Here is a 144179-nt window from a genome sequence, read left to right as displayed (position 1 = left end):
TATGAATCACTTGAAAATGAAATATACATGAAAATCCCTGAAGGATTTAAGATGCCTGAAGCATGTAGTTCAAAGTCTCGGGAAATGTATTCAATCAGATTACAAAGATCATTGTATGGTTTGAAGCAATCCGGGCGCATGTGGTATAACCGCCTTAGTGAATATTTGTTAAAGGAAGGCTATACAAATGATACAATTTGCCCATGTGTTTTTATAAAGAAAGTAATATTGGAGTTTGTTGTACTTGTTGTATATGTTGACGACATAAACCTTATTGGAACTCCTGCAGAGCTAAAAAAAAAAAGGCAATTGATTATTTAAAGAAGGAATTTGAGATGTAAGATCTTTGAAAGACAAAATTATGCCTTGGTTTGCAAATTGAACATTTGACAAATGACATTTTTGTCCATCAATCTGCCTATACAGAGAAAGTGTTGAAACGATTTTATATAGATGAAGCACATCCATTAAGTACTCCGATGGTTGTTCGATCACTTGATGCGAATAAAGATCCGTTCCGACCTCAAGAAAAGAATGAGGAAATTCTTGGTCCAGAAGTACCATATCTTAGTGCAATTGGTGCACTAATGTATCTTGCCAATACCATAAGGCCTGACATAGCATTTTCAGTTAATGTGTTAGCAAGACATAGTTGTGCTCCTACAAGGAGACACTGGAACGGAATTAAACACATATTAAGGTATCTAAAGGGGACTATCGATTTGGGCTTATTTTATTCTAGCAATTGCAGTCCCGATCTTGTTGGTTATGCCGATGCAGGGTTTTATCTGACCCACACAAAGCTAGATCTCAAACAGGCTATGTATTTATTTGTGGGGGCGCTGCCATATCTTGGCGATCTACAAAGCATTCTATTGTGGCTACCTCATCAAATCATGCTGAGATAATAGCTATTCATGAAGCGAGCCGTGAAGTTGTGTGGCTGAGGTCAATGATACATCTCATTCGAGAAAAGTGTGGTTTGAAATGTGATAAAATATCCACAATCTTATATGAAGATAATGCAGCATGCATTGCCCAATTGAAAGGAGGTTTCATAAAAGGAGATAGAATGAAGCACATTTCACCAAAGTTATTCTTCACACATGATCTCCAGAAGAATGGTGATGTGCAACAAATCCGTTCAAGTGACAATCATGTAGATTTGTTCACCAAATCTTTACCAACTTCAACTCTTGAGAAGATGATATTCAAGATTGGAATGCGAAGACTCCGATATCTGAATTTTGGTCTTCGTCAGGGGGAGTGAAATACGTGTTGTACTCTTTTTCCCTTAACCAAGGTTTTGTCCCATTGGGTTTTCTTGGTAAGGTTTTTAATGAGGCAGCTCTCAAAGCGTATTACTAGATATGTGTACTCTTTTTCCTACATTAGGATTTTTTCCCACGGGGTTTTTTCCTAATAAGGTTTTAACGAGGCACATCATCTATTAAGACATGGACATCCAAGGGGGAGTTATGAAATATTAAATGTGGATGTCCACCACTCTAGAAATAAATTCCCACTTCCACTACACAAATATAATGCCTCTTCCATTATCTTCCACTATTTTAATGGTTCTTCCATTATCTCATATTTTGAATGACATGTTTATTGTTACCCTTTTGTATGCCTCTATGCACCATTATAAATAGAGGCATAGAGATTCATATTGTAGATACTTGAACAACACTTGAAATATATTGGGATGAATAAGAAACCTCTCATCTCTTGTCTCTCTTTATTGTTCTTGCTTCATCTTTTGATATATTGTACTAACTCTTTAGAATGATTTTATAACGTAAAGAAACAAATTTGTCTTGTTAGAAACATTTCCGATGGAAACATGTGTCGAAAATTCACGTTTTTTATACATGAGATGAGAAGGTTTAGCACCTACACGAGATAGTTATATTAAAAAATGAAATAACTACATTTCATTCCTAATACAATTAAAGAAACAAATTGTGGTGCTCTCTATATGCAAGCACAATATTTGAGGACAAATTATCTCTATCTCTGTTTAGGAACCAGCCCTATCTGTGTTTCCTTGTCACCCAAATTTCAAGCGTACTTGGGTATTTCCGAGACAGTTGGAGTAATAAAAGTTCAAAATTTCCCACTAGAACTCAAAGAAGATAGAGGTATTTGGAATAAAAACTAATTTACTAAGCCAAAGTATTTCTGTTAAAATCACTAAAATTAGCATTCAATATATAGTAGTAAGTAGTTAAAAGGGAAATCGTTAAGTGAATTAAATTTAATTAGCGCGTAATTGATAGAAAAAAATTAGAACGCAACCAACAAAAAAGTTTGCAGGAACAATGCAGAGTGTCAGCTTACTCAAGTTTGGTCCACCAAGAAAAACCAATTTGTAATCGAATAATTAACACTTCGTATGAATTATTCAATTTTGAAATAGTTCATCTAATTGTCGCATAAAACATTCTATCAATTAAATTCATACAATCATTCTCCTTCATGACCTACATACTTAGAACTATCAATTAAATTCATACAATCATTCTCCTTGCTATTCTAGTCTGTTTGGCCAAGTTTTTAAAAACAGCTTATTTTAAAAAATATTTTTTTCAAAAGTATTTTTCAAAAAAAGTATTTTTGGCTAAAAGCAGTTTGTGTTTGACCAATTAATTTAAAAAGTACTTTTGAGCAGCAATTTGTGTTTGACCAAGCTTTTAAAAAGTGCTTCTATGTGTATTTTTCTCAAAAGTATTTTTCAAAAAAGTATTTTTGGGCAAAAACTACTTTTTTTAGCTTCTAAAAAATTGCTTCTACTACTCCCCAAAAGCACTTATTTTCTCCCAAAAACTTAGCCAAATAACTCACTTTTTTTAAAATAAATATTTTTGAGAAAAAAATAAGTTTGACCAAACAGGTTAGAAGCCAGGAGAAAAACTTGCAAAAAATGGAGAGTGAAGACAGACCGTTGAATTCAATGAAACGTGAAATTTCGAGGAGGCTACTGTTGTTGCCTGTTGGTGATAATCATCCACACGTTTGTAAGAATGTGAGTGATGTCTTTGTTTTTAAAATAAAAAGGCAACAAAGAAGTTTCAACGTGTAATAAGTACTCTCTTCTTAATTTAATTTGATACGGAATATAAAAAAAATCAATGAAGGTTTTTTATATGTGGTGCAAAATAAATTTTAAATATTTATGTGGTTATAAATTTCATAAAATAAATTATTTCTAAATATAAAAATATATTAATTTTTTAGGCAAACTAATAGTAGCGAAAATAAGAGAATCTTTTTGATCGAGGAATACTAACTTTAATTAAGTCGGTACATAGTATGATATGGCCATTTTAGCTTCACTGATAAGTATCTCGTAGTTGTACATTATATACATTGTATGGGCCATAATAAGTAAGGACACAAAGATATCAATGATAACTGTGACATCCCCCGTCAAATCTCTTCAACCATATCCTTAATTCTTTCATTTTCTAAATTCTATTCGTTGTATACTCAAAGCCAATATGACTCTCTAATTATTATTATTTTTCCATTCTGGAACACTATATTTTATTCTTTTTTATTTGGAACCCATTCATGTCCGAATACCACTCGCCCAGATTTCAGAAACCTTCTCCATTTTTCTTTTAGGACACTAGTCTCCCTTTAATTAGGAAATTATGTTTGTATTCTTATTTTGATAGTCATGAATTATATCAAGCTCGTCTAGCTTGTGTTCGTCGTTGAATTTATTGATGCTCTAAGAATAAATCTTTTATTAATTGAAAAAAAAAGTATTTATGAAATTTACTACACAAATGAATATTAATAAGGGAAAATGGTCAAATCATATCTTTTACATTAATGATAATGAGTTAAAGTTATTACAAAGACACCAACATTAGGAAAACAACGTAATATCGTAAACCACAATGAAAATTAGTGTTATAAAGCGACATATTGAGGGAAGTTTCTAAATTAAATATCTCAAATGTAATTAACTTATTTTGGAGTATCCATGTCATATTTTCGGTACAAAATATAAAAATTCAGGTGAAATTTACTTTCTTTAACTTGGTTAAAGTTGGATACTTTTATGTGATAAAAATAGAACAATGACTTTTGTGTAATAAACTTTAAAATTGAATGAATTTTATTTGATAAAGATAAGAATAGTGATTTTTGTGTGATATACTTTAAAGTTGATGACTTTTATATAAAAAAAATTGAAAAGATAATTTTTGTGTGATAAACTCAAAGTCGGATCACCATCGATGTAATTTACCCAATTTTAGCACAAAAGTGAGTCTGATTGAGAAAATGTCGCAACAAATACTAAAACTTAAGCATATAGATGTATTTGAATTCTGCATAATAATAAAGCAGTACCGAACACAATTATTATTATTAACAGTAGTAGCAATATATCGAATATCTTTATACATCTAAATGAAAACAACTTCACATAAAACAGCATTAGAAAGTATCTTTAATTCTTTCCAGATTGAATGGTGGCAAGCCCAAACAGAAAGAATACATATCATAACTTCTCAAAAAGGATTTAAATAGTGTGCACGAATTGAGTGATGGATACAGCTTTGCCTATTTGGAAAATTTCAAAGGGAAGGACAAAGGGCATAACAAAAGAGAGGAAATCTATATGAGTGGATATAGGTAGGTGTGGTAGGTAAATGCACATATCATCATTTGTGTTATTGCACCTAGGTGTGTTGGCCCTCAAACTATATCTTTTTCAGATTCTTAAATTACAGGTTATAACTTAGTGTCTATACCAATATCAATAAATATATGATGTCTATGTTTACTATTAGAGTATTATTGGCTAATCATGTTAATTAATAGTGTACATTGTCACTATTAAAAAATCTCCATTTTCCCACTGAAAAATATTCAGTGGATATTTCCCATTGAATATCGGTGGGAAAAACTTAAATAGTAGTGTTTTCACACAAAAAAAGTATGAAGTTTCCCAACGTTTCAGTGGGAACCTGTTTTCCACCATGCGTTTACCCAGTGAGCTGGTTCGGTGAGAATGACGTGAGAAAATCATGTTTTATAACACAAATTTTTCACGAAATGTCGGTGGAAAAAACATCTTTTTTCTAGTAGTGCGTTATCTTATTAACTTAATCATGATCATTTCATACGATTTGATGTAAACATCGGGTGGGGGAAGTATGTAACGGGTTAAAACTTACTTGCACTAAGTATTTACGCAATACCAATAGATGCATGACATGTATTTGCTATTAGTGGTCGTTTGGTTTGAGGTCAAAATAGTCCCGGGATTACAATTCCGGGACTAATTTATACCATCTGTTGGTATTATTTTATACCATCTGAAAGATGGTATAAAATAATACCAGTATAAGTGGGTTAAGAAGGTATAAGTTGAGTTATTCCAGCACTAATTTTTATACCACGTTTGGTACAAGGTATAAAATAATCTCGGGATAAATCTATACCTTATACCAAACGTGGTATAAAAATTAATACCGGCATAACCCATGTTATACCTTAAACCAAACGACCACTTAGAGTACTATTATCTTGCTTAATCATGATTAATTAATATACAATTTTACCTTTTTAAATTAGTTAATCATTATAATAAGTATACGGTTTAATATAAATATCGGGTACCTATAATATTGTCCTTTTGGATTAATTGAACTTTGAATGTTTACCATATGATTATTTACTCTTGCATAGTTAATCGTTTTTACAATAATTCAATTGCATATAGGTACTGTATATATAAACTAGAAAAGATAATAATTTTGAAGTAGAAATGTTGGATTATGACTTCTAACAGAACATATCTTGATTCAACTAAACTTTAGAAATGATCTCCTTATTGATTTTTTTAACACATTCTAACTTGAGTTAGTTCTCACATTTAAGACATCCTTTTCTAAAAGTAAGCCAGGCAACAAAAAGGTGTAGGTGACGACCGTGAGGTATAGATATCTGGTCACAAGGTACCTCAAAATGTAAGAAATGTTCAAATTTACTCGTGAACTTCATGATAAGGTCTAAAATTTTCATCCGTTAACAATTGAGGTAAATTTTCAACTGTTAGCGTCAACTTTTTACAATGGGGGAAAATATGATCAAATTTGTCTTGAATTACAAAAAAAAATTAAAAAATAAAATAAAATAAAAAATCAAATTTGCCCATTAATTTTGAAAAATAGTCCACATTTGACCATCATTTTTCGCATATCACCATTTCTCATTCCCGGTCACGATTTTACCTTTATGTGAAAAATCAACAGTCTTCGACCACTATGACCGCACCTTGACAACCACGATATTATTGCAAATTACTTTGGAGTTGAATTCTGTACTGGAGTGTGTTTTAGTATTAATAGGTCGGTGTGAAACTCTAACGTCGCTATTGGTGATCATAAAAGGATTGGTGATGGAGTTATATTAACGGAGTTTTGATAGAGTTGAGAATTAAATTTAATTTGGTGGTGCAATTGATCATTTTTTTAAATTTCATTTGGTCTGATTTGAGGCTGAAGGATGGTTAATTTATGTTTCGAGTATAGGAACCTTATTGGCTTATTGGCAAATCTAGCTAATTTTAGTGATGGCAAGAATAAATCTGACACCATAGAATAACAAGATAATAGTCTTGCCTCTTGTTTTGAATCTTTTTAATCCATATAAAATTTCGGTCGATTTGGAGCCTCAAAAAGTTTTCAATGTTTCCCACTAACCCATCAAACAGTTTGATAGTGTAAATAATCAAGCAAATTGAGTCCTTTGGATAAAAAAGAAATAATTTTGAAATAAAAGAAGTAAATGGAGCCAAGAAATAGGGGCGGCCAAAAATTAAAGACCAGCCCATTTGAAGTACAAACCGTGCAATTTCTTCCGGGTCATTTGCTCGATGGCCCTCCAAAGGCACTTGTCTTTAATTTATGTCCCTCAAATTGTTGGTCTTTAATTTTTATCATTCGCCTAATACTTCGAGGTTGTAGGTTCAAACCCCCCATTTTGCAAAATTCAAGAACATATTTAACCCCTTTGCATACAACGTAAAATTTTTATCATTCGCCTAATACTTCGAGGTTGTAGGTTCAAACCCCCCATTTTGCAAAATTCAAGAACATATTTAACCCCTTTGCATACAACGTAAGTACAACTTATTTGATGTCTGCGTGTGAGGTAGAAAGAATATGGCCTTGTAATTGAATCAACCACCAACCAAAATGAAACTTAGAAGTTAAATTAATGGTGAAAAAATATAGGGCATAAAATTTCGGGGTTTTCTAAACTTGACGCCTTTTATTTAGTGTATATCTAATTTTTTTTAGTCTTAATTATTTTTTTATTCTTGGGTATTTGGTAGATTTCACCCCCCTTGGACGCTGACATGAAAAAGAGTTGATATACTCTCTTTTGGTCGCATGAGATTGATAAAAAAAAATTGCCAAATAAGCTTTCAAGTAGAGCATTTTTCAACTATTAACTGTCACATAGTTGCTCTTATTGTGTTTTTTTTTTTTTTTTTTTTTTAACTTCTTCTAAATATATACCCACATATTTTAACTCAATTTTGTTTTTCTTTTAAGTTCTTCCTTAGATGCACCGATTATATATTCTAATTAGCATTTTCTTTTTCTGAAAAAAATTGAAAAAAAGTTCCAAGAATTCCATTATTTTTATACGAATAATTCTTGTTAGCCAAACAATAAATTTTCAACTGTGTATTTGTTTTTTATCTTTAAATGCAATGACAATTTATTTTAATTTTGTATTCTTCTTTTTTGGCCCAAATATGGAAACAAAACTTGAGTGAAACTTTTCCGTGGTAGCCTGATAAAATTATTTAGCCTAATAAGTAATGAGGTTTCAAATATACCTTTACAAATTTAGCTTGAAAATGCGATAAAAAAAAATTAATGAATTTAAATAGGTACTAAAAAGTATCATATGGACAAAATCTATGTGGCAGTATGTGCATCACACCTTCTTGGATGGAGGTCGTTCGGATGGATGAACACTACTTTCCTCTAATTCATTTTATTTGTCATTTTTTTTTTCTTGCACGTCCCTTAAGAAAGCATTAACTAAAAGAATAATTTAACTAAATCATCGTTGTTTATTTTTTCATCTCAATTTAATATACTCTCTTTCCTTTTTTCCAAAATGCTTTCTCATGCTATTTTGTCATGGTTTCTTCACTTCTGTTATCTCTTTCTTGAACTGCTTTGAAATGTTTTTTCTTGAGCCGAGGATCTATCAGAAACAACCTCTCTACCTTCCAAGGTAGGGGTAAGGTCTGCACACATACTACCCTCTCCAAACTCCACTTGTGGAATTACATTGAATATATTATTGTAATTTAATACTACTCTCTTTTTCAACACATTAATCTCTCTCCTTATTTATTGAAGGGCAAATGTACAAATATCCTCCTCAACTTTACGATATAGAACAGATATACTCCTCATTAAAAAGTGGTGCATATACACCCTGTCGTTACACAAATGGTGCAAATATACTCTGTCGTTACACAAATGTGCGAATATACCCTTTTCGCTGATAAAATATTGTTTAATATAATTTTGCTCATTTTTTAATTAAGAAAATGTCATGTGTCTCTAAAAAAAATCAAGTCTACCCATTTTTTTAGTAGACTTATTTCTTATAGCTACGAGGCAATTTATTATTTCTAGTGCGTTGTCTGGTTCGTTTAAGGAAAAATATCTCCTTGGCTTTAGAAAAAAATAAGTCTACTCATTTTTTTAAACGAACCTTACCGACCCAACAAAAAAAAAATTACCATATGACTTTAAAAGATAAGTCTATTAAAAAATGGACAGACTTTTTTTCTACTGCCATGTGGCATTTTTTTAGTTAAAAAACAAGCTAACTGTTTTTTTTTTTTTAAATTCTATCAGCTAAAAGGTATATTTGCACTATTTGTGTAACGGTAGAGGTATTTATGCACCACTTTTTTAACGAGAGGTATATCTGCTCTAAATCGCAAAGTTGAGGGATATATTTGCACCTTTTTCGTTTATTGAATAAGAGTAAAGTTGGAAACTAACCTATTATTATTGCTGTCCTTTCATCTCTTCTTGAGCTGTGGATCTATCGGAAACAGCCTCCCTACCTTCACAAAGAAGGGGTCTACGTACACTCTACCCTCCACAGACTCCACTTAGTGGGATTCTACTAGATATGTTATTGTTGTTGTTGTTGGTAAAGGTGGAAACTAATAATTAATATATCTTGATTTTTTAAGGTGACAACTATTTTGAATCATCTATTTTTAGTGAGGACTACAAGTACAAGTGAAATGAACCGAAATGAGTATCAAATAGCTAAATATACACTGAATAAAAGATATCAATCCAAGAAAATCCCAAAGTGTGCCACACTTTCTTTCAATGAGAAATGTGAAAGATACACATATACTACTAAAAAAAAATAGTCAAACAGAAGTCTTGCTATATGATGACCTAATTGAAGTATTGAACCACCACAAGTTTTAATGCAGACATCATTTTCCAATTGCCCACTGCCTTTGGAATTTCTTGGAGACAAACATTTATTAACATGAGAAAGTTGATAAAAATGATTAGCAACTAATGGTAATGCTTTAGTGGAGAGCCCTCGTATTGGATCCTCACACTTTATAAAAATCCATCAAAGCATTATCTGATTGCATCTTCACTGAACAGACTTCACCACTAGCTGTGTCAGTGGGGTGTCAAATAAGCTAGTTATTATGCTGAAATTGAATGAATCAAAATGAATTGAGTTAATAAATGATCAATTCAAAAGTTATTTGAATTGAAATAGACTAATAAACGGGTCATAACTCAACCCGTCCAATTCTCATTAAATGTTAATTTCTTTTGTTTGTTTTTATAATTTATTTAAGGACCTGATAAAAAATAATTCCTTATTATGACTATATATAACATATTAAATAAATAAATAAAAAATTTAAAATATTTTAACAAAATTTCTCATGGGTCAATTTGGGTTACTCATCAACTCAACTTTTAAATGTGCTAAATTGGACCGGCCAAACTTGAACCGGTTTGGTGGGTCAGGTTTCCATGAGTTGATTTTGACACCCGTATGTGCGTTAATTCTTTAAAAGAAATTATCATTGTTATTATTATTAGGGCAAAAGGTCAAATTTGCCCATCATCTATGCGAAATGGAATAGATTTGTCATCCATTAATAGTTGGGTTAAATATGCCCTCGTTATTACTAAAATGGGCTAAATTTGCGCTTATTTTTCAAATAGCGAAAGCTTAGTACTCGGTGAAACCACGTTCCCCTTATTAATGAATTCATTTTTAAAAAGGAAGGGTAAATTGAACCTTTGGCATAGTTCAGGAGCAAATTTGACCCTTCTCCCTAATTTTGATTTTTTTTTCTTTTCTAAATGGAGGGTAAAAACATAGCAGCCATTCTTAAAGTTTTTTCTTTTCTAAGTTTTGTCATTTATGTCAAAATTGGCATGATCTTTTCCTAAGAAATACCTAAAATCAATCACTTAAATTTGACTTGAAATTTAATAGGGAAAATGGCATATTTAGTCCCTGTGTTATTACACTATTCCTATTTTAGTCCTCGTGATATGTAACTAAGCACATTTAACTTTCAATTAAGTAATATGTGTCGTTTTAATCCTTATACTGACATAAACCAAATACATCAATGGACTATTAACTTTTAAAAAGGGCAAATTTGGGTTTCTGAATCTTCATTGCATTGTACTCCATGAATTCTGAACTTGCATCTTGAGAAATGAGAACCATCGGACACAGCCTGAAATAGATACTAACAGCTACGCCTGGCAACCGGTTTCATTTAACCGGTTTTAACCGGTAACCGAACCGGTTAAACCGGAACCGGAATCGGAACCGGTATAACCGGTTAACCGGTTCCGGTTAACCGTGTATTGGTTTACCGGTCCGGTTCCAATATTTTGGAAACCGGAACCGGACCGGTTAAACCGGTGAAAAATTAAAAAAAAAAAAAAAAAACGTTGGTATATATATTATATATAAATATATAACATATATATATTAAGTATATATACTTATATAGTATATATTATATATAAATATATATATAGTATATATACATATATATACATATATATAGTATATATATTAAGTTATACATATATTTAGTATATATATTAAGTTATACATATATATAGTATATATATTAAGTTATACATATATATAAGTATATAGAGTATATAGTACATATAAAAAAGTATATATATTAAGTTATACAAATATATAAGTATATGTAAGTATATATAAGTTATATTAAGTTATATATATATAAGTATATATAAGTTATATATATAAGTTATACATATATATGTATACGAAAAATACTATTATGTATTGCTGACTTGCTGTTAGTCTGTTAGTCAGTAAATATTTAAACTTTAATTATAAACTTGTCTAACATATGTAAATATAGCTACAATATACTAATAAATACTATAATATATATATATATATATATAATACAAAAAATAAAATAAAAATAGATTTTAACCACTCCAAACCGGACCGATTCCGGTTTGGAGTGGAAAACCGGTAAACCGGAACCGGCCGGTTCCTTAACCGGTTCCATAACCGGTTCCGGTTGGAACCGGTTGCCAGCCTTACTAACAGCCTTCTTTTTATACCATCTTCCCTATTACTCTCCCCTGCTAAGAAAAAAATATGTCTCTAAAATTATCTCTTGAAAGATGGCTTAACAATTGAAAACCAAAATAAGAATCTTCAGTTCATTCTGCGTCCCGGTATAAAAAAGGGCACAGAAGAAAATAAAGATTCATCTTTTGAAATGAAAGTTAATTCGAAGATGTGTCTTTTCGACTTTAATTCCTGTATTTGGTCAATACCAAAAAAAAAAAAAGTAAGTATAAAACAAGAAGAACAAAAAAGTAATAAAAAGTTTGGGATCCACTTTACCGAATTGCCCTTTTTTAAGAGTTAACAGTATGTTAGATTTTTTTGTTTCTGTTAGTATAAGGATTAAAACCACACACGTTACTTAATTGAAGGTTAAATTTACTTAGTTACGTATCACAGAGACTAAAATAGGGATAATGCAATAACACAGGGATTAAAAATGTTGTTTTCCCAATTTAATATAGTCCCTTTAATATTCCGTTTAACATAAAATTCCTCAAGATTGTAAACCAGAAAAGGTTAATTCTTTGTCTCCTTTTGCACGAGCCAAGACCACATGCATAACACATGATTTGAATACCGTCGCTATTCGTTTACCTTTGAGTTCATGAAAATTTTAAATATGCCTTTTGCATTAATAGTTTTTCTATCATGGAAAAATTGGTTTGATTTTATTGATACAATGGAAGTCACATAAGATATATTTGGATCTTTTCCATTATTTAATGGCATGATTCAAAACACTGCTGAGAGAAAATATAAAGTAGATAGGCAGCTTACGTAATTCCACTATGATAAATGTCACACCCAAATAGAACAATAATTACAAGGAGAGACAAATATGAACGAAAAATATTGGTGAGACACGAAAAATATTGGTGAGACTTTTATAGACCGAAAAGTAAACGGAGGACAAATATAATACAGATCAAATACTTTACGACAGGGGCGGAGCCAAGTGGTGGCCAGGGTGTTCACCCGAACCCCCTTCGGCAAAAAATTACCATGTATACACAAGATTAAAATTATTTTTTATGTATAAATAATAGATGCCGAACCCCCTTGGCTTCCTCGTTTCTTACTCTTTTATATTTTTGAACCCCCTTAGTGAAAATTCTGGCTCCGCCACTGCTTTACGAGGTTAACTTTGAACCTCTTCTTTGAAATTTTCACGGAGAAGAAGAATAACAAATGGTTTTCAAGGTGCCAAATGTTCTCTATGTCTATATAAACTAGTAAGTACTAATTTGGAAACATATACCTGAGAAATAAGGAACTGATTGTACCACAAAATTTATTCATAAGAAAATAGGGGTCGAGCAGTGGAAAAGAACCGTTGTTTGTTAATTGATTGTGAAAGCTGTGGGTAGATTGAAGGAGAAAATATCTCGAGAACGGAGTCAAATCAAGATTTTGGAGTAAAGGTTTTTATGCAATTGAGAAACAAATAAAATAATTACCATGTGCTTAACACAGAATGAAAAGAGAAAGAAATTTCTTGTAGTTTAGTTAAAGAATGTACGGTGATAAATTGAACTTTAAAGATCTTATTTTCACAAAAAGTAATAATTAAGTGATAAATGTATGTATATATATAAAATTCATATCTTGCATTTATTGATTTGGCATAACTATCGTATGTGAATAAACTTTTACCTATTAAGTATAAGGAAATAGATATTGAAGTTTATTCTATAAATACAAAATTTTATATTTCAGGCAATGGTTTGACCATCAGTTCAATATTTCAAATATATTGGTGAAATAATAAGAAACTTTTGTTTGAGGAATTCAAGTAGAATAGTACTAATATTTTTCACCGACTAACCTTTAACTTTCTTGAAAAAACGACATTTACGTCTAAATATAATTCCAAATTAAAGTATCACTTTAAATTTAATATGCTCATTTCTTTTTAACTTTTTTTTTTTTTGGTTTCTACCTAGTGTCCCGGTACTTAAGAGGTGTCAATGACTTTTTAAAAACCGACTTAACCAATCGAATCGTACTGAGCTGATTATTAGATTTCTTTTAATAAAATCGTAGGTTTTTATATAAATTTATTACCGTATCGATTAATTAAGTAGGTTTTTAGTTTAAACCAAAAAAAAAAAAATACTGAACCATACAGAATAAATTTATATGTGTAAAATATATTTTATATTTATGTTTAAAAATAATGAAATATTAAAATTTTCGCGTTGGGTCTGGGTGATTGAAACTAAACTATGCTACTCTAAAACCTATTATGCAGCTATTGAAATTAAATTAGTTCTAGCATATCGAGTAGTAACTAGTACGCTAGGTATTCTAACGATCTCGAGTAGCTAGCAACACAAGATATTAGATATTTTTCTCTAGTATGATTTAAAATTTCTCTTATTGGATACTTAATTTTAGTAGACTCAGTTCTTGAGTTTCATCTTTATTGATTCCTTCCTGCTCGTGTGATACAATTTTTTTTGTCTTGCTTAACTTTGTTTTAGACTACCGTAAAATAGTGGGATGGATCTGGTCTATTCTTGTCGCCTTTCATGTTTCCTTTGATTCATCATCTATTAAATAGTAAAAAAATCTAGAGAATTTTTTGTAAGTATGTCCCACATAAGTATGCATGGTATCGTGTTTGTTACTTCTACTTGTGACTTTTATATGACGTTGTTTTTTATATAAAAAAAAAATAAAAAATTAACCGAACTGTATAGATACCGATGATGGACAGTTTCGAGAAATATAGATTTGATTATATAAAATAAAATAAATGAAAAAATTGGTATGGTAATTTTATAAAATAATTGTTCCGAACTATACCATTGACACACCCATACTTCGGTATCTGTTTTTGGGTCCGATTAATTTTAATTCATGTCCGGAAGTCCCACTTTGAAGTGGTAAAGCCCTCCCTAACAAAGGCAACTCCATACTCAGAGCTCGAACTCAAAACTTCTGGTTAAAGATGAAAAATACTTACTACTCCACCACTTTTAGTGATTTCTTTACTCCAATTAAAAATAGCCAATTCCTTACACAATCTACTTCTTTTGAGGGCTTGTTTGGTTAGAAAACAAGTTATCCCGAGATAACTAATCTCGGGATTAGTTATCCTAGGATTATTGTTCCACCCTCAATGTGGGATAGAAATAACACTTAACTAATCCCGGGATTTTATTCTAAGCAAACGTGGAATAAGGCGGCACTAAATTTTTATCCCAAAATTATTTTTGCTTATCCACCGTACCAAACGACCCCTAAGACTAATCACTTAAGAAAGAAAAAAGAGTACCGTCACTTTTCATCTCTAATATCCCTAGTTTCAACTGATATTTTCAAGACATAGTTAAGAGGTAAATTTTATATTATTTCTTTATTTTTTGTCTCATTCACAATTTGTTTAAAGAGTTTTCTAATCTATGCGTTAGAATCAATAAAAATATTGAATATAGTACCTTTTGCTATTGAATTAGGTGAGGCTCCATTTTTGTTATAAGTTTTGGTTGTTCGTCAAAGCATTATTTTTCTGCTGTATTGGTTTGTAGTGTATAACTTCTTTTTTTTTGTGTGTGATTTTTTATTGTAATTTATTAAAGTTTATTAAAGAGTTTATCTCAGTCACATTTTTTTAAAAGAATTTTTCTAATCAAGGTGCTTACTGCATTTTAAAAAAAAAAAAACAAAAGTATCAATTTTTGGTTCTGAATTGTATGTGTATATATATATTTTTTATTTATAAATCTTATGTATCTCAAAAAAGTTTTCCCTTATAAATAATTGTGGCTTGATAAAACTTACATCGTGACGTTGCGCCTCACAAATGCTTGTTTGCAATCAAACATGGCTAGGAATGGTTTTCGCAAAAAAACTAATCGTTTGACTAATAATCACGATATGGAAACGTATAAGAGTTCTAAGACGGCACCGGTTAAAGAAAATTTGTCCACACAACGTGTGGAAGAACTAATTTATCCGGGTAATATAATTTTTACGCAATATTGAATTCATTATTATTATTTTCAATTAGATAGATTTGTGTATTTGCTTAATCATATATAGCTAACTAATATTCAAAATTTTGCAGAAAGCATGGACACAATACGTGAGATCGAAATTAGCTACCATTATGGTGGTTATTTTATGTTCTCGCCTTCTAGAAAATATGCAAGTCGGGATTTGACGGAAACAAACATGGACATTGATTTTATTAGTTACTTTGATTTATTGGATGATTTAAAGAAACATTGTAAGTTCGATATTTTTTAGGGAGATAAGTTCTTTTACTTGAGAGGTGATAGAGTTATTAGCGATTAGGTTAGTAGAATGTCGTGATGATTCGGATGTTAGGAAAATGCTTGTTAGTTTTAAGACACATAAGGAGAAGTCTATTCAGATTTATACGCTCCCGAAAAATTGTGATATTTTTGTGAATACTTTTCTCTAAGAAAATAGTTATAGGGAAAATGAATCAGAAGAGGTGAACGAAGAAGTTATGGAAGAACACGAATCGACAAATTCAACAGGTATTTTTTTATTTTTTATTGATCTTTTTTAATTCTATCAACATTTTTACTTGACGTTATCTATTTAATCTTCAATTTTAGGTTTGAATGTTGTGAAAAGAAAAACCAGAGGACCTACAAGGTGCGTAAAAATGCAATGAGAGAATCGAAGAAATGAAGAAAGAAAAGGGCAAACGATCGGAAGAAAATTTTCAAATGATGCTTGCAGCTCAAGTTCGACAATCAAATGATGCAACTCTAACCGTAAGTAGCTGTTATATCTTTTTATATTACTAATCCAGTAAATATGTGATTTCCTTAAAAAAAAATATTCATATTAACAAATACAATTACTTTTTAAAACGAACACTTTATTGTATCATTTTCTTATTTGTTTTTTTTATTGTTATTGCAGCTTGTGGAGGAGTGACTGAAGCATCAAAATCGACAGGGAAATGAATAATTATTTTTTCTCTTGTAGAAGTATATTGATATGTTTGAATAAAGTGAGGTTTCACTATTTTGAAGTTGTTGGACATTTATTAAGTCTTTTTTCTTCCACAACTGAAGATAATATTCTTGTATGATTGTATATATTTCATGTCAAAAATGATTTCTCAGCTACATTATATGGCTAACAATTTTTGTGGCAAAATTTTCAGTTAGTAGATATGCAATTTTTGAATTTGTAGCTAAACACACATATAATTGCCACACAAATTAGAACATGAATACACATTTTTATTTCCATAGCAAATTAAAAAAGCTCTTTTGCCACAAGCAGGGGCGGAGCTACTGTGCAATAAAGGGGTTCGGACGAACCCAGTAACTTTTACGTAGACCCTATATTAGTACTAAAAAATCCAATGAATATCTATCTATATATTACAAACGAACCCACTAACATATATAGCGGATGGTTTAGCGGTGCAGAATAGCTAGCAAAGCCTTCTGTTCTATGTGAGAAGGCTTTTTTTGTGTGTGTGTGTGTGTGTTTTCTGCCATGTGCTCTCTTTAAAAAAACAAAAAAGATTACGTAAAATAGACTCGTCAGTCACTTCTGTTAGCCAATGCGTGCTAAGTTCCCAACAAAAGTTCTGCCTTTGATTATTTATTTAGTTCTTTGAGTATCCATAATCAACTCATTTTTAATTAAAGTAGCTCATTTTACAAGTAGAAAAATAGCTCATTAATCAGGCTCATACCGAAAAAATTGAAGTAGAAAAACCAATCGAATTTGAGAAAGATCAAACAGTGGTACACACATTCGAATAACCGAATAACCGAACACCCACCAGTACTTGTTCGTTAGTTTGGTGGTTGTTATACATTAGCTTTGAGGTTGTTGTCATGACTTAAAATTCTGAACCCACGCCTCTGGCTACAAGTTTAACCCTCGAGACAAAAAACATGAAATTATAGCTATGAGTTTTTGAATTCGTAGCTAAACATGTATACTCCTATAATTGTCACGTATTAAGAACATGGCTATAAATTTTCACCTTTTGTAGCAAATGAAGACTCTTTTTAGCTATACTGCTATTTATTTTCATGGCTAAATGCACATATTCTTAGCTACAATATGAAAATATTTGTGGCAACTACTTTAATTCACAGCTATGATTTTTTTAATTCGTAACTAAATATGAGTACTATTGTCCCGAAACTAAGCTATAGAAATAGTCATAAAATTTGAGTTTGCGTGGCAAACATGTTTAAGCTTTTGCTACAATATAACAACTTGTGGCTATAATGTGAAGATAGCTACAAATTTTCTACTATTGCAGCTACAACACAAATATTTTGTGGCAATAAGCATAAGTCCTTAGTCACGGACCATGTAAAGTTTATAGCTAATTTTTAGCCAGACATTTCGCTACGAATGCTACGGAAAAAAAATTGTAGCTAAAATGTTTAGCCACGAAAAATTCATATTTAACTATAACGTAGTTTGTAGCAATATATGCCTTGTATTGTAGATTCGATCCCGAACCTTTACCTGCTCTAGTACCATGTTAAAGTTTGTGATCATCTCATATAAAAACTTGAACTATTAAAGAGAGCATAATGTTATTTAATTAATTATATTCTCAACAAAAATATTTTATAATCCGTTATCCATGTTCTAGAAATAGATTTTGTAGATAGAAAGTACAGTACTATACGAATTACTGAGCAGTCAATGTGGTTAGTACTCTACTGCCCATTCTGGTTGTGGCGAGATCCACGAGAGGCTAATGGGGCACTGAACTAAGAAATGACGTGAACTTGAAAGAAGTATACAAATATGGATATAACACTTAAATTTTACTAGTGATCTATTATACACTTAATATATAAAAAAGTGATATTATTTATCCCTAAAAATTGATGTGGCATAAAATATAAAAAAAATTAAAAAAGGCGCGTTTAGTAGAATTTAATTAATAAGGCATAGCAGCAGTAGTAGTAATTGAAGTGATAGCAGTAGTGACGCGGAGGTGGAGGGCGGCAGTGAGGGAGTAGCAGTAGCAATTAGCAAAACTGGTGGCGCTGGTGTAGCAGTAGCAAAAAAGTTAGGAAATTAAATGAATATGCTCATGAACGAAAGTTAATTTATATTCACTTTGCCATATCCAATCATTCCAATTTAGTTCATTTCATTTTTGGTCACCATAGGTTCTTCTTCTTCACTTGAATATGCTCATGAACGAAAACCACCAGTTGGTACACTTGGACATGAATCATGAATAGTTATAATCAATGTAAAAAGATTTCATCTTTTTTGCTCAATACCATATTTTGGCGACTAATTGAAGTGAAACTGGTGGCGGATTGGTCGTTCCGGTGAGATGGGGTGGCGGTGATAAAGAAGATATAATTATTGAAGGATTTTAATGGTTAATTAAGGATTAATTAGTGTAAATATAATTAATAAAAAGAAAATCAAATGAATAAAGAAAAGGAAATAAATATAAAATTAAAATTGAGAAAATTTTCAAGGTGGCGCTGACGTGGCGCTGATGTGGTAAGAGAGTGTGTTACACTTTCATCGTGCAACTGGTCATCAGTTTTTAGGAGGTAAATAATATTACTTTTTCATATATTAGGTGTGTAGTAAGTCACTAATAAAATTTAAGTGTAATATCGACATTTGAGGTATAGTTTAAGGGTCAATCAATGTCTTTTGCCAAGTACAAAGTACAAAGTTGATATGATGAGATATCTAAGCATGCAGGCCAATATATATCATCTTCTCTTCACTTTGTCTGGTACAATTAAAGGGGAGAAAATTTAAAAGATAACAGTGATTGTCTCAATTAGGGGTGGGCGTTCGGTTCGGTTTTTTCAAAGTTCGATTCGATATTTCGATTTCGGTTTTTTTTAAGTGGAAACCGAACACCACACCGAATTAGTTCGGTTCGGTACGGTATTTTGAAGTTCGGTTCGATTCGGTTTTCTAATTCGATTTTTTGGCATTGGTTAAGCAATAGTCACCCGTTACCAAATGATTCATGATCAACATATCAAGAATGTCTTTAGTACTAGCACTAGCTAGCAGCAACAGCCAGCACTAGCCAGCACCAGCACCAGGCAGCAGCCAGCAGCCAGCAGCAGCAGCAGCAGTAACTGCAGCCAGCAGCAGCCAGTGCCAGCAACTGCAGCAACAGCAGCGGTCAGCAACTGCAGCAGCAGCAGCAACCAGTAACAGCAGCAACAAATTGATATAAAAAAAAATACTATATTAAATATTCGGTTAAATCGAAAAATCGAAAATCCGAAACCGAACACCGAGCTGAACACCAAATTTGCTATTTAAAAAAATCGAAACCGAACCGAAACACCGAAAATCGAATTCATTCGGTTCGATTCGATTTTTCGATTTTCGATATTTATGCTCACCTCTAGTCTCAATCATGTGCAAGTTGGCCTCGATGCACATTAGGATTGCATCTTATTAAAGTGTCATTATTCATTAGTCACCTCGGCAACTATTGTAGTGGCATGAACATAATTTTTATAACCTTAATTGGAGATCTTGATATTGAATTTGGGAATAGAAAAACTTCTGACAAAGAGCGCTTCTTCCGTTAATGAGCTTTACACGGAATCAGGTCGAAATTTGGATTAGTTAAGACCCTCAAAACAAATATCTAATACTAAGTGGGAAACCAAAAAAAGTGCCATTAATTCTGGTGCACATGAAAAAAAAAACAAAAATGCATTTGGCAAGTTTTTTCTGGCCAAGACTTGTGAGTGGTCACTTGTGAGTCTTACAAATTTGTTTTTATCTTAATGTACTTATTCAAGTGTGAAGATTAGTTTCAACACACAAGAATGAGGAAGACCAATCCAATTTTACAGGACATTTGAAAACAAATTGGATTTTCTCATCATTTTTTAATAAATTCTCGTTTTGGTAGCATATTATAGCTTCTTACTGCTTCTGGATTGATCTGTATTTGAAATAAAAATTTGGTAAACTGAGGAAAAGTTAGTGTACTTATTTAGTTAAGTACGTCGATATAAGTTTAAGAAACTCAACATCTTTTACGGGCGCTTTACCAATTTGTATACTTAATTATATAATTTAGTCATAAAACTTAGCGAAGTTAATATTTCTAACAACTAAGTTTTAAAATTTACCATTTAGATTTTATGCATTACCACTTTCTACACATGAATTAATACTACTTTATACTTAATATTCTTTATTAATACTACTTTATACCAAACCAAGCCAAACCCAAGTAAATATTTGATTTTAGTTTTCGATTTGGATCGGTTTTTAACCAAACCGTGAACACCCCTATTAGAAGTTAAGGCACAATTAATTTTTTCCCATTTTACTCTCAGTAAAATTTTGTCATTAAGGGCGATGACACATAAGTAGTGTAAACATTTAATGGTGAAAGATTATAACTAAGAAATAAATAAGTGTAAGTTAATCAACTACTGATCCTAGTTAATACTCATCTTCATTTAGCACTTTTATTTTGGTTAAAAATACTTTTCCACTTACATAATCAAGGACGAATTAATTATTTTTTTTTTCAAATTTATCCCTATTTTTAGATAAGTGAGTATTTGTGTAATCAATAAACGATATTAACTAGGAGTATTTAATTAAGGAGAGTTTAATGTGAATATCCAATTTTTTTTTTTTAAGAGTTAGTATTTTTTTAAATGATGTGTAAAAAGTTAAATAAACATTTATTTTGAATCGAAAAGAATATTTTTTAAGGATCCAGTAAAATAAAAGAGCGATGGATATAATTTGAAACTGAGGACGTATATAAATAGAATAGATTGCTCCTTTAAAGGGGAAATAGATGGTAGGAGTAATATTTTTTTAATAAACTTGTGAAGATTAATCTGACAGTGGGGAATTGAGCCTGAAAAATTTGAGTCAAGTGGAGGGAAAGAGGAAGACTTTCATCCTTTACGAGGTCTTGCCCTCTTTCACTATTATAACTTTTTTTTTTGCAATACTTTATTGAGTTATTCCCATCCCATGACCACATTCAAATTTTCTGAGTAAAAAAGTAGCAAGAAAACAATCACATTTATTGATTCTTTTCGAAAGAATGGCAAACAAAATTTTCTTCAAGATCTCTCTTTTGAAAAATCCAACCCCACGTATAGTCTCCTTTGCTAAATATTCAGCCATTATAATGATGACGGCACAAGTGATCTCAACCATTAACGTAAAGTAAAATTATTTTATTTTGTTTAATTTTTTTCCTTTTTCTTAAATTATACGTAAAAGTTCGTTAATTTTAAGGGGTATAACTATGTGTGTGTGTGCGAGAGCTCTTTCACATGGAACTTCCAAATCACTATAATTGACTTTCGTCTCTGTTCGAACAGTCACCTCAAATTCAAGCAGTAACTTGGGTTTGAACCCAGAACACAAAATTAAACAAAAAATATTATTATTTTGGAACCGTTTGACCATGAGTATTATTAACTTTTTTCCAGAATAATTTTTCATATTATTTCAAAATCAATGTTTGGTTATAAATTTTATAGTATAGAGTTGAATTTCAAATTTGAAAAAGTGCTCCAAACTTATTTTCCAACCTATCTGCATAAATTCCAAATCGAGTGATTTATTCTCTCGTTTACAAAAAGTATAACTAAACACAACTCGATCTGCAACTTCCACTTTATAAATTTTAAATAAAATGAAAAATATTTGAAATTCTATAGCCAAATGCCTTCTTTATTTCTAATTATTTAGGACAAAATTGATTGTTCTTTTCTTTCAAGAGACACAACAATAATATATTCAGAGACGAATCTAGAATTTCTAAAATATGGGTTCACTATTAAAAAAAAATAAGGAAAAAAATGTATTAAGTCGGAATTGATTCCTCATCCGCTTGGTAAATAACTCAACCTTCAACCAAGTGCACCATTTAGCCTTCTTGTAGCATACGTTCCAGCAATTAATATTATACCAATTTTAAAAAATATATACATAAAATTTCTAAATGATCATGTGTTCACGTGACCCAAAATCACTACATAAAATTGACACCCCTGAATATACCTATTATAATTCTACAAGTGAGTCTGGAAGGGTAGAGTATATGCAAACTTTACTGTTACCTTGAGAGGTAGAAAGACCGTTTCCGATAGACCCTCAGCTTAAAGTAAAACAATTTTCTTTCGAGAGAACAACAAACAAATTTTCCTCAAAGATCTTTCTTTTGAAAAATCCAACCCAAGTCCCCAATATGAGGAGTGTTTGGGTTTGATTTTCTTTAAAGCAACTTATAAGCTAAAAGTCATAAATTGAAGATATTTAATTTTTGACTTTTGATTTATTTTTATATTTTTTAACCTAAAAATAAGTATTTATAAGTATCTTTTATCTTTTTCAAACGTTACAAAAAATAAAAAGAGCTCACCAGCCAATAATCACCGCATAAAATAAGCCAATCCAAACACCCACATGGGGTCACCTTTGCTAAATGACCAAAGAATTCATCATTTCTTTTCACTATTTTTTGTCTTCTTCTCATTCTGTTCACGTGACACCTCTCTTTTCTTTCATCCTCGGGACCCCCACACTCCCAACTCCCACTTCTCTACTCCAACAACAACAACAAAAAAAAAAAAAAAAAAAAAGTCCAACATCCTAGGCAGTAATAATAGTTTAAAAAAAAAACAAAAAAATCTAAACCCCAAATCTGCATCATAGATTCAAGAACTTCTCTTTTCATTTTTCACCCCAAAGATTCAATCTTTCTTCTTCTTCTTTGTTATTCTTCACGTGAATGAACTTCACTACCTAACTAGCACTTCATCATAAACATGCCATTTTCACCATTTTTTTCTATCTTTCTGTTCTTGGTTTTCATTTTTGTTAACAATAAGGCAACAACAACAGCTCATAGCTGTTTAAAACCATCAAATGAAGGTGAAATTTCATGTCCACCTTTTACTTCTTTTCCCACTTTTCCTTTTTCTTCATCACCTGGTTGTGGTCATCCTTCTTTCCAAATCCAATGTTCACCTTCTTCAAATGCTGTTATTTCCATAAATAACACCACTTTCTCTTTGCTTAATTATGAACCTACTTCTTCAACTCTTCTACTTTCTCCACAACAATCTAACTTCAAAAACTGTTCTTTTTCAAGATCCATTTCACTTTCAGGGTCACCATTTCATGTCTCTGATTCATCTTGTTCTAGACTTTCTGCTTTGAAACCTTGTCCACCACCAAATCTCCCAAATTGTAGCTACTGTCCATGGCAATGTAAACTTATCAAGAAACCACTTTTACTACTTCATGAATGTGTTTCGAGACACCGTTTTGACTCTGATGAAAGATGCCAAAGTGATATTCTTGGTTTTCTTGATGGTTTCTTGAAAATGGGAGTTGAAGTTGAGTGGGATGAGAATCAAGATTCATACTTTTCAAGTTGTAGAACTTGTAAAGCTAGTAGTGGTGTTTGTGGATTCAATAATTCTCATCCAAAGAAACCATTTTTGTGTTTTCCTTTATCTGAAGTTAGGTACCCACCTCCTTTGATAAGACAAAAAAGTGCTAATCATGTAGTTATGTTGGCATTGGTGTTTTTATTTGTGTGTTTTCTAGTTGTTTTCTCTATTGGAAGTTTGATTTTTCGTTCAAGAGAAAAAAGGGCAGGTTTAGAAGAAGATCCTACTATTATTTATCTTAGAAGGCACAGGTCTGCTAGTTTACTTCCACCAGTGTTTCCATATGAAGAGCTTGAAAACTCTACTAATCACTTTGACCAAAAAAGGAAACTTGGGGATGGTGGATTTGGTTCTGTTTATTTAGGGAATCTTGATGATGGTAGGCTTGTTGCAGTTAAACATTTGCATAAACATTCACCAAGTGGGGCTAAAGCCTTTTCAACAAAGTCATTTTGCAATGAAATCTTGATTTTGTCATCAATTAACCATCCAAATCTAGTCAAACTTCATGGCTATTGTAGTGATCCAAGAGGGCTTCTTTTGGTTTATGACTATGTTCCAAATGGTACTCTTGCTGACCATCTTCATGGCTGCAAGAATTTGTACAAAAAGGGTTCTTTAACTTGGAGTTTAAGAGTTGATATAGCATTACAAATAGCAATGGCAATTGAGTACTTGCATTTTTCTGTTGTTCCACCTATAGTTCATAGAGATATTACTTCAACCAACATTTTTGTTGAAAAAGATATGAGGGTAAAAGTTGGTGACTTTGGGCTATCAAGACTCTTAGTATGCACAGATGCAACAGTTGCTTCTGGTGATTCTACTGGTGAAGTTTGTACAGGTCCACAAGGAACTCCTGGTTATTTAGATCCTGATTATCACAAGTCATTTCGATTGAACGAAAAGAGCGATATATATAGCTTTGGTGTTGTGTTGTTGGAACTAATAACAGGGATGAAAGCTGTGGACCAAAAGAGGGAGAAAAGGGAAATGGCATTGGCTGATATGGTAGTTTCAAGAATTCAAATGGGGTTGTTGCTGCAAGTTGTGGACCCCGTTTTGGTGGTCGATGGCGAAGCAATGGAAGGCGTCGGTGCAGTGGCGGAGCTCGCATTCCGATGCGTAGCCACCGATAAGGATGATCGTCCTGATTCAAGGGATGTGGTGGCAGAGTTGAGGCGGATAAGGGGCAAGGCAAGGGGAGTTGGAAGTGGTATATTGAGGACATCAAATTCTAGTAACATGGTGGTTCCTGATGGGATCGGGTTAATTGACTAATTAGTCAGTTATTTGGTAGACAGAGTCAATCGATATCTGTACTGATTAGATATAGTCAGTATTTGATAGAATGATCACATTGTGTACGATAAGTGTGTTGATGAGAGGTAAGGTAGCCGATATCTAATAGAATAGTCGGATTGTGCACGCATGAGAGGTACCAATATCTCATTGAATAATCAGCTGCACACAAGTTACTTTAAAAAAGTGTAATTGATTAAAGTGTAAATGTGAATTGCACTTTTTTTTGGGGTGGGGAAGCTTTGGACTGAAAAGGTGTCAGGTGAAGTTTTTGTATGATTGTGGTAAAATGGAATGTTAATGTATAGATCCTACTTTTGTTACTGCTTGTTTCTTACATACACAATCCCTCGTGAATTTACTTTTCTGTTTCTTGACTTGGCTGTGATTGGTAATTGAGGATGTCATTACTCTCTTGTGATCTTGACTACTTTTTTGGACACTAATCTTGTGTTTTCATCCGATGCTATATTGATTCTAGTTGTGAGAAAATGACAACCCTTTTGGAACTTAGTCTATAGAGACAACTTGACATGCAAAAGCTAACTTGAAGACACTTGTTAAAACTGTCATTATTAATGAATAGAAAAAGCTTACCACCGTATTGTATGTTCTTTTCTTACCAAAACAAACTATTGAGTGATCTAGTACAAACATTATTGGCCAACACTTGTTAAAACTGTCATTATTAGTGTCAATTTAACACTATTTTCATGTCTTTTTCAACTAAAAATTGGAAATTTTGAATATTTGGGAAACATCCACATGTAAGAATTTGACTTTTTAGCAAGTTATATGGCAAAAGAGTACAAGAAATAATGTAAGGTCACCTCGTGAGTGATCTAGTACAAACATTATTGGCCAACATGATGGCACTATTTATTAGTCAATAAGTTAGCCTGAATGGGTCCTCTCAGAATCATAGTAACTGTTATACCATGTGCCATCTTATTGCCAGATCAAAATTTTACTCCACATATTCAAGATTTTATAGTTTATTCGGTATTTAAAGCGGTGAAAGATAACACGTACTCAGTGAAATAGTTAAAGTGCGGCAATCTAATCCAAACACCATCGTTATGAAAAATGAAATTATTGAAAGATTTCAGAGTTTCCGTCATCAGCCACCAACGATTCAATTGGCTCAGGGGACACTGCTTATAAAATACAACATGAAGAAACTTTATATTTTAGAGCTACACATTCTAGAAGGGAACAAGAGGCATACAAGAATATTAAGACGTGGAAGAGTTTATTTTGGATAGTTATCATCCTATGCCAAGACTAATTGAAGTATGCAGCTTCCAATGCTTGAGCTTTTTTGCCTGCAACTGTTGCTTCCTGTTGTTTTGACATTGAATAACCTTTTTCCTGCACCAACAAGCAACAATAAATACAATGTAATCCAATAAATTCTCTCTCATTCAATGTAGTTCTCATTCTAACAGTGCATGTGTGTTGAGCTCCATTCATGACTTATTTTTGGTCCTTAATATGCAAGTTGAAGTCTATGCCTGACCTTTCACCATCATGGAGTTTAAATACAAAGGTCCTGTTGAAAAAAGTAAACTAGATTGATCCCTACGTACATGAATTTGCCTAGTTTATGTATTAGGAAATTAATGCTAAGTAGAGTGACTTTTCTGATGATCACACAGAACACATGCGACTTGATAGCATCAAATTTGCTCCCTTTATAAACCTTATCACGAAATTAAATATGCCTCTTTGACGCATAGGATGTTTTTATTGCTGGAATATGCGTAGATAGATACTTATAATTGCATATGTACATGAAAGAACGCTCTTTATCGGTACAGTAAACTGTAATTCATGGGGGATAGTGCAATCCACACAGTAAATATTGCATTTTGACAAGCAATCGTCAATTTGTCTTGTTGAGGCATGTCAGAAAAAATCAAAAGGTTTTACGTGAGGGGGTTGAAACTACCTGGATAACGAGTGACACCCTAAAGAGATGGCAATGAGAAGGGCAGTTGTTTCAGAACAATCTATTCAGCTAAGAAGCCAAAATTATGGAGCAGAGAGCGAAGACATACCAGGAGGCGCCACAAGAACGGTGTCCCTTCCCTCTTCTTTAGCTGCTTCTCTATGGCCTGAATAGCTGCGAGTTCCAAAACCACAACTTAAGGATAAGTTACTAAGCACTTTTATATGAGCAGACAAAAATAAGTGTATACCAAAAGGTGAGGTTCAAAGGGTAGCAACGAGATCAAAGGATCAAATTCCCATCCTTACCAAAGAGGCCATACTTCATTTTACAGGCAGAAAACCACAACCCACACCCAGAAACTTCTTTTTTTGTAAAAATAGAAGCTCATATTGGAAGGGAAATGGTCTACCTTTTGTAGCCTGACCACTATTCAGCAACATAGTGATCCAAACTTCATTGAAAACGTCAAGCTGTTCGTCCGACGCTCCAATAATCTGAACAAAGTAGTGTATTTACTTATCATTGATGAAACAAATAGGAATAATGCTAAATAAACAATATAAGCCCCCCTTGTCATGTTCAAACTACCTTATAGTCTACGGCATCAAATGAATGTCCAAGCAATTCCAACGCCCTTTCATTTTCACCCTTGCCATATTCAAACTGCACTTCTGCAAGCTAACATAAAATATAAAGAAAGAATTAAAAATTGGAAAAAACTGTTTCTATCTATCAATTATCAATCATAAAACTATTAGAAGCATCAATGTTTTCAAAGATGTGATGGACAGGAGAATCTTAAGCAATAGTACAATCAATAAGTTCAAAAATTAATGTGTTCTGATCTCCCCTAAAAACCATGATCCTCGTCTAAAGTAGTAGCAGAATGAATCCTTCGGATCTGAACTGTATAGAATCAGTCAATTTAAAAGCCGAAGTGAGCGTAAAACTCAATTGGAAAAATCTTTTATTGAAAAGAGACTTTTGCGACGTGAACTGTAAGGTATGAGTAGATTTTCTCCAAAACGTTATGCAGAAGTTAGTAAATAGAAGGAAAAATAAAAGGACAAACCAGCAAAGCTCTCTGCATATGTTCTCGTTTTTTCTTGGTCATTTTAGAGATTCTACAGGAAAAAGAAAAAAAAAACTCAGTAAATTTCACAGTAAGTGGTTGGACAGAAAGGTCTATGAATGGAAGAGTGGCTAAATTCGTCCTGACCTGGATCTTAAACCCTCGAGTAACTCCTCTGCTTTAGAAACGTCGCCAGTACAGGATAGGGCCCACAACACCAAGACATCCAGGTGCCATTCAAGATACCAGAAAGCCTAATGTAGCAGTGGCAGCACAAAGACACAGAACAATGGTTCGTATTAACATTGTAAAGACAGAAAGGAAAGAGGACCGCACAATGCAATTGCTAAATGGAAGTTAATAGTAATGCAGATCAAATTTACGGTTCCCAATCATATTAATCTGAAAGGAAATGATTCATGAAAAAGCAAATGATGCTGAAAGAATGAAATCTATTTCACGTTATTTATCCATTTTCTCAACTGATTGAAGTTTTTCTTCCTCAGTTTTAAATTTGGTAAGGGGTTAGGGAGGGGCTGTTCAAAAGCATGTATTGTTACAAAACTTAAGATCACCGACATCCATTTCACAATAAAAACAAGTACATCAACTTTGTTTCCATATTTCTTCATGAAGTCTTTGATTTGGCTTTGTTTAGCTGATTTTCCACACTTCTAAAGTAGGAAAGACCAACATAATCCCAACTTAAAAGTGCATACGCATGCAATTGCGGTATAACCTAAATAGAGAATTTTAATACGCTTCTGCACCTGAACTCACTTTATCTGACAGACGATTAGCTAGGATCTTCAAACGGTCCCCAAAGACATTAATCCCACCTCGTACATATACCCGGAGTAACAAACCAACAGCATTCAAGTACACCTGCATATCAAGAAAAATGTAACTCTCAGCATATTAAAAGAACTATGAAGTTCTTTTTAATACACCCCACTAACTTACTTCGGCTGGACTGGCATCAATTCTTTCCAACTCTTTCCAGATTTTTTGGTCATAAACATCTCTTACTTTTTCCATGGGAGAATGACCTTCCAAATAACAAAGTGCAACGTGCCACCAATTGTGTGTATACCTGCAATATCCAAATGGTTAGCTTTTACAATTTTAAAATTCAGAGCCGAGCTAGGAGTGCTGTTATCAGATTCTGTGCATACATAAAAGATGACAAAGAACTCCAGGTTCTTGAGCACTCCTCCATAAACTGCACTGCTTCTTTAAAACGACACTCATACTGATAAACATGACAGAGCTGCAAGGAGATTGCAATAAAATAAGCAAGAAAATATTATACTAGAATAGCAGTCAATGAATAAAATGCAGTTCCTCCAGCCACAAAATGATATGAACTACACAGCTTGAAATGGACAACTATTCCATCACAACAAAAATTTATGTCCATGCTTATTGTTTTTCACCCAGGAGAAAGCAATAGGAAGAGTTTCCCTTAAATGATCAGCAAGATTACTGGTGCTATTTTGACATAAGGTTAGCTAGCTGGATTGACAACAAACGATTAGATGAGAGATAGCCTGATATATAGGATAAGAATTTGAAAATTGGAAGTATAAAAATGGTACCTTGTTAACTATCCACAGTATTATAATAACTGGAATAGCAACAAAAAATTTGTTCTGTGCGAAGCATATTTCACTAGTTGGGGTGAAGGTTAATAGTTGATGGTACAATTACAAGGTTTGTTCTGGTGTCTGCCAGCAACCTTTCAAACCACTTTCTATTTTGGTAAGATACTTATATGGAAATATAGGGGTAAGCGTGAGATTTAGAGAACAAATAGAGCGGAATGAGTTTAGATGACTTCTTTAGTCAATCCAACTAGTTTGGGATTGAGGCGTAGCAGTAATTATAGTTCATAAGGTTTGTGAAGAAAGCTCGAGCAAAAATAATACGGCATACGTACTTGTATCAGCTAGAAAGGAAAGAGTAACTTGCAACATGAGTAACTCACAGCATGATGTGTCCAGGCATCTTCACTATCAATCTCAAAGCCTTTCTTTGCAGCTTCTTCAGCATCTGCATATCGACCAAGCTCTAATAGGGGAAATGCGAGCATGCCATAAATGTAACTTTCGCCTTTATTTACTGGTAGGACCTGTAGGCCAAAATCTAGAAACTTTAATAGGAAGAATTGCTTGAAAGGAACCTGAATTCATTCTTAAAGAAATGAATACATTAGTCACTCCTGTTATGGACATTAAACCTCTGGATAGTCAGATACAAGTTGTTTATTAATTTACTTTATTCTTTTTGCTTTTCTGATATTGCCTAGAAGAGGAAGAAAAAGGAAATATTCAGTCAATATGGTATGAACCTGTTCAACAAGTTTCAGAGACAAATCAGCGCGACCCATATAGAAACAAAGCACTTGAGCCCTCTTGAGAGAGACTAGATCTCTTGGGAAATCCTTAAGCAGCTGCAAATAGGTAATGAAATATCAATCAAAAGATTTATGCAAAGATCATAAATGTAAACTCATGAAGATACTGATGTGGATACATGATGAAACCGCCTACTATTCATCCTTTTGCTTTTTGACTAGTCCATTTTACAACATCCTTGTGATTTTAAAGTAACAGAATTTTAATAATTATATGCCAAAGACCAACCAAATTAGATACTCTGCTGATAGATTATTTTCTGATTCAATGAAGACCAAATGTTAATCCATGAAAAATCACTAAATAACATGGCATAGCTTTTCAACCTGAAATTTAATTGGGATTTAAATAATGACAAGACTTGTCAAAAGAAAATCATACAGAGAATGGGTATCTTCACAATCATCTGGTTCTAAAGATAGATTATTAGAGAGCCAAACTTTGACACATACTAGCTAATTGAAACAATTACAACTATCCATAATCAGAAGCAGACAAGACACCATTGTAGTAGAACAATAAGATCAAAAACAAAACACCCAAGCTTTTTCCAGTTTTCGCCCGTCAGCCGAAATTAATTACGGACGCTAGCCAAAAATATACAAAACCTATACTGATTATGTATATTTATACTTATACACACAACCTACACATTTGTTGGTTATTATTCTTTTGAGCGGTCCAAAATGTAATTATCCCTATAAAAATATCAGCAGAAATGAGGAAAAGCAACCGAATCTATGAAGAAAGAACACTTCAAACAAGTAGCAAAGAACAGAACCAACCTTCAAGTGTAGTTCTACAGCCACATCGTCATCTCTATTTGGTGAAATCAAACAATTGATTGCCTCAAAAACCACTTTCTCATACGAGCTAGCTTGTTCCTAAACATAATATCAACAAGAGATAAGTAAATTAAACTCCCAAATAGAAAAAGAGTAAGGGTGTGTTTGGTATGGAGGATAACATTTTCCAGAAAATGTTTTCAATTTTCTCATGTTTGGTTGGTCAAGAAAATTTTCCTAGGAAAACAAGTTTCTTAGAAATTCGAAAATGACTTCCCTGATGGAAGTAGGGAAAACAAGTACCATAAGTGACATTCTAAGATCATTGTCTCCTCTCCAACCCCCAACCCCTTGACCATCCCACCCCCGAACCCCCACGCCTTGACCATCCCACCCCCGCCACCCCCGAACCCCCACCCCTTGACCATCCAACCCCCCATAATATTTTGCAATTAAATATAAATGCTCTTGGGATAATATTATTTTGCTTGCTTACCCAAACACTAGAAAATAAGTAAGAAATCCAAACAATAATATTTTCTAGGAAAACATTTTCCTTCAAACCAAACACACCCTAAAGGAGAATAACCAAAATATGCCAAAAAAAGTTTTAAAAAATTGTACGAGGCGAGACTTGGCAGCTTCAAGAAGAGGCATAGCACGGGAAGAATCGGCAGAACAAAGGTACTGAGCAGCCAAAATATTGGCCAAAACACAAGTTGGGTCTTGTTTAGGAGCTTCCAATATTACAGACCTTTCTCTTCCATAGCTAAGTACCTGAGTACAAATCAAGAATCAAAGTTCACACTAACCAAATATCGACAAAAATATGATCTTTTTACATACTGATAAAAATTAAGGAGATATGAAAAGGTTGCTCAAGAATCAAAGTTCACACTAACACAATATTGATAAAAATCTAATCTTTTTACTCATACTGATAAAATATTTAAGGAGATACGAAAAGGATACCTGAGCAAAGCTAAAGAATCAAAGTTCACACTAACCCAATATAGATAAAAAATCTGATCTTTTTTACTCATACTGATATAAAATAATTAAGGAGATATGAAAAGGCACCTGAGCAAAGCTCAAGAACCCAAGTTCATACTAACCCAATATGGATAAAAATCTGATCTTTTTTATTTGTACTGGTAGAAATTAAGGAGAAATGAAAAGGGTACCTGAGCAAAGCTCAAGAATCAAAGTTCACACTAACTCAATATCAACAAAAATATGATCTTTTTACTCATACTGATAAAAAAAAGGTTAAGGAGATATGAAAAGGGTACCTGAGCAAAGCTCAAGAATCAAGTTCAGACTAACCCACTATTCATAAAAAATTGATCTTTTTACTCATCCTGATAAAATTTAAGGAGATATGAAAAGGGTACCTGAGCAAAGCTAAAACTAACCCAATATTGATAAAACTCTGATCTTTTTCACTCATATAAAAAATTAAGGAGATATGAAAAGGGTACCTGAGCAAAGCTCACCCAATATTGATAAAACTATGTTTTTTTTTTTTTTTTTTTAACAGATACTGATAAAAATTAAGGAGATATGCAAAGGGTACCTGATGATAATAAGAATTGATAGCAGATATGCAAGAATCAGAACATGAATTCACTTCATAACCCCATTTGTCTACTTTAAATCCTTCCATGTTTCTTCACTTTTACTTTTCTCTCAACTTTGGTATGCAATTTGATGATTGTGAAGTTGGTGAGTTGTTATTCTTGCCTTTGTTGAGTTGTATGTGAGAGATAAATAACATGGTAAAAAGTGGAGGTTTGTTATTTTAGGAAAGATTTAATACGTTAGGCAAGTGACGAGAAGATTTTGGTGTCGCAATGTTGGTTATTTGCTTCCTGACTAGGATAGCTTTTGGTTTTTAGTTTGTTGAGGCATATAACGCCTTTTTTTTTCTTTGGATATATAGAAGTTTAGCTCCCGTCTTGCCATAGATTTTGAGAGTATATTTTTTGTTTGGTCATAAAATTTTAACATATTTTGAAAGTAAATTTTCAAATTCTGGCTCAAACCTCTTTTTGGGCAAAAATTTATGTTTTGATCTTTTCAAAACTTTTAAAAACTATCCAAACTTTCGTATTTTATAAAAGAACTGCATCTATCGTATCTTTCATGTTTTCACAATTAAAGCAGTCTCTTCTATAAAGTGAAAATTATTCGTATAATGTGGGAAGATTACATTAAAGAATTATAACTAACTATGTGAACTCTATCTTTTAAAAGCTTTCAAGTCTTTAACTACCTTGATATTCATACAAAGACTAATCTGTCCTTCTATCTTTAATTATCATTCACTAAGTATCATCTACACTCCCCCTCAAGCTAGGTGGTGTTAAATGTTTAGAACCCCTAGCTTGAGTTTCAAGTACTCATGTTGCACTCTAGTTAGCCCCTTTGTAAAGATGTCAGCTGGCTATTCCTTAGTGTTGATATGTAGATGATACTTAGTGAATGATAATTAAAGATAGAAGGATAGATTAGTCTTTGTATGAATATCAAGGTAGTTAGAGGTAGTTAAAGACTTGAAAGCTTCTAGAAGATAGAGTTCACATAGTTAGTTATAACTAACTCTAAGCTTGTGAGTAGTTATAAATATGATGCATTGTATTCATGATTTTTTCATCACATTCTAATGATAATTACTTCTTCTTCATCATCTCTTAACCTTCACACGATTACTTCCATTTTTACAGTTTCTAGTTTTCTCAGTTTGTGATCATTGATACACTGTATATCCAGTGTATATTCTATGTATATTCACACATTATAATATGGTATCAGAGCAGGATATTTAGCTTGTCAGTATATTCATCTTCATCTCTATTTTTCTTATGAACAATTCAAGATTCTAAGTCTTGCTTCCGCAAATCATTAGTGTTTAAATTTCTTTCAAGAATAAATGGAAAACTTGAATCCTGCAAATGGTGTCTCTGGTGTCTCAACTGGAGATGGTTCTGGTGTACAACCTGGATCTTTAAATGGTAGTGCATTACCAGGAAATTCATCTGGTGTAAATGGAGCACAACAAGGATCTGGAATTGACTATAATCATCCACTATTCTTGTCTCCTGCAGATGTAAGTGGAATACAGATCATTTCTTTCCAACTTACAGGTATTGAAAATTACTCTATCTGGTTTAACTCCATGAAGCTTACTTTATTAGGAAGAAATAAGTTAGGGTTAGTTACTAGTACTTGTAGCAAGGAGAATTACCCTGAGACTATGTGGGATCATTGGGAAAGAGTAAATGCCATAGTTCTTTCTTGGGTAATGAATGCTGTTTCAAAGAATTTACTAGGAGGAATTATGTAAGCTACTAGTGCTCAGGTGGTATGGAAAGATTTGTGTGAAAGGTTTAATAAGATTGATGGATCAAGAACCTATAACCTACATAAAGAAATAGCCACTCTGAATCAAGGCACAACTTCTATGTCTGTGTACTTCTCAAAGTTAAAAAGTCTGTGGGTAGAATTTGAGTCAATGGTACCAGCTCCTAGTTATAATTGTTCTAAGTCAAAAGCATTTGTAGAACACTTACGGAAAATGAAGTTGTTTCAATTATTGATGGGTTTAAATGATGCTTACTCTCAGGCTAGAAGCAAAATACTTATGATGAATCCTATGCCCAATGTAAATCAAGCTTACTCTCTAGTGATCAGTGATGAGTCTCAAAAAGCTGTAGCAGCTAACTCTGGAATTCCAGGGACTAATCCAAGTGCCACAATTAGAAACATTGATCTGGCAATGTATTCAAGGAATAATGTAAGTCAAAACAATGTGAGTCAAGGTGGTTCAAATCAGTATGGACATCAGAAATTTAAGAAACCTTATAACAACTTGATCTGTGACTTTTGTAAGTGTAAAGGTCACACCAAAGACACATGTTTCAAGCTAGTAGGATATCCTTCTGATTTCAAGTCCAAAAAAGGTGTGGTAGATAGGAAAACTAGTCAGAGTCAAAGGTATGGTGTTGCTTATAATGCGGTAAGAGAGAGTTCAAATATGGATCTTGGACCTGTCAACACTTAAAACTATAATGTCCAACAAGCATCTGTGCCATATAATATGAATGGGGCAAGTTCTACTTTTGGACATGACAATAACATGGGAGGATATGGTTCTCAAAATGGACAAGGTGCTGATGCACAACTACAGATAGGAAATGCATTTACTAGAGAGCAGTATGATCAGATTGTTCAGTTGCTAAACAAAAGTCATAGTGCCAATTCAGTTGTATCTTCAGCAAATGTAGCAGGTGATATAACAGGTATAGTAGAGGACATGGCACTAGTAGGTACTGATAACAGTAGTCCTGAATGGATTATTGATACAGGAGCCACTAATCACAAGGCCTCTGATGCAAAGTTATTGAACCAAGACACAATAAGTGAACCTATAATTCCAAAAAGAGTACATTTTCCTAATGGTGACATTACTCAAGTGTCTCATATTAGAACTAGTTCAATATCTAAGAACAACACAATATCTAATGTGTTTTTGGTTCCTAAATTCAAGTACAACTTACTTTTAGTCTCAAAACTAACCAAAGAATTGCAATGTTCTGCAAAGTTTTTTCCTGACTTTTGTGTGTATCAGGATCTCTTCATTGGAAGGGTGAAGGAGATTGGTAGAGAAAAAGCTGGTCTATACTTGTTGCTGAATCAACATATATATAATGGAAAACATATCAGTCTAACAGTGCAGAATCCTGAGGATACAATGTGCAATCAAGATATTAGCTTGTGGCATAAAAGACTTGGCCACAGTTCTTACTCAGTTTTAAATAGACTGTTTTCTTGTAATTCTAGTGATGTGAAAAGTAGTAGAGATAATTGTACTATATTCCCCTGTGCCAAACAAACTAGATTGCCATTTCAGCCTAGCCATATACAAACTAGTGACAGACTTGAAATGGCTCATGTAGATCTTTGGGGTGCCTATAAAATTCCAACTTTTGATGGCCATAAGTTCTTTCTGACTATTGTTGATGATTACTCAAGATTTGCATGGGTAGTACTACTGAAAAATAAATCTGATCTATGCACTTGCTTAAACAGTTCTTCAGGTTGGTTAAAAATCAGTATGACAAAACTATCAAAGTCATCAGAACTGATAATGGCTCAGAATTTCTAAATAATACTTGCATTACTATGTTTGAAGAATTAGGCATAATTCATCAAAGGACCTGTGTCTATACACCACAACAAAATGGTGTAGTTGAACGTAAACACAGGAACATTTTAGAAGTAACTAGAGCTACGAGGATTCAGGCTCATATTCCTATTGAGTTCTGGGGACATTACATTCTGGCAGCAGTGTATGTGATTAATAGGTTGCCCACTGCAGTGCTTAATGGTGTTTCACCATATGAAAGATTTCATGTTAAACAATCAAATATAAGTCACTTAAGGGTACTAGGTTGCTTATGTTTTGCCAAAGATATGACTCAACATGATAAAATGCAGTCAAGGTCAAAACCAGCTATACACATGGGCTATTCTGATGTGCAAAAAGGGTATGTGTTGTATGACTTAGCTAATAATAGTTTCTTTGTTAACAGGGATGTTATATTCAAAGAGGAAATCTTTCCATTTCAAAAGAAGGATACAATATCCACTTATGTTTTCAAAGACACTGCAGTTGAAGATATGCCACAATAGCCTAAGTATATTCAGTTCACTAATCTTACTCAGGCTGAATATAGACAAGATGAGGGACAAATACAGGATCAAATGCTAAATGCAGACACAGAAACTATGTCACATGAAGATAATGCACAAGAGTCCATAGCTGAGCTACATAATCAGTAAAGAACAGAGTTGCAGATTGAACAACCAGTACAAGAGTCAACAACGGTAGTTCAGGAAACAAGAAAGTCATCAAGGGGTACCAAACCACCAGTATGGATGAAGGATTTTATCAGTTTGAATATACATGAGGATGCTGCATATGGACTAAATAGATACATTAACTATGACAAGTTAAGTCCTAAATACAAAGCATATACTGCTGCATTCTCAACTTTGACAGAACCAGTTACATATAATGAAGTTGTTAAAGACCCAAAGTGGATTCAAGCTATGAAGGAGGAGATATCAGAATTGGAGAGCAATCACACTTGGGACATAGTTAAACTGCCTCCAGGGAAAACAACAATTGGTTGCAAGTCGATATACAAGATTAAGTATAAAGCAAATGGTGAAGTTGGGAGGTTCAAGACAAGGTTAGTAGCTAAAGGTTATAGCCAAAAAGGAGGGGATTGACTATCAAGAGACATTCTCACTTGTGGTGAATATGGTAACAGTCAGAACTGTTTTGGCCTTAGCAGCAACATCGAAATGGCACATTAATCAAATGGATTCGTATAATGCTTTTCCACAAGGAGACTTATATGATGAGATATATATGGAATTGCCTAAGGGATTTGCCAATCAGGGGGAGAATTCAGTATGTAGATTGGTCAAATCTTTGTATGGCCTAAAACAGGCACCAAGACAGTGGAATGCAAAACTGTCTGAAGCTTTACTTAGCTTCAAATTTCAGCAAAACTAGTTTGATCACTCATTGTTTATCAGGAAGAATGATCAAGGCACTGTAATCATACTGGTCTATGTAGATGACATGCTGATCACAGGAGATAGCTTGACAGTAATTGAAGAAACAAAGACAGCATTACAACAAACTTTCAAAATGAAAGACCTTGGAGAGTTGAAATATTTTCTTGGGATTGAATTTGCAAGATCAAGTAAGGGCATCACAATGCATCAAAGGAAGTATACATTAGAGCTCATATCAGAGGTAGGACTTGCAAGTGCCAAACCAGCTGGCACACCTATTGACACTAATGTCAAGCTCACTTCAAAAGAATATAATGAAGGAATACAGGCTAAAGCTAGAGGTGAAGAGGTATAGATCAAGGCCACATCTGAGGAAGATACTCTAGCTGATCATGCTGCCTATCAAAGACTCATAGGAAAGTTACTTTATTTGATTGTAACAAGACCTGATATATCATTTGTTGTTCAGAGTTTAAGTCAATTTCTACAACATCCTAAGGAGTCACACATGGAAGCTGCACTAAGGATAGTGAGATATGTTAAACATCAGCCTGGACAAGGCCTGTTGCTCTCAAGCAGTTGCAATCATAAAGTAACTGCATACTGTGATGCAGACTGGGCTTCATGCCCTATAACTAGAAGACCAGTGATAGGGTTCATGATTAAGCTTGGAGATTCACTTGTGTCATGGAAATCAAAAAAGCAAACAGTAGTGTCAAGGAGTTTTGCAGAAGTAGAATATAGGAGTTTGGCCACTACAACAGCTGAGCTGATCTGGCTACTAGGATTACTAAAGGAATTAAATCTGAGCATTGATCAACCTATTGCTATACACACAGACAGCAAGGTAGCTATACAAATTGCACACAATCCAGTGTTCCATGAGAGAACAAAACATATAGAAATAGACTGTCATTTTATTAGGGAGAAAATTCAGAAAGGATTCATCACAACTCAGTATATCAACACTAAGGAACAACCAGCTAACATCTTTACAAAGGGGCTAACTAGAGTGCAACATGAGTACTTGAAACTCAAGCTAGGGGTTCTCAACATTTTTACACCACTTAGCTTGATGGGGAGTGTAGATGATACTTAGTGAATGATAATTAAAGATAGAAGGACAGATTAGTCTTTATATGAATATCAAGCTAGTTAGAGGTAGTTAAAGACTTGAAAGCTTCTAGAAGATAGAGTTCACATAGTTAGTTATAACTAACTCTAAGCTTGTGAGTAGTTATAAATATGATGCATTGTATTCATGATTTTTTCATCACATTCTAATGATAATTACTTCTTCTTCATCATCTCTTAACCTTCACACGATTACTTCCATTTTTACAGTTTCTAGTTTTCTCAGTTTGTGGTCATTGATACACTGTATATCCAGTGTATATTCTGTGTATATTCACACATTATAACAGTTACTACCGTTATTTTTTTTCTTGCACTGATGAATCTTTGTGTTATAATTTGAATTTTAGTAGCTAGTAAGTGTGTTATTAGCAATTGTTATTATAACAACATGTTTTGCATAATTTGGGATTAACAAGTATGTATGTTTTGTATAGTTAGGTATTTTTGATATATTTTAGAACTTATGAGTATAAGTAATGTTTTATGTTTTTCAAAACAAAAGGTGAAATATGTTTTGAAAAACTATGACCAAGCACATTTTTAGAATTTGAAAAACTTCAACCAAATCAAATTTTTCATTTTTTTTTTTTTTGGGAATCTATGGCCAAACACTAGCTTATTATCATACAAAACGGAGTATATCTTATCCAAACTGGTTTTGGCAATGAAAAGTGTCAGGTATATGCATTCGGTGGTCAATTTTGATTCTGTTATTTAAGTTATATTTAATTTTCTTGAAGTATTTAATTTGTAGTTAGTTTAGCAAACTACGGACAGAGGGACAGAGCCTGCTCCTCTTCTTTTTCTTTTAGGCTTTTGATTGAATGATGATTTCGACAATAAAGGTATAACACGAGTTGCTTCCTGTAATGTTGGCATTAGAGCCGTACAAAGAAATCGATAAATCGCACTAAACAGACAAATCGAATCAAACTAGATAAAGAATCTGAGTAGTGATTTGATTTTACTTTTAAAAAGTCAAACCGAAATCAAACTAACCCGAGTATATATACATAATATATAAATTATTTTATACATAAAAATATGTATTAGAATCTAATTTTTAAATATTTTCTTTAGATTTTGTCATAATTTCTGTATTCCTGCATTCGGGTTGAACTAAGTTTTTGTAATGATCCAAAAATTTTGAAGCCGATAAAAGTAATTCATAAATTCCCCAATCAGAAATTGAATCTAATTCTTTTAATTGGATAAACAACGAAACCCTCCAAGGCTCCAAGGATTCAACTCTCCAATGGGAGATATGACATCAAGTGTGATATTTACCTCGTATTTAAATATCAAGCAAATATTGTTGTAAGGTGCTTTCCATTAAACTACGATTAAAAAAAAAATTGAAAAACCCGAGATACACCAATATTTAAAAATTCAATTTTTATTGATTTGATTTGATTTATAGATTTAAAAACCCGACACAAATAATTTGATTTGATACTTGAAAAACTCGAACCAATTACTTGGTCCGTGTACACCCCTAGTTGGCATAAATCTAGAGAAGATAGTGAATGCATAAATGAGTTCCTAACATAATTCACTGAAGTATAGTACCAAATACTAGTATACAATATTTTCGTTGTCTAGACCTTTATTCTCTTTGTTTATGCGGAAACATCTTATATTGACATCTTCTCCTCTATTTTATTTACCTCTTCTAGAGCCCCATGCAAAGATGGAGGACGAGGAGTTAGTTGACTTTGTTTCAACATCCCAATCACCATTAGAATGACGAACAAGAAGGCGTCATTTGAGGTCTGAAGTTTTGAACTAACTTTAGACAAATTGCTTTCTTTCAAGTTTCTTGAAGTTTGACTTTGATTTTGGCAAATTAAAGTTCAATCGCATATGTTTGAAGTTTAGACAAAAAGTATGAACTTTGATTGCACAAATAATACGTCAAATTTAAGACAAATTTGTAATTTTAAATATGAACTTTTACAACTTTCGTCGCGTATGTCTGATGTTGATTTCAAAGTGGTTATATTTACAAAAAATTATAGATTTCGACTATGCTTTAAATAGGGACCCAAAATCGACTATATGTGTAATTGCCCCAAAAAGTACTCCCCTTGTCCCAATTTATGTGGCAACATTTTCTTTATAATTCATTGCAAAAAAACAATGACAGTCTTTTATATTTAAAAATAATTTCACTTAAATTTTATATTTTACTTTTAATGGAAATTAGTTTTATAGCCACACAAATATCATGACATGTTAAGATTACAAATTTAAAAAGTCTTATAATAACACAAATGGTATGACATATTTAAGATCACAACTTTCAAGAATCTTTCTTTCTCTTTCTCATTTTTTTTCTTCCTAATATTGTGTCTAGCTAAGCTATATCCCGTGAAGTAATATGGAGGGAGTATTTGTTAATGACCCTTAGAAGTCAGAATTTATACGCTGAGAATTGAATTGAGGAAGTGTTTTAGAATTTGTATCTAACTTTATTTATATTATTTTGACATATTTAATTTTAAAATATTAAGTTCTGTTGAATTAGTAAACGGTAAATTCATATCTGAACTCATCAAATCACCGGAAAAGAAGTAGTTCCGAAAGGAGACTCCACCTAGCTAGCGCGCTCCGGCCCGATGAGATCAAATTTCTAGAACGAAGTGAAGTGATGGGAAGAGAAGACTGCTGACGGGAGCAAGCGACGAAGGACTCATGTCTGAACTCATCAAATCACCACTAAGTTAAAAAATAAAAACTTGATTAAACTGTGTATATTTTTCTCTTTTTAATATAGAAATTCGAACTAGTAAAGCTACTCGTGAAATTATTAGCTTTAACCTCATGTCCATTGAATTGTCATATTGAATTATTTTGCAATATTTTGGGACGACTCAAAAAGTGGATACAAATAATTCCCCTTCCATATAAAAAGTGGATACAAGTAATTCCCATTCCATCTAAAATGACCGTCGTATCAAATTACTCCATTTGGCTATGCTAGGATGCACGTACTCACATTTTCATAAAGCAACATCCTATAGTGTCACATAATCATATTGTCACATTATCGTCCTTCATAACATGTTAACAAGATAGGATATGGAGTAGGCATTTGGCCATGAAAATAAAATATTTTTCACTTTATATGAGATTTTCGAATTTAGAGTTAAAGATGGAGTTGTGTGTGGTTATAGTTTTTGCAAAGAATATTTAGTTGTTTGAATGTATTGAAAGTGAAAAAAAGTCAAAACAAGATTTTAGGTGTTTTTTAAATTCCAAATACAACTCCACGTTGCCAAGCGTTGATTTTCAAATAAAGTGAAATAATTTTCAGGAAAAAAGTAAAAAAATTCTCTTGGCCAGACGGTACTTCCATCAGAAATTGATGTAATGGTAGTACAAGTTTGTCTTTTGCAAATTAGAACATCTAGGGTGGGATAGGATGATTGGTTTTCACTCTTAATCAAAATTAGTTTCTGTTTCAATGCCGAGAATGAAAAACTTCTTAATAACAAGCGTTGTACTCCTTAGTAGATTTACCTAACGCGAATCTGAATTAATCTAACCTCTAAATTTTTGATATTGGATACCTAAAGCAGAAAAAGAAGTATAGGAGTATGTGGCAAATTTGGTTGCAAATAACTCAAATAGTATTAGTAGTCCAAACCTAGTAGTATTAATAGTCAAGACCTCTATTTGACGTTCCTATGATATAGCTATAGCTAGTAATGACAAACAATCACAACTACCTAAATGAGATTCGAGAATGCGACCAAGAAGATCAAAGGCCTCATGAAGTCGTGAGCATGTGATATTCTAGAAATGGAGATAAATCAAATCTAGACCTCATAGTATTATAGTAATAGGTCTTCATCTAAAGTATTAAGAACGTAGGAAGCAAAATAACCACATATATAGTAGCCTCTCATAGATTTATGGTTCATCAATCAATAAATCGTAATTTTACTTTGCGCAACTTTGATGTGTCTCTAACTCAAAAACAAATCAGGATTTAGAGTTAGTGAGTCAGAATGAGTGTGATCTTTAGATGGTTCAAGTCAAAAGCAATGGATTAAGTTGAATTAGCACTTTCTCAAAGACAACTTCAGAGATTTGGAATTGATTCATAAAAAAGTTGTGCATGTTGGCATTACATTCTTGATCATTGTGAAGCCAACTAATTGACAAACTCCTTATTAAATGCCCATCATATGCTTCACCAGATAATTTTTAATTTTTATTACCCAAAAATAAAACATAGAAATGAAAAGGACCACCCCTTAATTTGCATTAGCAACTTGTCTTTTGGCCAAATATACCTTGAGTATCTCAACAAGTTCCTCTGGCTTCAAAATGACATCCTTAACAGCTTTGTCTTCCAAGAACCTATCAGCCCAATTAATCAAACCAGGGGTCTTTGTTACGTCAAAAATCTCTACTCCAAACATAATTTTTATTGCCTTTATCCAACCCAAAATGCATCCCAAAGCAATGTCTACGTAACCAATATTGTATCCACCAAAAAAAGATTTCCCGTTGCTACACTTAACAAATGCCTCTTCTAAAGGTAGAAGTGCTTCTATTAGTTTGTCTTGTACTTCTGATTTTGCCTCCTCTCCTTGTGCTTTCCCAAGCTCTGACATCAAAGGTAACCACTGCAATTTTATTCAATTACTTTTATTAGCTTGAAGGAAGTAATCCATTTGTACACAAAGACTTGGGGTTAATTTCACGTCACTAAACTTTATTCACCTTAACAACAACGTCACAAATCTTTTTTTTTCCGGTCATATTAAAGTAGCAGAATTTACCCATTGAACAGTAAAGTTTTTTATTTTTTTTAATCATTAAACTGAACTATGAGTGATAAAGTGAATTGCTCGAAAAATACAAATGACCGGAAGGTCAAACTTTTGGCTCAGAAAATACGTTTGACAGAAAATAAACAAATCTGCCGTGTTAGAATTTTGACTACCCATATTTTATATTATAAAAGAAAATTAGAAAAACATTTAAATGAAACAAAAGAGAAAAAGAAAAAAATGATTACTCAATGTCTGAAATTTAACCTTCCGATCATTTATATTTTCCGAGCAGTTCCCATATTTCGATTTCTTTAAATATGACAAAATAGTTTCTTGTCTTTATTAGTGTAGTAGGTTAAGTTCAAATGCTTTAATGTGACCAAAAATGATTTAACCTTCTGGTCATGTATATTTTGTGAGCAATCCATACCTAGTTCGATTACTTTAACAGTCTGTTTGGAAAGCCACCCAGGTAATTGGAATTGGATGTAATTACACCTGTTCGTTTGACCAAGTAATTACACAATTAAGTGAAAATTGAGTATAATTATACTCTTCAATTCTCGGGGGGGGGGGGGGGGGGGAGGGGTTTAAAAATTGGGTGTAATTACATTCTGTAATTACAGAGTTACTTTTTAGTTTGTTTTTTTTTGTTTATTTTAATTTCTTTTTATTTTTTATTTCTATTATTTTAATTTCTTTTGATTTTTAATTTATTTTGTATTTCTATTATTTTAATTTCTTTTTTATTTTTTATTTTTAATTATTTTTATTTTTTAAAATGTATTTTTATTTTTATATTATTTATTTTTCATTTCATTTCTTCGCATTCCCAACCTTTACTTCTTGTGGTTCCATGTAATTGCTCGTATTTTTTTTATTTTATTCATTTAGCATAACCTTGTTATTATTCTAATTTTTGATACTACAACTCTTAATATTGGAAATAATGAGTCATTAACAAACTTGGCATATAACGAGTGACGTTATTAAAGTAGAATTTCGTCATGAATGAGGTTATAGACTTATTATTTCCCTTTCTTTTGAATTATTTATGTAAGTTACGTTAGAACTTACTTATGTGATGTTGGAATTTGACATAAGAGTATTATGTTAAACTTTTTCTTTTGGAATTTGAATTTAGGTTATATTTTCAATTTTAAGTTATTTGCTTTCACATTGCATGTTGTTTATTTTTCACTTACATTTGATGAATTTTTTGTGTCAAACATTTTTGAATAATGCTATGGCATTATATTTATAAATATTATTTTTTTGTCAACCATCCAATCCATGACTTTCTCACAAATAAAGTCTTCTTTTTAAGTTTTATAATTAATTAAATTTAATATTATTAATTTGAAAAATATATATCAATTATTTTTTACATAGTTACAAATATATGATTATTAATTAATATATTTTCAAGAAACATTGTGTCATTAAATAACTAATTTAATATCATTTATAAAGGCAAATATTTTTTAAATATTAATTTTTTTATAATTAAATTTTATTTTTAAATTAAACTAACTGTGTAATTACACTTGTGCAACCAAACAGCACGCTTGTAATTACACTGTAATTATGTTATGACAAACAAATAGATCATTGCAATTACACTGCTGTGTAATTACTAGGCTGTGTAATTACTACCCTAGTAATTACGCCAATTCCAATTACCAGGTGGCTTTCCAAACGGGCCCTAAATGTGACAAGAATATACTTTATTGCTATAACAGGTTTAGTGCAGTTACTTTAAAGTGGCCAAACATAACGAATGAAGTTGAGTGACCATACATGAAATTAACCAGAAAGATTAATTTGTGTTGAAACCAATACCTTGTCATCTACGTAGGCAGCCCAAAACCTGGCGATGGCACGGTCAAGGGGATCAGAAGGTAGAATGGAGGGGCCATTAGTCCATGTCTCATCGATGTATTGGACAATGACTAAGGACTCACAAATAGGCTTGTCATCATGAATGAGAACTGGGATTTTCTTAAGAACAGGGTTGGATTTAAGGAGAAGCTCACTTTTATTGGACATGTCTTCTTGTAAAAGTTCATAGTCCACAGACTTAACATTGAGGGCAATTAAAACTCGATTTACAAATGGACTCGGATGTGAACCTAGAACATTAACAGTACTTGTTGCCATGACTAAATTATTCTTGATAATTTGCTTGGTGGAAGCAAAATGTTAATGAAACACAATGTTAATCAAAGACTTATATGCTTTGGCATTTTAGTGATTCACGCCAACATTGGTGTCATATCACTAAGCTAAATAATTGTTTAACTTGGAATATACTAATAACTTAGGTGGTATCACTAATGCTGGATACTTGTTTAACTTGGCATATACTAATAAGTTTTTAGCAAACATAGAAAAATAAGATGACTTGGTTTTTGTTGTGAAACAAGAAAGCAATAGACTGGGACTGGTTTCAGATAATACTAAGATGACTCACATGGTCACACAGCATTGCCAGCCCATATGGCATATGGAATACAGGTATAGAAGCAAATTTAATTACATATATATCTAGAGACAGATGGAGCTTATATTCAACTGAATTCAGTATTTTCGATACAACATATAGATGTATCTGTGAAAGATCACAAAAATTTCAACAAATATTATATTTTGAACATAAATAATTGCGGTGTACAATAAATTACCAAGAATGAAGAATCATCCACATGATAAAAGACCTCAAGTAACTCAAGTGTTTTATGTTAAACAACTCAGAATAATCCCTCTTAATTATTTGCATCATATTGTGAGTGATGAATCATAATGCCATATGACTTCTAGCTTCCTTTGCTTTGGCTTGAAAATCTTGTGACACTCCACAAGTTTCTCAGAGGCTGTGGCGATACATATTTAACAGCTTCATCCAACAAAAATCTCTCATCCCAGTTTAGCAGGCCTTGAGTCTTGGCTTGAAACCAGTGTTTTAAAAGGCAATTTCAGGGCTCGTCCGGGGCGGGGGCACTGGCAAAATGCCCCAGGGCTCATGGGCAGGGCTTAGTTCCTGTGAGGCTTACGCCCTAAGCGTCCGGCTATACGTCCTAAACACGCCTAACGCCAACACTCGGGGCTCGCCTAAAAGTTCTTACGCAAATTATATATTATGTTCCTTAATTAAAATCGTTGACCCTCATAATTCTTTAACAAATGAATGATACTTGATAGTTTTCATCTATAGAAATAAGAGGATTGGGTGTAACTCAAATAACAAGTCGTAGTATTGCATATTTATTATTTGAGAACATTGTGAGGGTGAATATCACTTAATATTCTTTTAAAAATACATAGCCGAATTGTACATTTCACTTGTCATTGGTCTTTTGTCCAATGTATCAAAATGATCATATTTTATTATTTCATTATTTGTAAGTAATTTTATTTTTAATCACGAAGCAATTAGGTTTTAATTATAATACTGATAAAGTTTATTGATTATTTGATTATAGGGAGATAAACTGAATAGTATGATAGTAATATTGTTTTAAGAAATTGTGATTTTTTTCATTGTTTAAAAGTTAAGATGTTCGGGTTGATTTGCATTTCATAATAGCTTTTATTTCATTGTATTGTTTGTACTTGTAAAATTATGTTATATATAATCAAGTTGTAAGTGGCGTATAATGAATTGCTTTGATTAGTTTTTTTGTAAGGATCAAGCACATCTCTCTCTCTCTCTCTCTCTCTCTCTCTCTCTCTATATATATATATATATATATATATATATATATATATATATATATATATATATTTCATTTATTTACAGTTTTCTTTTATTTTATGTAATTTTAACTATTTAAAAATATTTATTGTAATTATATTATTTTATGAAATACTAAAAATAAAATACCCACGAGGCTTATGCCCCGTGCCTTGGGGCTCACGCCTCACCAAGGCATATGTAAACACCCCGCCTTACGTCCCCGCCTTTTAAAACACTGCTTGAAAGCATAAATATATTTTTTTATCACGAGATTTCATCATAAATTGACTAGTTTTACACTGGCTGTTGCCCTAAACTTAAAAAATCTTTAGAAGCAGTTCAACTTAAAAAGAATTCTTACAGACTAACAAGACAGAAAGATCTTGGAAAACAAGTGGCAAGTGTTGAACGATTCGACCTTTTCATCAATGTAGATTGCTCAAAATGTGGCAATAGCGCTATCGTTATGATCAGAAGTAAACATGGAGGAGCTGTCTTTCCAGAACTCATCTATGTATTGGATGATGACAAGTGACTCACAACTAGGCCTATGGTCATGAATGAGAACTGGAATCTTGTTATGAATAGGATTAGAGTTTTGAAGGAGCTCACTTTTGTCAATTTTTTTTTTTTTTATGAGTTGATGCCACGAAATTTGATTAACCATGTACCTAGAAGCTTCATATCACTTGCTGTGATGGCTTGACTACCAGAACTAGAACCTTTATATCGGAAAAGGATGAATTTGATACAAGAGGTTCTAGAGTGGACTGTATAGTATTTATTTATAGCCTGATTTAGTTGATCTGCAATTGATTTACCTGTCATGGTGATAATTTAAGTATAAGCTACTTGCAAATTGTAGAAGATGAGCCATTTTTACATATTTTAGAACTGCAACTATTGTAGAAGTGTAATCTTACCATTTGTATAGCCATTTTCTTAATAGACTTTATAACTGAAACTGGGGCTGAAAAGGATTATGTCATTATGATTTCATCTTTAGATTCATATCTTTCTAGCAATCTTACCATTTTTATAAGAACTCCTTTATCTGCAACTATTGTAAGTGGTGGTTAAACAAAAACTATATTTCTACTATGTCATTGAAGTCTTAAATCTTCCAATATTTTTTTTTTTACAAAAACCTCTAAAAACATTTGACATTGTTAAACCTCAGTCTACTTGCAGAATAACATTCATTAACACATTAAATTAAATCTTCAGTCAACCATAGCTCATCTTGGAAGTGCTAGAGTGCGGAGCTTATTCCCACCATTGAACTCGGGTCGTGGGACTGAACCTAAATTATAGTCAAATATCTAGGTAATCTATCTGTATTACAACTTTGGTTGAATAGTACAGATTGTTATACCTGTTCTTTCCATTGATGTTGATTTCTTCTCTTTGAACATTGGTATAAAACTCATCACCATGAGAACTGTGATACTTGACATTGTTGTTTCTTGTGCTAACACAGAAAAAGTATGCATTTCCATTCCTTGCCTCTAATCTACTCAGAGCTGGCAAACCTAAAAATATATCGTCGAAGCAGAGTTCCTCACTGAAGCTATTAGATAGTGGACAGACCAGATTGTATTTCCCTTTGTAGTGGAAGAGTTTAGTGTAATTTTAGTTCTTAAGTCATAAAAGCTATATGCAACATATATGTATAATGTAGATCAACATCTTGGAATTCAAAAAAATATTCATTTGTTTAGTTCATTAATAGGAACAAACTTCTTTTATTCTCACTTCTTTTGAACAAGATGTCGGAACAAACACTTCCTGCCTATGGAAGGGGCTTGAGACACACTTTCCTTAATAAAAACAGGCAAATAAAGAGCAATATTATTTATTGTAGAAGCTCTCCTTATACTTCCGATAAACTTCGACAAGTTTTTCGGGCTGTGGAATGATATCCTTTACAACTTCGTTCGAGCAAAATCTCTCATCCCATTTTGCTAAGTTAGGTATCTTGGTTTCATCTAGTATCTTCACTTCATCCATTATCTCTTGCGCCTTCACCCATCCAAGTAAACTCCCTAGAACAATGTCAAGGTAACCGATGTTATCTCCACCAAAGAAAGATTTACCTTTGCTGATCTTGATAAAAGCTTCCTCCAGCAGCAAATCTCCTTCATATATTTTGTCCAACACTGCTTCCTTTGCTTCTTTTCCTACCGCGTTCCTAAGCTCCGTCACCAACGGAAACCACTGCAACCATTTTTCTTCGGATTTAGTGGACAATTCAAGAAATAATTTTGATGAACTTAACTACTAGTCCAAGCGGCTTTTCAAGTTTGGTAATGTTCAGTTACTTTAATTTGACAAAAAATAGTTTATGACTTTACTGTTATAGTTAATAAGGTCAGGTGACCATACATGAAATTAATCATAGATTTTAAGTATTAGTCAAACAACATGTCAAGCTTACTTAAAACACTTTAAAGAAAAGACATGATTTAGTTTCTCACTCTCTTAAATGGACGTGAAATACACTTGACTTGCCATGTCATCATAGGGTGCCCACTAGACACATTTATGCCAACAAGAGGTGTCTATCAGATTACTTGGAAAGTTACGGTATTTATCTGATCATTGATGGCGAGTTTAAGTAGCTATCTATGTATTTAGCCTACAAAATTAAATTGTTTCCAATTATAGGACATGTGATGGGTATTAAATAAGTCTTACCTTTTGATCTATATAGGCTGCCCAAAACCGGGATATGGCACGATCATAAGGATCAGAAGGAAGAATGGAGGGACCATTAGTCCAAACTTCATCGATGTACTGAAGGATGACAAGTGACTCACAAATAGGCTTTTCATCATGGAATAAGACTGGGATTTTCTTGTAAACAGGGTTGGATTTGAGGAGCAGCTCACTTTTGTTTAACAAATTTTCTTGTATAAATTCAGACTCAATAGATTTTATTTTGAGGGCTATTTCAACCCGGTTCACGAAAGAGCTTGCCCATATTCCTAGAAGCTTAACATTACCTGTTGCCATGTCTAGCTTCTCAACAACTAATATCAAAGGAATAACTAATGAGCTGAGTACAACACTCTTATTAAGAATATCAATTGATGCTTCTTGCACATAAATACTATCTTGTAAAATATGCCTGTTTGTCCTTGGTACCCAATAAACAATGTAGGTGGGAACAACATGTACGATGATTTTTATTGATGTAAAATACCAGGAAAAGTTTTGTCATCTTCTTCTTTGTATAGGGATCTTCTTTGTATAAACTCAAAAATCTATTACAGTCGCCTTCTATATTGCTCCAGTCTTATGATTCCTCAGCCTTCGTGTGATACTCCCTCCGTCCCGCATTACTCGTTCACTTTTCCCTTTATACGCCCTTTAAGAACTCATAAAAGGAAATATATTTTTACTACATTACTCTTATTTATCTCCAATTAATTGCACTCTAATCAATATTAGTTACTTTAAAAAGCAATTAATGTTAGGGGCAAAGTAGGAAAAACTTAATTAATTCTATCTTAATTTTGTAATGGACAAATATTTTGGAACGAATATTTATGATAATGTGGACAATTAATATGGGATGGAGGGAGTATTATGTGTAAAAGTAGTTTGTAATACGTGGGGAGTCCCACATCGATGGCCACTGGCCATTGTATTGGCTATATAGAGCTAAGCCCATCTAATTTCATAAAATGAACAATGACATATTTATAAGATATGTACATTTATATATATTTAATAATTATATGTCTAAATGACTTGGATGGATCTTTAAATAAAAAGTCTTATTTTTGTATTTAGTTTGAATAGTTTTTTTTGTTTATTAAAATTTGAATTTAATATTTAAATTTTAAATAAAACAGAACATTGCGTCTGTTCCGAAAAGGAGCGTTTCTTCAGAAACAGTCTCCTTCTAAACTTCTATAAGTACGGACTCATCCCTGAAGAAGCAACACAATTTGCATGTATGATTTCAGGCTTTGTTGTATCCTGATAATCACTACAAAAAATGGGCAATTCTCGGAGGTTGAAAGTTGCAATTCGCGGAGGTTTTAGCCTCCACTATTTGCTGTCAGAAAATGTGTATTTTCTGACAGCAAATAGTGGAGGCTAAAACCTTCGCAAATTGCAACTTTCAACGTCCGCAAATTAATCTTTTTTTGTAGTGTAGAGATTTGCTTTTAATCCCAAAAGAATAAACGAGCAATAAAAAATAGTGACCTTTCACGCCTCAAAGCCTTAATTTCTCAGTTATTCTTCTCTTCTTTCTAACATAATGCAGGATAGGGCATAGTATATAAATAGGCCTCAAACTTGGTCTCATTTTTTAAGTATTCCCTCCAACTTTGGGTGTGCACAAGTAGGCACCTCAACTTGTTTTCACTTTGTCAATTGAACACTTCAACTTACAAAATGGTCATCTAGACACCTTCAAAAACATGTGCCACCTCAATGCCACATCAGCGCCACGTCAGCATTTGTGTTTATGTGTTCAATTTTTTACAAGTTGAGGTGCCTATTTGTGCACACCCAAAGTTGGAGGGCATACTTAAAAGATCAAGCCAAGTTTGAAGGCCTATTTATGTATTATGCCTGCAAGATAGGAAATCACTAAATCACTGAGAGAGAGAGAGAATAAAAAGAATCAAGTGGAACAATCAAAGTTGAGACAAGCTACTTTGGTTAAAAGGTGTGTGCAAGGCCAAGATTTGTTAATATTCGAGTTAAAAGTCTAATCTGATTAATGACTTTGCTTGGATCATATACACGTAGGGGTCGTTTGGTATGATAGATAAGGAAAAATAGTCCTGAGATAAGAATTTAGTATCATCATATCCCTTGTTTGATTGCTAATTCTGGGATAATTATCACATGAATAAAAATAGTACTGGGATAAGTTATCCCTGACAGAGGGTGGAATAACAATCCCAGGACTAGTTATCCCAGTATAAAATAATGAAAATGACAAAAATAGCCCTGAGGTCCCTCAAATCCTTTTTCTACTAAATAAGGTGGAGGTATTTTTGTAAACAAATAATTTTTTCTTAAAAATTATGCAATGTATGTTACTTTTAATACAACAAACCAAACAATCAATTACTAATCCCAACATAAATAATCCCAGTATAACTAATCCCACCATAACTAATCCCATCATAACGTGTCTTCAAACCAAATGACCCCATAGAGTTTTCTCGTGGTCTAAACATCTCCACAATCCAAAAGACATAGAGCCCGTTTGGATTAGCTGGAAAAAAATAACTTTTAAGCATAAGTGCTGAAAGTTATTTTATAAATAAGCAGTTATGTGTCTGGATAAAAGTACTTGAAGGGTTTTTAGAAGTAAGATAGTATTGGAATTAACAGAAAATATAAGGGATAAAAGGGACAAATTGTTGGTCAAACTAAAATGACTTTTAAGCCAAAAAAAAAAAAAAAAAATTGGGTTGAGCAACTTCTTGGTTTTAGCTTATTTTAAGCACTTTTTAACTTAATTTAAGTTGTTTTCAATTTTACCAAATACTCAAATAAATTAAAAAAATGACTTAGCAATCAGCTTATAAGCCAATCCAAACGGGCTCATAGATACTTGAAATGGCTACTAAATTCAACTTCTGGTTCTTGTTTTTCATGTGATTAGAAATTGTACTCCCTCCTTGCTAATTTATGTGGCACTAAGCACGAAGACTCAGAATAAAAAGGAAGACTTTAAATTTGTAATCTAAAGTAAGACTTAGATATTTGTGTGATTGTAAATCATCTCATAAAATTAAATTATTTTTAAATATAAAAAGATATCATTCTTTTTTGACCAAAAAAATGTGTCAAAAAAATTGGGACAACGGAGTAGTACATATCAAGGACCAAACTAGTCTGAACACCTTACACCAGACCAATAAAAAGGGCTAAAAATAACAAAAACTACACCTGAAAAAAATACAAAATCTGTACTTCTATATTTTGGTAAATAGCTAATGATAGAGATCAAAAATGCTATTTTTACAAACTTAAACAACCAAAACTGCTATATTCAAGGGACTATTTTAAACCTATTACCAAAGATAAGGGTCAATTCTGTCATTTTCTCCTAAAATTTACACTTTTATTTACATTTTAGCTAGACTCTCTAAAACCCAAACTGAACATCAAACAGAAATAAGTGCTGAATATGACTGCATCAGCTTTACCGGACGAACTATGGAGACGTATCCTGGAAACCGGAATTGAATCCTCCAAGCTCAACTACAAAGATGTTTGTTGCCTCTCCATAACTTGCACGCGCTTCAATCGAATCTCCAACGATGATTCTCTCTGGTCCTCTTTGTTCTTCACTGCTTTCCACCATTATCCTATTAAGGAACAACATCCTCAATCTTCTTCTAATGTTTCTAACAAATCGCTATATAAAACTAGGTATAATATATATGCACTCCATTCTACTCAATCTTTTTCTTTTTCTTTTTTCAGTAGTGTCTGTGCATCATATAGATTCTTCATTTTACACTTAAGGGTGTGTTTGCTATGACTGAAAATATTTTCTCGGAAAATAAGTGATTTTTTTGTTTGATATGCTAGAGGGAAGATGTCATTTTAAGAACATTTGCATATATTCAAAGTAAAACACTTATGAGTTTTCTGAATTCGGAGTACAATTTCTAGTGGTGGGGGTAGGGTTGGTGGGTGTGGTAGTGGGGTGGGTGGGTGTGGGGGGTGAAAGAGTGGGGGTGGGGTGGATAGTGCGCAGGGTTTCCCTCAAATTTCTAAGGAAAACATTTTTTCCTATTTTGAGAAAAACATATTCCAAGATATTTAGTGCAACCAGACAAAAAAAATAGGAAAACATTTTTCGGAAAGCATTTACCGTCATACCAAACACACTCTTAGTAGGCGTTTGGCCATAAATTTCAAATATTTTTCACTTTATTTGAAATTTACGGCGTTTGAGTTGAAGATGAAGTTGTGTTTGGTTATAATTTTTGCAAAGAATATATGGAACAGTGTTCATATTTGAATGTATTTAAATACAACTTCAAAAGTGAAAAGTTAGTTGAAAAACATGTTATAAGTTGTTTTCCAAATTCGAAATAAACTTCAAGTTCGATTTAGAATTTTTATGGCCAAACACTGATTTTCAAATAAAGTGAAAAATATTTCGAAAAAAAGTGAATACTAATTTTTATGGCTAAACGGGTCCTTAGCTTATGGAGAAGAAATAATCTAATTTGTCCAACCTTGTGTTGGTAATGAAGCCTTGCTGAAGTGGCAAGGTGGCGGTGTTGAGACTTCAAGGTCTCAAGGTTAAGTGCCACCAAACATGCGGGTTATGTCCACGCTTGTGTTCGTAATGACAAAAAATCAACAAAAACAAGAAATTTAATTTATTGAGCTTGGGTCCGGGCTTAGCACTGGCCATCGACACTAGTATATACATAGCAGTGACACACTTTTTCTACACCACCACAGTAATACTAATACACCACCATCCTTTCTTTAGATCTCTGATGAATGACACAGAAGCTGAAATACAAGAACTTAGAAGATTACAAAGAGAGGTGGATCTGTCAGAGACTGTAATGAACTTATTAGCTTGGCAAGAAAGGTTAAAAGTTGCTGATCTTGAAAATAGTTTAACCCTGAGAAAATGGTGCACAACGGCAAGGGTCACGGAGCTGCATAGGGTGTTCGGTACAAATTTGAAAGAATATCGACTCTCTTCCACAGCAAGGCATGTAGTTCGGTGAGTTTCACTTTTACGGTAGCTTTTATTCTTCTTTTTTATCTCAAGTTGAAAGTGACAACGGATGACTTCCATTACTAAATGGAAGAACATTTCAAACTAGTTGTTAGTTGTTCTCTGGTTGCACCCCTGATTGTAGGATTTTGTAAGTAATATATTTGAATGTTTGCAGGGGAATCATTAAATTTTTCTTTGATCTATTTGAAAAAAACAAAGTTCCCGTGTCGCTGATTAACCAAGACAAAATACACGTCAGGGGTGATATGACTATATGGGTAGCTGGCCTGGTCACACACCCGTTGTCAGATGATTTACGGAATGAAGCGATAAACAAACTGCTAGACATCATACGTAGCTTTGTGGGAGAAAATCTACCCAAAGATGTTGAGCATTTGCTGGAATGCCTTGAAGAGTCTAAGACTATAAAGTAAGAATCTACTGTATAGTACAAAAATACAATGTCTGTTATTCTTTGATTAAAGTAAATCACCAGTATTTCTTCTTCTTTTGTAGTTACATGAAAGTGGTAGCCTTGATGCATCCTAGCATGTATGATAATTTTAGATTCGCTGCATTTATTCAGTACATGTATCGACTGTACATGTGCAATGCAAACAATCAAACCAGTGACTTGGCCAAGTTCAAGACTATTACTTATTCTATACCACCTTATTGCAACCCTGAAGCGCAATGGGTGAATAGAATAAGGAATGATGCAAGTGGTAGTGCACCGTGGAATGAACTCCTCAACTTAACCATCTCAGAAAGTGGACAGTCCCATCAGGATTTTGATACTCCCATTGGCATACTGATTCTTCTGGGGAGTGCGCTGGTACGCGCATCATCAAGTAATGCATGTGTTAATACCTTTTAAAATCTAGCTCATTAATTTATCATTATTTTGTTTCATATTACATGAGAAATAATTTAGATTTTTGTTAATATACCAGACTGGCCGTCAAGTTCGTATCGAAAATGTGGAGAGCGAACTCTTTGTTCTTTTCCCTACATATATGCCATACTTTGTGCAATTTATGGTTTCCGGCAAGTATTTCAAAGGTAAAAGCAATATTTATACTCGTGATATTATTAAATTTTATTACATTTAATGGTCCTTTTGTAATGTATTCTATTGCCTCCTGCAGAGCATTGGATCTTGTAGTCCATATTCATGAGAAGTTTTACTATGGAGTAGCAACACAAAGCCAGAGATCATGACCTATTGCAGTTGTGTATGTTTCTATGTGCCTACTTTGTAGGTTTGTGAATGTTAATCTATTAGGTGACCCTTTATATCAGATTTAATTAAGTGTCAAGTGTAGTAAGTATGCAATATATTTTGCTGTTTGGGACATTATTGCCTAGTCCCATACTGAGATTATTTCTTTTGTTCTCATTTCCATTTTGATGTTCTTTTTATGTGGAATGAAATGCTTTTTTATCGCACCATTGTTATGGAAGCTAACATGACTACTACATTTCTCTAGCTAACATTGACTCGTGATACCATTCTTAGCAATCGAAATCAAAACAAAAACCTTCCTAGAAATCAATACCGAAGTTCTGTTCTGTTCAGATAATTTCAGTATATGTAGCCATATTTTCTATTTAAGATTAATGATAATCAATGTTTAGCTGTTTACAGAAGAATAAATTTCAAGTACTCATAACAAACTGTTACTTCATTTGAGGAATTGATTATTGTAGTAATTGTCATAGAAGAACTTAATTAAAACAATCAACTACAGTTTGATAATCTAAATCAAGCATGCCTTTGTGTAAAGAAAATAGAAGACAGGTTAGAGACAGATTGAGCTTTGCAAAATCTTGGGCAGAAATTATTGTAGGTTTAGAGGAGAAAGGAAATAAAAAAACAGTAAATGGTAGAAATGGTTCTCAATCTTTTTCATTTTTGACTTACAAAGACGAGAGTAGACTCCATGAGGATTAAAGTTAGAAAGCAGATTAGGCCGCAATCTATGCCTATGGAATTGGTTTAAGCTGGGGCTTGATCAAGTTGCTTTAAATATGTCAGTACTAAAAAGATATTAAAACAATCTCATTTAGTCCATTCATAAGAGTAACAATCACTTATAATTTGTTGAATTATATCTTGTAAAACCTTTTTGCATTGGCCATTACATACAACGTACATTCATAGAAGCAGGATCAAGTTTCTACACATACTAACTCCATTAAAAGCAACCCCTAATTTGAGTTTGAGGCAGCTTTTAGTTTCTCAAACTTCTTGAAACCTTCAGCAAGTTTCTCAGATTCCGGGATGAAATCCTTCACTGTTTTGTCTGCACAAAATCTCTCAGCCCATGCGACTAATTTCGGAATCTTGGTTTCATCAAATATTTTTGTGGAAGTCAAAATTTCTTCTGCTTTAAGCCATCCCAATAAGCTCCCAAGAACAATGTCAATGTAACCAATGTTATCTCCACCATAGAAAGATTTGCCTTTGCTGCATTTGATGAAAGCTTCCTCTAGCAGCAATGTCCCTTCAATCACTTTGTCTCTCACTGCTGCCTTTGCTTCTTCTCCTTCTGCTTTCCTATACTCTGCTGTTAATGGAAACCACTGCATACAACATTCTATATTTAGATAGTAATATTATTACCAACATGAAAAAGAAAAAGCTACACTCTAGATTCAAAGAAAGGAAAAGGATGCTGCAAAATTAACCCTGTACTACATGGAATATTTAAATTTTACCCTCGGCTATACTTTGCAGGTATTCATACTTGTATTGTTAATAAATCGTCTTGAACTTATGCTTGACTTTAACAGCGCTCTAGCATGGATTGGGTCGATTTCACGTTTAAGGTTGGAGCTTCGTTGAGGTCAAGGCAAATACAAGATAATTTGGTAACAACAAGAATATGAATGATCTCAAAGTATAATGGAGGATAAAATTAAGATATTTCGTATAGTATATGGTTATTTTAACGCTCTTCCCTTCAAAGAAGGTCCTAGTTGCAACTTCACATCACATTTTCTTTTATAACTTCAGCAGGAAAATTAGGAAAAGTTGTAGATTAAAACCTATGCTTGGAAGTTGCAGAATCCTTCAGCACATGGAAAAATCAGCAGAAGTGGACTCAAATTAAATAGCAAAAACAAAAAGAAAATGGAAGCAAAAAGAGGTTAATGTATAGCAAAAACCTTACTTTTTCATCAATATAGGCTGCCCAAAACCGGGCAGTGGCACTTTCATAAGGATCAGAAGGAAGTATGGTGGGACCATTAGGCCAAGCTTCATCGATGTATTGCACGATGAGGAGACTCACAGATAGTCTTTTCAGCGTGGAAGAGAACTGGGACTTTCTTACTAACAGGATTTGATTTGAGGAGAAGCTCACTTTTCTTGAAAGGATTCTCTTTGATGAATTCAAGGTCGAGGCCATTTGAACCCGATTCACAAAAGGGCATCCATTTCTTCCCAGAAGCTTTACATTGCTGGTTGCCATAGCCAACTCAAGGACTCTAAATGTAAGCAATTTAGGACAGAATTACTCTTTTTATGCCCCCTTAGACCTCGTCTGAACAAACAATGTAGGATCAGCAAGATTCTCTTTGCTGGCGGAGAATACTATTAAGCTTCTATTGTCTACGAAGTAATCTTTAAAGACTGCAAACAGTATCTCTATGTGTCATGGATCTAGTCCTTTATTCATCTTTTAATATTTGGCCTATAGTTTTTAATGACTTTAGTGACTCACAAGATGAGTGTATCTAAATTTTCTACTATTATAGTTGGATTGAGAACTAGTCAACAGACAAAATGAGATCACCTTTACCAGCATCACAATAGTTAATTCCTTCTCCTAACTTAAAATAATGAATTGGCAACCATAAAATTCTTCCATTTACCACAAATGTGAAGATAACAGTTCATGCTACTACCAGAAATAATAAGTTAATGTCCTCTGTTGCTTAAGGCAACCCGTTCAGGTTTGATTGTGTTGTAACTCACCAAGAATTTCTATATATTTCAGCTCGGCTATTGCTCAGAAGATTTTCAGTTTTAAAAACAGAAACAAACATCAAAGAGACACATATAGAGTTAACCAACAGATAGTGTAGTTCTTGGCTTCATGTACGCAGTTCAGAGTAATTTATTACAAAAGGTATATTATCCCTTTCAAAGGCCAAATGTTGTTTTCATATATATGGTCTTAGCTAGAGATTAAAAATAGATACCAAGACTTCATAGGCTAAGCATATCTTGAAAGAAGAAGACGGTACAGATTTAGCTAGAAGCGTCAGCTCTAATTTTGGGTAGAAGGGCCTTAGCAGCCTCAGCAAGCTTATCAGTTTCAGGCATGACATCTTTGACAGCACTATCAGCACAAAAATCTCCAGCCCATTTGTATAGACGTGGAATCTTGGCTTCATCGAGCAGCTTTACGTTGTTCATCTTCTCAGTCACGCTCATCCAACCCAAGAAGCAGCCAAGTGCAATGTCAACGTATCCGATTTTGTCTCCGCCAAAAAACTTATTGCCTTTGCTGCAATTTTTGAAGGCATCTTCCAACAACACCAGACCTTCGACCACAGGATACAGTGCTGCCTTTATGGCGTCGTCTCCTTGGGCTACCACTAAGCGACGAAGTAATGGAAACCACTGCAGCATCAATTAAAATGTAAATACTACTGCAACCACTGCAAAGAGAAACATGAACCTCGCAAAGAATTTGTTAAGAAAATAGACCTTATGCCTAAATCAACCTCAACTAGGTAATGAGGTGATGATTGCGCAAGACCATATAAAGAGACAACAACCTATTCGCTCAACTAATGTGGGATCCTGACACTCTCCCCCTCACATTCAAGACTGAACACCTGGAGCGTGAACAACATAATATGGGGGCTAACATTGGGTAAACCAAGAATAGGGATGGTAACCAACTCTCACGCAAAAGCTAACTTAATTCCAAAAGCTAGCTCATGACGTGAGGATCTCTGTTCTTTGACAGATGTACCAATGTGAGTGTCTGATGGAATCCAATATTTAGCCTATCTAAATGAAATATAAAACACTACTGCAAGTTCTCTGTGTTTTTGTTCTTTGTCAAATGTAGTACTCAAACTACTAACATACAATTAAAGGTAACTATCAATTATTAAGCAGAGAAATTTAATAGTTAGACATAATTAATATAATCAGCAATTAAAAGTGTGCCATTCCTATTACTTAAGCTTTTAGATGAGATGTCAACCATTTTGACATAGTATTAGAGGTGCCACCACCACTCAGAAAGCAAAAAGACAATACATTTTTGGCCAATGAAAAAGAATCAGACACTCACATAGGAGGCATAATATAATTAAGTAATTTAAAGTTTGCTTTCCAATAACTTAAGCTTTTAAAGACAAGAAGAGAGATCATGAACACACAAGAAACCAGAAATGTGTACCTTGTCGTCGATATAACAGGCCCAAAAGCGGGCAATGGCACGATCACAAGGATCAGAGGGAAAAATAGAGGGACCAGAACTCCAACATTCATCAATATACTGAACAATGATGAGAGATTCACAAATGGGCTTTCCATCATGAATTAGAACTGGGATTTTCTTGTAAACTGGATTTGATTTAAGGAGAAGCTCACCTTTTGAAGCAATTTGTTCCTCCAAGAAATCATAGTCCACAGATTTTATGTTAAGGGCTATCCGAGGCCTCATGACAAATGTACTAGGCCATGATCCTAATAGTTTCACATCGTTTTCAGCCATGATCAAAGAAGAATTAGAAACAGAAAATGCAATTATAGAGAGAGGAAATTAAGAAGCTAATTAAATAGGTGATGTTTTCAAAATATTGGGCAAGAGTTTGAGATATAAATAGTGCTTAAAGTGTGGTGTGAAGAGCGGACTGTGAAGTTAGTTGGCAGTGTGCGTGGGTGAGAACATTAAAATGAGAGGACCTTATAAGTTTGTCCATTTGTTGTGCAAAATTCTTCAAAGAGACTTTGACAATTTAAGATTGCTCCTCCCCCTCCATCCCAAAAAATTTCAAACATTTTGAAACTTATAACTTAAATACTTATGTCATTATATTTGTGTGGTTATAAAACTTTTAAAACTCGTGTTCTTAAACATGTTGTAGCATTTACGTGGCTATGAAAGCTTCTCGCTAAGGAAATATAGGAATGTGTCTGTCTTTTTAGAATGAACTAATAAGGAAATAGTGCCAAACAAAGTGGAACGGAAGGAGTAGTAACTAGTAATTGGTGTATTAAATTATACCAGGATTAGTTATACATGATTCAAAAGACGAACCATGATTGAATCAAGAATCATCCACATGAACAAGATATTAAGGGGGATTTAGTTTTAAAACAAGCAATGAAATCGCCCTTTACCAGTATCACAAGAGTTAATACCTTCTCCTGACTTAGAATAATATATGACTTCTGGAATGACAAGTCAATATGTTCTATGCTGCTCAAGGCACCACACCAAGACATCATTTAGAAATAGCCAACAGATGCTATATCTTGGCTTCTTGTACTCATTTCTGAATAGCTTATTACACAAGGAACAATGTATTTTTTGACCAGTTCAAAGACCAAATGTTGTGCTCATACATCATCTTTGCTAGAGATTGAAAATAACTACCAAGACTTGATAGTCTAAACACACCTTGAAAGAAGAAGACATATGAACTTAGCTAGATGCTTGGGCTCTAATTTTGGCCTGAATGATCTTAGCAACCTCAGCAAGCTTATTAGTTTCAGGCATGACATCTTTGACAGAACTATCAGCACAAAAATCTTCAGCCCATTTATATAAACCTGGAGTCTTGGCTTCATCAAGTAGCTTTACATTGTTCATCTTCTCAGTCACCCTCACCCAACCCAAGAAGCAGCCAAGTGCAATGTCTAAGTATCCAATTTTGTCTCCACCAAAGAACTTCTCACCTTTGCTGCAATTCTTGAAGGCATCTTCCAACAACACTAGGCCTTCGACCACCGACTCTACTGCCGCCTTTTTCGCGTCCTCTCCTTGTGCTGCTGCTATGCCACGCAGTGCTGGAAACCACTGCAGCATCAATTAAAATGTCAATTTTATCCGTGCCAGAGGCAGGGTTTCAAAATGCAAGAATGTCAAACCTGAGTTTCGAACCTACGATGTAAAGCAATTTTTGAGCCACTTTACTACTACACTACAAACTTCTTTCATGTCAAGAGAAGTCAATAATTTATTTGTATGGAAAAAATTGCACAATAATTTATATGTATGAAAAAGATTGTTTTTACCCTATTTGCACACTACGAAGGGGATTAACTGAACCCCCTTCAACACATGTAGTTCAACCCCTGGGTTATACTACTACAACTGATAAAGAAAACATGAACCCACAAAGGGTGTTTCGGTATGGAGGAAAATATTTTTTGGAATTCGTTTTCCAATTTTTTCATGTTCGGTTAATCAAAACTCTTGGAAAACATTTATCTAGGAAAACAAGTTTCTTAAGAATGGGGAAAATGACTTCCCTGTGGAAGTAGGGAAAACAAGTCCTACAAGTGGCATTCGACATTGATTGTCTCCTCGCTACCCTCGAACACACCTCATCTTCACCCCCACTCATACTCACACCACCCACCACCCTCACCCCCTATAGTATTTGTCTAGATTATATAAAATGCTTTTAGGATAACATTTTTTGCTTAAGTACCGAACACAAGAAAAAAAGCACTTATTTTCCTTAAAAACATTTTCCATGAAAAACGAACACACCCAAAGAATCCAATATTTAGCCTATGTAAATGAAATGCCAAATACCACAGCAAGTGCTCTTTGATTTTTTTTCTTTGCCAAAATGTAATGGTATGTTTTGTGGTTGATGCCACCTACTTTCTACTTCATTATCTGATAATATTGTGATTACTAACGCATTTTGGACTGTTTTAAATGAGCTATAATAAGATTACTAGTACAATTAAACTGTGATCCATAATAACCTTCTTTTTCTTTTACTCTTTCACATTTTCTCTCTCCGTTTAGCCAAAAGGACAGAAGGCAAACAACTTAACAAGACTAGAGCCAGCTATATAGTCTTGTACGTCAATTTTCAGAAGAAGAGATCTTATCACTGAAGAAATGAGTACTAAAATATTTTCTAGTGTTTGGTACTTCTTTTCTCTAAGAAAACATTTTCCTCTGTCGACCACACCTAAAAGTTAGTACGACTTTTCTCTAGGAAAACATTTTCCTCGCTGAACACACCTAAAAGTAAATGTGACAGGCTAAAATGGATTTATAACCTAACAGTTCACAAAATATTTACATGTTTAATTGGAAATCATTATCATGTTAATTAATTGCTCAAGAGTCGTGATAAACAACCTAGCAGTCCGCGAGATACTAACGTTATAGATGTCATTATCATGATAATTACTAAGAGTCGCCACTATTACACACACATAAAGGCGGAAAATTTTACCACAAGGAAATCTATAACACACTAAGGGGTCATTTGGTAGAAGGTATAAGCTGGGATATCTCAACACTGATTTTTATACCATGTTTGGTAGAAGGTATAAATTTATCCTGGGATAAATTTATACCTTCTACTAAACATGGTATAAAAATCAGTGCTGGGATATCCCAGCTTGTACCTTCTTATCTCACTTATACTGGGATTAATTTATACCATCTTTTAGATGGTACAAAATAATCCCAATAGATGGGATAAATTAGTCCCCGAATTATAATCCTGGGATAATTTCGATTATCTACCAAACGACCCCTAAGAGCGTGTTTAGTAATTAGGGGGAAGATACGATGCTGATATGTTGGTGGAAGTGCTGATACGTTGTTATGTTGAAAGATGGGCTTGATTCTCGGTGGAACAAGTGGGAAATCTGATTCTCAGGGGGAACATAAATTATGAGTTTGTCATCATCAAAAATAGAGAAATTGATAAGTTATGCTATTTTATGTTTTGATGATTTGACAAACTAATTCGAGGAACCAGATACGTTTTTAGAGGAACAGAAGGGATCAGTTTCTAGCCGTTGCAAAGGTCAATTCTACAGTTGTAAAACTGTTGGTACTATACCGACTGGTAGCAGTGCAGCAACACAGCTGCAGTTCGCTAGTGGCCAAAACGAATGGAATGTCGCTTTCACATCTACGCACTTGCTCCACCGATATAAACAACATGTTACAAGTGAAAACCTAACACTTGCAATTCAGAAAATCTCTCATATCTTAACTGCAAGCCGCCGCACTCCAAGTGCTCTCACCAAGAACAAAGCTGCCACAACCAGAAGGACCAGTTCCCTTATCACTGAAGATGTTTTAAGTCCTTAGGTTTGTTGATTTTGTCTTTTGTTCTTTAACTTATATTCCTAAGCTGTTTTCAAGAAGTGTTTGGTAGGTTTATTTCTCAAGTGTTCTGAGTTGTACACTTAGCTAGAGTTAGTCAAAGTGTGTCTTTGCAATAGAGTTATTGTAATGATCTTGCAATAGAGTTATTGTAAGGGGAGGGACTAATAGTTTAATTCCTAGGTTGCAATAGTTTGTAATCTAAAGATTTGCTCATTTATAGTGAAGTTTGAGCAAATTTTATTACAGTGGGTTGTGGTTTTACTCCCTTGAGCAAGGAGGTTTCCACGTAAATATTTTGTGTTATTTACATTCTGCATGACTTAAGGAAACAGATAGAGAACTTGGTCCTCTATACTGTTTGGTGGACTCAAAAAAGTAAACACACGAGGAAGCCAAAGGGAGTTCGACATCCACTATGTATACATATATGTATAAACTGTGTAATTTTCCGCCGAAGGGGGTTCCGAACCCCCTAAGCTATACTTGGCTCCGCCCCCGTCTCCACCCCCTTTGAATTTTTCTAGATTACATATAAATGTTCTTGGGAAATTATTGTTCTGCTTCCGTACTAAACACTAGAAAATAAATAAGAAATTCATTTATTTTCAAGAAAACATTTTCCTACCTACCAAACACACCCTAACAGTCCAGTTAACTACCTTATATACTATGCATCTCTCTCTGTAGAATTTGCATAGGGCGCTACATGAGTGTATTTGGTACAACGACAGTCTTTTTTTCGTGACTCTTTTCTCTCATATTTTTGTGAAAAATATATATGTTAAAAATTAGTGATAATAGTATTAGCAAATTAGAGATCGTTTTAATAAATTTTTTGAGTATTGACGATTAAAAATAATGTCCAAGTATTAATCGGAGCAAGTAACAAGAAACTAAAAGTTAAGATAATTATAAGAAAAAAAAGAACAACAAATATTTTCCGGTTACACCACAAAAATAACCACACATCATAGAAAACATTTTTCATGTAAAATAACTTTGCCATACCAAACACACTCGGGAATAAGCATTTATAACTCAAGAGTCCCGAGCCGAAAAGGCATTTTTTTCAATGGAATAAATCAAAAGGGCATGTTAAAAATGGGACAACCCAAAAGGGGTTGTTTCTGTGACTTACAAGTTTTTAGACGGCCAATATCAAACGTCCGTTTAGTCTGGCCAAACCAATTTTCCAATCAATGTGTGCTTTAACTTGTAAGTTAATAAAATATTATTTTAAAGCCCAGAAGCCGTTAAATAGGGGTCCATATTTTTTTTAGAGCCTGTTTGAATTGACTTATAAGTTGCTGACAACAACTTATAAATTGTTTTCAGCTTTTTTGAGTGTTTGACTAGCCAGCTTATAAGCTATTTTGTGCTTAAAATAAGCTCAAAAAAATAATTGAGCCCGCTTGGCTTAACTTATCTAAAACAACTTATAAGCTGCTTTTTTAAGCCCATCCAAACAGGCTCTTAATCAAATCTTTAACGTGGCATTTTATATTATTCTTTGAATTCGCTCATTAAAATGCATGGTTCAGTCACTTGTCACACCGTACCTACTAATTTGGTTGGATTGTTTGTATTTTTTTATTGATCACATATAAATAAATAAAAACAATGAATAATAGTGGCGTGTAGGCATTTAAACAGTATTGGAGAAATCTACTCGAAGTATTTTTTTCAAAGATTGTTTGGAAATACTTTTCTTCAGAAATTTGAATCAAGACTATAATCATGTTTATAAGAATTTAGTTTTTGTAATATTGAAGCAAATGTGTCTAAACGGACCAAACTAGATCTATCACAAATTAGCTCGGGATTAAGGTGTATCTTTATTATTTTTGTTGTTGTACCTTTTGATACTTTATATATATATATATAGTACCTCATTAAGCCAAGTAACGGCATAAAAAGAATATATATGTTTATCGATATTTTATTAAATGGAGTGAAATATGTATTTAATGGTATAATATCAAATAACAAGCTAATAAAAAAGTCTCAATTAATACCAACAATAAATGATGCAATAACAATAAACAAATAACATAAAGACGAAAAAATGAAAAACGTTCAGTTTCAAAATACAAAAGGATAAGACCCATTTGAACTTGAGATAAGAGAAAAAAGATTTTGAATCATGATTAAAAAAATTAAAAGTTTAAATGAAATTATTTCAAGTAACAAGTCATAAATATGAAAATATAGATAAAAATCTCATGTAATTATCTTGACAATTGAAGCTAAAATTCAAATTTATGTTGTAAATAAAAGAGAAATAATTTAATTACAAATAATACTAAAATAATAATTATAAAAAAATAACAGTAAAGCATTTCAAATATACTCCTTCCGTTTATATTTACTTGTCCACTTTTGTCGGTGCACGTCCCTTAAGAATTACTAAATTAAGTATATATTTTACCATAATACTCATAATAATTAGTGTATAGTCTCAATAGACTTGAAGAATGGTTTGAAAATCAGTAATTAATGTTAAGTGTAAAATAAGATTTTTTTTTTCTCTTAATATGCTAAAATGGTCGAGTAAAAATGATAACGTATTTTTAATATAATGAACAAATAAAAGTAAACAGAGAGAGTAACTTACATCATCAGGACGTCTAAAACTGTATATACAGAAAAATTATGATTGGATTGTATATGTAATAATTGTTCGCATACCAGTTCACGGTCCCAATTAAAAAAACAAATTGTTTTTGCTACATGCATAATTAATTAAAAGGGATAAGGCACTATTATCCCCCTGAATTATACCCCAAGTTGCTACGACACACCTGACTTTTCCCTGGGTCCTATTACCCCCCTAAACTTATTTAAAACGGAATAATTACCCCCCTAAACGCTGACATGGCAAGGAGAGTGTGTTTCACTCTCTTTGAGAGAGTGAAAAACATACAAAACAGGAAAACTTAATCTTTTTCTTAAAAATCTGTATTTTCTTAAAATATGAAAATAAATCTAGTTTTTCAAATTTAATTTTAAAAAACGGGTTTTCCACATTTTTAAAAAATAATTAATTTTTCCAAAATTTTATAAAAATTCAGTTTTTTTCACATTTTGACAAGAAAAACACTTTTTTCGGATTTTATTTGAAAAATAAAAGTGTCCTAAGAAAATGAAATCATGAAAATCAAGATTTTTTAAGACATTTTAAAAAAATAATCAAGTTTTCCATATTTTTAACAAATCCATTTTTCCATATTTTAAAAAATTCATGTTTTTAGTTTTGTTTTTAAAAAAACGGGTTTTAAAAAAAATCAAATTTTCATTTTAAAAAAAAAGGATTTTAAAAATCATTTTTTAAAAGAAAATATAGTTTTTTAATCCATGTTTTCAGTTTTTTTTTTTTTTTAAAATGGGTTTTTAAAAAAATTTGTCAATTTTTGTTAAAAAAGACTGGTTTTAAAAATCATTTTTTTAAAAAGAAATCGTTTTTTTTTTTAAATTGACACGTAAGCTGAAAAAAAAATTCTAAAACAAATAAATACACATGTGGCAAGGAGAGTGTATGTCACTCTCTCATATGAGAGTGGGCATGAGCATATAGGGAAGTAATTATTCTGTTTTAAATAAGTGTAGGGGGGCAATAGGACCCAAGGAAAAGTAAAATGTGTCGTAACAACTTGAGCTATAGTTCAGGGGTAATAGTGCCTTATCCCTAATTAAAATAAAACTTTACTAATACTAATAAATAAGGGGAAGGCCCAACATTTTTCAGTGATTTCTCCTCTCCTTAGAGTCAAGTGGCTTTCCGCTCCTTATTTTATTTATTAGTCTGATTTTCGATTAAGAATAAGTTTTTTTAGGCAAAACAGAACATTGCGTCTGTTCAGAAAAGGAGCGTTTCTTCATAAACAGTCTCCTTCTAAACTTCTATAAGTACGGACTCATCCCTGAAGAAGCAACACAATTTGCATGTATGATTTCAGGCTTTGTTGTATCCTGATAATCACTACAAAAAAGGGGTAATTTGCGGAGGTTGAAAGTTGCAATTTGCGAAGGTTTTAGCCTCCACTACAAAGTTGCAATTCGCGGAGGTTTTAGCCTCCACTATTTGTAGTGGAGGCTAAAACCTTCGCAAATTGCAACTTTCAACCTCCGCAAATTACCCTTTTTTTGTAGTGTAGAGATTTGCTTTTAATCCCAAAAGAATAAACGAGCAATAACTCTTGAAAGATAGTGATCTTTCACGCCTCAACGCCTTAATTTCTCAGTTATTCTTCTCTTCTTTCTAACATAATGCAAGATAGGGCATAGTATATAAATAGGCCTCAAACTTGGTCTCATTTTTTAAGTATTCCGTCCAACTTTGGGTGTGCACAAGTAGGCACCTCAACTTGTTTTCACTTTGTCAATTGAACACTTCAACTTACAAAATGGTCATCTAGATACCTTCAAAAGCATGTGCCACGTCAATGCCACATCAGCGCTACGCCAGCATTTGTGTTTATGTGTTTAATTTTTTACAAGTTGAGATGCTTATTTGTGCACACCCAAAGTTGAAGGGCATACTTAAAAGATGAAGCCAAGTTTGAAACCTATTTATGTATTATGCCTGCAAGATAGGAAATCACTAAATCACCGAGAGAGAGAGAGAAAATAAAAAGAATCAAGTGGAACAATCAAAGTTGAGACAAGCTACTTTGGTTAAAAGGTGTATGCAAGGCCAATATTTGTTAATATTCGAGTTAAAAGTCTAATTGGATTAATGACTTTGCTTGGATCATATACACGTAGGGGTCGTTTGGTATGATAGATAAGGAAAAATAGTCCTGAGATAAGAATTTAGTACCATCATATCCCTTGTTTGATTGCTAATTCTGGGATAATTATCACGGGAATAAAAATAGTAATGGGATAAGTTATCCCTGGCAGAGGGTGGAATAACAATCCCAGGACTAGTTATCCCAGTATAAAATAATGAAAATGACAAAAATAGCCCTGAGGTCCCTCAAATCCTTTTTCTACTAAATAAGGTGGAGGTATTTTTGTAAACAAACAGTTTTTTCTTAAAAATTATGCAATGTATGTTATTTTTAATACAACAAACCAAACAATAAATAAGAAATAATATCAGAATAACTAATCCCAACATAAATAATCCCAGTATAAATAATCCCACCATAACTAATCCCATCATAACGTGTCTTCAAACCAAATGACCCCGTAGAGTTTTCTCATGGTCTAAACATCTCCACAATCCAAAAGACATAGAGCCCGTTTGGATTAGCTGGAAAAAAATAATTTTTAAGCATAAGTGCTGAAAGTTATTTTATAAATAAGCAGTTATGTGTTTGGATAAAAGTGCTTGAAGGGTTTTTGGAAGTAAGGTAGTATTGGAATTAACAGAAAATATAAGGGATAAAAGGGACAAGTTGTTGGTCAAACTAAAATGGCTTTTAAGCCAAAAAAAAAAAAAAAAATTGGGTTGAACAACTTCTTGGTTTTAGCTTATTTTAAGCACTTTTTAACTTAATTTAAGTTGTTTTCTATTTTACCAAATACTTAAATAAGTTAAAAAATGACTTATAGCCAATCCAAACGGGCTCATAGATACTTGAAATGGCTATTAAATTCAACTTCTGGTTCTAGTTTTTCATGTGATTAGAAATTGTACTCCCTCCTTGCTAATTTATGTGGCACTAAGCACGAAGACTCGGAATAAAAAGGAAGAATTTAAATTTGTAGTCTAAAGTAAGATTTAAATATTTGTGTAATTGTAAATCATCTCATAAAATTAAATTATTTTTAAATATAAAAAGGTACCATCCTTTTTTGACCAAAAAAATGTGTCAAAAAAATTGGGACAATGAGAGTAGTACATATCAAGGACCAAACTAGTCCGAACACCTTACACCAGACCAATAAAAAGGGCTAAAAATAACAAAAACTACACCTGAAAAAAATACAAAATCTGTACTTCTATATTTTGGTAAATAGCTAATGATAGAGATCAAAAATGCTATTTTTACAAACTTAAACAACCAAAAATGCTATATTCAAGGGACTATTTTAAACCTATTACCAAAGATAAGGGTCAATTCTGTCATTTTCTCCTAAAATTTACACTTTTATTTAGATTTTAGCTAGACTCTCTAAAACCCTAATTGAACATCACACAGAAATATTGTTGAATATGAATGCATCAGCTTTACCAGACGAACTATGGAGACGTATCCTGGAAACCGGAATTGAATCCTCCAAGCTCAACTACAAAGATGTTTGCAGCCTCTCCATAACTTGCACGCGCTTCCATCGAATCTCCAACGATGATTCTCTCTGGTCCTCTTTGTTCTTCGCTGCTTTCCACCATTATCCTATTAAGGAACAACATCCTCAATCTTCTTCTAATGTTTCTAACAAATCGCTATATAAAACTAGGTATAATATATATGCACTCCATTCTACTCAATCTTTTTTTTTTTTTTTTCAGTAGTGTCTGTGCATCATATAGATTCTTCATTTTACGCTTAAGGGTGTGTTTGCTATGACTGAAAATATTTTCTTGGAAAATAAGTGATTTTTTTGTTTGATATGCTAGAGGGAAGATGTCATTTTAAGAACATTTGCATATATTCAAAGTAAAACACTTATGAGTTTTCTGAATTCGGAGTACAATTTCTAGTGGTGGGGGTAGGCGTGGTGGGAAGTGGGGGTAGGGTTGGTGGGTGTGGGGGTGGTAGGGGTTTGCGGGGTGGGTGTTGGGGGTGAAAGAGTGGGGGTGGGGTGGATAGTGCGCAGGGTTTCCCTTAAATTTCTAAGGAAAACATTTTTTCCTATTTTGAGAAAAACATATTCCAAGATATTTAGTGCAACCAGACAAAAAAAATAGGAAAACATTTTTCGGAAAGCATTTACCGTCATACCAAACACACTCTTAGTAGGCGTTTGGCCATAAATTTCAAATATTTTTTACTTTATTTGAAATTTACAGCGTTTGAGTTGAAGATGAAGTTGTGTTTGGTTATAATTTTTGCAAAGAATATATGGAACAGTGTTCATATTTGAATGTATTTAAATACAACTTCAAAAGTGAAAAGTTTGTTGGAAAACATGTTATAAGTTGTTTTCCAAATTCGAAATACAACTTCAAGTTGGATTTGGAATTTTTATGGCCAAACACTGATTTTCATTCGAAAAAAAGTGAATACTAATTTTTATGGCTAAACGGGTCCTTAGCTTATGGAGAAGAAACAATCTAATTTGTCCAACCTCGTGTTGGTAATGAAGCCTTGCTGAAGTGGCAAGGTGGAGGTGCTGAGACTTCAAGGTCTCAAGGTTAAGTGCCACCAAACGTGCGGGTTATGTCCACTCTTGTGTTCGTAATGACAAAAAATCAACAAAAACAAGAAATTTAATTTATTGAGCTTGGGTCCGGGCTTAGCACTGGCCATCGACACTAGTATATACATAGCAGTGACACACTTTTTCTACACCACCACAGTAATACTAATACACCACCATCCTTTCTTTAGATCTCTGATGAATGACACAGAAGCTGAAATACAAGAACTTAGAAGATTACAAAGAGAGGTGGATCTGTCAGAGACTGTAATGAACTTATTAGCTTGGCAAGAAAGGTTAAAAGTTGCTGATCTTGCAAATAGTTTAACCCTGAGAAAATGGTGCACAACGGCAAGGGTCACGGAGCTGCATAGGGTGTTCGGTACAAATTTGAAAGAATATCGACTCTCTTCCACAGCAAGGCGTGTAGTTCGGTGAGTTTCACTTTTATGGTAGCTTTTATTCTTCTTTTTTATCTCAAGTCGAAAGTGACAACGGATGACTTCCATTACTAAATGGAAGAACATTTCAAACTAGTTGTTAGTTGTTCTCTGGTTGCACCCCTGATTGTAGGATTTTGTAAGTAATATATTTGAATGTTTGCAGGGGAATCATTAAATTTTTCTTTGATCTATTTGAAAAAAACAAAGTTCCCGTGTCGCTGATTAACCAAGACAAAATACACGTCAGGGGTGATATGACTATATGGGTAGCTGGCCTGGTCACACACCCGTTGTCAGATGATTTACGGAATGAAGCGATAAACAAACTGCTAGACATCATACGTAGCTTTGTGGGAGAAAATCTACCCAAAGATGTTGAGCATTTGCTGGAATGCCTTGAAGAGTCTAAGACTATAAAGTAAGAATCTACTGTATAGTACAAAAATACAATGTCTGTTATTCTTTGATTAAAGTAAATCACCAGTATTTCTTCTTCTTTTGTAGTTGCATGAAAGTGGTAGCCTTGATGCATCCTAGCATGTATGATAATTTTAGATTCGCTGCATTTATTCAGTACATGTATCGACTGTACATGTGCAATGCAAACAATCAAACCAGTGACTTGGCCAAGTTCAAGACTATCACTTATTCTATACCGCCTTATTGCAACCCTGAAGCGCAATGGGTGAATAGAATAAGGAATGATGCAAGTGGTAGTGCAACGTGGAATGAACTCCTCAACTTAACCATCTCCGAAATTGGACAGTCCCATCAGGATTTTGATACTCCCATTGGCATACTGATTCTTCTGGGGAGTGCGCTGGTACACGCATCATCAAGTAATGTATGTGTTAATACCTTTTAAAATCTAGCTCATTAATTTATCATTATTTTGTTTCATATTACATGAGAAATAATTTAGCTTTTTGTTAATATACCAGACTGGCCGTCAAGTTCGTATCGAAAATGTGGAGAGCGAACTCTTTGTTCTTTTCCCTACATATATGCCATACTTTGTGCAATATATGGTTTCCGGCAAGTATTTCAAAGGTAAAAGCAATATTTATACTCGTGATATTATTACATTTAATGGTCCTTTTGTAATGTATTCTATTGCCTCCTGCAGAGCATTGGATGTTGTAGGCCATATTCATGAGAAGTTTTACTATGGAGTAGCAACACAAAGCCAGAGATCATGACCTATTGCAGTTGTGTATGTTTCTATGTGCCTACTTTGTAGGTTTGTGAATGTTAATCTATTAGGTGACCCTTTATATCATAGTTAATTAAGTGTCAAGTGTAGTAAGTATGCAATATATTTTGCTGTTTGAGACATTATTGCCTAGTTCCATACTGAGCTTATTTCTTTTGTTCTCATTTCCATTTTGATGTTCTTTTTATGTGGAATGAAATGCTTTTTTATCGCACCATTGTTATGGAAGCTAACATGACTACTACATTTCTCTAGCTAACATTGACTCGTGATACCATTCTTAGCAATCGAAATCAAAACAAAAACCTTCCTAGAAATCAATACCGAATTTCTGTTCTGTTCAGATAATTTCAGTATATGTAGCCATATTTTCTATTTAAGATTAATGATAATCAATGTTTAGCTGTTTACAGAAGAATAAATTTCAAGTACTCATAACAAACTGTTACTTCATTTGAGGAATTGATTATTGTAGTAATTGTCATAGAAGAACTTAATTAAAACAATCAACTACAGTTTGATAATCTAAATCAAGCATGCCTTTGTGTAAAGAAAAAAGAAGACAGGTTAGAGACAGATTGAGCTTTGCAAAATCTTGGGCAGAAATTATTGTAGGTTTAGAGGGGAAAGGAAATAAAAAAACAGTAAATGGTAGAAATGGTTCTCAATCTTTTTCATTTTTGACTTACAAAGACGAGAGTAGACTCCATGAGGCTTAAGCTGGGGCTTGATCAAGTTGCTTTAAATATGTCAGTACTAAAAAGATATTAAAACAATCTCATTTAGTCCATTCATAAGAGTAACAATCACTTATAATTTGTTGAATTATATCTTGTAAAACCTTTTTGCATTGGCCATTACATACAACGTACATTCATAGAAGCAGGATCAAGTTTCTACACATACTAACTCCATTAAAAGCAACCCCTAATTTGAGTTTGAGGCAGCTTTTAGTTTCTCAAACTTCTTGAAACCTTCAGCAAGTTTCTCAGATTCCGGGATGAAATCCTTCACTGTTTTGTCTGCACAAAATCTCTCAGCCCATGCGACTAATTTCGGAATCATGGTTTCATCAAATATTTTTGTGGAAGTCAAAATTTCTTCTGCTTTAAGCCATCCCAATAAGCTCCCAAGAACAATGTCAATGTAACCAATGTTATCTCCACTATAGAAAGATTTGCCTTTGCTGCATTTGATGAAAGCTTCCTCTAGCAGCAATGTCCCTTCAATCACTTTGTCTCTCACTGCTGCCTTTGCTTCTTCTCCTTCTGCTTTCCTATACTCTGCTGTTAATGGAAACCACTGCATACAACATTCTATATTTAGATAGTAATATTATTACCAACATGAAAAAGAAAAAGCTACACTCTAGATTCAAAGAAAGGAAAAGGATGCTGCAAAATTAACCCTGTACTACATGGAATATTTAAATTTTACCCTCTGCTATACTTTGCAGGTATTCATACTCGTATTGTTAATAAATCGTCTTGAACTTATGCTTGACTTTAACAGCGCTCTAGCATGGATTGGGTCGATTTCACGTTTAAGGTTGGAGCTTCGTTGAGGTCAAGGCAAATACAAGATAATTTGGTAACAACAAGAATATGAATGATCTCAAAGTATAATGGAGGATAAAATTAAGATATTTCGTATAGTAGATGGTTATTTTAACGCTCTTCCCTTCAAAGAAGGTCCTAGTTGCAACTTCACATCACATTTTCTTTTATAACTTCAGCAGGAAAATTAGGAAAAGTTGTAGATTAATACCTACGCTTGGAAGTTGCAGAATCCTTCAGGACATGGCAAAATCAGCAGAAGTGGACTCAAATTAAATAGCAAAAACAAAAAGAAAATGGAAGCAAAAAGAGGTTAATGTATAGCAAAAACCTTACTTTTTCATCAATATAGGCTGCCCAAAACCGGGCAGTGGCACGTTCATAAGGATCAGAAGGAAGTATGGTGGGACCATTGCCCAATATAGGCTTTATCGATGTATTGCACGATGAGGAGAGACTCACAGATAGTCTTTTCAGCGTGGAAGAGAACTGGGACTTTCTTACTAACAGGATTTGATTTGAGGAGAAGCTCACTTTTCTTGAAAGGATTCTCTTCGATGAATTCATGGTCGATGGACTTCAAGTTAAGGGCCATTTGAACCCGATTCACAAAAGGGCATCCATTTCTTCCCAGAAGCTTTACATTGCTGGTTGCCATAGCCAACTCAAGGACTCTAAATGTAAGCAATTTAGGACAGAATTACTCTTTTTATGCCCCCTTAGACCTCGTCTGAACAAACAATGTAGGATCAGCAAGATTCTCTTTGCTGGCGGAGAATACTATTAAGCTTCTATTGTCTACGAAGTAATCTTTAAAGACTGCAAACAGTATCTCTATGTGTCATGGATCTAGTCCTTTATTCATCTTTTAATATTTGGCCTATAGTTTTTAATAACTTTAGTGACTCACAAGATGAGTGTATCTAAATTTTCTACTATTATAGTTGGATTGAGAACTAGTCAACAGACAAAATGAGATCACCTTTACCAGCATCACAATAGTTAATTCCTTCTCCTAACTTAAAATAATGAATTGGCAACCATAAAATTCTTCCATTTACCACAAATGTGAAGATAACAGTTCATGCTACTACCAGAAATAATAAGTTAATGTCCTCTGTTGCTTAAGGCAACCCGTTCAGGTTTGATTGTGTTGTAACTCACCAAGAATTTCTATATATTTCAGCTCGGCTATTGCTCAGAAGATTTTCAGTTTTAAAAACAGAAACAAACATCAAAGAGACACATATAGAGTTAACCAACAGATAGTGTAGTTCTTGGCTTCATGTACGCAGTTCAGAGTAATTTATTACAAAAGGTATATTATCCCTTTCAAAGGCCAAATGTTGTTTTCATATATATGGTCTTAGCTAGAGATTAAAAATAGATACCAAGACTTCATAGGCTAAGCATATCTTGAAAGAAGAAGACGGTACAGATTTAGCTAGAAGCGTCAGCTCTAATTTTGGGTAGAAGGGCCTTAGCAGCCTCAGCAAGCTTATCAGTTTCAGGCATGACATCTTTGACAGCACTATCAGCACAAAAATCTCCAGCCCATTTGTATAGACGTGGAATCTTGGCTTCATCGAGCAGCTTTATGTTGTTCATCTTCTCAGTCACGCTCATCCAACCCAAGAAGCAGCCAAGTGCAATGTCAACGTATCCGATTTTGTCTCCGCCAAAAAACTTATTGCCTTTGCTGCAATTTTTGAAGGCATCTTCCAACAACACCAGACCTTCGACCACAGGATACAGTGCTGCCTTTATGGCGTCGTCTCCTTGGGCTACCACTAAGCGACGAAGTAATGGAAACCACTGCAGCATCAATTAAAATGTAAATACTACTGCAACCACTGCAAAGAGAAACATGAACCTCGCAAAGAATTTGTTAAGAAAATAGACCTTATGCCTAAATCAACCTCAACTAGGTAATGAGGTGATGATTGCGCAAGACCATATAAAGAGACAACAACCTATTCCCTCAACTAATGTGGGATCCTGACACTTTCCCCCTCACATTCAAGACTGAACACCTGGAGCGTGAACAACATAATATGGGGGCCAACATTGGGTAAACCAAGAATAGGGATGGTAACCAACTCTCACGCAAAAGCTAACTTAATTCCAAAAGCTAGCTCATGACGTGAGGATCTCTGTTCTTTGACAGATGTACCAATGTGAGTGTCTGATGGAATCCAATATTTAGCCTATCTAAATGAAATATAAAACACTACTGCAAGTTCTCTGTGTTTTTGTTCTTTGTCAAATGTAGTACTCAAACTACTAACATACAATTAAAGGTAGCTATCAATTATTAAGCAGAGAAATTTAATAGTTAGACATAATTAATATAATCAGCAATTAAAAGTGTGCCATTCCTAATACTTAAGCTTTTAGATGAGATGATCAACCATTTTGACATAGTATTAGAGGTGCCACCACCACTCAGAAAGCAAAAAGACACTACATTTTTGGCCAATGAAAAAGAATCAGACACTCACATAGGAGGCATAATATAATTAAGTAATTTAAAGTTTGCTTTCCAATAACTTAAGCTTTTAAAGACAAGAAGAGAGATCATGAACACACAAGAAACCAGAAATGTGTACCTTGTCGTCGATATAACAGGCCCAAAAGCGGGCAATGGCACGATCACAAGGATCAGAGGGAAAAATAGAGGGACCAGAACTCCAATATTCATCAATATACTGAACAATGATGAGAGATTCACAAATGGGCTTTCCATAATGAATTAGAACTGGGATTTTCTTGTAAACTGGATTTGATTTAAGGAGAAGCTCACCTTTTGAAGCAATTTGTTCCTCCAAGAAATCATAGTCCACAGATTTTATGTTAAGGGCTATCCGAGGCCTCATGACAAATGTACTAGGCCATGATCCTAATAGTTTCACATCATTTTCAGCCATGATCAAAGAAGAATTAGAAACAGAAAATGCAATTATAGAGAGAGGAAATTAAGAAGCTAATTAAATAGGTGATGTTTTCAAAATATTGGGCAAGAGTTTGAGATATAAATAGTGCTTAAAGTGTGGTGTGAAGAGCGGACTGTGAAGTTAGTTGGCAGTGTGCGTGGGTGAGAACATTAAAATGAGAGGACCTTATAAGTTTGTCCATTTGCTGTGCAAAGTTCTTCAAAGAGACTTTGACAATTTAAGATTGCTCCTCCCCCTCCATCCCAAAAAATTTCAAACATTTTGAAACTTATAACTTAAATACTTATGTCATTATATTTGTGTGGTTATAAAACTTTTAAAACTCGTGTTCTTAAACATGTTGTAGCATTTACGTGGCTATGAAAGCTTCTCGCTAAGGAAATATAGGAATGTGTCTGTCTTTTTAGAATGAACTAATAAGGAAATAGTGCCAAACAAAGTGGAACGGAAGGAGTAGTAACTAGTAATTGGTGTATTAAATTATACCAGGATTAGTTATACATGATTCAAAAGACGAACCATGATTGAATCAAGAATCATCCACATGAACAAGATATTAAGGGGGATTTAGTTTTAAAACAAGCAATGAAATCGCCCTTTACCAGTATCACAAGAGTTAATACCTTCTCCTGACTTAGAATAATATATGACTTCTGGAATGACAAGTCAATATGTTCTATGCTGCTCAAGGCACCACACCAAGACATCATTTAGAAATAGCCAACAGATGCTATATCTTGGCTTCTTGTACTCATTTCTGAATAGCTTATTACACAAGGAACAATGTATTTTTTGACCAGTTCAAAGACCAAATGTTGTGCTCATACATCATCTTTGCTAGAGATTGAAAATAACTACCAAGACTTGATAGTCTAAACACACCTTGAAAGAAGAAGACATATGAACTTAGCTAGATGCTTGGGCTCTAATTTTGGCCTGAATGATCTTAGCAACCTCAGCAAGCTTATTAGTTTCAGGCATGACATCTTTGACAGAACTATCAGCACAAAAATCTTCAGCCCATTTATATAAACCTGGAGTCTTGGCTTCATCAAGTAGCTTTACATTGTTCATCTTCTCAGTCACCCTCACCCAACCCAAGAAGCAGCCAAGTGCAATGTCTAAGTATCCAATTTTGTCTCCACCAAAGAACTTCTCACCTTTGCTGCAATTCTTGAAGGCATCTTCCAACAACACTAGGCCTTCGACCACCGACTCTATTGCCGCCTTTTTCGCGTCCTCTCCTTGTGCTGCTGCTATGCCACGCAGTGCTGGAAACCACTGCAGCATCAATTAAAATGTCAATTTTATCCGTGCCAGAGGCAGGATTTCAAAATGCAAGAATGTCAAACCTGAGTTTCGAACCTACGATGTAAAGCAATTTTTGAGCCACTTTACTACTACACTACAAACTTCTTTCATGTCAAGAGAAGTCAATAATTTATATGTATGGAAAAGATTGCACAATAATTTATATGTATGAAAAAGATTGTTTTTACCCTATTTGCACACTACGAAGGGGATTAACTGAACCCCCCTTCAACACATGTAGTTCAACCCCTGATTTATACTACTACAACTGATAAAGAAAACTTGAACCCACAAAGGGTGTTTCGGTATGGAGGAAAATATTTTTTGGAGTTCATTTTCCAATTTTCTCATGTTCGGTTAATCAAAACTCTTGGAAAACATTTATCTAGGAAAACAAGTTCCTTAAGAATGGGGAAAATGACTTCCCTGTGGAAGTAGGGAAAACAAGTCGTACAAGTGGCATTCCACATTGATTGTCTCCTCGCCACCCTCGAACACACCTCATCTTCACCCCCAACCCCTACCCCCACTCATACTCACCCCACCCTCACCCCCTATAGTATTTGTCCAGATTATATAAAATGCTTTTTGGATAACATTTTTTGCTTAAGTACCGAACACAAAAAAAAAACACTTATTTTCCTTAAAAACATTTTCCATGAAAAACGAACACACCCAAAGAATCCAATATTTAGCCTATGTAAATGAAATGCCAAATACTACAGCAAGTGCTCTTTGATTTTTTTTCTTTGCCAAAATGTAATGGTATGTTTTGTGGTTGATGCCACCTACTTTCTACTTCATTGTCTGATAATATTGTGATTACTAACGCATTTTGGACTGTTTTAAATGAGCTATAATAAGATTACTAGTACAATTAAACTGTGATCCATAATAACCTTCTTTTTCTTTTACTCTTTCACATTTTCTCTCTCCGTTTAGCCAAAAGGACAGAAGGCAAACAACTTAACAAGACTAGAGCCGGCTATAGTCTTGTACGTCAATTTTCAGAAGAAGAGATCTTATCACTGAAGAAATGAGTACTAAAATATTTTCTAGTGTTTGGTACTTCTTTTCTCTAAGAAAACATTTTCCTCGTCGACCACACCTAAAAGTTAGTACGACTTTTCTCTAGGAAAACATTTTCCTCGCTGAACACACCTAAAAGTAAATGTGACAGGCTAAAATGGATTTATAACCTAACAGTTCACAAAATATTTACATGTTTAATTGGAAATCATTATCATGTTAATTAATTGCTCAAGAGTCGTGATTAACAACCTAGCAGTCCGCGAGATACTAACGTTATAGATGTCATTATCATGATAATTACTGAGAGTCGCCACTATTACACACACATAAAGGCGGAAAATTTTACCACAAGGAAATCTATAACACACTAAGAGCGTGTTTAGTAATTAGGGGGAAGATACGATGCTGATATGTGTTAGGATTTAAATCCCAAATCCGACCTTTGTAAGCAGGTTCCCAGGAAAGATTGGAGGGTCACAGCTGGACCACTTAAATACCAACCTCCTTAGACAGAACCTACTTACGCAGTGATGTAAGCGAAGAATAAATAGCACACACAGATTTATAGTGGTTCACCCTCAATGTGAGAGCTACGTCCACGTTGCTGCTGCAGATCTTATTAAAGAAGAAATATTACAAGTGTTTACAACACTCAACCTCACAACCCCAATCCCAATTACACTCAAGAATTTTACCACAGAAAATTCTTTCAAAGACCTTCTCTTACTTAGGCCTTTCACTAAGAGTATTTCTCTTAGATTTTTTTCTCTCTTTGGGATGTGTTTAGCAAATGATCTTGATGATATCTTACAAATGAACCATAAGCTACCTATTTATAGGAATGAATTTCCTATGATGAGGTAAGCGCTTACATCACAACTATTATGAGGTAAGCGCTTACATCACGACTATGTGAACAAAAGAATTGACTTGTTTGGCCAATTCCACACCTAACAATATGTTGGTGGAAGTACTGATACGTTGTTATGTTGAAAGATGGGCTTGATTCTCGGTGGAACAAGTGGGAAATCTGATTCTCAGGGGGAACATAAATTATGAGTTTGTCATCATCAAAAATAGAGAAATTGATAAGTTATGCTATTTTATGTTTTGATGATTTGACAAACTAATTCGAGGAACCAGATACGTTTTTAGAGGAACAGAAGGGATCAATTTCTAGCCGTTGCAAAGGTCAATTCTACAGTTGTAAAACTGTTGGTACTGTACCGACTGGTAGCAGTGCAGCAACACAGCTGCAGTTCGCTAGTGGCCAAAACGAATGGAATGTCGCTTTCACATCTACGCACTTGCTCCACCGATATCAACAACATGTTACAAGTGAAAACCTAACACTTGCAATTCCGAAAATCTCTCATATCTTAACTGCAAGCCGCCGCACTCCAAGTGCTCTCACCAAGAACAAAGCTGCCACAACCAGAAGGACCAGTTCCCTTATCACTGAAGATGTTTTAAGTCCTTAGGTTTGTTGATTTTGTCTTTTGTTCTTTAACTTATATTCCTACGCTGTTTTCAAGAAGTGTTTGGTAGGTTTATTTCTCAAGTGTTCTGAGTTGTACACTTAGCTAGAGTTAGTCAAAGTGTGTCTTTGCAATAGAGTTATTGTAATGATCTTGCAATAGAGTTATTGTAAGGGGAGGGACTAATAGTTTAATTCCTAGGTTGCAATAGTTTGTAATCTAAAGATTTGCTCATTTATAGTGAAGTTTGAGCAAATTTTATTACAGTGGGTTGTGGTTTTACTCCCTTGAGCAAGGAGGTTTCCACGTAAATATTTTGTGTTATTTATATTCTGCATGACTTAAGGAAACAGATAGAGAACTTGGTCCTCTATACTGTTTAGTGGACTCGAAAAAGTAAATACATGAGGAAGCCAAAGGGGGTTCGACATCCACTATATATATATATAAAATATGTTTTTAACTATGTATAAACAGTGTAATTTTCTGCCGAAAGGAGTTCCGAACCCCCTCAGTTATACCTGGCTCCACCCCCTTCTCCACCCCTTTTGAATTTTTCCAGATTACATATAAATGTTCTTGGAAAATTATTGTTCTGCATCCGTACCAAATACTAGAAAATAAATAAGAAATTCACTTATTTTCAAGAAAACATTTTCCTACCTACCAAACACACCCTAACAGTCCAGTTAACTACCTTATATACTACGCATCTCTCTCTCTGTAGAATTTGTATAGGGCGCTACATGAGTGTATTTGGTACGACGACAGTCTTTTTTTCGTGAATCTTTTCTCTCATATTTTTGTGAAAAATATATATGTTAAAAATTAGTGATAATAGTATTAGCAAATTAGAGATCGTTTTAATAAATTTTTTGAGTATTGACGATTAAAAATAATGTCCAAGTATTAATCGGAGCAAGTACCAAGAAACTAAAAGTTAAGATAATTATAAGGAAAAAAAGAACAACAAATATTTTCCGGTTACACCACAAAAATAACCACACATCATAGAAAACATTTTTCATGTAAAATAACTTTGCCATACCAAACACACTCGGGAATAAGCATTTATAACTCAAGAGTCCCGAGCCGAAAAGGCATTTTTTTCAATGGAATAAATCAAAGGGGCATGTTAAAAATAGGACAACCCAAAAGGGGTTGTTTCTGTGGCTTACAAGTTTTTAGACGGCCAATATCAAACGTCCGTTTGGTCTGGCCCCACTTTTTTTTTTTTAGTGAACTTTAATGCAAAGTACATATACAGTCCAAACCAATTTTCCAATCAATGTGTGCTTTAACTTGTAAGTTAATAAAATATTATTTTAAAGCCCAGAAGCCGTTAAATAGGGGTCCAAATTGTTTTTAGAGCCCGTTTGGATTGACTTATAAGTTGCTAAAAACAGCTTATAAGTTATTTTTAGTTTTTTTAGTGTTTGACTAGCCAGCTTATAAGCTATTTTGTGCTTAAAATAAGCTTAAAAAAATAATTGAGCCCGCTTAATTTAGCTTATCTAAAACAGCTTATAAGCTGCTTTTTTTAAGTCCATCCAAACAGGCTCTTAATCAAATCTTTAACGTGGCATTTTATATTTTTCTTTGAATTCGCTCATTAAAATGCATGGTTCAGTCACTTGTCACACCGTACCTACTAATTTGGTTGGATTGTTTGTATTTTTTTTATTGATCACATATAAATAAAGAAAAACAATGAATAATAGGGGCGTGTAGGCATTTAAACAGTATTGGAGAAATCTACTCGAAGTATTTTTTTCAAAGATTGTTTGGAAATACTTTTTCTTCAGAAATTTGAATCAAGACTATAATCATGTTTATAAGAATTTAGTTTTTGTAATATTGAAGCAAATGTGTCTAAACGGTCCAAACTAGATCTATCACAAATTAGCTCGGGATTAAGGTGTATCTTTATTATTTTTGTTGTTGTACTTTTTGATACTTAATATATATATATAAGCAGAGACAAAAGTACCTCATTAAGCCAGGTAACAGCATAAAAAGAATATATATGTTTATCGATATTTTATTAAATGGAGTGAAATATGTATTTAATGGTATAATATCAAATAACAAGCTAATAAAAAAGTCTCAATTAATACTAACAATAAATGATGCAATAACAATAAACAAATAACATAAAGACGAAAAAATGAAAAACGTCCAGTTTGAAAATACAAAAGGATAAGACCCATTTGAACATGAGATAAGAGAAAAAAGATTTTGAATCATGATTAAAAAAAATAAAAGTTTAAATGAAATTATTTCAAGTAACAAGTCAAAAATATGAAAATATAGATAAAAATCTCATGTAATTATCTTGACAATTGAAGCTAAAATTCAAATTTATGTTGTAAATAAAAGAGAAATAATTTAATTACAAATAATACTAAAATAATAATTATAAAAAAATAACAGTAAAACATTTCAATATACTCCTTCAGTTTATATTTACGTGTCCACTTTTGTCAGTGCACGTCCCTTAAGAATTACTAAATGAAGTATATATTTTACCATAATACTCATAATAATTAGTGTATAGTGTCAATAAACTTGAAGAATGATTTGAAAATCAGTAATTAATATTAAGTGTAAAATAAGTTTTTTTTTCTCTTGATATGCTAAAATGGACGAGTAAAAATGATAACGTATTTTTAATATAATGAACAAATAAAAGTAAACGGAGAGAGTAACTTACATCATCAGGACATCTAAAATTGTATATACAGAAAAATTATGATTGGATTGTATATGTAATAATTGTTCGCATACCAGTTCACGGTCCCAATAAAAAAAAAATTGTTTTTGCTACCTGCATAATTAATTAAAAGGGATAAGGCACTATTACCCCCCTGAATTATACCCTAAATTGCTACGACACACCTTACCTCTCTTTGGGTCCTATTACCCCCTAAACTTATTTAAAATGGAATAATTACCTCCCTAAACTTATTTAAAATGGAATAATTACCCCTCTAAACGTTGACGTGGCAAGGAGAGTGCGTTTCACTCTCTTTGAGAGAGTGAGAAACATAAAAAACGGGAAAATTTAATTTTTTTCTTAAAAATCTGTATTTTCTTAAAATATGAAAATAAATCTAGTTTTCCAAATTTAGTTTTAAAAAACGGGTTTTCCACATTTTAAAAAAAATAATTAATTTTTCCAAAATTTTATAAAAATTCAGTTTTTTCACATTTTGACAAGAAAAACACTTTTTCCGGATTTTATTTGAAAAATAAAAGTGTCCTAAGAAAATGAAATCATGAAAATCAAGATTTTTTAAGACATTTTTAAAAAATAATCAAGTTTTCCGTATTTTTAACAAATCCATTTTTCCATATTTTAAAAAAATTCATGTATTTAGTTTTGTTAAAAAAAAACGGGTTTTCAAAAAAATCAAATTTTCATTTTTTTAAAAAAATATTTTAAAAATCATTTTTTTAAAAGAAAATTTACTTTTTTAATCCATGTTTTCAGTTTTTTTTTTTAAATGGGTTTTAAAAAAAAATTGTCAATTTTTGTTAAAAAAAACTGGTTTTAAAAATCATTTAAAAAAATCAGTTTTTTTTTTAAATTGACACGTAAGCTGAAAAAAAAATTCTAAAACAAATAAATACACATGTGGCAAGAAGAGTGTATGTCACTCTCCCATATGAGAGTGGACATCAGCATTTAGGGGGTAATTATTTCGTTTTAAATAAATTTAGGAGGTAATAGGATCGAAGAAAAAATAAGATGCATCGTAACAACTTGAGCTATAGTTCAAGGGTGTAATAGTGACTTATTCCTAATTAAAATAAATAGATTCCTTAGCAGTTATTGAATGAGCCTACCATCAGTGACAAAAAAAGTTCTTCTTAAAAAAATTGTGGAGCCCACAGCACAAACAGACGTTTGGTGTGGGCTGTCAAATTTTTTTTAAGTGGCAGAACAACCCTTTTGGTTTATCCCATGTTTAATATGCCCTTTTGGTTGATTTCCTTGAAAAAAAAATGCCCTTTAGGCTCCGGGCTTCATAACTCAACTATAGGAGACAAGAACAGAAGAAACTGAAAGCAAGAAATTGAAAATTAAGCACACACCTTATCATCAATATAAGTGGCCCAAAATCTGGCAATTGCACGATCATAAGGATCAGAAGGAAGAATAGAGGGACCAGAATTCCAATTTTCATCAATATACTGAACAATAATGAGAGATTCACAAATAGGCTTTCCATCATGAATTAGAACTGGGATTTTCTTGTAAACAGGATTTGATTTAAGGAGAAGATCACTCTTAGAACCAAATTGTTCTTCCAAGAAATCATAACCCAAAGATTTTATGTTAAGAGCTATACGTGGCCTCATAACATATGGACTAGGCCATGCACCTAATATTTTAAGATCATTTTCAGCCATGTTCAAAGATGAGAAGAATGAAGATGCAATGAAGTGATGGTATATTTGGTAAGTGTTTGGTTTGAGATATAAATAGTGGTGGGGGCAAATTAAATAGAGGCGTACCTAGTGCATTAATTATGAGCTCGCTGAACTGTCACTTTGATTTGAATTGTTTATATGCACTACACTATTTTGCATGGTCAGAACTAACACTCTTTAATTTATGAAATTGAATATTTTTTATATACTAATTTAATATTTCTTCTGTCTCAATTTATGTGGCATCATTCGAATTTCGAAAGTTATTTTTTTAATTGTAGAATATTGAGTTGATCTACTCTAGCTTAACATTGAAGATTAGTCAAATTAACTTCAAAGAAGTGAGATATCACAATTGTTAGAAAGAATAGAAGAATAATAGAGAAATTAAAGCTTTGAGGCGTGAAAAATCACTATCATTCAAAAGTTATTGCTTGTATATTCTTTGGGGATTACAAGTAAATCTCTATCCCGATACAACTAAGCCTGAAATCATACACGCAAATTGTATCGCTACTTCATGAGTCCATACTTATAGACAAGGGAGAATTTAAGCATAAAAAATGGGTCACTTGAACGCATGATCACCCGACTAAACTCAGTATATTATGTATATAATTCTTAAAATATATCTAATATTAACTGAAGGAACACATGGTCAAACTAGATTGAGTGGAGCACTGGTTAAGCCTTGGGTTGAATCCTTTAAGGTTGTGGGATCGAACCTAACTAAATACACTTTTTTTTTCAATGGTGAACTCATTCTCTTAAAATCCTGGATTCGCCTCTGCTTATAGAGGTTTAGAAGAAGACTGTTTCTGAAGAAACGCTCCTTTTATGAACAGACGCTTCTGTTTAATTTAAAATTTAACTATTAAATAAACAAAAACAAAAATTGTTCAAAATAAATAAGGCCTTTATTTAAAGATCCTACGTGACCCAAGCCATCTAGATATATAATTAAATATATATAAATCCATATATCTTATAAATATGTCATTGTTCATCTCTAAACTACACGGGCTTAGCTGTACGTAGCCAATATAATGGCATCTGGCCATGGATGTGGGACTCACCGCACATTACAAACTACTTTTACAACAACTAATTTGAGATGGGACAAATAAGATATTATGCATTTTGAGTGATTTTGTTTGATATTCCCTCCATATAAAAAAGAGTGTCCATTTAATCATTTGCATACTCCTTAAAAAATATTAATTTTTATATAAAAATAGGTAATTTGACTAAACTGTCCCTAATTAAATAGGTATTGGTATTTGATCACATAACACTTAATAGGGATAAATCTGAAAAAATAAGATTAATTCTTTCTTGATTTGATAAGTGGACACTTTTTTTGATCGAAGAAAAAAAGGGTAAGTGAACACTTTTTTTATCCGGTGGGAGCAAATAAGGATCATTTCTATCTCAATGTTTCACTACAAGAAAAAAGATATTTGGCAACAATTTTTTTTTGTTGTTGCCATAGACTGATTATTGTTGCAAAAAGTACTTTTTGGCAACAAAAAAAATATGTTTTGTTGCATAAACTTTTCGCAAAGGCTGTTATTGCAACGACGTGCAACAATTTTTTTTTTGTTTCCAAAGTTCTTTTTGCAACAAAAATCAATACTATGACAACAAAATTAAATTGTTTGGTAACAAAAAAGTTCATTTGTCAACAATAAAACTAAGTTGTTATCAAATATTAATTTTTTTTAATGTAATTTTTATACTTTCTTGTAGTGTTTATGAAATTAAAACATTAGCGCATAAGCTGAAAGAGACATTGGGCAGTGAAGGCCTTCACACTGAACAATTAATTTTGAGAGTAGTTAACAGATAAAAAGTTACATGGATTTTGGAAGATGGTTGTTGGTAAGCTTCGTGGCCAAGAATTGACCATGTTAAAGTTGAAATTACTAGTACTTCATTGTGATGCTTTTCTAGTTCTAGAAGTGGGACCTGAATATTATCCTTCCGGAAGAGGCTTAAATATGACATCAAACTATCGGAAATAACTCATCTATGCCACTCGTAAATAGTTTGGCTCATTTATACCATCGTCGTTACTAAAATGGCTCATTCATGTCATTTTTCATTAATTTGGTTTGGATTTTTTTATTAATTTGGGATTTAAAATTAGGCTAGTTTAATTAAGCAATGTGTACATCTAATTGGAGGCCATGTGTCATATCTGGTATTGTAAAACCGGTGTTAATAAAAAATAGCATGAATGAGTCATTTTGGTGACGGTGATGACATATATGGGCCAAACTATTGACGAGTGATATAAATGAGACATTTTCGATAGTTCAATGACATATTTGAGCCTTTTCCGTTATCCTCCTTTAGTTAACTTCTTCTTTTCTCAAAAACTTTTTTAAAATATGTTATTTCTTGAATATATTTGTCTTAGTTTGACAAGGCATGTAGTTTAAGAAAGTTTTTTTTTTTTTTTTTTTTTGTGGTTTTAAATTAAAGAAATATAGAATGTAATAAAATGTCCTTTAATTTTATGGTCTTAAATATGACATGTGAAAAATTGAAATTAAAGAATTATTAAAAAAAGAATGAGACTTTTTTTTCAAACGTACTTAAAAAAAAAAGTAAGAATTTTTTTTTGAAATATAGGGAGTAGTTCTTTGCAAAATAAATATTCCAGTCCCATTTTGTTCAAAAGAATAGTTAAAACTCAAAAAGTCGGATTCAACTCAATTAAATTGAAGAAATTGATACAAGGAACAGTGAGTTTATTTGGGAAATAGGGAACACTGAAAGTCTAGGGCCAAAAATTAAAGATCAGTCCATATGATTGACAACTTTTTTTTTTTTTGCGGGGATTGTCCTTCATTTGGGGTGTCTTTAATTTTTGGCCTTCAAATTAGTGGTCTTTAAGTTTTGTCTTTCGCTTAATATTTCGAGATTGTGTGTTCGAACCTCAGCTCAGTAAATAAATAAAAAAAATTCGCACGACAGAATTTCGCGAGACAGAATTTTGCAAATCATTTAAGGCAGAATTTCTGCCTGGAGAACAAAATTTAAAAACCACCATTTTGAGGGGTAAAAATCAAAGACTACCCTCCAGCGATGGACAATCCTGCAAATTGCCTGAATGACAATACGCACAATTTTTTGAAAATCTAGTGTTCATGGGCCAGTTTACGTCAACTTAGACCATCTGGGAGGTAGCCCAGTTCATTTATATTGGGCCGTCCAACACAATGGGATTATTTACTTAGTATAGCCACTTTCTTATCATGTATTTACAAGTTAGCCACGGTTTAAAATGTTCTATAAACATTCCACTCTTCACTCCTTAATAAATAATTGCTGGTTTCATCGAGATATTCCATGACAATGCAAAGATCTTATTGACACAGTAATTGGCCTTCCCTTTCTCATTAAAAATACGAGTAAATTGAAGGTGGAGCGTGTAGAAGACATGGAAGATAATGAAGAAGAAGGATTAGTGTTGGGATTCATATTTGCGTATGTAGAAAATTGTAGACTCTCGAACATGAATACATGATCATCACTAAGAAAGATGGAACAACTACTAGTTGTTGTCAAAGAAGAACATGGTAAGTTTGGGAGGAAAAGTAAGATCTAACTAGTAGAAAATTCAGTGGTGAGGATTTAAGGGGCGTGTTAATGGAGGTGCGTATCTAAGGAGGGTTATAACCACAAAAAAGTTTAAAAAATAAATCCTAGGCCTAACAAAACCGCAAAAGGTAGCTCATGAGGAGAAGATTGTCCAAGACCTCCTATCTCACTTATGTGATACTCCAACAAAAATTATCTTGGTTGTTACTAATAGTTAATTAGCAGTGCAAACTTCAGATATTGGTCTGAAATTTACTTTGAGTCGTTCAAACATCATACTACTGATCTAAATTTTATTTGAACCATTGAAATAAATTTAGAGAGAGGGGATAGTGGCTATGAGTGATGTACTGGTGTGACGGGTTTGCTAATGGTGTTTAAGGGACACATTTGTACAAAAATTGTAAACTAAAATGGATATAGTTGCGCTAATCCCATGTTTTAAAGGCATCCTTAAAAGTGATTACTTGTGCAAATGGCACTTGTACCAACTTTTTTATATAACTAGATAAGATTGGCCAATGCAAAGCACGGGCCCAACATTTTACATTTTTAGTAGCTCGTTTATATCTGCTCCAAGTGCAGAGGCGCCAAAAACTAAAGAAGTCTAAACCGTAGAGAACAAAAGAATGCAACATTTTACTTTACAGTGATCCAAATGAACCATTTAACCACACCACATATCATTGAAATCAGGAAAAGTGTCATCGTAAAACTCCAAATGATGACATATTAGATTCCCTAGGTCAAAACAAAAAGGAATGGCAACACACTATAGAAAACACTATAAAAAATTTGATAGTTTTTGACAAATTATAAAGCTCGAAGGGAATTGGACTGTTGAATTAGTTAGCATCCATGTCAAAAAGCTTCAGGTTTCTCAGCAAGACAGTCTCATCAACGATACATTTTAGAGACACTGTCCTAGTCTCTGTTGGCTCCTTATTTAAAAGCGGAAGTTTTGAGCACCTCATCTGGAAGTTCCAACATCATGATGCATCAAGCAAACCCTAAAAGAGAATACCATATTTATTACTCTTTGGTTCATCTGTCATTTTACACATAAGCTAAAATGTATCTCCTATATAGCCACTGGGAGTAGAAGATGAGTCAGAGAACTATGATGTTTTATTAAAAAATAACACTATAAACCTTCCTCATAGAATCCATTAACTCCTTTGTCCAACATGCCTGCATGACAGCCCAAGTTGCCAATCAGTGTCTACTTAATCAGTCATAAATCCTTCTTGCTTCATCATAGAGAAAAGCTCAAGTATTCCAACATTTCACAATTTTAGTAGCTCGTTTATATCTGCTCTAAGTGCATAGGCGCCAAAAACTAAAGAAGTCTAAACTGTAGAAAACAAAAGAATGCAACATTTTACTTGGCAGTGATCCAACTGAACCATTTAACCACACCACATATCATTGAAATCAGGAAAAGTGTCATCGTAAAACTCCAAATGATTACATATTAGATTCCCTAGGTCAAAACAAAAAGGAATGGCAACATACTATAAAAAACACTATAAAAAATTGATAGTTTTTGACAAATTATAAAGCTCGAAGGGAATTGGACTGTTGAATTGGTTAGCATCCATGTCAAAAGCTTCAAGTTTCTCAGCAAGACAGTCTCATCAATGATACTTTTGATTAGAGACACTGTCCTAGTCTCTATTGGCTCCTTATTTAAAAGCGGAAGTTTTGAACTCCTCATCCGGAAGTTCCAACATCATGATGCATCAAGCAAACCCTAAAAGAGAATACCATATTTAGTACTCTTTGGTGCATGTCGTTTTACACATAAGCTAAATGCTTCTCCTATATAGCCACTGGGAGTAGAAGATGAGTCAGAGAACTATAATGTTTTATTCAAAAATAGCAATATAAACCTTCCACATAGAATCCATTAACTCCTTTGTCCAACTGCCTGCATGACAGCCCAAGTTGCCAATCAGTGTCTACTTAATCAGTCATAAATCCTTCTTGCTTCATCATAGAGAAAAGCTCAGGTATTGGCACGGGGCCAATATTTTACATTTTTAGTAGCTCATTTATATCTGCTCCAAGTGCATAGGCGCCATAAACTAAATAAGTCTAAACTGTAGAGATTAAAAGAATGCAACATTTTACTTGGCAGTGATCTAAATGAACCATTTAACCACACCACATATCATTGAAATCAGGAAAAGTGTCATCGTAAAACTCCAAATGATGACATATTAGATTCCCTAGGTCAAAACAAAAAGGAATGGCAACACACTATAGAAAACACTATAAAAAATTTGATAGTTTTTGACAAATTATAAAGCTCGAAGGGAATTGGACTGTTGAATTAGTTAGCATCCATGTCAAAAAGCTTCAGGTTTCTCAGCAAGACAGTCTCATCAACGATACATTTTAGAGACACTGTCCTAGTCTCTGTTGGCTCCTTATTTAAAAGCGGAAGTTTTGAGCACCTTATCCGGTGTCACGACCCAACCCCGTAGGCCGTGACTAGTGCCCGATCTGGGCACCCAGACACATCTATCAGGTGCTATCTCAGATTTTATTAACCGCATTCTAGTATATAGCAGAAGCCGACAAGACTATATTTTAAATTTAGATAAATTCCAGAAAAATTTCGGCAGAGTTTCCTTTGTTTTACGGACTATCCAATATACCCTGCGCACAGAAAATACCAACAAAGGCCACACAGGACCAACAAAGCAACATTTAAACATATGCGGACCGGCCGCCGCGGCGAATGGGATCGCCCAAACACAACATATACACGCATTCATACAGGAAGACCCCCAACCCACAAACATGTCCACAGACCTCTAAACAGACCGACAAAATCATATGACGGGACAGGGCCCCGTCGTACCCCTGAGTGACGTACATTTATACAATAGCAGGAGACTGTACCAAAAATATAGGCTCCGGATAAGAGAGCGCCTCAGAACAGCGGAATAAGATCCTAAGCGGGCGGATCAGCGAACCTGTCGTATGTACCTGCGCGGCATGAAAACGCAGCCCCCGAAGAAAGGGGGTCAGTACGAAATATGTACTGAATATGTAAATCCTGAAGTAGAGAAACCAAAATCATAACCGGAAACAGAACGAACAGAAAGGAATGCAAAAATCCAGAATACCAAATGCATATTTCAAAACATAAGGAATGTGTACAGAAACATATGCCATATCATGTCCGGCCCCCGCCAAGGGACTCGGTAGACAGAACGTGGTCACCCTCCCGACGCTGGTGCCACAACACATAAGGATCAGAATAGGGGATAACCCCATAACATACCATGTCATGTCAAATGGCCATATCGGATCATATCATATCATATCATATCAAAATAGTGTACATGGCACATCATACTCCACAACCCATGTACACGTATACCTGCCCCCTCACCATCGAGGCACGGCGAACAATGTAGAGGAATACACTTGACAACATATCCTGGCCCGGGCTCAGTGAAGGAAACATTGAGACATCCACGAGTGGAGTAGTGAGAAACTAATGCAATATGAGACATAATACATTTTACAAGGACTCGATGGAGTATTCCGAACAACAACCGTATTAATGAAACCGCACGATAGTCACGGTGAGTATATTTACAAAATAGATTATGTGATAATAGTCTTCTTGGGATCATTTCCATATTCCAAAATAATTTATAAGACTTAATAGAATAACTTAAACAAGTGTCATTTAGTAGTCAGAAGAGTAGTTAAGACGTTTCCTTTAAAACTTCTCAAAATAGGTTAAAATGCAATAAGAGTGAAATCGAGCATAGTGGGCCCACCTCGGGCCAACTAAAGTGATAGGCTCAATTTACGTACATTAAGTCTATAGAGTCATCCCTGGAGATCTTCAAACAATCTCCTAACTTTCCAAGCAATTTGTGTAAACTTACCAAATTCTTTCAACAAAACGTACTTATAGGATTCAATTCTATTGAATGAAAAATGGACATTTTCAGATTTAGTTTGCTATAAACAGAATATCCCCCGAGGTTCAATTTCAAACCTAGTACATCTAGGACATGCCACGAGAAAGAAAAGGATAGCTTTACATACCTGTCGACGACTATCCGTGAATCCCTTTTGCCTCGTTGCTCTTTTCGCCTATTTATATAAAAGTGACGTTATCGTTAGTAACTATATTTCCTAGTTCGCCACTCTATAGTTCATTCTTCTATAGGACCTACATTCCAGTCTATATATATGTTCTCACTTAAGTATTCTATTATCTAGCATTTTGGCGAAAATTCGGCAGCACTTCCCCTTATAGGTTCACCTATCCAAATTTCCAATTGTGTTCCCGTAGACACAGAAATACCAGCAACAATACATGGGCACACTTATACTTTCAATTCCTTCAATCCAATAAAAAAAAGCGACAATATGATCGTATCAACACAATTCCAACTTTAACTTTTCAATCTTTTCGCCATATAGTTCGGGACAACAACAACTATAATTCTACTTAAAATTAACTATCATGCTTGATAAAAAATAACTCCTGCTCACGGCCCAAAACAGCAACATAACATTACCATTTACAATTTCTTGTGATCAACACTTATCTATCAAGTTTACAAAAATCGCAATAACTTGCAATTGTCCAACTCCAACCAAACAACAATAACACGTTTAGCAACATTGTCTATATAACTGCAAGAGACTATATTAATAGCATACTAACTCCTACAACAGCCCATAACGACTTCAACTCCACTTTTTAACCATCAATGTCTTCATTCTTATTTTAGAACCCATGACAACAACAATCAACATTCAAACTAAATTAGCCCATCCATTTACATAAAACAGTCCACGGTTGGACTGTTTTTCCCACTTCCACATATATCATTTCTTTTACATCTTAACTCACATATTTAAAATGCAAACAATACACCACTATGTCCATAACAATAAACAACTAAAGTATCACATAAAACGGTCCATTAACTCCTTAAATCAACTCCTACACGGCTTCAACACAACCACATACAAAATTCCACAATTTTCATTCCTTTCAAACACACTACATCATTCAAACCATCCTTAATACATGTACAAGAAATTCAAACATTACTTCACATAAGCCCTTCACACGGCTAACTTTAAATTTCAACAACATTCAATACCAACATGCACCATTTTATACATATTCACAATGCATCCAACTCATTCTAAATGTAAAAGAAATAACCAATTCTTACCTTGGATACTTGACCCCAATTTGTGTCTTAAATCTTTATACTTGTTCTTGCTTTTCCACCTCTATCTCCTTGTCTTCTCCTTAGAATTTTATTAAGCTACAAACTGTTTTTTTTTTTTTAAAACCTCAATCTGGCCGTGAGAAGTCATGCATATGCTTTCTTGTTCTTGAAAGTTGATATCCAACAAATGCATTGGAAAATGTCATTTGCACTTTGCCTTATTCTATGTATATGGTTTCCCACCATGTTACACGTACACCCCCACTTGATGATTCAACATTCCACCTTGTTTTGTTAATTTTCAGATTTGATAGTGTAAATCTTAATCAGGTTCCCTCACTTAGTATATATATTGATCAAGGTGTTGCAAAATAACGGACCCGGCTCCCCTCCAGTAGTGATCTCCTCATGTTCCTCCAGTGCTATCCTAAATGAACTCCACGTGTCCTTTTAATTTTTAACGGACCAGATGCATTTTGCTAACCCAATTAATATTAACCATAGTTACCAGCATTTCTCTATCCTCTTTCTTCAAGCTCCCCTCCAGTGGTAATCTCCTCCTGTCCCTCCAGTACTATCCTAAATGAACTCCACTGTCCTGTTAATCTTTTAATGGACCAAATACATTTTGCTAACCCAATGATATTAACTATGATTAATATTATCTCTCACTTCGGTCCTTCCTTCTCACTGTAAGCAAAACCTCTTCCTTAACTATCTAATCTCTTTGAAAAGTAAAACAGGAAAATGCAGATGTCCAACACAAATCACTCTTTTTTCATCACTGTTTTTACTCACACAAAAACAAAACACATTTCATACCAAGTCACTCAATAACTAGAGGAGAACAAATCTAAGGATGCAATTGGGTTATAAATTTTGAAAAATTCGAAAGTGCATCCAACCACTTTAAAACTAAGTTCCGGCGACAATGGGTATCAACAAAGCTTTGTTTGTTGTCTTCTTCGAATTTAAAAACTCGTCAACTTGAAATTTCTTTAGAACTATAAACACCAACTAAAGGACCTACAGAGAGGGCATGAAAATTGGAAAGGGAAAAATTGTTGATGCACTTGAATGTAGAATTTGGGTTTTTCTTTGTGAAAGGCATAAGAAATTTTCTTGGATTTTCTTTACCTCTTGCTGTTTTTATAATTGTATTCTTCAATTGAGGAGGCTGCTCACTCTGTTTTAACATTTTTCTTTTGATATTATTCCTATTAGTTCCAGTTACTTGGTTTACACAAGTAAATTTTTACATCTACTCGCTCTATTTTCTCATTTCTGTATAGATTTCGGGGCGGAACGAAAGCAGTGAAGAAAGAGGATAGAGAAATGCTGGTAACTATGGTTAATATTAATTGGGTTAGCAAAATGCATCTGGTCCGTTAAAAATTAAAAGGACACGTGGAGTTCATTTAGGATAGCACTGGAGGAACATGAGGAGATCACTAGGAGGGGAGCCGGGTCCCAAAATAACTATACACTTGGACATACTACTTTTTTCTTTTCTTTTTGATAAGTATATCATCATAGAATCGTTCACTTTTTATGCAATTCTGTAGATAGCTTGAATAATAAAGAAGCACCAAACATAAAGGTTCAGATGATCCTACTCCACAGGAATGTACAATGCAGTTGCCTCCATTACAAGCTCCTTCTCAGCATATCCAGATGTCATTTCACGAGACCATATTATCTTTTTAAACAACATCTGAGTAACTCCATATCTCCAGCTTTGAAATAACTCGAGACATCAAAATTTTGATCTTAAATGCACGTTCATTAAGATACAAACCAACCCCTTAAAATATTAAAGCTCTGGCAGAAAATAAAATTCAATAGGCAATAAATATGGGTTTTGTAATACTAAGAGCCATTGCGTTTTGAGTTAGTGTCTAACTATAGTCTAGTACTCACATGAAGGAATGAAAAACTGAAATATATACTCGACATATATCTCCAAAAGGAAATTTTAAAAAAATGATATTTAGACTTAAAAATTGATTTTTTTCACTAACTTTAAACAATAACAACATCACTGATGTAAATATCTAAATCAAAGGTGACATTAAAAAAAAAAGTTAATAATGATTTATGAAGGAAAAGGCCAAATTCCTTCTTTGTTTGATAAAAAGGTAAAGTAAGGCCAAGCAGTTCAAGGTTGTTCGTATTTATTGGTAGAAGCACTTCTAAAGGGCAAGGACAAGCTCTCTGGCAATAAATGACCGTGCGAACAGTTCTAGTTGTATCCATTTCCCTGCTGTGAACTTCTCAAACTTTTTTTACATTGTTCCTTTATCTATTCTTTCTTCCTACCTAATTTTCATATTCTTTCTAAGGTGTACACTCTTGAATAGTCAAATGAGAGAAAACAAAGATTAAAAGTTGTACTTAATTTTAGCTAAGAAATTTTCAAGGCTCAAACCAGTCTCTTAAGCTTCGATCTAGGTTAAAAATCACATAAAAAAGGCATACCACCCAATAAAGCCGATATCAAGATCATGCTTTAGAAAATGCTCAAAAGATTGTTAAAGATTATTCTTGTAACTGACATACCTTATCAGAACGATATTTATGCTCTCACCACATTACGAAGCGAATTCAGGGTTATTCAACTGACCAACCACGCTGTCAAGTATACATGAGCTCCATATGTCATATTTACTCCAAATTCAGTATAATTGTTGCTATCCATCATTACCCTGTAATGGTAATTGAATTCAATATGAAATAAGTATAGATCCAGTCACGGTCTTTTTTAACAATTACAATGATAGCCATGCCAAAATGTTCAGAATAGAACACAAAGAGCTATGAAACACGCGATCAAGATGGAGGAATATGAAGAATTTCATATAACAGACAACTTAGCTATAGATGTTCAGTCAAGAAATTGGATATAATTTCTCAAGAATAATTGTAAGGTACCCAAGCTTTGAGGTCTAATTTCTAAATCTATTCAAAGTAAACGTTCAGGTGCTGTTTAATCTGTTTCATAATACTTGATTTCCTTTTGTTGTCATCTTTATCTCACAGCCAAGAAAATAAAGTAGTGGATGTCGTATAAATATCTATACTAAATCCATTGTTAAGCAAATATCAATTTTTTGTTTTGAATAGTGATCCATACTTTGATAATCAGCTTATAAACATATCTTTGATATAGCCAATGCCAAACACTTCCCACGAGTTGGAGACTATTTTTGCAACTAATACAATCCTACCAGACTATATAGAACTAAAACCATTCACCCCGCCACGTTTAGTTGGATATTCAAAATTTCTTTTCCTTCTCAATTTCACCCCGCCGTTGGTCCGTGAGATCCGTTGCACGATTGCCACGCGTCAATACCGTCCTGTCATATTGTACTGTCAATCGTACGGGTGTCAGATCGTACGACCATCCTAATCCATTTTAGAGTTTTTCTTTATTCTTTAGGGCCTCATGTTGTATGAAGCCCATGAGGCGATACTATAAATAAGGGTCACTACCCTACTTTTGAAGGGTTGGCTTCTTGAACTCTAGAACATTTTGTATTAGCAAATATATACAAATCTCTCTCTCAATATCTGATTTTGGTCCGGATTTATTGTGTTCATCTTTAGATTTGTGCTATCAAACAATATTCAACATATTAGCATATACGTTCAGTGCATACCATCAATTATTACTTAGATTATTTTTTTTTGGCAATAAACTGTGAATATTACCATACCAACAAACGAATGGGTCATTACACCTACGAGAGCATCTATTTTAGCACTGATAGACCTCTAATTTAGCAGCTAGTTACAACGTTTTGTATAAAAGAACTACATTTCCTACCTCTCTTTGTATCTCTAACTATATTTAGCCTTTCCGTAATTACATTTCGTATCTGTTGAATGACCAAGTTTCTGCTCACGTTCTTTCCTTGGAAAATCATGCTATTTCTTGCCATCCAAGTGTAGTAAATAACAGCACCATATACAGCTGCTGCTATATCTTTCTTGATCCGTTTCCAGTGTTTAGACTTGATGATCTGCATATCTTCCTTGATTTCTCTTTGGTGAACTTTGACACCTAACCATCCCTGTATTGAATCCCATATTCCTCTTGTCCATACACACTCTGAGAACAGATGGCTTGCTGTCTCAGCTGCCCCATCAGCACACATAACACACTGGTTCTCTTCACATCCCAGTCCAATTTCCTGCATCCTTACTCTAGTAAGCAGTCGACCCAACACTGCTAACCAAAGAATGAATCTGTGTTTTGGTACGGCAACTCGATTCCATACCAGTTCTGCAATGTCCCACCTTGGTGCTTCTCCAATCAACTGAATATATCCCTTAGTTACTGAATATTGTCTATTTGCAGTGAGTGTATATCGTGCATTTACATACCAGTTGACCATTTGCAATTTGAGTTTGTTTAACCTTTTCCAGTACCAGCTGCAGTCCGATGGAGGGTCATGGTTCATGAAGTCATCAGAGTTGTTCATATATACACCTTGCACCCATTTAACCCACATTATATCCTTCTTCTCCATTATGTGCCATATTAGTTTCCCAACCGCTGCCATATTCCAGATTTTGCACCCCTTAATGTTTAAACCCCCTTGGCGCTTTGGTCTACACAACTTTTCCCACGCAACCAATGCGATTTTCTTTTTCTCCGTTGTACTCCCCCAAAGGAACTCCCTACATTTCTTATCCACTTCTTTTATGACACTTTGTGGCAGTATGAACACCGATCCCCAGAAATTGTGCAGTGAGAAGAAGACAGAATTTATGATTTGTAGTTTACCTGCGTAAGATAAGTGCCTAGTGGATACAGTTCGAATCTTTTCTGTGATCTTTTGACATAGTTGATGGCATTCCAATTTGTTCCATTTCTTTGGTGATAATGGTAAGCCCGGGTACCTTATAGGAAATGAGCCGATTGCATATCCCGTAATTTGACTTATCTCTTCTTTCGTGTCATCGTCTACTCCAGCTAAATACAGACTTGATTTATCAACGTTTGCTTCCAAACCTGTTGCTTCAGTGAAATGCCCCAAAGCTTCCATAATTCTTCGCACAGATGCTGGCTGTCCCTTACAAAATATCATCAGGTCATCGGCAAAAACTAAGTGTGTTAACCCCTGCTGTTTGCACATCGGGTGGTATCTAAAATCTGGTAGTTTTGCCATTTTGGCCAAGACTCGTGATAAGTATTCCATGACCAACACAAATAGCAAGGGGGAAATAGGATCCCCTTGCCTCAAACCTCTTTTCCCCTCAAAATATCCAAAACTATCACCAAAACTATTACTTAGATTATTCATAGTTAATTCTATTCCATTTTCTCTCAATCAAAGAATAGATTAAAATTTATCACATATCCTATACCTCACTCATAAATTTAATTAATTATCCAAATTTGGGGTAAACAGGTCATCCATGCTATGGCAGCATATAAAAAGCAAGAAAAATTACCAGAGTAAAAGACAAAAGTCTGACAAAAGATAAACAAAAGGTTTCATTCATCTTTAGAGTAAAAACTTAAACATATTCAACATAAAATAAAGAGACTTTAATGAATGAATTTAAGTCTTTTTACATAGCACATAAATGGGGAAAAAATAGGGAAAAGGCCAAAAAAAGGAGAAAAAAAGATAAATAGAAATGGTGGCCATGGAGAGGTGCCAAATCACCTTGTTTATTTCTAGCTTTATATTATATTATATATAGATTGGATTGAGATCCACAGTAAAAAATGTGATTAACATGGATTTAAAATGAAGTTAAGAAAGCAAGTTTACATATTGTTGTTGTACATTATTAGGATAAGTGAAATCAAGCAGCTAATTTAAAGAATTAGACTCGCATTATTAGGAAGCTTTGCTCAATAATTAAGAGGTATGATGATAATTAAGAGGATTGAAGATATCTTAGTCTTGGAATTTGCTAAATTTTCTTTTAAACTACATGTACAAATTCAAGGAAGTAACTTTCAAAGAGCTCAAAACATAACGTAATTCAAAACCAACTTGATTTGACCATATGAGAAGGTTGTCCGTTGCATAAGGATAGCCTTCAATGACAAGTTTCACTCTGGAAGGCATCAATGGATCTTCTACAACCATTCCTCAACAAAGCAGTCAACATTGTGTTTATTAGTTGACAGAGTATCCATGGCGCATAGTTATTGTTTATGGTTTTAAAGTATCTCATCGACAACAACAACAATACAACCAATGTGATCTCACAAATAGGGTTTGGAGAGGGTGGGGTGTTTGCAAACTTTACCCCGTAGGAAGGTTGTTTCCGATTGACCTTACCCCTATCTTGTGTGAGGTAGAATGTTTTAAAAATATCTCATGCTTGAGAAATTTCACCTTCTTTTACCCCTACCTTGTGTGAGGTAGAGAGGGTGTTTCCGATAGACCTTACCCCTATCTTATGTTTGGTAGAGAGGTTAAAAATATCTCATGCTTGAGAAATTTCACCTTCTTATAACAATGCTGGACGGAGCCTTGTAAGTTGCAGCGCTTACTTTCATTGCATACTTGCTTGGCTAAAGCGTGCTTAACAACTCCAGCCCATATTTATCAAACTTTAATTTGGAAGTGCATTGATTTCAAATTTGTAGCGCATAATTGAGTGCATTGAACTAAGATGCCTATGGATTGCAACGATATACATCTATAAAAGCATGAGTTTTTAACCAGAGAATTTAATTAATCTGTAGAGTGAGGTTCCTGGCTGATAAGCTTAAAGTGAAAGCAAAATTTTATGCTATGTATTTGGTGAATTAAATTGGTGCAAAAGTACAATATTTTATATCTTATTTGGCACATATTTTCCAGAAAAAGTTCAAACCTTCATACAATTTTTTTATGGATACTGTTGCCTATTTTAATTTCAACTGGGAGGGATGTCTCTATCGACACAAGAATACATAATACCAATGTAAATAGTTTTACTTGGGTCACTACAGTATATATATACGTCAAAAAACTTGTGGGATAAAAGAGGAAAATTTTACTTAAAAATCTAACCTTGTTGGAAAAGTATGCAAGTAGAAGAGCAGTGCTTAGCGCGCGCACACACTGAAATACTACACAAACACATGAACATATATAATTACCACAACAGAGAGGCAAAACTGTGAAGAAAATGAAACAGAATAAAACAACGAAGTATTATTATTAATAGACAACTGCAACCAAAAAAGCTACATGAAGATGAAAAATTAACACCAATTAAAGAAATCAGCAAGAGACATGCACTATATGTTCAGTAATATCGTTGTAAAACTACCACATCTCATTGCTGCCAAATCATCAAAGTATTGCAAATTTAGAACATTGAGGAAAGGAACAATGTATTTTTTGGCTCGTTCTGTTAAGGTCCGTATCCATCGTTAATCGAAGAGAGAAAATAAAAGAAACCCTAGAAAAAAAGAGAAAAGATTTTTATTTACGGTGTATGATTCAAAATGAACTGAATAAATTGTCTAGACCCTTCCACCCTCACTTAAAGTTTAGCGGACCGGGTCATAGTTACAAACCCAACTGGGCCAAATATTACAAAATGGGCTGCAGTAAAGAAAAGATACAAGAATATTTACAAGTCATTACAAAGACAAATGGTTAAAATATCCGCAAGCTGCTCATAAGTAGAAACATGATGAAGTGAGATCAACCTAGAAACCAAACAATCCCTAACATAGTGGCAGTCAATGTCAATATGCTTGGTGCGCTCGTGGAAGATAGGATTCTTGGCAATATGTAGTGCAGCTTGACTATCAAAAAAAAAAAAAAAAAACTGGAACTGGATCAGAAAACACCAACCCCAAATCATGGAACAGGCGAATTGTTACACCCCGCATTTTCAGAGCATAAGCATGACACGTACATCACTGTAGTAATGGAGTATCAGAGACGTCCCATTATATTTTGGAAGGTACAAGCCATGGGAAGTATGTAACAATGAAGTAACGGATGAATTACTATCTCGTAAGTCGTAATCGGGAAAGACTATTTTGAAACACAAGAACATGGTCATTATCAAGTATAATAAATGATAAATATCATGTATGGAGAGTTCCGGAAGATTTCGAGATCAAGCAAATTGAAGAAAATAAGTTCGATGAAAATTTGAGAAATGTTGGGCAAATTTTTAGTCAACTTTGGAGGGGCATATCTCCTAGTATATTAGGAGTTTTAAGGTGAAACAAAAGCCTAAAATGAAGTTCGTCGAGTCTAGTTTATAACCCAACAAACTGCTTGTTGATAGGATATTGGAGTAGAGAATTAGGAACGTTACAAACTGAGCTGTCAACGCAGAAACAGGATTGCTACAGTACCGCTACAGTACTGCCGACTTTGCCCACTTATAAAAAGGGTTAAAATCCCTCTTTTTGGTCATAAAGACCTCTCAAAATTTCCAGAAAATTCAGAAACTTAGGGGAGCAAAAATACATCACAAAAGTGAGAATTTTGGGTAATTTCAAGTGACGAAGTATTAATCGAGGTCCAAGTAACGTGCGGTAGTGATTATAGTATCATCTTGCGGCGGAATTGGCTTCGATTCAAGGTGAATGTTGGATATATTATTGTCCTAACAAGGAAAAGGTATGAATCTCCCCTTATTGGTATTAATTTCAGCTTCTTTACGGAAACAAAGTTATTAAATAGTTGCATCATAAGTTGGTTAGTTGAGAAATTTAGAAAAGACACATTGTGTGGGATGTTTTAGGATATATATTGGTATGGATAATGGTGTTGATGATGTTGGTATTGTTGTTGTTTATTGGTTGTTGATATTACGATTTCGGGCTAGGCATATAAACAGGGGAGATGCTGCCCGAATTTCGGCAGATTCTAAATGGAATTAAATTAAGGGTTTAAGACGAGCGTATGACGATGAGCCTAACAATAGTATGAATGGTTGTATATGTAGATTACGAGGCTACGAATGATCTTAAGTGAATTGCAAGACAGGAAGTAAGTTGGGAGTCGAGAAATTATATTCCAGGTATGTTAAGGCTAGTCCCTTTCTTTCTAAAGGCATGATCCTTTCGTTATAAACCTTTGTGTCGTACCATAATATCATTGCTTCCGCAAATCCTAGAAGTCCACGAATTTTGTGATCCTTATGATGTTATTGAGCTTCTAAAGGCATGATTCTTTTCCTACCAAACCATGCATGAATTCTATAAAAATTTTCATTTCCAAGAATGTTAGAGATTCATGACTCTTAAAGTTTTTATGATGGTAAAGATGAATAATTCTTTTTATGATAACCATGATGATGATTATGAGAGATTTATTTATCCAAGCTCCAAGGCATACAGATTTCATGTTATTATGAGATAATTTTTATCCATAGAGATTTCCATGTACATGAGCTTTATATTATTATGATGACTATGATGAGAACGATTTTATGTTCAAAGGTTCCAAGTTGATGATTTCAATGACGATATGAAAATATTGAGCTATCTTTTGACCTTTCTTAATTTTATTCATTGTTGTTGGTCTCACCTTATAATAATTGTTCCTTCAAGGTGAGACAAAGCGACGATGATTATTCCATAATATAATCGGAGGTTACCGACCTTACGTCACTCCGATGTACTTGTAGCTTTTATTTGGCTCTCATGCATGATTTATATATATGTATGTATTTTCTCACACCGCGCCGCGCTATAGTCGGTCGGGCATGGCACGTAGGTGTGCACACCACTGCAGTGGGCATGTTATGATATTGCCCCGGACGCGGGCTAATGATGATAACACCGAACCTTAATGGCCGGGCATGATACTATATATATGACACCGAGCCTTAATGGCCGGGCATGATACTATATATATGACACCGAGCCTTAATGGCCGGGCATGGTACTATGTATATGTATAGAAATATTTTTTTTTAAAGGCTAAGCATGCATGACATCCACCCCATGAGGCATTCAGATGTACAGGTTATCTCTCTTATTCCTTGTTACTTTTCATATCTGTGTTATGTTGTTACTCATGCCTTACATACTCAGTACATTATTCGTACTGACGTCCCTTCTTGTGGACGCTGCATTTCATGCCACGCAGGTGTATACAGATGAGTATAGGATATTGCTAGAAGATGTTTCAGCTGGATTGGCGAGCTCCATTTCTTTCTGGGAGTGTTGCCGAGTCAGAGTATCTATGTTATGGTATATTGATTTATGTTAGAGACTTTGCAGACAGAGCCACGTATATAGCATGTCAGTCTTGCAAGCGGCTCTGCAAGCCGAAGTATCATTATGCATTATGTTACAAATTTCATATGACTACGGATTTTACTTGATTTGAGAAAGACGAAAAGAATGTTTTTGAAAAGCCTTCAGTATGCATTTCATTTCGTGAAATTAAGAGTCCAGTGAGTTTATGAATATAACGAGAACCAGCGGGTTCGCTCGGCTCTAAGTAAAGGGTCGAGTGCCCATCATGCCCTATCAGGACTGGGGTGTGACAAATTGGTATCAGAGCAGTTCGTCCTAGGGGTTGTCTGCAAAGTCGTGTCCAGTAGAGTCTTGTTTATAGGTGTGAAGCGCGCCACACTTATAAACAAGAGGCTGCAGGGCATTTAGGAACCATTGGCCTTTCTTTTTATTCTTAGATCGTGCCATAGAGCTAAATCATAGGATATGGCGCCCCTGATCCTAACCAAATGCTTTGATCATGGATAAGCAGTTGATTATGTCGCTACGAGGAAATTGCTTCGAATTGAAATTGTTCATTCGAAAGGTATGTTTCTGTTTTATTAATATGGATAGATGTTGATATAAGAACTTGATCAAGATATTATGGTATTTGTGATTGCTCGGTGGGGCATTGGATGTATTTTCTGGGCTGTGTGCAGGAATGAGGTAGTAAGAATTATAGAGGAAACTCTGCCGAAATTTTTACAAATTGAATTGCTTGCATTTCTATAGAGAAAGAGTAAAGGGAAAATGTGACCATCAGCCGTTTAGTAAGTCATGATTGAAGGGACAACTATGAGACGCTTTCAAAGAGAAGTTTTAGAATGATCTTAATTTGATTTAAGGGAGGAATCCTGGAGGTAAAAATGATTAGTAGTTAAAGAAATTGGAATGAATTGCATCCGAGATTTCGGAGGATTGAGATCTATTGGAAACACAAAGAAAATTGACATTAGAAACTCAAATACAGTATTACGATTTATAGATTAGATTGGTTAGTAAGTGATAACAAAGAGATATTGATATGGGAAGGAAGTTAACGAGTATGGGAAAGTTTCACCCTAGAAGTATATATATATATACGAGATCAAGATGGGTTTGTACTCATAGTGGAATGTCCTGCAAACTTCTAAGTAGATACTATTAAGTGGCAAACGGGAAAAGAGTACTTTAAGAGCAACGAAAATTTAGGAGGACCTTGAGGACAGAAGTACGAGAAAATGCGGTTATGAATTGATTAAAGGAAGTTATGTGATTGGTGACTATGAGAGGAAGTTTAATAAATTAATAAGGTTGGCCAAGGGTAGACAGTGATGGCATACGACAGTGGACTTGGGGTAGAGATACGATTATAAAGGAAACAAGACGAATATACGAGAAATAAACACACATACGAGCAAGCTATGCTATCGTAAAGGGAAATAAGAAATGAATGAAGGAAGAAAGAAAATAGTGTATTTTACTAAAATTTCATGATGAGAACAAGAATCGGCGGGACATTAGAATGGACTATGACGCATGATTATGATACAAACAATTAGTTAAGAGAAACCATGGGACTCTATGAGCTAAATTAAGAAAAGGACAAATCGCGAGAATATGAGAGAAAGTATCGACTTTTACTGGTATGATATAAACCCAACTCGGAATCGAGTACCAAGAGTAAGAGAAATCTCAAGGGTACTGGGGAAAGGATGTCTATGAGTACTTATAAGTTGATGGAAATGCGATGAAAGTATGATTAATGATATATTTCTCGATATATAGGCTCGGATGAAGGGCAAGCTTCGATGTAAGGAATTCTTTAAGTGGTGGCTTGACGGATAAGGTATGTAAGGTGTTCGTTTCCTTCTTTCTTTGGCACGAACCCAATTAGAACATGAACATGAGCGTTCCATAACAACTTCACTCCATTCCTATGCTACGTATTTCAGATCTTAATGCCTTACTTATTTGATTGATCCTTACCATATTATCATGTTTATCATCATTAAGCTAATTCCTTGGATTCGATACGAGCTCCATAATTCATTCAGAGGTTATGACCTTATGTCACTCCGAAAGGCCAAGGCTAGATCATTGACTTCTCATTCAAAAATCAGCCTCAGAGCATTGCGCTTTTCTTCCGCATCGCGGAAGAAAAGCGGAGTCCTGCTCAGAAGGCCTCAGGACATTGCGCTTTCTGTCCGCATCGCGGAAGGAAAGCGGAAGGTCTCAGAACATTGTGCTTTCCTTCCGCATCGCGGAAGAAAAGCGGAATCCTGCACAGTTTTTTTTCGGTCCAGACCAATAATGGTATATACGTATGAATAAATGTAATGCACTATTTTACGGCTGAAGGAGCCTAATGAATTCTAATGTCACCATTGATTCATTAACCTAGGGGACTATTAGGCATGAAGGAAGGAAGTGGTTTGAGTTGTGTCCAATATGTGTGGACATTTGACTTGATACAAGAATTCAATTAGCAAAAGAGAAATAAGTCAACCATGCGATGATAGTAACTTTGGTATTATATGGACTAGAGGAGTTGAAAGATCGCTAGGCTCGGCCAATTGACTACCAAAGACGGTCAATACTCAAATGTTACTGGTTTATGAGAACATTCTTAGACAAATTAGAATATTCCCAAGTACAGAAGAAGGAAATGTGCTGGCTTGAAGGAGTCGAAATTCAAGATGAACTAATATAGCAAGGATGTGCTAAAGAAAAGTGGAAATGGACTAAATGCAAGTATATTATGAGACAGACATGGGAAATGAGGCATGACAAGATAATAAAGGTTTAGCAAATCAAGAAAATAAGTTTTGTTAATGCAATACGTTGTGTCCCGGGCTATGATTCGAATCGCTCGTACCAGAGAAATTTTTGTTACAAGTAAATACGCAGCAGACGTACCCCAAAAAGGTAACGGAGGAAGTGAGAAGGCCTACAAGTGATCAAGGATAAGTATCAGGGACAGACGGGATTACTAAAGAAAAATCGCGACGTTGGAAGAGATGAGAGTTTTAAAAGAGGAATATTTATAGGAATCTCAATGATCGTCAAAAGAAAGAAAGACAGTATGCCTATGGATAGCACGATAGCAGTACTACCTGGGATTTGAAAATATCTCCTGCGTCGGGAAATTATAAGTCACCGTTTATATCAAATCGTGAGAGTATGTGTCATAGGACCATATAAATAATCGTCCTGATAAGATGGCTAGTAAAATAGTGTGGGGACGACAATAAATATTGAAGAGGAATGAAAGCTAGTTAAATCTCAATTAGCCGCTGCTATAGGAGAGCCAAGGACTTAAAGAGGGAAGCACACCTGTATTAAAATGAAGTTGTAATTAAGTAAGATTTTATTTTAGTCTCATGCTAATGAGTTAATTTGTAATGATTTTAAGATTTGAGGAGAGGAAATTGGTGGAAGGATTGAACCATGGATTTGAAAATATTTTGAATAGTGGATTAGTATGTTGTAAGTATAATCTGGTGTTAAGGGATAACAACGATGACAAGAAAATATTGTATACAAGTGTATAAGGAATGGTGCTAAGGATTGTTGTATGGGTCGAATGGAGTCCCATTTGAATATAGATCTTGACGCATTGGATGAGTAATCCGAGGTAAAGTAATTAATGAGAATAATAAAGCATTAACAAGGAAATGCTATTGCAAACCATCTGGGCGCTACCATAGGTGGAACTATGATGACATTGTAAGGAATTAAGGAGTTTGACAAAAGCATTAAAAAGGAGATGGAATGATATGTATATAAAATCGATCAATACTAAGAGCATAATCTAAAGTGGCACTAGAGAAGCAAGCAAGGAAAAGTGCCACAGCTAAATAAAAAAGTTTCCCACTAGTAGACAAATAGAGGGCTGCGGAATAGGAGGAACTAAGTCAACGGAAGGTGAAGCCGTGAAGACAAGATCGCAGGAAAAGGATCCAAGGATATAAATAAAGGAGATGGACATTTAAGGAATTAAGAGATTCACTTGATTGGTAAATCGAAATGACAAACAATCGCGTCAAACTATGGGAAAGACTTGTTAAGTGATAATCGGGCAAAAGTTAAAAGTAGAAGGAAAAACCCAAAGGAAACGATCAAAGGATATTGCGTTTGATTAGATCAATCGGGTGACAATGAGACCTCGTGGAACAAGTAACATGATGGCTCTTATTGGAAAAAGGGATGAATGAAGGTTACAGACAAGGAAAGAATGAGAAGATTCGAACTCGCTGCATGACTAAGAATCTTGGTTATTTTTCGACAAACTTCTGAATTTACCCCCCCCCCCCCCCCCCCCCCAAGTTATTAGCCGAACTAAGGATCAGAAACTTTAAGAGTAAATTGAAGGAAAGAGAAATTTACCATTAGTTAGCCAAGTGCCAGAAGTCCAATAGAAGGGAAGAGAAATTAAGCGAGACATTTCTGTGTTAAACTAGTTTAAAGATAAAGTACCGCAAAGATTAATTCAACTGCTTTAGAAAGCAAAGGATGCTAAGTGTGACCAGTCTTGAGGTTATCTTTAAGGAAGTAAGAATAAGAATAGGCCAACTCTAAGAAGACAAAGGCTTGGGACATCTGTTAAACATAAGAAAGGCACGTGGAGATCGAAGAGAACAAGAATTTCTGAATAAAAAGAAGATGAGATCAAAAATTGGATAAAAGTATATGGTAAGGACGAGATGAAAGGGCATACAAGAATGTAAACAACGAAGGCTGAAGAGACAATGAAAGCGATAAAGCATGGAGAGTTAGTAGACAGACAAATAATAAGAAAAGGGATGACCTTGTGTACAAGCATAAATTTTGGCTACAAAAGAAGAAGGATAAACTGCGTAATTCAGATAAGTTCAGCTTCAAATGAGTAAGTAATACTGCAAGTAAGTAAAGTAAATACCAACAAATACATGTAAGAACATTGACATCTACCTCGGAGCGAACTTTACCTCAACATTCGAGGACGAATGTTTTTGAAGGGGGGGGGGGGGGGGGAGAATGTTACATCCCGCATTTTCAGAGCATAAGCATGACACGTACATCACCGTAGTAATGGAGTATCGGAGACGTCCCATGATATTTTGGAAGGTACAAGCCATGGGAAGTATGTAACAATGAAGTAAAGGATGAATTACGATCTCGTAAGTCGTAATCGGGAAAACCTATTTTGAAACATAATAATATGGTCATTATCAAGTATAATAAATGATAAATATCATGTATGGAGAGTTCCGGAAGATTTCGAGATCAAGAAAATTGAAGAAAATAAGTTCGACGAAAATTTGAGAAATGTTGGGCAAATTTTTAGTCAACTTTAGAGGGGCATATCTCCTAGTATATTAGGAGTTTTAAGGTGAAACAAAAGCCTAAAATTAAGTTCGTCGAGTCTAGTTTATAACGCAACAAACCTCTCATTGACAGGACGTTGGAGTAGAGAATTAGGAACGTTACAAACTGAGCTGTCAACGCAGAAACAGGATTGCTACAGTACCGCTACAGTACTGCCGACTTTGCCCACTTATAAAAAGGGTTAAAATCCCTCTTTTTGGTCATAAATACCTCTCAAAATTTCCATAAAATTCAGCAACTTAGGGGAGCAAAAATACATCACAAAAGTGAGAATTTTGGGTAATTTCAAGTGACGAAGTATTAATCGAGGTCCAAGTAACGTGCGGTTGTGATTATAGTATCGTCTTGTGGCGGAATTGTCTTGGATTCAAGGTGAATGTTGGAGATATTATTTTACTAACAAGGAAAAGGTATGAATCTCCCCTTATTGGTATTAATTTTAGCTTCTTTACGGAAATAAAGTTATTAAATAGTTGTATCATAAGTTAATTAGTTGAGAAATTTAGAAAAACAAACATTGTGTGGGATGTTTTAGGATATATATTGGTATGGATAATGGTGTTGATGATGTAGGTATTTTTGTTGTTGATTGGTTGTTGATATTACATTTCGGGCTAGGCATATAAACAGGGGAGATGTTACCCGAATTTCGGCAGATTCTAAAAGGAATCAAATTAAGGGTTTAAGACGAGCGTATGACGATGAGCCTAACAATAGTATGAATGGTTCTATATGTATATTACGAGGTTACGAATGATCTTAAGTGAATTGCAAGACAGGAAGTAAGTTGAGAGTCTAGAAATTATATTCCAAGTATGTTAAGGCTAGTCCCTTTCTTTCTAAAGACATGATCCTTTCGTTATAAACCTTTGTGCCGTACCATAATATCATTGCTTCCGCAAATCCTAGAAGTCCACGAATTTTGTGATCCTTATGATGTTATTGAGCTTCTAAAGGAATGATTCTTTTCCTACCAAACCATGCGTGAATTCTATAAAAAAAAATCATTTCCAAGAATGTTAGAGATTCATGACTCTTAAAGTTTTTATGATGGTAAAGATGAATAATTCTTTTTATGTTAACCATGATGATGATTATGAGAGATTTATTTATCCAAGCTCCAAGGCATACGGATTTCATGTTATTATGAGATAATTTTTATCCATAGAGATTTCCATGTACATGAGCTTTATGTTATTATGATGACTATGATGAGAACGATTTTATGTTCAAAGGTTCCAAGTTTATGATTTCAATGACGATATGAGAATATTGAGCTATCTTTTGACCTTTCTTAATTTTATTCATTGTTGTTGGTCTCGCCTTATAATAATTGTTCCTTCAAGGTGAGACAAAGCGACGATGATTATTCCATAATATAATCGGAGGTTACCGACCTTACGTCACTTCGATGTACTTGTAGCTTTTATTTGGCTCTCATGCATGATTTATATATATGTATGTATTTTCTCACACCGCGCCGCGCTATAGTCGGCCGGGCATGGCACGTAGGTGTGCACACCACTGCAGTGGGCATGTTATGATATTGCCCTGGACGCGGGAGGCCCGGACGCGGGCTAATGATGATAACACCGAGCCTTAATGGCCGGGCATGATACTATATATATGACACCGAGCCTTAATGGCCGGGCATGATACTATATATATGACACCGAGCCTTAATGGTCGGGCATGGTACTATGTATATGTATAGAAATGTTTTTTTTTAAAAGGCTAAGCATGTATGACATCCGGCCCACGAGGCATTCAGATGTACAGGTTATCTCTCTTATTCCTTGTTACTTTTCATATATGTGTTATGTTGTTACTCATGCCTTACATACTCAGTACATTATTCGTACTGACGTCCCTTCTTGTGGATGTTGCGTTTCATGCCACGCAGGTGTATACAGATGAGTAAAGGATATTGCTAGAAGGTGTTCCAGGTGGATTGACGAGCTCCATTTCTTTCCGGAGTGTTGCCTAGTCAGAGTATCTATGTTATGGTATATTGATTTATGTTAGAGACTTTGCAGACAGAGTCATGTATATAGCATGTCATTCTTGCAAGCGGCTCTGCAAGCCGAAGTATCATTATGCATTATTTTACAAATTTCATATGACTACGGATTTTACTTGATTTGAGAAAGACGAAAAGAATGTTTTTGAAAAGCTTTCAGTATGCATTTCATTTCGTGAAATTAAGAGTCCAGTGAGATTATGAATATAACGAGAACCAGCGGGTTCGCTCGGCTCTAAGTAAAGGGTCGAGTGCCCATCATGCCCTATCAGGACTGGGGTGTGACACGATTTAACCAAGCGATTTCAGCAACCACCTTTCTGAGGGCGCTGTATTCAGCTTCAGCGGAAGACAGTGATATGGTGGGCTGCTTCTTACTCTTCCAAGATATAGGACAACCACCAAAAATAATATAGAACCCACTAATGGATTTCCTTGACTGGGCACAAGCAGCCCAGTCAGAATTAGAGAATGCAGTAAGAGAAAAATCATCACAGGCATCCAAGAAAATATCTAGATCAGGAGGTCTCATCAAATATCTTAGGACATGTAAAGCAGCCAACATATGAGGAGCCTGAAGGGCCTGAAGGAATTGACTAAGGTGTTGAACTGAAAATGCAATATCAGGGCTAGTGTGTTGAAGGTAATTCAGTTTGCCAACCAACCTCCTATAGGTACTAGGATCACAAGGTGTTGCACCAATGTCTGTTGTAAGTTTAAGGGAGGAGTCAAGTGGAGTGACCACTGGGGAAAACTGACAGCAGTGGAACTCCTCCAAAAGGTCAGTGACAAATTTGTGTTGGCTCATCAGATAACCCTTAGGGTGCTTGTGACCTCTAAGCCCAAAAAATAGTGAACTGAACCCAAATCTTTGATCTTGAACTGATCATCCAAGAATGATTTCAAACAGTCCAATTCAGTAACATCATCACTAGCCAATAGAATATCATCAACATAAACAACTAGGACAACTAGAGAACTACCAATAGACTTGGTGAATAAGAAGTAGTTATTTTTGCTAGATATGTAGCCTCTGGATAGCAAAGCTTCAGACAGTTTAGAGAACCACTATCTAGAAGCTTGCTTGAGGCCATAGAGGGATTTCTTGAGTTTTCAAACCAAAGGAGGAGAAGAAGAAGATATAGGAGTAACCTGAACGCCAAGAGAAAAAAGATGTAGGAGTAACCTGAAGGCCAAAAGGGATTTTCATATACACCTATTCATGGAGATCACCATGAAGGAAAGCATTATTGATATCTAACTGATAAACAATCCAATTCCTCTTGGCAGCCAAAGAATGAAGGCATTTGATAGTGGTAAATTTGACAACAGGGAAAAAAGTTTCAGTGTAGTCAACACCCTCTTTTTGAGTATCACCTCGAATGATTAATCTGGCCTTGTACCTTTCTGCAGTACCATCAGACCTTTGTTTGATCTTGTAGACCCATTTGCAGGGGATATGTTTCTTATAAGGAGGAAGTGGGACAATATCCCAAGTGTGATTTGCCTCAAAAGCCTTAAATTCATTTAGCATGGCCTCTTGCCAAGCAGGATAAGGGGAAGCCTACTGGTAGAATTAAGGTTCTTGCAGGTGAAATTCAATAGTAGGAACCTTAGAATTGACAAAAACATGAGGGAAAGATTGAAGAGAGTTGCAAATAAAATCAGAGAGGTAGGAAGGAGAATGATGGGGCCTGGTAGAAGCTCTAGTAGGGACAGGAGGCCTTGGTGGTAGAGGAACTTCAGGTGACATGAGAGGTACTTGAGAAGGATCATGGACAGGAGGAGAGATAAAATGATTGGCAGGAGGAGGAACAGAGGTAGATGATAAAGGAGAGGAAAGGATGAGATAATAGAAGGAGAAGGATCAGGAAGTAGGATGGTATCTTCTTCAATAATAACAGGTGGAGGAGGAAAGGTAGAAGGAGAAGAGGAGTCTGAATAAGTAAAGACATGTTCATGGAAAAAGACATCCCTGGAATAAATGATAGAGTGATTGGTAAGAGTGAGGAGTTTGTAGCCCTTTTTGCCACAAGGGTATCCTAGAAAAACACAAGGGATAGCCTTGGTTGTAGTTTGTCTCTGCCAGGTTTGGGTGTAGTAGCATAAGAGAGGCAGCCAAAAGATATCATATGCTCATATGTTGGAGAATAACCATGTAGTTTTTCAAAAGGGGAAACATTACCAAGGACAATGGAAGACATCCTATTAATGATATATATGGCAGTGAAAACACAATCCCCTCAGTATTTAGTAGGAAGGTCAGATTGAAATAAAAGTGCCCTAGAGGTTTCTAGGAGATGTTTGTGCTTTCTCTCAACCACCCCATTTTGTTGGGGAGTATGAGAGATAGAGTTTTGATGTAGAGTGCCATTGGTAGAAAAGAATTCAGTGGCAGCAGCACTGCTACCTAGTTCAAAAGCATTGTCAGATCTGAAAGTTTTAACAAAGGACTGAAAATGAACTCTGACCATTTGTGTAAAGGCTTTGGTGATAGAAAGAGCATTACTCTTACAGGATAAAAGGTGTGTCCAAATGACCCTTGTGAAATCATCTACTAAGGTGAGAAAGTACCTAAAGCCATTATATGTCCTAGTGTGGTAAGGGCCCCAAATGTCAATATGTACTAGTCGAAAAGGAGTAATGGAGTAGATGTGACTAAGAGGAAATGGCAGTCTCTGTTGTCTTGCCACAGGGCAGATGGGACCTAGGAAAGACTGTTTAGGAGATATTTTGTCAGTTAGGAAAGAAATTGATTTCATTCTATGAAAAGGTATATGGCCCATCCTTTGATGCCAAATCAGATCCTCTTTATTAATGTTCTCAGATTTACAATGTGAACTAGGCACACAGGGGATGGGAGAAACATTACAAGTATTAACAGAAACAACAGGTGACATAGAGGATACAGGAGAAAAACTGGAAACATTACTATTAAACATTACTATTACAAGTAGCAGGAGTGGATGAAGGAATGGACTTGATAAGTGAAGTAGATGGTTGTGGAAGTAAATCATCTATGAGAATGTATAATCCAAGTGTTACTCTACCAATTTCCAGTGGCCTCTTCAGAGAAGGGCCCTGCAGGAAACAAGAATAGACACTGAATGTGGCTAAGCATTTTAATTGGGACAGAAGTTGATAAACAAAAATCAAATTAAACTGAAAGGAAGGTACTAATAGGACGTTTTACAAAGTTATATCATGCCTAAGATGCAAGGATCCAGTAGATACAACTTTAACTTTATATCCATTTGGTAGGGAAATTAAGTATGGAGAAGATAAAGGTTGAACATCATGTAAATAGTGTTTATTGGGAGTCATATGATTAGTGGCTCCTGAATCTAGAATCCAAGGATTCCTTCCTAACTGAACAGACATGCAATGAACTAGATGTTTAACGTAAAGAAGATGACACACACCTGCAAAGTTTGCAAACCCCATTTGTTCAGCAAGGTTAAGTTGAGATTGTTGGAAAAGAGTCATAAGATGCTGATATTGGTCCTTGCTGCAACCATATGGTGTGAAATCAACATTTGTATTGATAAAAGGATTGATAGATGGAGAAGGACTATTGCTGACAGAAGGTCATTCTTCTATTTGAACACATACAGCAGATCTGTCATTTGACTTTTTATTCTGTGTGAACTTGAAGTCTGGAGGATAGTCATGTAACCTATACCATTTCTCCATGAGATGGCCAGATCTCTTGTAGTACTTACAGTATAGAGAAGAACTGAAAGAAGGAGTGTTGGCCCTGTTGACACCCAATTTTGTCCCGCCTCTCCTCCGAAATACATATTTGCGCTTTTAATATTTAAAAATAAATAAATAAATAAATAATAATAATAAATAATAATATATATGATGTTTACTATAGTGGTTAGTCCCTATCAATGACGGCGTTTCATTATTCTGTTACAACTATTATTATCATTATTATTATTATTATTATTATTATTATTATTATTATTATTATTATTATTATTATTATTATTAACGACTATTATTATTATTCTTAAATTACCATTATTACTAATTGTCATTAATTATTATTCTTGTTATTTCCATTATCATTATTATTATTATTATTATTGTTAATTACTAATCACTATTATCAGCGTTATTTTTGTTATTAATTATTATTCATCATTACCATTGTCATTTTTTTATTAATTATTATCATTGATTTTATCAACAATTGTTATTTATTATCGTTATCGTCATTGTTATTATTATTATTATTATTATTATTATTATTATTATTATTATTATTATTATTGTTAGTATTATTATTATTAATTATTATCATTATTCCTATTGTTATTTTTGTTATTAGCTGTCAATATTTGTTACCTACTATTATTATTATATCTATTATTATTTTTATCACCGTTATCATCAGCATTATCAGTATTACCGTCATCATTTATCATTATCATTATTACCATTATCATTATTGTTATCATTATTAGCAGTACTATTACCGCTAGTCATTCGCTACGGCTATTTAGTATTATTGAAACTGGCATTTCTCGGCATTTTATCAACTCCCGCATGCACATCGCATTTATTTTCGCGCATTTAAAATGATAGCTTCATTTATCGTTAAAATTTTTATTGCACGGTCAGTGCAACAACATATAATTTATTATCCGGGTCTTTTTACAATTACACATTTTTTCGTACCAGGTAATATTCTGGCACCCTTAGTACATCGTTAATCAAAATGGGTCTTTTGTTCAAATTTCGAAGACGAACTATTTCTTGCACTCGGTCCGCATTTTGACTTACCGGAGTCCAAATCAAAGCCCGATTGACTCCTGATATTTTTGGACTAGTCCATATCCCTTATCTCAATTTTTGGAATAATCCGTGTTTTAATTTATTAGCCTATTCTTTTAATACCCGGTCTAAAAATTGACCCAGTCCACAAATGGACCAGGCCCGATCCATTTTCGTTCAAAATAAGGGAAAAGGGTTTCCCTTATTCCCTTCATTATCGTCTCCGCCTCTTTCCTTCTTCTCCGTCGCCACCCACTTCCTCACCACCGCCTCCATCTCCGGCCATCCCCCTCATCCCCTTTCGCCTACGCTTCCTTCCTTCCCCTTCCCTTTCCCTTTACCCCCAAACCCTAAAGCCGTCGCCCATCCTCCCATCGCCACCCCACTGTTTCTCTCTCCCATACCCCCCACGTGACCTCCCACTCACCTCTGACACACACCCACGTTACCCTTGTTCCCCACGCTCCCTTCTTCTGCAACCCCCACTTCCCCTATTCGTCTTGTCCCCCCGCTCCTCTCTCTCTTCCTTTTCGGACGAAAACCCTAGTTCAAACCTAAGATTGATGTTATAAATAATGTTTTCCCAAGTCAGTAGGGGGGGGAAGAGATTCCGGAGGAGGAAATTCGGAGCCATACAAAATCCCTTGAAAAATTGAGTTCTTTAGCCCCCAAAAAATCTATAGAAATTGAAGCTTTCGTTTTTGTCGCTAAAAAAACCTCCTAAGCAAAATTTCAGTTCTATCAGTCCTTTTATCTTTGGGAATCGAGTTTTGAAGTGTTCGAGTGTGAATCGAAGACCCCGTACCCACTTCGCTGCACTCGAAGGAGGTAATTTCTCCTCCTTTAAGCCATTTTTTTACAGCCGGATCTATATGTAATATCTATTTTGTTTGGTGCTCAGACGAGCTCGTTTTAGTTTGTTTGTGTATGGATCTTATTTTTGTTTTATTCCATGTTGATGAATATCCGTGGTTGATTGGTTGACATTAATGACTAGTTTATCACTGTTCAGCAGCTTTGGCACTATAGGTCTGTTCTATTCTAGTCTAGTGCAAATGTCGTTCGCTTATGTGTTGACTCAGATGTTATCGTATTATTACTTTAATGTTGTCGCTATGATTAGTCTTGAAACACATCATTAATCTTTATATGAGTCTGGATATTACTAATCCACGTATTTATGGATGCTATCTAGTGTCTTATTTGAACGATGTTTCATGTTTAACCCATTCTAGTCATGTATTCTCATGCAGCCAGGACCTACTTAAATCATTAATTTCCTCATATACCTACTGCTTTTTTTTTTAGCCTGATCTTGCATGTGCATTTAACTGTTGTCGCCTGCTATACTGCAAGTTTGTTAGCATGTTCATTAGATGATAGTTTGTGCACTCTGTTGGCACAGTAGCATGCTTAAAGATCAAATAGCCATGCGGTTCCTCTTTGTTTGACCCTTGTTTGAGTTTGAACCAGTGTAAAGGGGGGCTCATTAATCTGTATGTCTTGTATGTGATTAAGGGTCTTTTCTTTATTGAGAATGATACATGTCTACTGCTTCACATGACTTAAAGCTGCTTGCATCTCACCACCAGTAGACTTTAAAGTTAAAAAAATGTATGCAGATCTGCTTGGGACCTGTCTGAACTAGGATTATGAGTCACTTTGGGATAGTTTATTGAATAAGATTTCACTAGTAGATGGTTAAGTAGTGGATGCTCTTCTTTTCAAAGGAGTCAACATTGGTTCTTTAAAACTGTTTGATCACCTTATGTTCAGTTTAATTTGTTTGCATTACATTTGATTGTTTTTTTTCGGAAAGAATGAATTTCAAGATGAGATTAGGAAAAGGTAAAGTCAAATTCTGGGGTTTTCTTTTGAGTTGCGCACTATTTGACATATGTTGATTGCCATGGATGTTTGTACTTCCCTGTTTGTTGTCACCTTACTTAAAAGACAAAAGAGGAGTCCTGGGGTTTGCTAAGTGTCCTGCTAAGTATCTGATTGTCTCTCTTGACCAGGAATTGTTGGCATGAATTGGCCAACCTATTTTTTCCAAAAAAAAAACCTACTTATTTTGTAATAAGCTTAGTAAACAGGAAACCAATTCTAGCTTCTCTCATTGTCTGGTAAAAAATGAATAAGGATTAATGACCTCCTGGAGTCCATTAGACTAAAATGATGATCTTTCTTTCTTGTCCCATCCTTAACTGATCTGTGGCTTCCTGATAAGTTCATTGTTATAGCTTGTTGTGTGGTTGCTGAGTATTAAAAGGAAGAGCAAAGCTTAACAGAGTTGGGATCTAGATCTTAACTCTTTGAAAAGAAGTCATCTGATCATTGGAATTATTTAAATCTCTTTTTTTTTTCTTTCAAAGGCATAATTGATTTCCTACCCTTTACCCCTTTCTGTGATTTATAGCATATGCAGGTTTTGAATTCATCTATGCATTCCTGATATCATTTTGAACTCGATACTCCCTCTGTTTTTGTCTCTATAATGCACGCGTGTATGCCGCCTCCTGTAACTTTTAAAATTCGTCTTAATGTGTGCTTTACAGCTTGAATTGGGTTAAACCATGCCAAGGATAAATTGATAAGTATAAGTTGATTGCCACTCAGTTTGTACTTTCTTTTTTTATGTGTTATGTTAGTATCTTGGAACACAGGCAGTGCAGCATTTGTTGTATGATTTGGAATATTTTGAAGTCTTTTGAATGAAAGAGTTAAGTCATGCATACATTCGGATATCAATACATCTTCCTGTTAGAATCTTGCGTATTTTGCAAGCACGTCTCGTTGAAGTGTGTATACGTAAGGTATACTTAAGATATACATATAATATACACAATCTACTTGTTTGACTGAGTTATATTTCATATGGTTAGTATATCTCACTGATTGTATACTAATCTCCTTTTCCTTTCATTTTTTTTTTGCATGACCACCACATACGAGTCCGAGGGACTCGTTCTTCTTCCACATTCAGTGTTGGGCTAAAAGCCCAACAAAAATCCTTCTCTCGAGTCAGCCCACCCGCAGCAGAAATTTTAAAGGGAATTCTGGGCCAAGGCCCACTAGACAGGAACAGCCCACCAGCAGCAGATCAGCAGCCCCATAGTGGGCTGGCCCATTCAATTTATTGCCCTTTCATTTTATTTTGTGCTCATTGACTTGTATTAGGCAACTAACTTTTAATTTTTGATAAATCCGGATGAATTAGTGGGTTTAGTTAGAGAATGGGTAGTTAGATTAAGAAAAAATAACAAAAAATATTTGTAAACACCTTTAAGGTTATCTAAGTTATGCATACATTTAGCCGAATGTAGTTAATAAAACATAATTCTGTTTATACTTCTAAAAAATGCAAAGTTAAGTAGTATCACCTAGGGTAGTTTGTTTAGGTATTTATTAAAACACTGCACAAATTCGCGTTTTCTTCTATTTTTATTCAAATCTTATTTTAAATAGTTTTTATTATTCAGAGTCATTGTAACACCTATAAGTTAGTTTGAATGGCGCTTGAAGTTTCTCTTTATGCAAATTATTATATTTTTCTACAAACCCCATTCTAAATAGCGTCTTTACTTAAAGTCTTAGTAACTTTTATAAGTTTTATTTTAAAGGGCATCTAAAATTTTCTTTTATGCAAATTATTATATTTTCTTTAAATCTTATCTTAAGCAATATTCTCATTTTTTTTTCTTAAAACCTTAGTGATATTTCTTAGCTTCTTTTCTTAAAATTTCAAGCATCTTTAACATTAATTCATTAACCTAAGTTTGGTCGGATAACCGTAAGTTAACGGATTCTAAAGGATGCCTAACCCCTTCCCTTTAGGATAATATAGAACCCTTACCTAGAATCATATTAGTTAAGCAGACTATTAACAGAGGTTTAGTTAACTTTACCTTAGTTAATAATTAGGTGTCCTAATTCACCGTAAAATTAATTAGGTGGCGACTCTTTAAAATAAATAATTTAGGAATCTCCAATATGTTGTACTCCGTTTTAATCTCCCGGGTTAAAAAGGGGTATAACAGCTTGGCGACTCCGCTGGGGATTCTAGGTTCTAACCATAACACACTTAGGTTAATAATTAGATTGTTGGATGTTTGATTGTTTTCTTTATGCTTGCTTTTATTTGTTGCCTTGTTTGTTTCTTTTGTGTTCTCTTAAGTATTTGCTTTATTATGAGAAATTTTCTATGTAATAATATGTTACTGCTTTCCTTAAATTGGCATCTCGTTCATATTTCCTCCACTTTTGGAAATCTCACACTATCACATGTACACGCGAGGTGTGCTTAGCGCACCCGCAAATTTCTTCGTAGAATCCAAATCTTAGGAGAGTTGGCGCGTGCGCGGGGGTGTCCGAATAACGGTGACCGCATAGCCTTCTCACTCGAGTAGTCCACTCGGGAACCTTGTGTCATAGGAAAACAACTCTTAGTCAGTTTAAGATAGAGCTAAGCCAAAACCCTTTTAAGGACATGCACGAGCCTAGGAGGCTTAATACCCAAGGTGTATTAAGTCCATTAGTTAACCTCTTCCAAATGTTTGAGTGGGTCTATGACCCCAAGCGACAGCTATCACGTTATGTGCATTGATTTGAAGGATAAACATGTGCGTTATGTGGACCATGTGCTATTTAGGTAGAACTAACCGTTTGTGAACGCAGGTAGCCATAAATCGGTACAATGCGAACAGCATGCAAGAATTAGATACAGTTTTAGCTGAGCAAAGAGAGATTTGTGTTAAAGAAGGCATCAAAACGGGAGGAGTTTTGGCTATGTCATACATTATCCAAAATTGACGAAAGATCGGTGAATATATCCAAGCAACCAAGAGGCTCAAGGATGACGAAGGACTTTTCTCATTGTTAGTTAGCTTATGAAAGTCAAGTTGTAATAATTTTCTTTGTACCAAGATTTTTAAACTTTGTATGGGTCTTTAATTAATAGCACATTGGGATGATATATAATCGTATATTCTATCCTTCAAATTCGCGTTAGGCCTACCTCTGGCATAAAGGGATCCCTGCATATTAGGACGTCTTGTCAATGTTTGTGTTATAAGGCGTTTGCTTGCTTGCTAAGTGGTTTACTTAAATTTATTTGCAATATGCTTGCTTTTGAATTTATTTGCGATTATCACCTGATGCCAAGCTCATTAATTAATTTTATTTGAAGGCTCTTATTTGAATTTATTTGTGAAAAAGTTATTACTTGATATTTGCTAACATCATCTTTGTTTCAGAAGAAAAGTAAAATTCATATTTGCTTTGCCGCACAATTGCATATTGTTCATTAATTATTTTTGCATCATCCTCACTTCAAAAACAAAAAAAAAAAACAAAAAAAAAACTATTTATTCCGCGGTTAGCGCACTTTAGCCACTCTAGAGCACCTTTAAGATCACTCGCATTCTTAGCATGACTCTCGACAAATTCCTAATCGTCGGAGCAAATTTCCTAATTTTCGCATACATGAACTAGCTTTGAAAATCCTAAAGTTAGCTCTTATCATTCCAACTTTATTTTAATGGGCATTCTCTTATCGTTATTCGCTTAGTTACTCAAATCTATTAGTGTCGGACAATTTGTCTCGCATCAAACTGCAAATTCTAGAGCTTTTCGTGTCCTTCTTTTACGGGTATGATCTTCGGTCTCAAACGACGGAACATTTGACCCGTTAGCTCCATGCCTCGTAGAATCCATTTTGCACTCGGTTTACGTCATGGAACTTTTACTTTCAAATTCTATCATTTTCAGCATTTATCGTTTCTTAAATTGGTAGATGTCCAAATTTATTGGTACAATCTATCAAATGGCACTTCTCGATATTTGTTCAATTTTTTGCCATCAAGTTGTTCAAGAATGACTGTTCAAGTACCTTGCTTCTGCGGAGTCTTCGCTCAGTCAAACGCGTCATTCTGGGTCGCTAAAATTTATCTTCGCGCACCTATTAATTTCAATTTCTAGCATGAAAGTCGAAGGACAATCTCACAGGCCTCTTGTCCTTGACATTTTTCAACCCGCCAGTGCTTCGTAACTCTCGGGTACATTAAATTCAACTGTCTTGCACCCGATCAATCATGATCTTCTCTAAACTAATCTCTTGCATCATTAAAAAAAAAAACTTTTACACACCAGGCGAACTACGCTTGACCTGATTCCTCGGTGGATACGTAGGCAGCCCACATAGGGACTCGGTCATATTGGGGTAGAATTTTTTTTTTTTTTTTTTTCTTTCCTATTTGCATGTTACCCGAACTACGTTTGACCTGATTTCCTGTCGGATGCAGGATACGTAGGCAGCCTATATAAGGCTCGGTCTTATTTACTACAAATTTTAATATTCCCCAAACGAAGGAGCATGAAACTGGGACAATTTTGGAATGCAACCCAAGACATTTTTCAAAACATTCTAAAACTGGGGCAAATTTTTTAAAAGATATGCTGGAATTGGTAAGAATTAACTCAGAACCAAGCTTTGGCGTTTCGATATGAGTCAACTTTTTTCAAATAGCATGTTCTACTCCAATGCAGTTTTCTTTCTTCCGATTCATTCTCAATCGTCAGAGCTAAATAGCTGATGATTCATTTTCGTCCGTTCGTTCCTTTTATATGACTCAAGTCGTCTCTAATCTAGAGCCTGCTTAGTTAGATTACTTAAAAAAAAAAAAAAGATATATATTTATTGTTTATGAAGCTTTTACTTCATGCACTGACATTTTATTTTGTTTATGAAGTTTTACTTTTCTCTTTAAAAGGTTGTCTGGCATTGAACATTGTTTTGGCTGCGAATCTGCATTAAGGACGAGACTACAATGGCAGAGAGATTTGAAGCTTTCAACACCGGTATGGGTTTGGTGCAAGAACAAAACGATAGCAGGGGAAAGGTGGTTCGAAAAAATATTGTAGCCAATCTGGGAAATACCTTAAGCCTTCTTCCTAACACAACCTCAACTCCCAGCAACGTTTCCTTAGCCATTTCGCCTCACTTAGATCCTACCTATACCATTCCACAAATACCTTCAACCTACACTCCCGATCAAGTAGCGATAATTCCTAATCCTCAATTTTCCATAACCACCGCTCAATTCGAGAAAAGTAAGAAAAACGAACTGACAATATCCCCATACAGGAGGCCTGGAAAGGAAATCAAGTCGCTTTACCATGAAGATTTGGGAAAAGAACTCCACAATTTGAGGAAAGTCATTAATGAAGAGCTATGTTCAAGGAATTTCCAGATTTTGAAGTATGAAGATTTGTGTGTGCATCCAAACGTTGAGCTTCCGTCAGGGTACAAAATACCTAAGTTTAACACTTTCGATGGGAAGGGAGATCCCGTCGCTCATTTAAAGGACTATTGCAGCAGATTAATTGGTATTGGACATAATGAAGCCGTACGAATGAGATTGTTCATTCAAAGTTTATCAGGATCAGCACTCGCTTGGTACACTAAACAAGATTTTAGCAAATGGCTTACGTGGGAAGATATGACCCGCGGATTTGTAAAGCAATTCGAGTTTAACAATGGAGGCGATCCGCACATAGCCGATTTGCTCAGAGTAAAGAAAACGCCACATGAGCCTTTCCAAGAATATGCGATACGATGGAGGTTAGAAGCTTCAAAAATACATCCTCCATTGTCCGAGAGGGAATTGATCTCAACCTTCATCCAAATTTAGGAAGACTTATATTATGATAAGTTGCTCGGAGCTTGTGCACATAACTTCTCTGATTTGATTAGGATTGGTAGAGAACTAGAAAATGCCATTCAAGAAGGGAGAATTACAGATAGCTCAGCAACACAAGCCATTCACCAAACCTTCCAAGCGGAGGTACTAGGAAATCTGCAAAGTGAAATGAAGGAAAACCAATTTGCTTCCACGGCTATGCATCAAGCGCAATGCCATAAAAGTCACCAAATTTTTCAATCTTATGCCACCATGCAATGTCCTCGTCAGCAAAACTCCCAGCAAGGCTACCAACGACGGTTTCACCAAGCACAATCAAGCTCTCAACATAAAAAGAAGAGGAAATCTTTTTGCTTCACTACTCTAAATGAACCATTGGCAAACATATTTAGGAGGTTGAGTTCTAAGGGTATTCTACAACCAAAGAAGGGATTTATACCTAAGCATCCACCGCCAAACTTTGATTTATCTAAGAGTTGTGCTTATCACTCAAACATCCAAGGACATGACATTGAAGAATGTCCAGCACTAAGATTTAAGATTCAGAGCATGATTGAAAGTGGCAAGATAAAGCTGCAGCTAGAGCCTTTAGCCGATAATATTGCAAACACAAAGACAACTGTTGTTAAGGGTGATCCATCGAAACTGGCACCAAGGCATTTGAAAAGAAAGCGTGCAACAAGTCAAGCCGACTGATAGGGACATCATCTCGACACTCGAGAATATCATCCTCCACATGCCCATCTTTAGGAATAGCCGCTATCTTGTAATCTTTTCTAGACTTTTTAAATGAACTACGGTCGACCTGATTCCTGTTAGTAGCAGGATACGTAGGCGCCCATGTTGGGTCCGGTCTCAATAAATAAAAAATTCCAATTTCCCCCCCAAGTCGAACTGGAGAAATTTTGCAGACGGCTTATCCCAAGCCATATTCACATAATCAGATTTCTGCAATGGCATAGCAACGAGAAGCACAGATTCAAAGCCAAAGCTTCAATGTTCAACGCAAGGCAACCACTTTCTTTTATACTAACAAATTTCCTTTGAGTAACGCAGAACCGATTTTTAGCTACTCCTCAACGATAATGCACGGCATACGAATCTTAGCATCAAGAAAACCTTACGAAAGTCATGAAGCAAAGGGTGATTCAAGGATGATTCAAAATCAACACAAATTTCGAAACTCATAATTTTCTTTGAGCGCAGGAATTTTATTCATGGAAACATTTTAGCAAGGTGAAATATCACCAAGGCTTCCAGTTGCGGAAGCTGAAGTATGCTTACAGCTTTGCGGGGACTGCGCAGCGAGCGGTTTGGAATCTTCCTATAACACGCACAAATATTATTGCTTTAAATGCCCCGCACTGCATGCACTACTATTTTAAATACCACGCACTGTTGCTTTAAATTCCCCGCACTGCATGCACTATTATTTTTAATACCGCACTGCATGCACTATTATTTTTAATACCGCACTGCATGTACTATTATTTTTTAATACCACGCACTGCATATGCACTATTGCTTTAAACTCCCCGCACTGCAGGTACTACTATTTTAAATACCACGCACTGCATATGCACTATTGCTTGAAATTTCCCGCACTGCATACGCACTACTGCTTTTAAATGTCCCGCACTGCAAAAGCACCGCACCTGCATTGCATTGCATTATTACTTTCAAATGTCCCGCAAAGGCACAACATCATTGTTCGCAAACGCATAGCATTCGGGTTCTTCCGCCCTAAAATAGGATATCGGGTTCTTCCACCCTAAAATAGGATACTCGGGTTCTTCCGCCCTAAAATAGGATACTCGGGTTCTTCCGCCCTAAAATAGGATATCGGGTTCTTCCACCCTAAAATAGGATACTCGGGTTCTTCCGCCCTAAAATAGGATATTGGGTTCTTCCACCCTAAAATAGGATATTGGGTTCTTCCACCCTAAAATAGGATATCGGGTTCTTCCGCCCTAAAATAGGATACTCGGGTTCTTCCGCCCTAAAATAGGATATTGGGTTCTTCCACCCTAAAATAGGATATTGGGTTCTTCCACCCTAAAATAGGATACTCGGGTTCTTCCACCCTAAAATAGGATATCGGGTTCTTCCACCCTAAAATAGGATATCGGGTTCTTCCACCCTAAAATAGGATATCGGGTTCTTCCACCCTAAAATAGGATATCGGGTTCTTCCACCCTAAAATAGGATATCGGGTTCTTCCACCCTAAAATAGGATATCGGGTTCTGCCACCCTAAAATAGGATATCGGGTTCTTCCACCCTAAAATAGGATATCGGGTTCTTCCACCCTAAAATAGGATACTTGGGTTCTTCCACCCTAAAATAGGACATTTTGGGCTCAACCACCTTTCATATGATGCATGGGCTGCGCACCGCCCTTTGCATCGCTTTCATATATTTCATGGGCTGCGCACCGCCCTTGGAAATCTCTGCATAAGGCCGCGCACCGCCTTTCATGTTGCATGGGCTGTGCACCCCCCTTTTGTAAATTCTGCATAAGGCTGCGCACCGCCTTTTGAAATTTCTGCATAAGACATCGCACCGCACTTGCTTTGCTTTATTATTATTATTTTTTTTAATGCCCTGCGTGCGCTCGCAGCCGCATTGCACCGTACTTGCATCGCTTTACTTCAATATTTATTTTACTGACTATTTTTATCTAGTTTAGAGTTTCGCAGGAGCTTTAGCACAACGTGGAACTATTTCTTCGGCAGCGAACTGGGGCAATACGTCGGGAAGGACAAGCAGACTTCTCGACAAGGGTCAAAGATCTACCTCGAACACTCGGCTCCAAATTAAAATTTCCCGTTCACATTCCAGCACAATCAATTTTCAGGGGGTCTATCACAATACCCAGTGTCATCATAACTCGACACTGGGACAATATTTTTTGCGAAGATTCGCATCAAATCGTGAGTTGCCAGTCATAGGTGTCGTAGTCTTCCCAGAACTACACACGGCCTGATTCTCGTGCAGCCCGAGATATGTAGGCGATTCAGAGACCAGAGTTCGGCCGTAATTTTCTTTACCCTTAGTCCTTCATAATCCTCTAGCCGGGACAAAATAGGCTACTAAGTCAACGTCTTTGCCCGAAAACTCTTTCATCATTATCAGGCAAAGAGGGACAAGTTGTTGACACCCAATTTTGTCCCGCCTCTCCTCCGAAATACATATTTGCGCTTTTAATATTTTAAAAAAAAATAAAATAATAATAATAATAAAAAAATAATAAATAATAATATATATGATGTTTACTATAGTGGTTAGTCCCTATCAATGACGGCGTTTCATTATTCTGTTACAACTATTATTATCATTATTATTATTATTATTATTATTATTATTATTATTATTATTATTATTATTATTATTATTATTAACGACTATTATTATTATTCTTAAATTACCATTATTACTAATTGTCATTAATTATTATTCTTGTTATTTCCATTATCATTATTATTATTATTATTATTGTTAATTACTAATCACTATTATCAGCGTTATTTTTGTTATTAATTATTATTCATCATTACCATTGTCATTTTTTTATTAATTATTATCATTGATTTTATCAACAATTGTTATTTATTATCGTTATCGTCATTGTTATTATTATTATTATTATTATTATTATTATTATTATTATTATTATTATTATTATTGTTAGTATTATTATTATTAATTATTATCATTATTCCTATTGTTATTTTTGTTATTAGCTGTCAATATTTGTTACCTACTATTATTATTATATCTATTATTATTTTTATCACCGTTATCATCAGCATTATCAGTATTACCGTCATCATTTATCATTATCATTATTACCATTATCATTATTGTTATCATTATTAGCAGTACTATTACCGCTAGTCATTCGCTACGGCTATTTAGTATTATTGAAACTGGCATTTCTCGGCATTTTATCAACTCCCGCATGCACATCGCATTTATTTTCGCGCATTTAAAATGATAGCTTCATTTATCGTTAAAATTTTTATTGCACGGTCAGTGCAACAACATATAATTTATTATCCGGGTCTTTTTACAATTACACATTTTTTCGTACCAGGTAATATTCTGGCACCCTTAGTACATCGTTAATCAAAATGGGTCTTTTGTTCAAATTTCGAAGACGAACTATTTCTTGCACTCGGTCCTCATTTTGACTTACCGGAGTCCAAATCAAAGCCCGATTGACTCCTGATATTTTTGGACTAGTCCATATCCCTTATCTCAATTTTTGGAATAATCCGTGTTTTAATTTATTAGCCTATTCTTTTAATACCCGGTCTAAAAATTGACCCAGTACATTATTCGTACTGACGTCCCTTCTTGTGGATGTTGCGTTTCATGCCACGCAGGTGTATACAGATGAGTAAAGGATATTGCTAGAAGGTGTTCCAGGTGGATTGACGAGCTCCATTTCTTTCCGGAGTGTTGCCTAGTCAGAGTATCTATGTTATGGTATATTGATTTATGTTAGAGACTTTGCAGACAGAGTCATGTATATAGCATGTCATTCTTGCAAGCGGCTCTGCAAGCCGAAGTATCATTATGCATTATTTTACAAATTTCATATGACTACGGATTTTACTTGATTTGAGAAAGACGAAAAGAATGTTTTTGAAAAGCTTTCAGTATGCATTTCATTTCGTGAAATTAAGAGTCCAGTGAGATTATGAATATAACGAGAACCAGCGGGTTCGCTCGGCTCTAAGTAAAGGGTCGAGTGCCCATCATGCCCTATCAGGACTGGGGTGTGACACGATTTAACCAAGCGATTTCAGCAACCACCTTTCTGAGGGCGCTGTATTCAGCTTCAGCGGAAGACAGTGATATGGTGGGCTGCTTCTTACTCTTCCAAGATATAGGACAACCACCAAAAATAATATAGAACCCACTAATGGATTTCCTTGACTGGGCACAAGCAGCCCAGTCAGAATTAGAGAATGCAGTAAGAGAAAAATCATCACAGGCATCCAAGAAAATATCTAGATCAGGAGGTCTCATCAAATATCTTAGGACATGTAAAGCAGCCAACATATGAGGAGCCTGAAGGGCCTGAAGGAATTGACTAAGGTGTTGAACTGAAAATGCAATATCAGGGCTAGTGTGTTGAAGGTAATTCAGTTTGCCAACCAACCTCCTATAGGTACTAGGATCACAAGGTGTTGCACCAATGTCTGTTGTAAGTTTAAGGGAGGAGTCAAGTGGAGTGACCACTGGGGAAAACTGACAGCAGTGGAACTCCTCCAAAAGGTCAGTGACAAATTTGTGTTGGCTCATCAGATAACCCTTAGGGTGCTTGTGACCTCTAAGCCCAAAAAATAGTGAACTGAACCCAAATCTTTGATCTTGAACTGATCATCCAAGAATGATTTCAAACAGTCCAATTCAGTAACATCATCACTAGCCAATAGAATATCATCAACATAAACAACTAGGACAACTAGAGAACTACCAATAGACTTGGTGAATAAGAAGTAGTTATTTTTGCTAGATATGTAGCCTCTGGATAGCAAAGCTTCAGACAGTTTAGAGAACCACTATCTAGAAGCTTGCTTGAGGCCATAGAGGGATTTCTTGAGTTTTCAAACCAAAGGAGGAGAAGAAGAAGATATAGGAGTAACCTGAACGCCAAGAGAAAAAAGATGTAGGAGTAACCTGAAGGCCAAAAGGGATTTTCATATACACCTATTCATGGAGATCACCATGAAGGAAAGCATTATTGATATCTAACTGATAAACAATCCAATTCCTCTTGGCAGCCAAAGAATGAAGGCATTTGATAGTGGTAAATTTGACAACAGGGAAAAAAGTTTCAGTGTAGTCAACACCCTCTTTTTGAGTATCACCTCGAATGATTAATCTGGCCTTGTACCTTTCTGCAGTACCATCAGACCTTTGTTTGATCTTGTAGACCCATTTGCAGGGGATATGTTTCTTATAAGGAGGAAGTGGGACAATATCCCAAGTGTGATTTGCCTCAAAAGCCTTAAATTCATTTAGCATGGCCTCTTGCCAAGCAGGATAAGGGGAAGCCTACTGGTAGAATTAAGGTTCTTGCAGGTGAAATTCAATAGTAGGAACCTTAGAATTGACAAAAACATGAGGGAAAGATTGAAGAGAGTTGCAAATAAAATCAGAGAGGTAGGAAGGAGAATGATGGGGCCTGGTAGAAGCTCTAGTAGGGACAGGAGGCCTTGGTGGTAGAGGAACTTCAGGTGACATGAGAGGTACTTGAGAAGGATCATGGACAGGAGGAGAGATAAAATGATTGGCAGGAGGAGGAACAGAGGTAGATGATAAAGGAGAGGAAAGGATGAGATAATAGAAGGAGAAGGATCAGGAAGTAGGATGGTATCTTCTTCAATAATAACAGGTGGAGGAGGAAAGGTAGAAGGAGAAGAGGAGTCTGAATAAGTAAAGACATGTTCATGGAAAAAGACATCCCTGGAATAAATGATAGAGTGATTGGTAAGAGTGAGGAGTTTGTAGCCCTTTTTGCCACAAGGGTATCCTAGAAAAACACAAGGGATAGCCTTGGTTGTAGTTTGTCTCTGCCAGGTTTGGGTGTAGTAGCATAAGAGAGGCAGCCAAAAGATATCATATGCTCATATGTTGGAGAATAACCATGTAGTTTTTCAAAAGGGGAAACATTACCAAGGACAATGGAAGACATCCTATTAATGATATATATGGCAGTGAAAACACAATCCCCTCAGTATTTAGTAGGAAGGTCAGATTGAAATAAAAGTGCCCTAGAGGTTTCTAGGAGATGTTTGTGCTTTCTCTCAACCACCCCATTTTGTTGGGGAGTATGAGAGATAGAGTTTTGATGTAGAGTGCCATTGGTAGAAAAGAATTCAGTGGCAGCAGCACTGCTACCTAGTTCAAAAGCATTGTCAGATCTGAAAGTTTTAACAAAGGACTGAAAATGAACTCTGACCATTTGTGTAAAGGCTTTGGTGATAGAAAGAGCATTACTCTTACAGGATAAAAGGTGTGTCCAAATGACCCTTGTGAAATCATCTACTAAGGTGAGAAAGTACCTAAAGCCATTATATGTCCTAGTGTGGTAAGGGCCCCAAATGTCAATATGTACTAGTCGAAAAGGAGTAATGGAGTAGATGTGACTAAGAGGAAATGGCAGTCTCTGTTGTCTTGCCACAGGGCAGATGGGACCTAGGAAAGACTGTTTAGGAGATATTTTGTCAGTTAGGAAAGAAATTGATTTCATTCTATGAAAAGGTATATGGCCCATCCTTTGATGCCAAATCAGATCCTCTTTATTAATGTTCTCAGATTTACAATGTGAACTAGGCACACAGGGGATGGGAGAAACATTACAAGTATTAACAGAAACAACAGGTGACATAGAGGATACAGGAGAAAAACTGGAAACATTACTATTAAACATTACTATTACAAGTAGCAGGAGTGGATGAAGGAATGGACTTGATAAGTGAAGTAGATGGTTGTGGAAGTAAATCATCTATGAGAATGTATAATCCAAGTGTTACTCTACCAATTTCCAGTGGCCTCTTCAGAGAAGGGCCCTGCAGGAAACAAGAATAGACACTGAATGTGGCTAAGCATTTTAATTGGGACAGAAGTTGATAAACAAAAATCAAATTAAACTGAAAGGAAGGTACTAATAGGACGTTTTACAAAGTTATATCATGCCTAAGATGCAAGGATCCAGTAGATACAACTTTAACTTTATATCCATTTGGTAGGGAAATTAAGTATGGAGAAGATAAAGGTTGAACATCATGTAAATAGTGTTTATTGGGAGTCATATGATTAGTGGCTCCTGAATCTAGAATCCAAGGATTCCTTCCTAACTGAACAGACATGCAATGAACTAGATGTTTAACGTAAAGAAGATGACACACACCTGCAAAGTTTGCAAACCCCATTTGTTCAGCAAGGTTAAGTTGAGATTGTTGGAAAAGAGTCATAAGATGCTGATATTGGTCCTTGCTGCAACCATATGGTGTGAAATCAACATTTGTATTGATAAAAGGATTGATAGATGGAGAAGGACTATTGCTGACAGAAGGTCATTCTTCTATTTGAACACATACAGCAGATCTGTCATTTGACTTTTTATTCTGTGTGAACTTGAAGTCTGGAGGATAGTCATGTAACCTATACCATTTCTCCATGAGATGGCCAGATCTCTTGTAGTACTTACAGTATAGAGAAGAACTGAAAGAAGGAGTGTTGGCCCTGTTGACACCCAATTTTGTCCCGCCTCTCCTCCGAAATACATATTTGCGCTTTTAATATTTAAAAAAAAATAAAAAAAAAAAATAAATAAATAATAATAATAAATAATAATATATATGATGTTTACTATAGTGGTTAGTCCCTATCAATGACGGCGTTTCATTATTCTGTTACAACTATTATTATCATTATTATTATTATTATTATTATTATTATTATTATTATTATTATTATTATTATTATTATTATTATTATTATTATTAACGACTATTATTATTATTCTTAAATTACCATTATTACTAATTGTCATTAATTATTATTCTTGTTATTTCCATTATCATTATTATTATTATTATTATTGTTAATTACTAATCACTATTATCAGCGTTATTTTTGTTATTAATTATTATTCATCATTACCATTGTCATTTTTTTATTAATTATTATCATTGATTTTATCAACAATTGTTATTTATTATCGTTATCGTCATTGTTATTATTATTATTATTATTATTATTATTATTATTATTATTATTATTATTATTATTATTGTTAGTATTATTATTATTAATTATTATCATTATTCCTATTGTTATTTTTGTTATTAGCTGTCAATATTTGTTACCTACTATTATTATTATATCTATTATTATTTTTATCACCGTTATCATCAGCATTATCAGTATTACCGTCATCATTTATCATTATCATTATTACCATTATCATTATTGTTATCATTATTAGTAGTACTATTACCGCTAGTCATTCGCTACGGCTATTTAGTATTATTGAAACTGGCATTTCTCGGCATTTTATCAACTCCCGCATGCACATCGCATTTATTTTCGCGCATTTAAAATGATAGCTTCATTTATCGTTAAAATTTTTATTGCACGGTCAGTGCAACAACATATAATTTATTATCCGGGTCTTTTTACAATTACACATTTTTTCGTACCAGGTAATATTCTGGCACCCTTAGTACATCGTTAATCAAAATGGGTCTTTTGTTCAAATTTCGAAGACGAACTATTTCTTGCACTCGGTCCTCATTTTGACTTACCGGAGTCCAAATCAAAGCCCGATTGACTCCTGATATTTTTGGACTAGTCCATATCCCTTATCTCAATTTTTGGAATAATCCGTGTTTTAATTTATTAGCCTATTCTTTTAATACCCGGTCTAAAAATTGACCCAGTCCACAAATGGACCAGGCCCGATCCATTTTCGTTCAAAATAAGGGAAAAGGGTTTCCCTTATTCCCTTCATTATCGTCTCCGCCTCTTTCCTTCTTCTCCGTCGCCACCCACTTCCTCACCACCGCCTCCATCTCCGGCCATCCCCCTCATCCCCTTTCGCCTACGCTTCCTTCCTTCCCCTTCCCTTTCCCTTTACCCCCAAACCCTAAAGCCGTCGCCCATCCTCCCATCGCCACCCCACTGTTTCTCTCTCCCATACCCCCCACGTGACCTCCCACTCACCTCTGACACACACCCACGTTACCCTTGTTCCCCACGCTCCCTTCTTCTGCAACCCCCACTTCCCCTATTCGTCTTGTCCCCCCGCTCCTCTCTCTCTTCCTTTTCGGACGAAAACCCTAGTTCAAACCTAAGATTGATGTTATAAATAATGTTTTCCCAAGTCAGTAGGGGGGGAAGAGATTCCGGAGGAGGAAATTCGGAGCCATACAAAATCCCTTGAAAAATTGAGTTCTTTAGCCCCCAAAAAATCTATAGAAATTGAAGCTTTCGTTTTTGTCGCTAAAAAAACCTCCTAAGCAAAATTTCAGTTCTATCAGTCCTTTTATCTTTGGGAATCGAGTTTTGAAGTGTTCGAGTGTGAATCGAAGACCCCGTACCCACTTCGCTGCACTCGAAGGAGGTAATTTCTCCTCCTTTAAGCCATTTTTTTACAGCCGGATCTATATGTAATATCTATTTTGTTTGGTGCTCAGACGAGCTCGTTTTAGTTTGTTTGTGTATGGATCTTATTTTTGTTTTATTCCATGTTGATGAATATCCGTGGTTGATTGGTTGACATTAATGACTAGTTTATCACTGTTCAGCAGCTTTGGCACTATAGGTCTGTTCTATTCTAGTCTAGTGCAAATGTCGTTCGCTTATGTGTTGACTCAGATGTTATCGTATTATTACTTTAATGTTGTCGCTATGATTAGTCTTGAAACACATCATTAATCTTTATATGAGTCTGGATATTACTAATCCACGTATTTATGGATGCTATCTAGTGTCTTATTTGAACGATGTTTCATGTTTAACCCATTCTAGTCATGTATTCTCATGCAGCCAGGACCTACTTAAATCATTAATTTCCTCATATACCTACTGCTTTTTTTTAGCCTGATCTTGCATGTGCATTTAACTGTTGTCGCCTGCTATACTGCAAGTTTGTTAGCATGTTCATTAGATGATAGTTTGTGCACTCTGTTGGCACAGTAGCATGCTTAAAGATCAAATAGCCATGCGGTTCCTCTTTGTTTGACCCTTGTTTGAGTTTGAACCAGTGTAAAGGGGGGCTCATTAATCTGTATGTCTTGTATGTGATTAAGGGTCTTTTCTTTATTGAGAATGATACATGTCTACTGCTTCACATGACTTAAAGCTGCTTGCATCTCACCACCAGTAGACTTTAAAGTTAAAAAAATGTATGCAGATCTGCTTGGGACCTGTCTGAACTAGGATTATGAGTCACTTTGGGATAGTTTATTGAATAAGATTTCACTAGTAGATGGTTAAGTAGTGGATGCTCTTCTTTTCAAATGAGTCAACATTGGTTCTTTAAAACTGTTTGATCACCTTATGTTCAGTTTAATTTGTTTGCATTACATTTGATTGTTTTTTTTCGGAAAGAATGAATTTCAAGATGAGATTAGGAAAAGGTAAAGTCAAATTCTGGGGTTTTCTTTTGAGTTGCGCACTATTTGACATATGTTGATTGCCATGGATGTTTGTACTTCCCTGTTTGTTGTCACCTTACTTAAAAGACAAAAGAGGAGTCCTGGGGTTTGCTAAGTGTCCTGCTAAGTATCTGATTGTCTCTCTTGACCAGGAATTGTTGGCATGAATTGGCCAACCTATTTTTTCCAAAAAAAAAACCTACTTATTTTGTAATAAGCTTAGTAAACAGGAAACCAATTCTAGCTTCTCTCATTGTCTGGTAAAAAATGAATAAGGATTAATGACCTCCTGGAGTTCATTAGACTAAAATGATGATCTTTCTTTCTTGTCCCATCCTTAACTGATCTGTGGCTTCCTGATAAGTTCATTGTTATAGCTTGTTGTGTGGTTGCTGAGTATTAAAAGGAAGAGCAAAGCTTAACAGAGTTGGGATCTAGATCTTAACTCTTTGAAAAGAAGTCATCTGATCATTGGAATTATTTAAATCTCTTTTTTTTTTCTTTCAAAGGCATAATTGATTTCCTACCCTTTACCCCTTTCTGTGATTTATAGCATATGCAGGTTTTGAATTCATCTATGCATTCCTGATATCATTTTGAACTCGATACTCCCTCTGTTTTTGTCTCTATAATGCACGCGTGTATGCCGCCTCCTGTAACTTTTAAAATTCGTCTTAATGTGTGCTTTACAGCTTGAATTGGGTTAAACCATGCCAAGGATAAATTGATAAGTATAAGTTGATTGCCACTCAGTTTGTACTTTCTTTTTTTATGTGTTATGTTAGTATCTTGGAACACAGGCAGTGCAGCATTTGTTGTATGATTTGGAATATTTTGAAGTCTTTTGAATGAAAGAGTGAAATACATGTTAGTTAAGTCATGCATACATTCGGATATCAATACATCTTCCTGTTAGAATCTTGCGTATTTTGCAAGCACGTCTCGTTGAAGTGTGTATACGTAAGGTATACTTAAGATATACATATAATATACACAATCTACTTGTTTGACTGAGTTATATTTCATATGGTTAGTATATCTCACTGATTGTATACTAATCTCCTTTTCCTTTCATTTTTTTTTGCATGACCACCACATACGAGTCCGAGGGACTCGTTCTTCTTCCACATTCAGTGTTGGGCTAAAAGCCCAACAAAAATCCTTCTCTCGAGTCAGCCCACCCGCAGCAGAAATTTTAAAGGGAATTCTGGGCCAAGGCCCACTAGACAGGAACAGCCCACCAGCAGCAGATCAGCAGCCCCATAGTGGGCTGGCCCATTCAATTTATTGCCCTTTCATTTTATTTTGTGCTCATTGACTTGTATTAGGCAACTAACTTTTAATTTTTGATAAATCCGGATGAATTAGTGGGTTTAGTTAGAGAATGGGTAGTTAGATTAAGAAAAAATAACAAAAAATATTTGTAAACACCTTTAAGGTTATCTAAGTTATGCATACATTTAGCCGAATGTAGTTAATAAAACATAATTCTGTTTATACTTCTAAAAAATGCAAAGTTAAGTAGTATCACCTAGGGTAGTTTGTTTAGGTATTTATTAAAACACTGCACAAATTCGCGTTTTCTTCTATTTTTATTCAAATCTTATTTTAAATAGTTTTTATTATTCAGAGTCATTGTAACACCTATAAGTTAGTTTGAATGGCGCTTGAAGTTTCTCTTTATGCAAATTATTATATTTTTCTACAAACCCCATTCTAAATAGCGTCTTTACTTAAAGTCTTAGTAACTTTTATAAGTTTTATTTTAAAGGGCATCTAAAATTTTCTTTTATGCAAATTATTATATTTTCTTTAAATCTTATCTTAAGCAATATTCTCATATTTTTTTTTTCTTAAAACCTTAGTGATATTTCTTAGCTTCTTTTCTTAAAATTTCAAGCATCTTTAACATTAATTCATTAACCTAAGTTTGGTCGGATAACCGTAAGTTAACGGATTCTAAAGGATGCCTAACCCCTTCCCTTTAGGATAATATAGAACCCTTACCTAGAATCATATTAGTTAAGCAGACTATTAACAGAGGTTTAGTTAACTTTACCTTAGTTAATAATTAGGTGTCCTAATTCACCGTAAAATCAATTAGGTGGCGACTCTTTAAAATAAATAATTTAGGAATCTCCAATATGTTGTACTCCGCTTTAATCTCCCGGGTTAAAAAGGGGTATAACAGGCCCTTCTTGGTCAAAATTAACCCTATGTTGATAGGAAGGTCTGAAAGGAGGATTATGATTAGATGTAGAAGGGTTAAAAGGCGGTCTATAGTTTGATGAGGAACCATTGAAAGGTGGTGGTCTGTAGCTGGATGAGGAAGCATAGAAGGAAGCAGCTGAATCCCCAGAAAACCAGGAGCAGGAGGATGGTTTTCCCTTTGGCTCTCATCTTGTTGTAATAGGGAATAAGTTTTGCCTATACTAGGTAAGGGATTCATCAAAAGAGTACTACTTTTGACTATAGAATAACACTCATTCAACCCACTAAGAAACTGGAAGAGACGTTGATCTTCTATAAATTTGGGGAGAGCTCCATATGTACAAATAGGACCCACATAAACTGAGTTCAACTCATCCCAGAGTGATCTCATCATAGTAAATTACGAAGCTATGTCAGAAGATCTTTGACTAGTAGCACCTATCTCTCTCTGAATCTGAATATACCTAGATCCATTAGATTGTCCATACCTATCATTGATATCTTCCCAAACCTTTTTGGCAGTGTTAAAACACATCACACTTATAGCTATATCTCTTGTTAAAAAGTTAATAATCCACGACTTTACCATATCATTACAACGTTCCCAGTAAGAGAAGAGAGGGGAATCTTGTGTAGGTTTGTCTATCTTCCCAGTCAACAATCCTAACTTGTTTTTCGCAGATAGAAAAGTCATGATACTGCTATGCCAAATGACAAAAGCACTTCCATTAAATAGAACACTCACTAAATGGCTACCATGACTATCTGAAGGGTGAACATATAAAGGATGCGAAGATTCTAATGTAAATTCAGCAAAACCTGATGTGTCACTTGTATTACCAGGTCTAACATTCATGTTTTCAGTATTATCACTCCTACCATTCGAGTTGCCATCAACACCAACCATCGATTAATCGATATACTCAACAATCAAACAAGTATGATATACAACAGCGATTTGTACCAAAAAAAAAAAAACGAAACTGATATCGGGAAAAAAACCCTAGCAACACAAAATCAGCTAGATGGATAGAAAATATCGTTCTTCTTCGCAAACCTGAAGAAGTAAGGTCTTGACAACAAAACAACAGTCGAACAAACCCTAAATCTTCAAAAGAAAATAAATGCAACTTGTAAAAACTTCGATCTTCAAAAATTGAAATACTTCTACCGTGGTTAAGATCGGACGAAAGCTTAAGATGAGATCTATCTAATGAACTGCTCTGATACCATGTTAAGGTCCATATCCATCGTTAATCGAAGAGAGAAAATAAAAGAAACCTTAGAAAAATAGAGAGAAGATTTTTATTTACGGTGTATGATTCAAAATGAACTAAATGAATTGTCTAGACCCTTCCACCCTCACTTAAAGTTTAGTGGACCGGGTCACAGTTACAAACCCAACTGGGCCAAATATTACAAAGTGGGCTGCGGTAAAGTAAAGATACAACAATATTTACAAGTCATTACAAAGACAAAAATACAAGTGTGTATATAATGGGCCTTGTGTCATGTGAGCTGAATGTCAATGCTAACACGTTCAAAGATCAAATGTTGTGCTCATACATCATCTTAGCTAGAGATTGAAAATAACTACCAAGAGTTGATAGTCTAAACACACCTTGAAAGAAGAAGACATACGAACTTAGCTAGATGCTTGGGCTCTAATTTTGGCCTGACTGATCTTAGCAACCTCAACAAGCTTATTAGTTTCAGGCATGACATCTTTGACAGAACTATCAGCACAAAAATCTTCAGCCCATTTATATAAACCTGGAGTCCTGGCTACATCAAGCAGAGTTACGTTGTTCATCTTCTCAGTTACCCTCACCCCACCCAAGAGGCAACCAAATGCAATGTCCAAGTATCCAATTTTATCTCCACCAAAGAACTTCTCGCCTTTGCTGCAATTCTTGAAGGCATCTTCCAACAACACCAAGCCTTCGACCACCGACTCTGTTGCTGCCTTTTTCGCGTCCTCTCCTTGTGCTGCTACTATGCCACGCAGTGCTGGAAACCACTGCAACATCAATTAAAATGTCAATATTATCCGTGGCAGATATTCTAATTAATGGGATTTCAAAAAATGCAAGGTCAAACCTGATATTCAAATCTATGATCTAAAGCAACTTTTGAGCCACTTTACTACTACACCACAAACTTCTTTCATTTCAAGAGAATTCAATAAATTCTTTGTGAAAAAGATTGTTTTTACCCTATTTCCACACTATGAAAGGGATTAACTGAAGCCCCTTCAACACATGTAGTTCCACCCCTAATTTATACAATTGCAACTGATAAGGAAAACATGAAACCCGCAAAGAATCCAGTATTTAGCCTATCTAAATAAAATGCAAAACACTCATCGATTTTGTTCTTTGCCAAAATGTACCCGAAGGTGGTACACAAACAACAAAATATACCAGTAGTTGCAACTAGTTTTTACTTTTTTTTTTCTCATGATATTGTGATGACTAATGCATTTGGACAGTTTTAAATAAGCTATAATAAGATTACTTGTACAATAAAACTGTGATGCATAAAGGTGTATATATATATATATATATTCCTCTTTCACATTTTTTCTCCCCGTTTTAGCCAAAAGGACAAAAGGCAAACTACTTAATAAAACTAGTGCTGGCTATACTTGTACGTCAATCTTAATTCCTGAAGATATGAAAATTATTTGGTATAGAAAAAAAAATGCTATTTGTAGTTAAAATATCTTCTAGTTTGTGGTTACTTCTTTTCTCGAAGAAACATTTTCCTCGCTGAACACACCTAAAAGTAAATATGACAGGCTAAAATGGATTTACAACCTAAGAGTCCAACTAAACATTCATATTTTTTGAAGTCATTATCATGTTAATTAATTGCTCAAGAGTCGTGATTAACAACCTAGCAGTCCACAAGATTCTTACATTATAGATGTCATTATCATGATAATTGTTAAGAGTCGCGGCTATTGCACACCCATAAAGACGGAAAATTTACGCAAGGAAATCGACAACGCACTAAGAGTTTGTTTGGTATATAGTTTCGAATTATTTTTCTCACGTTTGGTTGGTCAAAATAATTTGGAAAACATTTCTAGGAAAACAAGTTATTTAAAAATGAAGATACATAGAGGGGATAGGGAAGTTCTGTAAGTGGTTTTCCATGCTCATTGTCTGATCCTCCCCACCCGCCGCCACCCCCAAACTCCCCCTCTCCACCTCCATCTCACTCTCACTGTGTTTTCCTAGATTACATATAAATGCTCTTTGAGATTATTATTTTTTTTTTGCTTCCGTACCGACTAGAAAATAAATAAGACTCTTATTTCCAAGAGAACGCTTTCTAGGCAAGTTCTATGAAAAATATTCTCATTCATATCAAACATACCCTAATAGTCCAGTTAACTAGTGATGTTGTCCGTTATAGACCTAGGCTATGATGGCTTTAAAACAGGTCATTAGGGTCCAAGACTAAAACTTCCTTATATACTATGCATCTCTTTCGTGTTCTGCAATTTGCATAGGGCGCTACAAGAGTGTATTAATTTGGTACAATGAAAGTCAATCTTTTCATATTTTTTGAAAAATATATATGTTACTCAGTCCGTTTCAAAAAAATTATCTTGACACAAAGGTTAAGAAATAAAGAAAAACTGTTGAAATATGCGGTCCAAAACAAGTCTTAGATATTTGTGGCTATAAATCATCTTATAAAGTTAATTTATTTTTAAATATAGAAATGTGTCAATCTTTGTGGGACGAACTAATAAAGAAAGTAAAATAATCTTTTTAGAACAGAAGGAGTAATAATTAGTGATAGTAATATTAGCAAATTAGAGATCGTTTTAATAAAAAAATTTAGTATTAAATATTAAAAATAATGTCCGAGCAAGTAACAAGAAACTAAAAGTTAAGATAATCATAAGAAACTAAAGTTAAGATAATTATAAGGAAAAACAAACTTCAACAAATATATCCGGTTACCATCCACCACAAAATTAACCCACATCATAGGAAACATTTTCATGTGAGAAACGGAAAAAGGGTCATATTTGCCCTTGTACTCTCAGAAAAAAAATTATAATTGCCCTTCATTATACTTTTTTGATATATTTATCTTTGTCATCCAACTTGAAGGCTATATTTGCCGCTGTACTATATTTTTGTGCCATATTTACCCTCCATCCGTTAAATCCCCTTGTCCCCGTCTTTATTTTCATGGTGACGCTTATGTTGAATTGTTATTCTCTTAATTTAAATTTGGTCCCATTTTTATTTTATTTTTTATACTCTTCTTCACCAATTTCCTTCAATGGAGACCACTGAACCTCAAATTTGGTCAATTTTACAATGGCCTTAACATCACCAGCCATGTACCTCACCATTTTCTCTGTAAAAGCTATTTTGACAGGCTCTAAAGTTTCTATTCAACTTCTTTAGATACCCAATGATACTTTAGTTTTCATCACCAAAAATTACAACTTTTTTTTTTTAATGTAAACCTGCCACCTATAACCCCGCCTTCGGTGAATAGGACTTTAGAGTTTTCAATTTTTTTTTTTTACTTCATTTAGTAGTGCTAATAATAGTTATTCTCTTAATTCAATTACAGCCTTAACATCATCACCAACAAAATCTCAATGCCTGTACGCTGCGGTGTATCTCACCATCTCCACTGTAAACTTAGCCAAATTTGAGCTTCAGTGGTCTCCATTGAAGAAAATGGTGAAAAGAATAGAAAAAGTAAAATAAAATGGGACTATATTTAAATTAAGATATTAAAAAATTCACATAAGCGCCACGTATGAAAATAAAAGCGGGGACAATATGACTCAAAGTTGAATGATAAAAACAAATATATTAAAATTACGAAGAACAAATATAGTTTTTTTCTTGAGAGTACTAGCGCAAATATGACCCTTAAATAACTTGTCTTATCAAACACACTCGAAAATAAGCATATATAATTCAACTATAGGAGACAAAAACAGGTGAAACTGAAAATTAAGCACACAAACCTTATCATCAATATAAGAGGCCCAAAATCTAGCAATGGCACGATCATAAGGATCAGAAGGGAGAATAGTGGGACCCGAATTCCAATTTTCATCAATGTACTCAACAATGATGAGAGATTCACAAATAGGCTTTCCATCATGAATTAAA

The 144179-nt window shown here is 34.5% G+C and overlaps 13 protein-coding genes, 1 long non-coding RNA gene and 2 pseudogenes across 16 annotated transcripts in view; 5 read left to right on the top strand and 11 right to left on the bottom strand.

Annotated features, from left to right (window-relative positions):
- The first annotated feature begins 23162 nt into the window (after positions 1-23162).
- Positions 23163-25753, top strand: LOC132641489 (LEAF RUST 10 DISEASE-RESISTANCE LOCUS RECEPTOR-LIKE PROTEIN KINASE-like 1.5). Its single transcript, XM_060358503.1, has one exon. The coding sequence runs from the start codon at positions 23499-23501 to the stop codon at positions 25407-25409; it is 1911 nt and encodes a 636-aa protein (XP_060214486.1). The 5' UTR covers positions 23163-23498; the 3' UTR covers positions 25410-25753.
- Positions 25754-26507: 754 nt separating this feature from the next.
- On the bottom strand, positions 26508-33551 carry LOC132641488 (uncharacterized). Of its 2 annotated transcripts, XM_060358501.1 has the most exons (14): positions 33235-33545; positions 32283-32435; positions 31659-31757; positions 30807-30908; positions 30444-30587; positions 29632-29726; positions 29420-29549; positions 29237-29341; positions 28604-28710; positions 28457-28508; positions 27973-28062; positions 27794-27878; positions 27491-27555; positions 26508-26801 (listed from the first exon to the last, which is right to left on the bottom strand). In XM_060358501.1, exons 1-14 carry the CDS (start codon positions 33322-33324, stop codon positions 26715-26717), a joined length of 1404 nt encoding a protein of 467 aa, XP_060214484.1. In that variant the 5' UTR covers positions 33325-33545; the 3' UTR covers positions 26508-26714. The 2 variants fall into 2 exon arrangements, with proteins under 2 accessions (XP_060214484.1, XP_060214485.1); XM_060358502.1 differs by lacking the exon at positions 26508-26801 and having other exon boundaries at positions 27490-27555; positions 27690-27878; positions 33235-33551.
- A 10096-nt stretch (positions 33552-43647) lies between these two features.
- Positions 43648-46333, bottom strand: LOC132639768 (glutathione S-transferase U17-like). The gene is made up of 2 exons (XM_060356189.1): positions 46016-46333; positions 43648-44023 (listed from the first exon to the last, which is right to left on the bottom strand). The coding sequence occupies exons 1-2, from the start codon at positions 46331-46333 to the stop codon at positions 43649-43651; spliced, it is 693 nt and encodes a 230-aa protein (XP_060212172.1). The 3' UTR covers position 43648.
- A 1612-nt stretch (positions 46334-47945) lies between these two features.
- Positions 47946-49663, top strand: LOC132641486 (uncharacterized). The gene is made up of 2 exons (XR_009582865.1): positions 47946-49235; positions 49390-49663. It is a non-coding gene; the product is annotated as an uncharacterized LOC132641486 (long non-coding RNA).
- A 97-nt stretch (positions 49664-49760) lies between these two features.
- Positions 49761-50924, bottom strand: LOC132641485 (glutathione S-transferase U17-like). The gene is made up of 2 exons (XM_060358500.1): positions 50607-50924; positions 49761-50126 (listed from the first exon to the last, which is right to left on the bottom strand). The coding sequence occupies exons 1-2, from the start codon at positions 50922-50924 to the stop codon at positions 49761-49763; spliced, it is 684 nt and encodes a 227-aa protein (XP_060214483.1).
- Positions 50925-53863: 2939 nt separating this feature from the next.
- On the top strand, positions 53864-57130 carry LOC132641484 (uncharacterized). 2 transcript variants are annotated; one of them, XM_060358498.1, is made up of 6 exons: positions 53864-54320; positions 55402-55644; positions 55817-56071; positions 56158-56492; positions 56595-56703; positions 56790-57130. In XM_060358498.1, exons 1-6 carry the CDS (start codon positions 54076-54078, stop codon positions 56860-56862), a joined length of 1260 nt encoding a protein of 419 aa, XP_060214481.1. In that variant the 5' UTR covers positions 53864-54075; the 3' UTR covers positions 56863-57130. The 2 variants fall into 2 exon arrangements, with proteins under 2 accessions (XP_060214481.1, XP_060214482.1); XM_060358499.1 differs by having other exon boundaries at positions 53867-54320; positions 56158-56476.
- Positions 57131-57701: 571 nt separating this feature from the next.
- LOC132641482 (glutathione S-transferase U17-like) lies at positions 57702-59584 on the bottom strand (annotated as a pseudogene).
- Positions 59585-59708: 124 nt separating this feature from the next.
- On the bottom strand, positions 59709-61970 carry LOC132641480 (glutathione S-transferase U17-like). Its single transcript, XM_060358496.1, has 2 exons — positions 61068-61970; positions 59709-60274 (listed from the first exon to the last, which is right to left on the bottom strand). Exons 1-2 carry the CDS (start codon positions 61383-61385, stop codon positions 59900-59902), a joined length of 693 nt encoding a protein of 230 aa, XP_060214479.1. The 5' UTR covers positions 61386-61970; the 3' UTR covers positions 59709-59899.
- Positions 61971-62121: 151 nt separating this feature from the next.
- On the bottom strand, positions 62122-63243 carry LOC132639767 (glutathione S-transferase U17-like). The gene is made up of 2 exons (XM_060356188.1): positions 63223-63243; positions 62122-62693 (listed from the first exon to the last, which is right to left on the bottom strand). Exons 1-2 carry the CDS (start codon positions 63241-63243, stop codon positions 62319-62321), a joined length of 396 nt encoding a protein of 131 aa, XP_060212171.1. The 3' UTR covers positions 62122-62318.
- A 7784-nt stretch (positions 63244-71027) lies between these two features.
- Positions 71028-74209, top strand: LOC132641478 (uncharacterized). The gene is made up of 6 exons (XM_060358493.1): positions 71028-71396; positions 72491-72733; positions 72906-73160; positions 73247-73586; positions 73684-73792; positions 73869-74209. Exons 1-6 carry the CDS (start codon positions 71152-71154, stop codon positions 73883-73885), a joined length of 1209 nt encoding a protein of 402 aa, XP_060214476.1. The 5' UTR covers positions 71028-71151; the 3' UTR covers positions 73886-74209.
- Positions 74210-74738: 529 nt separating this feature from the next.
- On the bottom strand, positions 74739-76636 carry LOC132641483 (glutathione S-transferase U17-like; annotated as a pseudogene).
- A 124-nt stretch (positions 76637-76760) lies between these two features.
- On the bottom strand, positions 76761-79029 carry LOC132641481 (glutathione S-transferase U17-like). The gene is made up of 2 exons (XM_060358497.1): positions 78121-79029; positions 76761-77326 (listed from the first exon to the last, which is right to left on the bottom strand). The coding sequence occupies exons 1-2, from the start codon at positions 78436-78438 to the stop codon at positions 76952-76954; spliced, it is 693 nt and encodes a 230-aa protein (XP_060214480.1). The 5' UTR covers positions 78439-79029; the 3' UTR covers positions 76761-76951.
- Positions 79030-79174: 145 nt separating this feature from the next.
- Positions 79175-86765, bottom strand: LOC132641479 (glutathione S-transferase U17-like). Its single transcript, XM_060358494.1, has 2 exons — positions 86385-86765; positions 79175-79746 (listed from the first exon to the last, which is right to left on the bottom strand). The coding sequence occupies exons 1-2, from the start codon at positions 86700-86702 to the stop codon at positions 79372-79374; spliced, it is 693 nt and encodes a 230-aa protein (XP_060214477.1). The 5' UTR covers positions 86703-86765; the 3' UTR covers positions 79175-79371.
- A 12574-nt stretch (positions 86766-99339) lies between these two features.
- LOC132639766 (uncharacterized) lies at positions 99340-100869 on the bottom strand. The gene has a single exon (XM_060356187.1). The coding sequence runs from the start codon at positions 100867-100869 to the stop codon at positions 99340-99342; it is 1530 nt and encodes a 509-aa protein (XP_060212170.1).
- Positions 100870-124754: 23885 nt separating this feature from the next.
- LOC132639765 (uncharacterized) lies at positions 124755-126323 on the top strand. Its single transcript, XM_060356186.1, has 2 exons — positions 124755-125548; positions 125681-126323. Exons 1-2 carry the CDS (start codon positions 124755-124757, stop codon positions 126321-126323), a joined length of 1437 nt encoding a protein of 478 aa, XP_060212169.1.
- Positions 126324-140488: 14165 nt separating this feature from the next.
- LOC132641477 (glutathione S-transferase U17-like) overlaps positions 140489-144179 on the bottom strand; it is a 3949-nt gene continuing 258 nt past the window's right edge. Inside the window, exons 1-2 of the mRNA XM_060358492.1 lie at positions 144032-144179; positions 140489-141037 (exon numbers count right to left, since the gene is read on the bottom strand). The exon at positions 144032-144179 is cut by the window's right edge and continues 258 nt beyond it. Of these exons, the coding sequence (XP_060214475.1) occupies positions 140663-141037; positions 144032-144179 (523 nt within the window). The 3' untranslated portion in view covers positions 140489-140662. The remainder of the gene's footprint in view (positions 141038-144031) is intronic.

The sequence above is a fragment of the Lycium barbarum genome, chromosome 5 (assembly GCF_019175385.1).
Source record: "Lycium barbarum isolate Lr01 chromosome 5, ASM1917538v2, whole genome shotgun sequence".
Taxonomy (NCBI): domain Eukaryota; kingdom Viridiplantae; phylum Streptophyta; class Magnoliopsida; order Solanales; family Solanaceae; genus Lycium; species Lycium barbarum.
Note: the sequence above shows the minus strand (reverse complement) of the source record. Positions and strands in the feature narration are given on the sequence as shown.

What these genes read in the sequence shown, in the direction of transcription:
- LOC132641480 (XM_060358496.1), bottom strand. Translation starts at nt 61,385, where the DNA reads ATGGCTGAAAACGATGTGAAACTATTAGGATCATGGCCTAGTACATTT. An exon ending in CCTGTTATATCGACGACAAG is followed by an intron (nt 60,275 to 61,067) that starts GTACACATTTCT and finishes TTGATGCTGCAG; the next exon opens with TGGTTTCCATTACTTCGTCG.
- LOC132641479 (XM_060358494.1), bottom strand. Translation starts at nt 86,702, where the DNA reads ATGGCTGAAAATGATCTTAAAATATTAGGTGCATGGCCTAGTCCATAT. An exon ending in CCACTTATATTGATGATAAG is followed by an intron (nt 79,747 to 86,384) that starts GTGTGTGCTTAA and finishes TTGATGCTGCAG; the next exon opens with TGGTTTCCAGCACTGCGTGG.
- LOC132641489 (XM_060358503.1), top strand. Translation starts at nt 23,499, where the DNA reads ATGCCATTTTCACCATTTTTTTCTATCTTTCTGTTCTTGGTTTTCATT.
- LOC132641484 (XM_060358498.1), top strand. Translation starts at nt 54,076, where the DNA reads ATGACTGCATCAGCTTTACCGGACGAACTATGGAGACGTATCCTGGAA. An exon ending in ACAGCAAGGCATGTAGTTCG is followed by an intron (nt 55,645 to 55,816) that starts GTGAGTTTCACT and finishes GAATGTTTGCAG; the next exon opens with GGGAATCATTAAATTTTTCT. An exon ending in GCTGGTACGCGCATCATCAA is followed by an intron (nt 56,493 to 56,594) that starts GTAATGCATGTG and finishes TTAATATACCAG; the next exon opens with ACTGGCCGTCAAGTTCGTAT.
- LOC132639767 (XM_060356188.1), bottom strand. Translation starts at nt 63,243, where the DNA reads ATGAGTGGGGGTGAAGATGAG. An exon ending in TGAGTGGGGGTGAAGATGAG is followed by an intron (nt 62,694 to 63,222) that starts GTGTGTTCGAGG and finishes TTGATGCTGCAG; the next exon opens with TGGTTTCCAGCACTGCGTGG.
- LOC132641481 (XM_060358497.1), bottom strand. Translation starts at nt 78,438, where the DNA reads ATGGCTGAAAATGATGTGAAACTATTAGGATCATGGCCTAGTACATTT. An exon ending in CCTGTTATATCGACGACAAG is followed by an intron (nt 77,327 to 78,120) that starts GTACACATTTCT and finishes TTGATGCTGCAG; the next exon opens with TGGTTTCCATTACTTCGTCG.
- LOC132641488 (XM_060358501.1), bottom strand. Translation starts at nt 33,324, where the DNA reads ATGGAAGGATTTAAAGTAGACAAATGGGGTTATGAAGTGAATTCATGT. An exon ending in AAGCTGCCAAGTCTCGCCTC is followed by an intron (nt 31,758 to 32,282) that starts GTACAATTTTTT and finishes TATTATGTTTAG; the next exon opens with GAACAAGCTAGCTCGTATGA. An exon ending in CTCTGAAACTTGTTGAACAG is followed by an intron (nt 30,588 to 30,806) that starts GTTCATACCATA and finishes TTTGGCCTACAG; the next exon opens with GTCCTACCAGTAAATAAAGG.
- LOC132641485 (XM_060358500.1), bottom strand. Translation starts at nt 50,924, where the DNA reads ATGGCAACAGGTAATGTTAAGCTTCTAGGAATATGGGCAAGCTCTTTC. An exon ending in CAGCCTATATAGATCAAAAG is followed by an intron (nt 50,127 to 50,606) that starts GTAAGACTTATT and finishes AAATGGTTGCAG; the next exon opens with TGGTTTCCGTTGGTGACGGA.
- LOC132639766 (XM_060356187.1), bottom strand. Translation starts at nt 100,869, where the DNA reads ATGAATAATCTAAGTAATAGTTTTGGTGATAGTTTTGGATATTTTGAG.
- LOC132639765 (XM_060356186.1), top strand. Translation starts at nt 124,755, where the DNA reads ATGGCAGAGAGATTTGAAGCTTTCAACACCGGTATGGGTTTGGTGCAA. An exon ending in GAATATGCGATACGATGGAG is followed by an intron (nt 125,549 to 125,680) that starts GTTAGAAGCTTC and finishes TGATTTGATTAG; the next exon opens with GATTGGTAGAGAACTAGAAA.
- LOC132639768 (XM_060356189.1), bottom strand. Translation starts at nt 46,333, where the DNA reads ATGGCAACAAGTACTGTTAATGTTCTAGGTTCACATCCGAGTCCATTT. An exon ending in CTGCCTACGTAGATGACAAG is followed by an intron (nt 44,024 to 46,015) that starts GTATTGGTTTCA and finishes ATAAAATTGCAG; the next exon opens with TGGTTACCTTTGATGTCAGA.
- LOC132641478 (XM_060358493.1), top strand. Translation starts at nt 71,152, where the DNA reads ATGAATGCATCAGCTTTACCAGACGAACTATGGAGACGTATCCTGGAA. An exon ending in AAATCGCTATATAAAACTAG is followed by an intron (nt 71,397 to 72,490) that starts GTATAATATATA and finishes TCCTTTCTTTAG; the next exon opens with ATCTCTGATGAATGACACAG. An exon ending in GAAGAGTCTAAGACTATAAA is followed by an intron (nt 73,161 to 73,246) that starts GTAAGAATCTAC and finishes CTTCTTTTGTAG; the next exon opens with TTGCATGAAAGTGGTAGCCT.